Consider the following 144179-nt stretch of genomic DNA (forward strand, 5'->3'; position numbering starts at 1 on the left):
TAAATTTGGGGAAGAAGGTCAAGCAACTTAGCAGATGTTGGAATAAGGCTAACACAGAGATATGTGTGTATGGTGCTCAGAAACCTTCTGGCTGTGCAATGATACTCTGTTTACATGGAACACATTTCAGTCTCAGTTTAGAGGTAGAAAGAGGTCATCGTATAAATTGCTGTGTAACAAGTACAGCAATACCAAACCTTTAAAGGGATACATGTTCCCTGGAACACAGAAGATGTTTTGAAGAATGTTTCAACAGCTTTTGTATATACAATGAAAGCCAGTGACTTTCACTGTATATGGACAAGACATTTTTCAAAATATATTATTTTGAGAAGAAACAAATGCATACAGATTTAAGACGACATGAGGTTGAGGAAATATGACAGAATTTAATTTTTTGAGCAGCCAGCCCTTCAGTTCTTCCTCCACTAGGCCACAAGAAAGTATAAGTGTTTAAATTCCAGTTTTATAAATTTGTCTTGTCATAGTTGGAGAAAGAGAGATAGCTGTCAAAAATAGCCTCACATACAATAGTTGGGAATATGTATGCGTTTGAGTAAAAACGAGAGAAAGAGAGAGAGAGAGGGTCATGGTGATTTTGTCACATCAGCTGACCTGAAGTATCCCTGACAACAGAGCATTGTCCATGCACTAAACCTCCACTAAACCCTCTACACACACACACGCACACACACACACACACACACACACACACACACACACACACACACACACACACACACACACACACACACACACACACACACACACACACACACACACACACACACACACACACACACACACACACACACAAACTGTTCGGGTTCGACTTGAAAATGGACTCCTCACCACAAATGCTGACGTCACTTGTTTGCCATTTTCCAGCTGAGTGCACTCTCTTGCTCTGTTACCTCTAGCACACTAATGTAGTTATCTGCACAATCACACATGTGGAGTGTTATGCAATAAAACTGTTTCTTACCGCCTGATGTGCCTCATTGTTATGCGTGTAATTGTGTTTGATATGTAGCTAGTATTTAGCCATTGGTAGCACCGATGTTGTCGTTTCTGAATGATGGAATAAAAGAGATTGGTAGGATGGAGGGTTGGCGGGGGAGGCACTGTCCCTTCAATGGATTTTCTACTGCTGCACGACTGATGTAAACAAGCCAGGGTGGCTATGACACAGTTCCAGCAGAGCAGTTTCATCTCTGTGTTCATTAGGGAAAGTACTTCCCTCTAGTGGCGAATAAATAAATTGCAAATGTAAAATTCTACACTGCTGACCTGTTGATGATATATTTGCATTCTGCCTACCTCAGCCCTTATTCCAGTTTTTGAGGTCATCGGTTTATTTTCGCACATGCTATCATGCCTGGATTATTTTAAGGGCTGAAAATAAGTTTGTTTTCTCTATAGTAAAACACTATTTATTATCTATGTCTAAAACGCCTATAAACGTTCAAACTTCAAGGTTTTTACTGCCATCATTTTTAAGTTTGTCTTGACTTGCCATTGCATTTAAAAAATTTAAATTATAAACTGAAAAATAAATGTAGGCTTCTATATACATTTTATTGCTACATCCCTGGATTAAATGTGCAATTCTGCATTCTGTTTGTCTACCTCAGTTGAATTCAATATAGGAATTGAATTGGAATTTTTAAGACACTCTTAATTCAACTTTAAATGGCGCACAACTCTGCTGGCACGTGGGCATGGTACACTTAATTCAGGACACTGAAAATGCTCTGTAAACATATTGATCAACGCAATCATTTGCAGTATAAGCATTTATGTTTATGCAAAGCTATAATAATAGAGCAAACATTGTTTGAAAAAACATGTGTGAGGCTTGATGCAAGTTCATGCTAACTGAATACAGACGAGGGAGCAGTTTATATACACTATGTGGTCTAGGTTCTATATAGATGCAAATGGATGTATATGTGGTCCTTTCCCTAATGTATATTAAATTTACAATGGCCCATTCAAAATCATTTTATAATTTATGGCTGTTAAAATAATTATTTAAAGTAGTAACCAAATCACTTCATTTTCTATAACTACAGCTCTGTTGTATCGCTTAGAGTCCCTCAAATCGTTGGGGGCCATAGCTCTGGACCCCCTGTATCCACCCATGGAACTGGCCAAGCAAACCATGGGAGTGTATAAATGTTCATTTTGCTGGGCCATGTGAGGGCCATATGTACCTGGTTTTTGGTTAACGCACATTCAAAGTGCCCAGAGGTGCAGTTAGTGACATCAACAACATGTGAAACACATCAGCTCAGCTCCACATCACCCAGCGACCAATGGGCAGGCTTAAAGGTTTGTTCAGACAAACACAGAAGACCTCCAGGGGTTCATTTACTCTTCAGAGACAGCTTGAAACATTATTGTTGACATTTTGCGACACGCCACACCCAACAACAAAGGACTCCCCCTTCCCTTTTGGATTTGAGGTGCAGCTGTGCACTCCTGCACGTGTCTAGATGCCTTTAAACCCAGTGTGACAGCTGCTGTGAGACTCACACAAACACCACAGGTTCTCCACTGAGCTGGTCGTTTAAAGCCTAGATAGTTTGTCATCAGTGCCACGGTACTTTCTCGTGATAACAGGGCAAGAGAGAGATGGCCAGAAGGCAAGCTGGCGAAGTAAGGTAGTCCGGTCTCGTACACTGGATGTTTAAGCTTCTGAGGAATGGAGATGCCATGCCAACTAACTATTATCCATTCTGAATCAAACAGCTGAAACTCAGGTGACACAACCATCTTACACAATCAATGTTCCCACTGCTGTCGGCTACTTCTTAATAATCTATATTATGCACTGACACTATTGGACGAGAATTGAACTTAGAACATCTCCAGATAAAGTTTTCTTTATAAATTAATTGAACTCGTTCCATAATTTATAAACTTTAACACAGTTATTGAATCTAACTGAATCAACACTGAATTGATTTCAGATCTAATGACTGCTTACTATTGTGTCACGGCTGTCAGGAGTATGAAATTTTGTAGTCAATAGTGATAGCATGCACTTTTAACAATTGCTGAAAGAGAATTAATTAAACCAAAGTAAGGGCCAAGTGCCTAACTAAAAGTCACACAATTAAACACTAATTAAAATAATGACTCTAACAACTTTTAACACATTCACAAGTTTTGTTGTGGTCCGGATCAAACGAGCACTCTCAAGACAATGCTGGTCCACCAGCAACCAGTATCCCATGCTGGGAACCAGCATGCAAAACATACCTTATGCTGGTGACCAACAATGCTGGATTAAAAAAAAAACAATCTGCATTGCATGAAGTGCTATAAATAAAGGTGACTTGATTTGAATTGACTTCTGTAAGTGTCACTTCTCCCACACCATCACAAAAAGAGCAATATGGTCATAGTAGGCTAACACACAAGTAGAATCTCAAACAAGGAAGTGAAGCTAACTATTGGATTCAGACGTGCCTGGATGCATTCCCACCTTATGCATCCTCATAGCCTATTTTGAAGGGGCTGTTTTGATTCAAGAGGCAACCTCTAGAGTATAGTTAATAATAATAATAATAATGTTTTTGTTGCTGAGAATGCATTATGTTATTGCTTCTTGATTATGAGAGGTGGAAATGTTTGTAGGCTAATTACTTTTTTAGAGTAATTTACCCATGGTTGCAGGGAGGCTGGAGCTGGAGTCAGGACTACTGCTAGGAGGTTACGGATACAGTCATCTAATCATGTACAGGTGATACAGTATGCTAGAGAAGTCTGATCTCAGAATGGAATATAAATACATGAATAAAATTTTTTTTTTTTTTTATAAAATGAATGAAAAATGTCATATACTCATTTAGGGTGGGGTTCTTCATTTAGGTGTAGCTACTTCTGCTTAAGTCTGTCTTCATTATGTTTCATCAAAAAATGTTACAGACCCGATCCAGGGGTCAAATTAAGATATTTGAAACAAGACAAAAATAAAATGAAAAATAAATAGGAAAGATAAAACAACTGTCAACAAAAAAGAAGCAAAATGGCTTCATGGTTGGACAAAGGCCAAAATAACTAACTAAACGAAACCTAATTTTACCCAAATAGTTTACTTAGCCTACTCTTTTTTTTTTTATTGAAAAAGAGAAAAAATACATTGTCTAATTTATAAACAAGAGAAAGGGGTACAGTACTGTAAATGTCCCCACAAAGATAGTAATACCAGTTATTTTTTAAACCCATAAATCACAGGACCTAGTTTTATGCCTCGACTTTTTATATGTTCAATAGGTGGCGGTAAAGTCCGAAAGGAGTTCCGTCAAACTAGGAGAAGAAGTAACTGCCTTGTGTTACATAAAAAAAATCCTGATAGTCGCTGTTGCTGGAATTGATACGATTCATAAATTCATGCTGCATACATAATATAATACTACATAAACTAATCGCTTATTAAATCAACTTATACAATTAAACCGGGGTTGTTTATCATATAAACTGATGTCTCGGACACGGTTTAAACGTCCTGTAACACGGAAGTTGACTTGAACTGACTCCCGATTCAGAAGTACGAAGTCTTCGTTTACAGGGTAACTACATTTTTTGTATATTATGTTGTCTACTATGTAAATATTATGTTTATTTGCCAAAACAATGCGTTTTACAAACTGTAGAAGACATCGTTTAATAATCTAACATTTTATCATTTTATTGGGAACATTGATTCTGACATGCTCCCATTTAAAGGGGTGGTTCGGGATTTTGGACATCGGACCTCATTTTCAAGTTAGCCTAGTTGTTATTCATCAGTGGAGACAGTTTTCAAAAAATTTCATCCAGTCCTTCCAGTTACATAGTTTGCCGATGCTAGGCTAGCGCGAATCAACGGTATAAGCTAGCCTGCCATTAAAAACAGTTTTACCCACTCCACAGTACACCAAAAGCAAATAAATTATAACGCCAGACTGTCGATGTAAATGTCTATTGAGAGAATAATGTTAGAAATCAAAGTAACTTACCGGTACTCTTACATCTCAATGATCGCATTACATTTACAGGAACTAGTTTCTCAGCAGCGGCGGAATTTTACTTTGCTCCGGTTAGTAGTACTGCGCCGAAAAGTAAACACAGAACAGAAGCGCGCACTACAGACGGGACGTCTAGCTAGCTAGTAGTAGCCATGAACAACGATATTGAAAAACATTTGATTGTAAACTAAGGAATTGGCAACATGGTGATTCGTTGTGCATTTCGAAATTGTAAAAATAAACCAAATAGATGGTCATGCAAAAAGTTTCCACAAATTTCCATTGAGAGACCCAGAAAGGAACCAACTGTGACTTCTTTCTGCTGGCTTGGACAACGAGACACCGGCAGAGACTATTAAAGGTGCGAATTTGTAGTGATTATTTTAGACCAGACGACTTTGAAAACCCCCATAATCGAAATGTTCATAAGTCACTGACAAGGAATACAGTTCCAGCCGTCTTTCCAGGTGCACCAACAGCAGATAACAAGGTAATAACTTTTGTTAGGCTACTATAGCTATCTATGAAGCTAGTCCCTTTCATAACAGATAGAATGACAATGACAACATTAGTGGAGGTAACGTAACATTACAGTTCAATTTCTGCCCTTTTAGCATCCATCTCGATTAGTTCTTCGTCTGTGTATTCCGGCTCATACATGTACGGTTCGTTGAATAAAACACATTTCTCGTCTCCAAAGTCTGAAACATTGGCATGGCTTTCAAACGTGGCCATAGTCCTGTGTTGATTTCTTAGTGAAATCTTACTCTTCTTACTCTGCTTCTGTAGTGATGAGTGTCAGCGGCAGGTAAATACACTTGCGTCATGTGGAGACTCTCTCGGTTGCCTAGGTAACTTAATATCACTCCGCCGCTGCTGTAGACTGTGCTAATAAATACAGGGAACAAAATGTAACTATTGCAATGCAATGAAAGGGTAGTTTGATTTCTAACATTATTCTCTCAACAGATATTTACATCGACAGTCTGGCGTTATCATTTATTTGATTTTGGTGTACTGTGGAGTGGGTAAAACAGTTTTTAATGGCAGGCTAGCTTATACCGTTGACTCGCGCTAGCCTAGCATCGGCGAACTATGCAACTGGAAGGACTGGATGAACATTTTTGAAAACTGTCTCCACTGATGAATAACAACTAGGCTAACTTGAAAATGAGGTCCGATGTCCAAAATCCTGAACCACCCCTTTAAGTTACACACATTTTAACGATTTTTCCCCTTTCTTAAACAAAAAATCTTAAACAAAAATATGCTTTGACAGAAAAAATATTGCAATGCAACGCATAATATAATAAATAATTATATTATTAATATAACATATTTGATAAACAATTCAAATAAATGATATCAGTAAAAGTGGTGTGTACTAACTGTACTTTATGACTACAGTAATAGGCAAATTCTAACACAAGAACATGAACAGAACATTACACTCATTTAATACTAAAAATAAATCAAATTAATTTATAAATAATCATAATTTATAAATAAAGAGAAAAAATTGATTTTGAGATTATTTATAAATTAATTTGATTTATTTGTAGTATTAAATTAATGTAATGTTCTGTGCATGTTCTTGTGTTAGAATGTTAGAAGATTGCATTTCTGCTCCTCAAGGAAAATGTATATATATTTATAGGCTCTTAATATGCTTTAAATAATTTTTCACTAGCTCTAGTAAAAAACACATGAATCAAAACCCCTTGGAAAAACTCTGATTTGAAACTTTTTTTGAAACTGATGTGAACTCTATTGCTTTTTCCCCCCTCAAAGGTGTCCTCTGCAATAATGGAAGGAGCCTCAAGTGATGCCACACTACAGACCTCTGTTGCTGCACAAGTTCCGTTCATACACCTCTGCACAGTTCTGGAGAAGATTCAAAAGACCAAACTCCGACCAGACAAAAGCAAAATCCTAAAGGAGTTTATAGATTCATGGAGGAATTTTCACGCAGCGCTTCACAAGGACAATTCCAACACCACAGATTCATTTTACGCAGCAATGCGTCTCTTTGTGCCTCAATTTGAACGAGAGCGAATGGCTTACGGTATAAAAGAGAACATGCTTGCCAAACTGTATATTGAGGTTTTAGGCTTACCTAAAAATGGACCGGAGGCAAACAAACTTCTAAATTACAGAGCTCCAACCACATCTCAAGGAGAATCAGGTGACTTTGCCCTTACAGCCTACTTTGTCCTGAAAAAAAGGTGTACAAGTCAGGGGAATTTAAGCATTAAGGAAGTCAACGACTTCTTGGATTCTGTAGCAGTCAACAATGCCAGCAAACAGAAGGATCAAGTGAAGAAAAGCCTTTTGCATCTGATAACTCAGAGCTCAGCTTTGGAACAGAAGTGGCTCATTCGAATGATCCTCAAGGACATGAAACTTGGCATTAGCAAGGAGACAATTCTTCAGGTTTTCCATCCAGATGCATCAGAACTCTACAATGTCACCACAGATCTGAATAAAGTGTGCCTACAACTTCATGATCCATCTGTGTCCCTCAGTGAGGTCTCCATTGAGCTGTTTTCTGCATTTAAACCAATGCTGGCTGCTGTCGCCAACATCAGACAGATAGAGAAGCAAATGGGCAACCGGCCATTCTATATTGAGACAAAGCTCGATGGTGAACGCATTCAGCTGCACAAAGCTGGAGATGTTTACAAATACTATACAAGGAACTCTTTTGAGTACACACAACAGTTTGGGGCCTCTCCACTAGAGGGCTCCCTCACACCATACATACACAATGTCTTCAAACCTCATGTGGTGAACTGCATACTGGATGGAGAGATGATGGCTTATAACCCTACAACTGAGACCTTCATGCAAAAGGGCAGTAAGTTTGATATTAAAAAGCTGATGGATGACTCTGATTTGCAAACCTGCTTTTGTGTATTTGATGTTTTGTTAGTGAACAATCAGAAGTTTGGAAATGAACCTCTCAAGAAGCGCTACGAAACTCTTGAGACTGTCTTCACCCCCATCAAAGGCCGTATCCAGCTGGTCAGTAAATCTGATGGCAAAACCATGCAAGAAGTAGTGAATTTCCTCAATGAAGCCATTGACAATCTGGAAGAGGGTATTATGATTAAGGATCCCATGTCCATCTACAAACCGGATAAACGTGGTGAAGGATGGCTGAAAATTAAGCCCGAATATGTGGACGGTCTGATGGATGAACTCGATCTGCTGATAGTGGGAGGCTACTGGGGTAAAGGCCGGAGAAGCGGGATGCTCTCTCATTTTCTCTGTGCGGTAGCAGAGGTGCCAAGTGCTGGGGAGAAGCCCACAGTATTCCACACCCTCTGCCGCATTGGATCAGGCTACACTTTGAAAGAACTGTACAATCTTGGTCTGAAGTTAGCCAAACATTGGAAAGTTTACAACAAAAATAATCCTCCAGCGGCCATCTTGTGTGGCACAGAAAAACCAGAGGTTTACATAGAACCACGCAACTCAGTCATCCTACAAGTCAAAGCGGCAGAGATCGTTTCTAGTGAGATGTATAAAACCAACTGCACATTGCGTTTCCCCAGAATAGAAAGAATCAGAGAAGACAAAGAGTGGCATCAGTGCATGACCTTGACCGAACTGAGTCAGTTTCGCTCCAGGGCTTCTGGAAAGCTGGCATCTAAACATCTGCACATCCAAGAGGACCAGCCTGAAAAAAAGAAGCGCAAATTCGTAGCCAAGCCCAAGAAGACCATCGGAGTCATTAGCCACTTTAAGTCCCAGGACTTATCAGCAGTTGCCAAAGAGACGGATATGTTTGAAGATGTTGAGTTTTGTGTGATAAATGGCGATGATGTACATTCCAAGGCAGAGCTTGAGAAAGGTGTTGCTCGTTGCGGAGGCATTGTTGTGCAGAACCCTGGAAAAGACACATACTGTGTGATAGCAGCTGTGCAGAACATGAGAGTGAAGAACCTCGTCTCTTCAGACCAGCATGATGTGGTGTGGGCTGCTTGGCTTCTGGAGTGTCTGGAAAATAAGCAGGTTATACCATGGCAACCACGTCACATGATCCATATGTCACCCTCCACAAGGGACCACTTCTCTAAAGAGTATGATCAGTATGGAGACAGTTATTACGTTGACACGGATGAACAGCAGCTGATGGAAGTCTTTGAAAGGATTGTCCCCACAGAAGCTAAATGTCCTTCTGTGGCTAAGATAGAAGCAGAGAATGCCTGGGATGACTTGCCCACTAGCATTTTTAGGCCTTACAGTGCATACTTTGACCGGTGTGCTGACTTAGAAGATCCAAAATCCATTATCCTGGGTACATGTTTGGACACACGGGCCTTAGAATTCCGATTCCATGCTGGTAAAGTTGTGGAAAAACTGAAAGAAGGAATCTCGCATGTCATCGTAGAAGGGGAGAGAAGGGCTCTGGACTTAAAGACACTGAGGCGACTTTATACTAAGAAGTTCAAAATTGTTCGGGAATCTTGGGTGACTGATTCCATCAAAGCAGGCCATGTAGAGGATGAGATCGACTACCTAATATAACGACGAAGACTGCTACACAAAATGTAAAAATATTGAAAGATTACAGCATTTTAGTACTAGGTGTCATAACATTACTGTTGCATTAAAGGTAACCATTACAATATTTTAAAAATAAACTAATGATGGGACTAAGCATCTTAATTTGAATTATGAGAAGTTTGTTAAAGCAAGAGTGTAATTTTGCTGCTGAAAAATGTGTATTTCGATGCCTTTTAAAGTTGTCTCTGATTTAAAACGCTATGTGAGACTAAGAAAAAGCACTGAGAAAAAGTTTTCAAGTGAAAACAAGAATAAACCTTTTTGGAGATAAATGACTTTATTTTTCTCATGTTGTGTTTTATTTTATTATTTTATTTAAATATAAACACCTAATGCTTAGGAATGTTGGCCTTTAAATGTTGCCCTTTAAATTACATAATAGTTACTGTTACATGTAAAAAAACATGTAATTAAATTTGATTATTAAAGAAGCATTCAGAATTTTAATTGAACCTGTCAAAAGTGTTTTTCTTGTACATTAACTTGACTCGTTACAGTCAGACAAATTGAGCTTCTGACAAGCTTGAAGTTCCATTTGAACAGCTTGTCAAGCACACCAAATGTATTGTGTGAGAGCTGTTACTTTCTAATTGTTTGGAATGTGAGTTACTGTAATGCTTCCAGAGATCTAATTTCCAGAGTGCTAATAGAATGATTGAGGCTTCACACACAAACACAGTCAACTGTGTGACTAGGTATTGGATTTAGGGAGGGGAATTGTTTACTGTTCCACAGACGTGTAACATTTTTGTGACATTGTGTTTTATGTATAGTCTAAAGGCCCGTTCACACCAGGGGCGTAACAATAACCGTACAAATTGTTCTAAATATAAAAGCATAACAGGTAACACTTTATAATAACTGTACGCTATTTATTGTTAGTTAAGCATTAGTAAACAGTTAATTAATAATTTAAAAATAACTAATAGACATTAATAAGTAGTTTATAAATACAGCTATTAATGCTTTATTCTTGATTTAAAGGCATATCTATAATGTGTTTAATAATTGTATTTTCATACTTTATTAATGATCAATTTATTATTTCTAAATGAAGTATTGCATTATTTACAAACCATTTATTTAGGACTCGTCAGTGGTTCATAAAATCACTTGGAAAGTGTAAGTAAATGATTAATAAACTATTTAATGTACATTCATACATCTTATTATTCAGACAGTAATAGTGTGTTAATAAATGGTTTATTAACATGTATTTGTACTGCAATTCAGGGTTAATTCAGGAGGTTATAAAGCATCTAGTTGTGGTCACTTAACTATTTTTGTGAGCTCATCTAAAGTGAGGAATAGTTATGCATGTATTTACAAAGGAGATTTAAAGGCTGTTAATATTTCTATGTTCTCTATCACTGTGTTGTGTTTGTTTCTTTTTTCTGTTTAGAAGATAAATGAGCCTTTAAATCTCATTTGTAAATGCTTTACAAGGCATAAATAGTCCTTACTTTAGATGCGCTCACAAAAATAGTTAACTGACCACTACTAAATGCTTTATAACTACCTGAATTTACTACATTTACTTATCTTATGAATCACTGACCATTCCTAAATCACTAGTTTGTAAATAATGCTATACTTCATTTATAAATTATAAATTGATCATTAATAAAGTATGACAACACAATTATTAAACACATTATATATATGCTTATAAATCAAGAATAATGTATAGCCGTATTTTATAAACTCCTTATTATTGGACATATAAACAATATGGTTGGAATCACTTTCAGAATTTTTTTGTTTTGTTTTGTTTTTTACAGCTCATGAACAATAAAAACATTGACAGCCAATCAGAATCCATCCTGCTTTAAGAGCTCAGGCATTTAAAGCAGCAGACAGCATAACTGAAGGGTGAGCTTAGAATAAACAGTACAATATTGTCTGCTGGTGTGGACGCTAATATAGTTATCATTCTTAGTGTGAACAGGCCTTTATAGTCTCTCTTAGCGATGCTCTTGTCTTATAGTTTAGAATTACTTGTCATATTGATATTATTAATTTAGCATTATCTGTAATATTATTCTTAACAAATGGACAAAATGTACACACGATGTCATCATAACACACCTGTACGTTTTTAAATAAACAAAGCAAAGTATAACGTTTTCAAAGTACTTGGGAATTGGTTGGGAACTCCTGGATTATGTTAGCCATAAACATCAATAACATCTTTAAAGGGATGGTTCACTCAAAAAAGGAAAATTGTCATCTAGTAAAATGTTAAAATAAAATGAGTATTTTGTGAGTATTGACTGGTTTTCTCAAGGTACAAAATAATGACTGAGAAAAAATGACTTTGATATCATTCTGAATCTATACAGATACTTTTTTTGAGCTTGATCATGCTATAATCACCTTCCTTTTTTATTGTGTGGAAAAGAGCAGCCCATATATTTTGCAGAATTTATCCTTTTGTGTTCCATGAAAAAAAAAAGTTTCAAGGGTGAGTGGACTCATTTTAAGGTGACCTGTCTTGTTAAGTCCTGTGCTACACTTGAAAATATGTTTCTTTTCATTTTTAGATTCTAGATTAATTTTGAAAATGAAAAACTCCCAGGCCTGGTTTCACAGACACTACTTAGATTAAGCCAGGAGTAGGCCTTAGTTAAATTAGGACATTTAAGTAGCTTGTATAATACGTGCCTTACAAAAAAGAAAGAGAAAGAAAAATACCTTACTGGGGTGCATCTTGAGACAAAACAGTTATAAGATCAGTGCAAGTTCTTTCAGTTAAGACAGCTCAAACATGCATTTTAGTCTAGGACTAAGCCTTGTCTGTGAAACTGGGCAGTAGTGCTTTAATGGCTTTTAAATGGAGGGACATTGTCTCATTAATTAAAAAGTCACAGAATGGTGTAGAGATCAACAATTAGTAAATAAACCTCACTGACAGATTTCTGTAAAGACAAATAAAGACAAACTATAATAAAGAACTGGGAAACATACATTTTTGTGGTTGCCAAAGTTAAAATGAAAAAGAAATTCTCTTTGTGTGTGTGTGTGTGTGTGTGTGTGTGTGTGTGTGTGTGTGTGTGTGTGTGTGTGTGTGTGTGTGTGTGTGTGTGTGTGTGTGTGTGTGTGTGTGTGTGTGTGTGTGTGTGTGTGTGTGTGTGTGTGTGTGTGTGTGTGTGTTACAAAATCTTGTAACAACAAGATTTTTTGTTTGTGTGTGTTTTTGTATATGTGTGTGTGAAAGACACTCTTGGACACACACACACACATACTGTATATCCTGGGCTTTGAGTGTGAAATCACCCTGCCGTGCTGATCTAGGGAGAGTGATGCACACTAACGCATCTTGTTGTTACAGGGTTTGGACAAGAAAAGCAAGGACATTGGAATGCAATATGAATCTGACCGAAGATGTGTCAGAGTGCCTGCTAGGTGGTGTGCCCACTGTTGAAAGCTTCCTGTATGGAAAATGTCAGGTAATTATCATGGGTTTATAACAATAGCTTGACTGCAACGATAGAAGTTGGTCACTGATATTGTTTAGAATACAGGACTAGCAATATTTCAGTCAGGACCACTATCGTCAAATACAATTGACAATTATTTAGCATACAGTTTGGATTGGCGGTATGGTTTCATTCTGGCCGAGAACTCCCTGCGCATCCATGCAGCCTAGCGTGGATAAGAGCAGGGAGAGAAGCAATAAACAGAACAGAACAGAACAGAAACCATGTGAATGTATGCAGATATAATTAATTCAAGATGTTAAAGTACAACATAATTTGAGAATTTATTCTGATTCAAGTGGAATCAGAATGCCAAATCCTGCCTGGACGAGAGGGTAATTCATTCCTGAGAAACGCGATAGCTGCTGATAATACTGAAGGAGCTTATATATGTGTACAGTGATAGGTGTCGTATTCCTATAGATAGACGTGCAAGCTTGACTAACGTGACCTGCTGACTGATGCTACACTTTTATTGAAATCAGGGTTTTGGTAAGATTAGGTCACCGATTTGTGTTTTTTGTTTATGATGTCCATTTTCTGTTCTTCAAGAGGAAAGCAGCTCATGTTTTCTTGCTAATCTCTCTTTGAGCAGTGAAGTCTAGTAATTTAGCAGCAGTAATTGTTTATACTAGAAAAAAGAGGATACATTACCCTGGGGCTTGCTAGAAATTTAGAGGTTGGAAATGGCAGCATGCATTTGACAAAAAATACATTCCTCCCCATTGAGAGCCAGAAGACTTTACTCAAAAATGGTAGATTTGCCTTGCAAATGAGTGTGCCTTCCCTCTGGACTCAAGTTAGTTTAGAGCCACTGGTCCAGGCTCTACTATTCTATAACCACTCAAAAATTCTGGATGTCCAATGCTTCAAAATATTTTTACAGGCCTGAAAGTCTAACACTGCAGATACTTTTTTTATCGGGATGGGATTTTCATCAGTCAGTATTTTCAAGGAAGATACTATGATGTCAAAAGCAATTAGTCTTTAATTGGACAGAGTTATTGGACTGTTGTTAATCATGTATGGAGTGACAATTTTTTTTAGGCAACCCTCATTACCCACCATTCTAATTTCTCCTGAATTAATTGGTGTCCTTGGACACTGCATGTCATGTATGTCCAACTGGCTTAATGCAGCAATGTGTCCTGCCAGTTGTTTTTATACATATAATGTTATCCTGTTGTCTGGAGCCATTGGTCTTTTTCAGAGGAAACAGTAATGCTTGGTTGTTATTAAGATGAGAATAGTTACTGATGAAAGAAACATAGTGATGATGATGGTGATGATGATACATTATTGTTGTGGCTGGTAATAATCTCTTCAAAATGAAAAGGAAACGGAACAGGAAACAAGAATATTGTAGTGAGAAAGGACGGGTGGAAATGCATCCATCATAACATTACATTCTTAAACATGAGTCATGCTGTATAATTTGAGAGTCTGGTGAATTATAGCCTTGCTTAGTGTGTTTGCTCAGCTTGAATACTATTGTCGTTTTAATGCCACGATCTCAGCACACATACGCACACCCGCTGTGGAAGTGACTTTTTCTAATGTATGAATGAAGTTTGCATGTCTCAGATTCCCAGCCTAAAATCCTCTAAATGAGTGTGATACTGCTCATATTCAGATAAGGAATTCAGTCTGAGTATTTTTCACCGTCTGTTTCCTGTCTCAGGAGAAGGGAGGATAAATCCAAATACTGGGGATTATATGTTGTCTTTGACCTGCTTCTGAATCTTTGCTTTGAAGTGATGAAACATTTTGAAAAGGGTTGTGGAGAAAAGAGAGGATTTACCTTGCACTTCTGTAAGGGCATGTTTTGATCTAAATGTCTTTGCATGAAATCCTTGTTAAGAATGTTCTGTATTGCTTTAAGGCCTGTGCCTGGTGTCATTTTCTCCTTTTTATCATAATGGCATAATTGTGTACAAGCATATGTATGTACATAGGCCTATGTATAAAACTGATATAAAAATAGACACCATCTAAAAGCTTATTTTGGAGAGACATTTCTTCAGTCTTTCATTTCTGGGTTGTGTAATGTATCTGATTACAGTTTGATTACAGCAAATAAAGCCTCAGAGTGCTTCATGGTGGGCGAAAAATAATCCTCACAATCCTATTGATTTTGCTCATTTTGAATGAGCTCTCAGGGGGTTTCAAGTAATGATGTCTGATCAAATGTAATGATGACTGTGAATAAATAATGCCAATGCATCCCCCAAAGTTGTTTTGCTTCAAGTCAGTCAGTTTGGTTTCTTTACAGGAAACCTATTAATTATAAGTTTTAGTTTCCCTGCAGTTGATGTAGACGGAATGCCTCTGACCTTGTATGTGAATTGTGTGCCCTTCAGATAACAGCCTCAGGTGTGCTGAAAGATGGCACCTCTGCTTCCCACACTCCTGACCTCATCACTATGGCCTTACACCAGTTGTGTATGAATTTACCAAGTACAAAACACGTTGCAGTGTATCAATTTAATTGCAATGCATGGCTTTCAGAATTTATAATATTGAAAAGTGTTGTGATATCACTCATTGTCATAAACTCTGTGACCTTGCGAATGGTTATTTAAATTTTCAATCCTGGTCCTGGGGACCCTCTGTTCTCCACATTTGGTGTGTGTCTCAATTCAGCAATTCAGTTCAGTTCAGAGCTTTCGCCTAACAAGCTGATGATCTGAATCAGGTGTGGGAAATAGGGGAGACATACACAATGTGCTGAGCTGTGGGTCCCCAGGACCAGGATTGAAAACCACTAGATGACATAAAAAGAGCAAAACAAAGCAAAGTTGAAAACAGTTGTTAGTGTGTGACCTCATGTAGCTGACAAATAGTGGTGGAATGAGGAAGAGGAAAATCCCTAATTGCTACTTTAAAGTGAAATACAGGTCTTAATTGTAGCTTGACTTATAATCGTTAATGACCAGAAATAACAAATAGAGTAAAAAAAAAAACCCACTGTGTTCAAGAAGCCTCTTGAGAATGTGGAGTGTTTTCGTGCAAGCCTGTTTTCTTTCCTACCTCGTTTACATTTTTTTTTTTAGACTTAATATAGACTTATTTCTGTAAAACACTGTAAAACACTCCAACCATGCATTGTAAATATGTGTATAGAAAATAAAACGCACAGAGATTACTTTTCATTTTTATTGCATGTAATTTTAATAATTTGTGTCAGGTCAATACACATTAGGCACATGCTTTTTTCGTTTTCTTTTGTTTTCCTCGTATTTAGCATTCCGCTTTCTCTTCACAACATCAAACCTCGTGCTGCTGATTAGAGAATAAAGGAGATGAAAGGGCAAATGCATTTTGCAAGCATGAACACATATGCCGTGATTAGACAACTCAAAGTGTCAAGCTTTGGGTCATTACATGCTGTGTGAGTCTGTGTTTGTCAATTTATGCAAATGTGACAGGTTCACACACTACCATATGGCTGTCTACAAAAAATGCTAACCACCACCAAGTAAAAATGAAAAAGGGGTGTAGCAAAAAAGATTGTTTGGTCTATACATTTCACACGTAAATAGTTAATTAGGGGGCTGTTTACAAACAAGTAATTTGGTTTCACTAATAATTTAATGTTTATTATATTATTTTCACTTATTTATTTTATTTATTTATTTTCATCTTGCAAATTGAACTGAATTTAAAGATATAGGTCACCTACACCCAGAACATTGTTAGACATGACATGGACAAAACAAACACTGACACTTTTTTCAAGAAACATGTGTGTGCGTGTGTGTGTGTGTGTGTGTGTGTGTGTGTGTGTGTGTGTGTGTCTGTGTGTGTGCGTGTGTGTGTGTGTGTGTGTGTGTGCGTGTGTGTGTGTGTGTGTGTGTGTGTGTGTGTGTGTGTTTGTGTGTGTGTGTGTGGTTGTGAAGTCACAGAGCGAAAGATAGTCTTATAGGTTTGGGATGACATGAGGGTAAATAACTGTATTTTCATTTTTGGGTGAACTATCCCTTTAAGAAAATATGTTTGCTCATATACTGCTCATAAAATATTTTATTTTTACTATTTTCATAAACACGATAAGTTTATGAACTATGGCCTGGTTTCACAGACAGGGTTTAGATTAACCCAGGATTAGGCCTTATTTCAACTAAGACATTTTAGTAGCTTTTATAAATGTTCCTGAGGAAAAAAAAAAAAAAAAACATTATATACTGGCGCATCTTGAGAAAAAACAATGTTTTATCCTAAATATCCTAAAATATGTCAGTGCAAGTTGCTTTCAGTTAAGTCAAACATGCATTTTATTCTGGGATTAGGTTTAAACTCTGTGAAACCGGGCATTCATCCATTATTATGTAGTTATGCAATTCAAGAGTTGGTCTACCTTTTTGTAAATAATTGCTCACATTGTTTTTTGTCATATCTGAGAATGTGCTTCATGTGGTAGGCCTATCATCTAGTTTTACAGTGGAAAAGCTTATGTGCAGCTGTTCAACCTGTTGATGTAAACATTATAGAGTAGATTAACGTGATGATTTTTAGGTCTTATTTTCTTGTACACCAACCATGTCATCTCTTGCAATTATTTATTAGTTCAGCCTATATGAACAGTTTGCAAATTGGCCCGGTAGCTTTGATGGATCAATCACATTGCATGAGCTGACGCAAATGACCCTGCTCTCTCAGAACTCTTTCAAAACGAACATGGCGGCAACTTAACATTTGGCCAAAATGACTGTGGATCATTTCGCGAGAAAAGATCCCACCTTGTCGGACCGAAGAGGCGAAATTCGGCGAGTTAAAACGAGGAGTCCTTGCGCTTTTCACCAGAAAGCCCTGAATCAGAGCGAACGGCCAGACAGTGGCTTTTCCGTGTTATAGCGGCTCTGCGCAAAAGGGGAGAGCGGAACCCATGACAGACGAGCAGGGAGAGACATGTTGCTACAGATAACTGGGTTTTTCTCCGGAGAAGCACGGGGAGAGGGGATTCGACAATGAAAGCAGTAATCCCCCTGAACACAGCAACTGATCGGGAATTGCAGTTAATCGCGGAGGTGAGCCATGACCGCTCGCTAGCCATCGTTTAGTGGTCAAAACTCAAGACAGACCTCCCGTCAATGACTATTGTGGCAGAAAAGCCCCCACGGTGGAGTCAGCCAGCGCTGCGCTTTCCCAAAATATGACCAGCGGTGCTTGGAAGTGTCGGCAGCGAGATGACGGCTTAAAAATTTGGTGTGCTCCCCGCGAGAACGAGAAGCCATTCACCGACTCCGAGAGGGCCCAGCGATGGCGATTGTCCTTAGCGTCCCTCTTATTTCTAACCGTTCTACTTTCTGATCATCTGTGGTTCTGCGCCGCGGCCAAACTGACAAGGACCCGAGACAAGTTAGCATCAATGGACATGAGCGCAAACCACAGACCCGACCTCCCTTCAACACACAGCAGCCTCAGAAGAAACGAAGATGCTATTTTTGTAGTCAATTCTACCAAACCTTTGTGGCAACTAGAAACTTGCCTCCCGGATAGTTTGTCTGAATACTGCTTCACTTTTGTCGACGCTGACCACTTGTGCAGGGGCCTTTCGGAAACGGAGGGGACTCGGTGGTTGAACATAAGCGATTTGTACCTTTCCTTTTGTAATTCGTACTCTCTTATGGATTTGCTTTACGGATCATTAAGTCCGGACAATTTGAACTGCAGCCTTGACGCGATCATGGACGGCGACCAAAACAGATGCAGTCAGTGCGTTCAGGCATACCAGCGTTATGACCTGCACGCGCAGGAGAAATATGAGGAATTTGAGATGATGGCAGACAAATACGAGACGGATGTGTACTCAGTAAGGACGTGCATGGAAGAATGCAAGGTAAGGTTGTATTATCTGGATCTCTCGCATTTCCTTGAATAGAGTTGGGGTTTCGTTCTCAGTCGTCATGGTAACTGGTGACAGTAACATGCTGATGTTTTAGTGGGGGAAAAGTGCTTTTCATATTGTAGGCTTCTATATTTTTTCCGCATTTCGCATCATTTGGAAAAGCCAACTTTGCATTTTGAGGGGGATGAAAATCAGACAGGCATTTAAACTTTCCCTTCCTCGTGCCTCCATTTATTCATTGCTGTTCAGCGTGATCAACGCAAAATCTATGGTTTTGGTTTAAGCTTACGGAGGAAATTAAATGTCGCTGCAGATCCAAGGTTACTGTGTCAATGCACACAACGCTGCAAAGCCAATCTTTCGACGTGTGTGCGTCATTCTACAGCGCGCAGGTGCCCGCGCGGCGTCTCTCTGAACTGAATATAGAGCTGCTCCGCCAGGTGTTCATTCACGTCCACCACTGAGTACATTTCAATAACGCTAATAGAGCACCGGCGCTTTCTCAGATAATCTATCACAAGAGTCTTTTCCCTCGCTCATTGGTCTTGTTTGCACAGCACTCTGCGCGCGCTGCAACAGGGTGCCCTCTTAACCGTCACAAACTTGACATTAAGGTTAATTTTCGAGCTCCCGCTGTCATCTTAAATTGATTAGGTTACTCCTGGGCGACGAAAAAATGGCCCAGTGTTTAGCTCCCGTGTGCTGATAAGCGATCTTACCATATTCTTTACGTTTGTATTGCTGCGTGTAATTAATGTTCAAACATTTACCCAGAGCTTAAATGAAGGAGGCACAGATAAGCTGGCGAAAAAGTGGGTGGCGTGTTTTGCTTATTCACTGGTTCATTTGGCAAAGGACTCGATTCTCGCTCACAGCACCGACGCGCTTGAAGTCTGTGTTGCTGGGCTGTTCGCTGTCCGTGGTGCTGAAACACGCTTAGTCGTGTTACTGACCAACTATAATAATGGCGACGTGCCTTTTGATGCAGGGGACATATTTAATTGTTACATAAGCAGTTTGAATTTTACTACATGCCAATGAAGATTATGTCAATAGACGTTTGCATCTGTAATAGCTGCTGCTGTCCTACAAAAGTAATTCACTTCTGTATTTCTAAAGTTGCTCATGAAATTATGCTAAAGAATGTGTGGGCTATTTTCAACCAATACAACAACAATAATAATATTAATATTAAGAATGTAACCTGTATCAACACAACTCGATAAAGGACAGAGAGGCTGTGTGCTTATTTTAACCTTTTGATGAGTTACATTTGAACACCCGTGTGTGCTGTTTTATTTTCCTTCTTTTTTGTTTAAATTTCTCACTAAAGTGACAGCCAAAGAATTGATATTCAGAAACGTCCCAAATGAATAATCTCTCTGCAACAGCCTCCATACAGAACAATTATTTCTATAAAATGATTGCAAAGTATTGGTTGAGGATATAAATTCTAGCCAGTAACCACAAATCAGTCTTTTGTTTCGCATTGTTTTTTTCTTCTGTGCATGTAAGTGTTCATTATTTCTGGCCTGGCTGAAGATATTGAGTCATTATAAGGCATTTATTTTGTGTCTTTGTATTGCATTAATGTTGAATGCATTTTAAACAAATCAATGGCTTTTGAAATGAAAATGATGTATGAATTGAGGTAGAATATTTTGACTGTTGCATTTTCTCACACATTTCTCAAGCCTGATAAACTACTTGCGAGTGTGAATGAAGGCCGTAATGCAGAGGGAGTTGGCAGGAGTCAGTCAGAGCCTCTGGCAAGCAGCTGCAAGGGATAGCCAGTCCCAGCTGTGATTAAGCGGCGAGATATAGAGACAGAAAGCAAGACAGAGCGAGACTGAGAGGATGGGTAATCACTGTGACACACGGCGTCTCTGACAGCCGGATCAGCCTTCAGGTTGATTTAATTCGGCATCTTCCTTGCACGGTATTGGAGTGTGGGAGACACTGTTGCATTTGCCTGTGTGTATATGCTTGTATTGTGTGTAAATGTGCTAAATATTCAGTACAATTGACATTATAAATAGGTAAGAAACAAATGAACGGATAGAGGGGGGTAATGATTAGAGAAACAAACTAAGAAGGTTTTACCCAATAGTGTGCTATTCTTAGCTACTGTATTGAGCTCTGCACAGTTGCACTAAATGTTACAGCTAGGCTGTTCTGTGACAAAGCATTTACATCACGGATGACATGGACAACAGTTAGTGTCCCGAAGAACAAAAGTTGACACTACAGTGCGTTCACTTAGGTGAAGTATTCAATTAATCATTAAAAATGTTAAGTATGAGAAGTTCGCTTTGTTAGTTCCCTTGACTTTTCCATGCACTGTGATTCAAAATAATTGGATTCTAAGGGTTCACATCTGCTGTTTCTTTCCATAGCGAGTTAAAAATGTTCTGGCCTCATTACATTTCAATTGGAAATGTAGAAGAAAACCACCTAATATAGTATGTGAATATTTGATGTAGATCTTTGCTTTTGTCTGATTGGCTCTTATGTGCAATGAGGTGCTTGTGGTATGGAATTGATCGCTATTTGGATGAAACCCTATTTTCTGAGAATAGATAAGACAAGTCTTACATTCCTCTAAGAGCATAGATAGTGTTGGTACATCAGGCAGGGTTTGATCCCGCAAGGGTTTGGCACAATTGCTTGTTCATCTCCTCCAAGTTATCTCAGTTTTGGGACATGTCTTTATCACCCTTCTGTCTGTTTCACACACTCTTCTTTTCTCTCAACATTGCAATACAATATGAACAGTTATTCATAAACTGGTCTCTCCACACAGATTTCGACATTTCCCTTTGTGTATATCCTCTATCCAGTATTGCTGAATTAAATGAAAAGCTCACCCAAAAAGTAATAATTATGTCATAATTTTCTCACTGTAAAGTCGTTTACAAACACATCTGGCTTTCCTATTATTTTGAAGATATTTTAAAGTATGTTGGACGGAATCAAATGCAGACAACATTTTCATTCTTTAGGGTGGACTTATTCATTCACCAGGGTGCTTTTTATTAACTCATTTGTTTTAACCAACTGTAAGTGGATTCAGAATGTGCATGTTACTGAGGAGTGGGATCAGAGAATCTGAAATGCAAATGGCACAAAAGAGAAGCCCCTATGTTGTTATCATGTTTATGAAGGGATGTTTTTTTTCTCCCCGCTTAAGCGCACAGTGCCCCTCTGTCTCATTAATGCTATCACTGCTCACTGTGTATGGAAGAGCAACTGCACTCCTTTTTGTGTTATTTAAACATGGCTTTTATTAGTGTTGGCCAACAGAAGATGACTATCAAAAAAGGCTGTTTCTAGGAGGGGTTTTCTTTATCCAAATCCTGGCATGAAACACTAAAACTGGTATAAAACCAGCGTTACAGAGGACAGGCAAAACATTGCTTTGTCGATGATTAAATTTGCCCATAAAGGTGAAAAATTAAAAATGTCTTCTGCCACTTAGAGGATAATAATTTGTGCCCAATAATTTGTATTAGTGAAATAACCCTCATTGAAAAAAATAAGTAACAATTGTGTAATGTTACAGATAAGACAACTTTAGGTCAGAATCTGGTGTTTTTCAATGCTAGTCTTAGGTTCTGGTAAACTGAACAATTAGACCCTACCAACAGCAGTCTGATCACATAACCTAATAATCAGGTGTCTATACTGCTCAAATCAGAATATAATACACCAGTCCACTGTATTTTAAATAATAATACAATTTATGTATTAATGTTAAAGACAGACAGAATTAATTACAGATCTGTTACTATTATACTACACATTTATCATAATGTGTAGGTATATATTACCCTCAAAAACAAAGGCATTTTAGACTTTACATGTCTTTGATCTTTTGCAGGGAGGTCATAAAAAAAAAAAGAAGTTCTATTAAAATGTCCAGGATATTCAATCCCTCATTCCCACATGAATAAATCTGTACATTCTACCCCAAAAAATAAAAAATAAAAAATAATCTGAGAGTAGAAATGAGGTGTAATTAGAAGTAAAATTAACAAGAAATGGAACACTATAGGCCTTTTTGCACATGCAATAAAGAAATAAAGGGAGAAAGAGTGATTGTGACTGTGTGTTTTTAGTCTTTAACTATGCACACAAATTGCCAGACACAAAGGATTCAGCAACTTCCCATTCATTTCAAGCTTTGCATAATCGGGCTCTTTTTTTAATCATCCTAGTGGGCGGCGTCCAGCTTATCAGGTTGAATAGTTATCCCCCTTTCTATAGATACACCTCCATGGTGTTTGCAACCTTTTGTCCACGGTCAAGAATAGTGTAGTATATTATTTACTATTATTGTATAATTTATATTTACCCCATCAATGCACATTATTTGAGCTCTTTAAATGTCATAGTGTACTGCATTAATAAATATGCCGTTCAGATGAACTCCTGGATCAGAGGATCAGACCTCCTGAAACTCCTATTCACTTAAATAAAGCAGCGGATTGGATGGGATTAGAGGGATGGGTGGAGCCAAGAGGTTGAAGCTGTGGCTTGGGTCAGGTCTCCATGGTAGCATTAGAATGCTGAGCATGTTTGCTTATTCATAAAAGCCGGCCGTGGGCTGCTGCAGCCTTAGTGAGGGACACAACCGTGACCAAGGTCAGTGTCCCAGAGCTCTATCACTTCACTGCCACTGCAAAGGGGTCTGTAATAATGTGCCAGACCAACACGCACATGCTTACACCAATGGAGACATATTTTGTAAAAGATTATTTGCATAATTTTTGATAGATTTAGAAATTGATATTTACTCTAGTAACCCATGTTCTGTGTTTTCTTGAAATAAAGACTGATTGTAGCACATGCTTGCATCTTGAGTCTCGTGATGAAGGTCAGAACACCTCTCTATGGGTCATCATTACCTTTGAAGATAGGTTGCCAAGGAGACTGTACAGCGGCTTAATGAGTCAACGTGTGTTTTACGTAATTCAACAATAAGAGTTTTGGAGACTTAATACAGATTCACCTTCTGTAATCCTCAAGGAAGGACACTAAATAACCTCAGAGAAGCCACACTTCCACCTGTCCATCCAAGGCTGTGGTTCCTCATTGGGTATCCATAATTCGTAATCAGTACATTGTTTCAGAGGAAACATATAAACAGATATAGACTGACAGTATAGTTCACCTAAAGTGAAAATCCCATCATAATTTTACTCACCGTGTTCTCGTTCCAAACCTGTATGACTTTATTTCTTCTGCAGAACACAAAGCAATATATTTGAAAGAATGTTTTTGTCCATACATTAAAAGTCAATGGGGTCCAAAATTTGGCCACTTTAACTCTATAAAGCCTCTAAACTATAACCATGATGGAAACTGTGCTCAAAAACCTGTTGTACACAATCTTCTACATGGCTTCTGCACTATGATTAATAGTTTATACTTGTTTTAGTAAGTTAAAGGTCTTTTAGTATAATTCAAAAAATATCCCCCTTCAGGTCGTGGTCTTTTTCCTGTGAAATTTGTATTGATTTTTATAAAGTAAATATATTAATAACTTTTATAATAACTTTTATGTATTTCAAAATTAACATTCACGTCAGGGGAAATTCGGGGGAATGTGACGTACTTTTGTACAAGCCTCTCCCACGATTGTTGACTGACTCTGCAGTTTTAGCGTGAGCTAATACAGTCCGCCATTGTTTCGACGCCGGACCAGCTGTATACAAGAATGTCTTCTAAGGTGTTGAGGTGTTTTGTTGTTGGATGTAAGAATGAACATAGCACTCTTCATTTACTCTTGTTGTTACTCGAGGATGGATCTGTACCAACTGTTCGTGATCCAGCTTACAGTCTCCGGAGCGATAGGCCTAACGTTACTGATCAGTGATCACGGCAAAAATGAAAGTGAGAGTGCGCACTTTATTACAGTTCATCTGAGTCCCCTGAAAAGGTGTGTATATAATTGTTTACTGTTAGTTGTAACGAGTGTTTTGTGTAATTCACTGTGTATGATGATAATGAGAGAGAGAGTTTATGGTTAAGACTTTAATGCACATATTTTAATGCACATACTTCTTATACTGTGTTTACTCAGATCTTACAGTGATTTTCTGGAGTAAAATTGACGCTTCATCTTTTGTGTGATGTTCAATAAACTTAATGGAACTCATCAGTATATTTTTGGACGGTGCATTTTTCTCAGCCCCAAAAAGTGACAGTTTAAACATGCTGTAAAAACGATCTGTTGGGTATTTTGAACTAAATATTCAAATACACACTCTGGGGACATCAGAGATTTATTTTATATCTTGTGAAAAGGGGCAAAATAGGTGCCCTTTAAATATCAATTTACTAAGACTAATACAACTAAGGTGTTTTTTCCACCTCAACTGTAAGCTGCATGTTCTTACTATATCTCACTACTGTAAATGGGACACAAAATCCTGATAAAACACATATGCAAACTTTGTTTAGTTTTTGAATTAAAAAACAAACAAACAAACATTTAGTCTAAAAAAGGATCAATAAACGTTTCCATTTAAAATTAAACAATATTTTACTGACTATTATGTTCTATAATAGTCAGTAAAGGGCTTAAAATAGGTATAATAGGCTTTAAAGGGTTAACTGGTCAAAAAACAGATTCCTCTTATATACAATAGAGCAATATTGCCCTGTAAATCCTCATGCTTTTTAAAGTCTGAATTTTTTTTCCCCACATCCTGAACTATTCAAGGTCCCCAGTGTGAAGTACAGGTACATAGTAAATAAAAATAACATAACATAACAACATAAATATAATTGTTCGTAATGTGAAAGCTATAAGCAACAAGCATTTCGTGAATAGATGACATTGACATCATGTTTTATAGAATATTGTAGTATTGGTGACTACTACAAGCTGTAACAGCAGCCTCTATGCATTGCAGATCTTTGGAGGCTTGACAACCTCCAACAGAGCTCTCATTTATTGGATAATGATCGATTTCACACTTTCCATCCACTACACAGTGTTTAAAGAGGTGACTCATAGAACCTCACCGCATGATCATCCAGCTGGGGCTAAAACAGGGTGAGATATATTTAAGTCTACTTAACTATTACAGTGGCTTGCACTTTAATGGAGAGCTCAATATAGGTTTCCAGAACACGTGTTTTGTCTAGAGACTAAGGAAAATGTGTGGAAGACAAAGCCAGTACGGTACAGTGTGATTATTCCTGGATTAATGCAGCATCTTTAAGATTATTTAAGAGCAAATGTGTACCTGTGTGCATTGCAAATGTCCTCAGAGGGCATTAATGGACAGCTTATTTATTGAATGGAAAGATTAAAGAGTGCAAAGGAGATGTGTTACAAACAGCTAGATGGGGAACAACAGAACTAAAGACATGATCAGAAAGAGGCATGAGGGGGACCGGGATCTGTGCTTGCAATAACTAACCAGATTTGAATGTAGATACTCCCTTAACACAGTAGCCTATCCACAGTTACTTTTTAGTTGAATGGAGCAGTGGTCACAGTTAAATTTGTGGAAGCCAATGGTATTTCACATTCTTGGCTCCCTAGAAGGCATTTTATTTGGTGCAGACACTCTTTCAATGAAACAGCATATATGGCGCCTCCCGGGTGAAGGGAACATGATTCACGCTCCTTCCTCCATTGATCTTCTCACTGACAGGAGACACCCGTAATAACGATGATATCAACCAGTCTGGGAATCTGTTGGCCTTGCACTAATCAAGTAGTTAATCAATATCAACCTTAATCTTAATAGGTTTCCAGTGTATCTGGGTGTGAGTTTTTTTTAGGGTTACACTGTCCTAACGCGATGCGATTCCAGCGAAAAGCAATTTATGTACTGAATGCTTAGTACTTACAACTCAAGTAAAAATAAATAAATAAATATATATATACATATATAGACAATTTTATTTGTACTTTTACTCTTTTACTTTTAAATTTGTGGTTAGAGTAATATCCCTTATAGCAACCATACTTTAAACAATCTATAATTTCTCTGTACTTTTGACTGTACACCAAAAATTATATTTCTCTGTCAATAGACATTCAAAATAAAGTGTGATGATCCCACTAATCAATGTTTCTCATCACGATCACCAATATAGAACACAGGGGTCGACTGGGGCTAAAAAGTGGCCCTGGACTTTCTGGCACAGATAGGCGCACCACACCCTGTCCACAACACTCCACACCATCAACCCAAAAGCTCATTATGCACAGAGCTATTTTTAATACCACTTACTAACACACAATATATCACAATACAGCTTATCCTTACCATTAATTAATGACTGGCATACTTCTTTACATCATAATTGGTCTTTCCTGGTGTCCATGGCAAACTTTTACACAGGTCTTTAGAGGGGAAGTTTAATATCACTAAAGTTCAATACTTACCATAAAATCATTAATTCATTTGCTTACATCTTACCTTACATTCTTCAAGCATTAAAAAACGGCATGCTGCTCGGCTTCTGTGATAAGTAAATCCTGCCTTCTTCGATTTGATTGGTTACTGTATCTCAAACATTTTGACTTTGACAAGCGCTTTTAAACCGCTGCGTCTGAGCACACTAAAAAGATTAGAATTTTTTACTCAAGTGGGCCGCGCGGACCATTCGTCTCGGCTGACGGAAGGATAGGCTACGTAAACTCACTATAATTCCTTATTTATATATTTACGTGGTAATGGGCCAGCCCACATTGTACAGTAGCCCACCGGAATGGCCAGGCTCCAGATGGCCAGTCTGCCCCTGACAGAATACCACAGTCATATAAAAGAGAAGCTGCCTGGATCTCATATCAAAGCGCTAATCATAAGAAATCATGGCTTCTGCTGTGTTCTTTCATGTCATTATTTTACAGAGGGTTTAGAGAGCCACTAATGGGTGGTATTGTGGAGATCAATGAGAAAATGTGTGACAGACATGGAACAGGTCCATACAGTGTTTACTGATTTATGAGAGGTAATCATGATCTGATCTTGCACCTTCAGTACAGACTCTTAAACAGGTTTACATGATATTGCTGGTAATGTTGAGAACAGTTGTTATGGGTTCCCATTCAGTCAGTCACGTTCAGCGTTCTGACATATTGAGGTCTCACTTGGGATCCTAAAACACATCTGAGTAGTAAGAAAATGGCCCAATGTATATTGGCGAGTGAGATTTGCGTACCTAGCCACTCCTACAGGGACATACAGGTATATAAGTCTGCTGGCAACTCATTATTTCAGATTCTGAGATTTGCTCAGATTTGCTTCGGAGCCGAGTGGTTGCGGACAGTGTTCACCCTCTTTGTAACGCCTCACAAAAGATGTAGCTGACACTGGTAGGTCAGCTGTGATTTATGTTTGGTGATTTCAGGGGTTAATGTTTTTTTTTTTTGCGACTTTATAATTTAAATTCATATTTCTGTGTGTGTGCCCATTTCATAATTTTGTTGGCATTGTATTTTATTATTAATCACAGTTTATCTAAGTGTTAGCGTCAACTGAATCGTGAGACGTGAAGATAAACATGTTAGTGCTCCAGAACATTTTACTTCTGGTTACCAGACAAACACAATATAAAAGTGTTAATATTTGTATATTATGTTTTGGTTTTGTGTTTTTAGTGGTGTTGTGTGTAAAACTATGGTTTGTTTCAATAAATCAAAATGGACATCAGTACTTCGGAAGCGTGGGCTGTTTAATAACCAGCGAGTAGTTACAAAAGGCCTTGTTCCTGATCGGGAGAGCATTATTTCTGATCTAAAAGAGCTTGCCAGTGAAAGGGCCAGTGTTGGGTAAGTTACTTTAAAAAAGTATTTAGTTATAGTTACTTTCCACAAAAAGTAACTGAGTTAGTAACTGAGTTACATCATTACAAAAGCATCTAATTACCAGGGAAAGTAACTATTGCCAACAATTAACTTTTTTATATATATATGTGTGAAATAACCCCAATATTAAATATGTTAAATGAATGAAATGGACACTAAATAGAATACATTATTATTATAAAACATTGCAACTAATCTACACTATTTTAATGTTACTGTGGGACAATGTGAGAGACACCTATTAACTTAAATATCAAACAACAAAGAAAATAAATGGAACAACAAATAAATGGAACAACAAAACAGATGGTTTAGAACTTTTAATATTTATTGTACATACCACAACTGGCCAATAAATAAGTCTTATAAATAAATAAATTATGCTTCCTAAGAAATGTACCAAAAAAAAAAATAGTAATAAAAAATATACATACCGGTACACATGAAGACTTCAAATGCAAAAGCCTCTAAGTGCCATCTGAAATTTTCTTCTAAAATTAGCATTTTTATCTAGCTCGTATATTTAAGTTCAGTAATTTGACTTTAATGACAATTAATAGGTATTTTTTATTGCCATTAAATTGAAATAACTAAGGATTAACATATAAGCTTGATAAAAAGGATAATTCTAGAAGAAAATGTCAGATTGCACTTAGAGGCTTTTGCATCTGAAGTCTTCACATACACTCTTTGTGGTGCAAATTAAAGTGATAAAACTCACACACCTTTACAACTGGTTGATATACTGTATAGCCTAATTGAAGTATTTTCTTCCTCACAAAAGTAAACAGTTTAACAAAAAGTGTTTGCAATATAATACTGAACAATGTACCAATATAAATATAAATAATAATAAAATATAATATTTTTGGCCTCATTAATACACATACACACCAGAGAAAAAACTTTGCAGGTCCTTTGGCAGAGAGAGAACCTACTCGGAAACGATAATGGTAACGGCGTTGTAACGGAGGAAACAGTAATTAGTTTGAAAGACGCTTCTCCAACCGTGCGTTCCTGGATGTGGTTGTTTCCTGTCTCCTGTCCTCATCTGAGGCTGTCTGGGCCATATGCTGAAACGGCATTTGTGGATGGTTCATGTTCTCATTATTAGAACATGACGACACAGCGGTCACAACTTGCCATTCTCGTAAAGGCTACAGTTCCTTCTGCTGTTACCCAGCCAGCCGCTGCCTGTGTGCAAAGCACAGCAGCGACAGCAAGTGTGGTTAATACTTTGGGAGACCAGAGGGTTACAGTGGAAGCACTTCCGCCGGATGAACCCCCACAAACCTCCCGCTCCTCTAGAATTCCGTGTGCCGTCGAGCTGCCGAATGCGTCATGTCCTCTGGAGAGGAAGGGGTCATATCCTTAATTTACAAGGAAAAATGTTTTTGAAAACCATCACTAGACCCCCAATGCGACCAGTCGGGCGTGGGGTATTAAACAATTTACAGCCTTGTGGAATCAGTTCAGCAAGCTAGCATAATTCACCAGGCTTAATCCACGAGGATTCATCCCAATGCATGGAAGAGGAAACGGGGATAATCGCGAAATGCCACTGGACTTGAGAGACTTAAGACTTGAGACGTCAGTCCATGGACCAGCTGATCTCCCCATGAGGACAATAGATTCTGTGTACCATTCTCCCATCCAGTTTTTAGTCGTACAGCAAAAGCCTCCCCGTTTACCATGCCTCCTCCGGAGATTTCTTCTAGGTCGATCCATAGGACACCTACTGTACATAGGTGCGCAGGGAGGTGGATTGAAAATGGCGGGACAAGGTCCACTAACATCACTCTTAGTAAAATCAGCAACTGCCCTGCAGATGTTAAGCAGTGATAATAAACCGGCAGTCATAAACCAAGGTGGAATTACAATTTGTGATTAAAAGGGAGATAAATAAAAGAATAACAAATGCCAAAGGCAGAGACATAGAGGACAGCAGATGGCAAGTCAACACAGGCACCATCTTGTTCCGATCCTGTAATATTGTAAAATGTTTGTCTTATGCTTTCAGAGATACTGCTGCACAGTCCACCTCAGCTAAGCTTAATAAGAAACAGCAGCTTTTTTTACTTTTTTGCTTACAAGCCACTGTGGCTTGTGGTTTTCCAAAGTTACTAGCCACTCAGCATTTTCACTGGCCACAATTTTGACATCTATACCATGGGGAAAATTCTTTATTATTATATATAATTTGGGAGCAGGTAGGCTATATTAGGCTGCTGTCACTTTAAGACCTGATGCATTGATCTATACTGTTGCACATGCGTGTTTATGCTCATTTAAAACATAACTGACTGTATAAATGTATTTGACCATATAAGTGCAAAAAGCAGCGGAAAAACTAAATTTAATAGTGAGAAGCAGCTTTATGTGCACGCACTTTGGGTGTGAGCAAAAATCTGCGGGAATGAGTAAAATGATGTGCAATATGTGCAATCCCATGCCGAAATTCAAGCCGTGTAACACCATACACCAAAGAAAAAGATTAAAAAGATGAATAAAAAAAATACATACAATTAGTGAGTGAGGGGACGTGGGTTTGTGTGTCAACTCGCTGGTGGAGAGATGAGGGAGCGAGAAAGTGCAGCTGGTATCATGTATTCTTGGAAACATGAGTATTGGAAGCATTATTTTTCAGTATCTTAAGCTTTATTTTTGTGTTTATGTATTGAAAAATTTATATTTTTGACAACACTACATTGCACACAGTTTTGGTAACACTTTACAATACGGGTGCAATAATATGCATTAATTCATTCTTAACTAATGCACAGATAATCATGTCAATGTATTACTCATGAAGAACTAAACCATTAATTAATGATTACTGCATCAGCAACTAATAAAGATTCTATATGGTTAATATATGAAGTAATATATGAATTATTTTTAGCCTAATTAAATGTGTCATAATGTATTAATTTCTTAATAACATATTTTATTAACTAATAATGTAAATGAATGCATTAATTACACAATTGGTCCAAGCAATGTACTTCAACTTCCAGTTATCTGCTTTAATTAATCATTAACTAATGATTTGCAAATGTATCATTATGTTATGACTTTACTTGTTGAGGCACATAACTATTAACTAATTGTTAAGAAATATGCCATTTATGGGTTTTGACAGTTTGCACATGCAGTGAATGTAATGTCAAAGAACGTGTTTTAAGGATGGTAAGTTGGGCTGCACACAAATATCAGCACACCAGAATCTGAACTCCTGACCGCTGTTACACTGTGTTTAAACTGGATGAGACCAGCTGTCTACACCGGACATGACAGACCATTGCAAGTCCATTTGTCCTTCGTAACAGAACTAGCGCAAGAGCTCGAAGTACGTCAGAAATAGAGTGTGGCATCAGTTTACTGTCGGGGTTTTGTCGTGTAGCGTTGCGCCGCATCCTGTGTAGTATCACTGACTAATGGACGTTCTATTGTCTTTGTCCAGTCTAGACAAAGTGTTATGAAATAGCAGAGCTCGGCCACATGTTCTCAGTGAACCACGACCTCAAGCTTAAAGGGATAGTTCACTTTAAAATGAAAATTCTGTCGTCATATACTCACCCTCAAGTTGTTTCAAACCTGTATGAATTTCTTTGACATTTTTCAAAATATCTTCCTTTGTGTTCAGCAGAAGAAAGAAATTCATACAGGTTTGAAACAACTTGAGGGTGAGTATATGATGACAGAATTTTCATTTTAAAGTGAACTATCCCTTTAACCTGTTTAACTCCTGTGCATGAACAACAAGGTACTGGATGCGGCAGTTCATCGGACTCTGTGAAATCTTGGTTGTAGATGGCTGGAAATTGCCAACTCCATGGCTTAGTGTGGATGTCAAAACCAAAATGACATATTACTTAACAGTTAGTTAATAGTCATGTGCCTCAACAAGTAAAGTCATATCATAATGATACATTTGCAAATCATTAGTTAATAAATAATTAAAGCAGACAATTCGAAGTTGAACTACATGACTTCAACTCATTGTGGTAATTAACACATTAATTTACACTATTGGTTAATAAAATATGTTATTAAGGACTTAATACATTATGACACATTTAATTAATAACAATTCATACATTACTTAATCTATTAACCATATATAATCTTTATTAGTTGCTGATGCAGTAATCATTAATTAATGGTTTAGTTCTTTATGAGTAATTTGGAGACTTATATAATTATATAATTATATTATATAATATAATTATAATATATTTGAAGATATATTAACACATGATTATCTGTGCATTAGTAAAGCATGAATTAATGCATAAAAGACCACAATTGAAAAATGTATAACCTATATTATGTATATATTTTTCAACCTGCCAAGGTGGAGTTATACACACCACTGCTAAAATTAAGTTGGTGTGTGTTAATGTCAAGCCCTGAACAGCAGTATATGACAAAAAGACATTTTCCCACCCACATAAGACTGGTGACCTTGTGTTTTTGGACGACCCAGCTCAGAAGCAGATAAGCTGGCTCCTACATGGAAGGACCATATACAATTCTGAGGAGGATCACATTCAGCTAAAACTTTTCATGGGCTCTTTATAAAATGTACCTGTCAGTTCCTCTCCGGTATCTGTGCCTCCTGTTGTGGATAGTGCTGAGGCCCCTCACTCAGTTTCCCTCACTGCATTGTCAGGAGCATTACCTTTTCAGACCCCCTACCCCACCTTTATGTGCCTTACCAACCTGCAAAGCAGATTGCAGTTTGAGAATGTTCAGCTATTGTAGTTATTCAGTATTATATTGAGATAGAAATTGTTTTATAATTATTTTATTTTATTTCACTATTTGCTAATTCATTATTTTATTTAGTGAAGAGATTGGAGTTTTCGCCGATATGAAATAAAGAAATAAAGGTTACACATAAGCAATATCACACACACCTATTCAGACCATATATAACTTGTGGAGTTTCATTCTTAAAGGGCACCTATTATGGAATTTTGAAATGTACCTTTCATGTAGTGTGTAACATAGATCTAAGTGAACAAAAACATCCTGCAAAGTTTGAAATATGAAAGTGCACCGTATATAAAGTTATTGTCTTTCAAAAGTAAGAGTCGACTCGGAGTCATTTTTATAAATCGTTAGAAGACCGAAGCTTTTTCTCTGACTAGATGACGTCAACTTGTCAAGTTATTTGAATACGATACGCCCCCTTATTGCGCTCCAAGGCCAGGGAAAATATCATGGCGACGAGACGCTGTGTTCTGAAGTGCGACCCAAAAGCCAACTTTTTTCATCTGCCCAAGGAGGAGCATTTGAAGACTAAGTGGCTACAATTCATATATACAACTATACCACTGAAGTATAGTCCGAGCCTTGTGCTTTGTTCGTGCCATTTTGAAGACGTTTGCTTTTTAAATGCAATCAAACTTGGATTCGCGAGCCGGCTGATATTGAAGGAAGGTTCAGTTCCAAGTGTATTTGCATCAGCTTCCTCCTCCGTATCACAACCTGTAAGTGTTATTAATAATTGTTGCTTTTATGTTTTATGTAGCATGCTTAATAATTATTTTGTTTGTTGTGTAAGCACCGTTTAGCTTCTAGGTCTTCAATGACAATTGTATTGAGATATGTGAAGTGTTTGTCGTTGTTTTCGGAGTTGTCTTAAAGAATAGAATAATACCTCGTAGTAACGTAACTGCATTTTTTTTTTTTTTTTGTAAAAACGTTATGTTTATGCATCGGGCTAACGCAAACAAAGACTGATTGTGCTTTTACAATATGAACTCTGGGCTATGCTCGCTAACGTAACATTAAATTCATTATCTTATTTTTAGTTTTTTACTACAAACTACAAAGCAGTGGACTATAATCATTATTATAACACAATTTAATTGATAAAAGCATCATTGTACTCCGTGTTAAACGATAAGTATTATCTCTGTAAACACTGCTGGGTCATCTGACCAATCGCAGATTAGCGTCGCGCAAAGGAGGGGTTTGGAAAAACGTGTCGTTGAACGAATCATTTGGGAGTCGGTGAGCAAATCAGGTAAAAATAAATGCATATTATACGACAACAAAAGTGTTGTTGGGGACTCCCTAAACAACATTAGGAACATTTTAAATGTCATAATAGGTGCCCTTTAAATAAATAGAGTACAGTTGAGTGAATAATCTAAATTACTCACTTTTACAAAACAACAAAAGTTGGAAACATGGAAATGTATTTAAATGCTAAATTTCACCCTAGGCATTGCTATATTGACAAACCATAGAAACTCAATTGCTTTCAATTGCTTACCTTACGCTTGTCTCCACAGTTGTGTTTATTTGGAAACTTAAATCGATTACACATTTAATTCTTTGCAAGTACTGTAGAAATTATTTTTTACATATTTATGCTTTATTAGATGTTTTTGAGGACCTAACCCCAGCTCCTTACCCTAGACCTCAACCCTGACCCTAACCACTTCTCAACAGTATAGAACACATAACAAGCGATATATATATATAATATATATATATATTAACATTATCTGCTGTACTTCAACTTTACCAAAATCTGCTTTGTCCCTTAACTAAAATGTTCTGATATCCACCATAATAATACAGGGGGATCTGATTCAATGAATCAGAGTTCATCACAAATGGCCTGTACTGCTTTTTGCTGCCCCAGAGACATTTAAAGCTGCATGCACTTTATGATTAATAACTGTCACAGTGTCTGGTTTGTTTCCCTGGGTTAAACACTAGAGGTCCTCAGTTTTCACGGTGTCTAAGCATTCTCACTACGTTTCCCATGATCCTGTCTGTCACTGAGTGTTCATTGTGTTTAGCTGTTTCTCGTCACCTCGTTTAGCACTTGTGTATATATACCCTGTCAGTTTCAGTGTTTGTCACGGAGTCCTCGTTATGTATCATGCCACTTCCGAGTCCTGTTTTCTGGTTTGTTCCTGTTTTGTTTCTTGTTTTATGTTTGGATTGCTTCTTTGGTTTTGACCCCTGCCTGGACTTGTTTGTGAGTACGGATTACCCTCTCAATAAATACTTACTGCTATTGGATCTCCCTTGTTTCCTTGAGTGTGGATCGTGACAATAACTCGCTTAGGATATGGCTTCACATTGTTAAGACATTTAAATGGCCAAATACCTCCTTTTTTTCCTCCTGTCTGTCATAACCATGCCTTTAAACCTTCACTTTTAGATCAAGTGTTAACAGGTTGGGCTAGAAAATGAATCCATACCTTGATTTATATATATGGACAATAATTTTGCCACATTCACTCAACCAAAAGAGACCTTCCGGCATCACACTTTTTAAAATACCTACAAATGAAAAATGATGTTTGTTCCACTATGCTACATTTTAAACATTCAGCCGACAACTAATTACATAAATTGCTTACTTGCGTTCCCAGCACCCCAAAATAAGTTGACTTTTTCACAAGTCAATCTATCTGAAATGTGCCTCTCTCTCTCCCTCCCTCCCTCTCTACATGCACACAGCTGTGCGCACCGAAAACACGCGAGTCACGATTTTCGCCTCTTCTTCCGCGTTTAAAAAAGTTTGAATGTGTAAATTGGAAAGACAAAACATGTCCAAATTATAAACTTTCACTCTATGATGGTAAAAATGTATCCGCAAATCACATGCGTGCTGAACCGTGGGGTCAGGTGGTAACAGATCATCACTGCAATCCGTTGCACCCCTACTCCGGAGCAATTCAGTGTATTGTCTCTATTGTTTTGTGGTGCAAACATCCCCATTCAGTTTCAGACTTCCCAGACATTCACACCCCTCCGGCCTGGTCATGGCTCTAATTATTCATTTCTTTTGTCTTCATTATTATTAATGACAACTTTCTATTTACACTGTTTTAATCCCTAATTTCTCACTTCACCTTCTTTGAAACTGTAACAAATTATCTTTTTGAAAAAATAAACATTTCAGTGAGTTTACTTTTTAAAATTATAAAACAATAACATATTTGCTCAGCTACAGTGTAGGTGGAAGGTGCATCTTAGGGCTAGCTAGCATGTTAGCTTAGCACACAACAATTTATGAAATTAAAACCATTTTTTTGCTCCAAACTTACTTTTCAATGTAAGTCGCAAGTTTTAAATAACCTTCAGTGTTCTGATGTTGCTTCAGATAAAAAAGAAAATAGGCAGAAAATATATTTTATAATAATATGCACATTGAGAAAGGATAAAAGTCGATTAGCATTGCATTATAAATATACACTATTGTTATGAAAATACCCGATATTGGATGAAGAACACATATAAACCATACATTGTCGCAATCGTGTGTTTACTGTCTCTAAAAAGTCTCTATCTGCATGTTATAGCAATCTCTGGAAGCCTTCGGTGCGTCCCAATTCGCATACTATGTATCCTAAAAAGTGTTCGAAAATAGAATTAGTACGTCCCAATCATGTTGAAATGCGTAATCCAAAGATACCCGGATGGTCTACTATTTCCGGTTAGAATTGTGAAGTGCAGATCCGTGCACACTCTAACGGATAATATTACTCACAACCCATTGCACGTTGAACGAGGATTCGATTAGAACTACATACACGGATAAAAAGTTTTAGAGGGGTCATATGATGGTTCTAAAAATAACATTATTTTGTGTATTTGGTTTAATGCAATGTGTTTATGCGATTTTAGGTTACATTTTTTATTATTTTACATATACTGTACATTTTTGTTGCTCCTGTATGTCCCACCTTTCTGAGACGCGTACATTTGTACAAAGCTCATTGTTCTGAAAAGCGCGGTGCGCTCTGATCGGCCAGTGATCCAGTGCATTGTGATTGGCCCAAAAACCTTAAGCGGTATGCCCATTACCATATTTGGAATATCAGCTCCAAAAGCAATAATGACAGGTGATAATGTCGGTACTACGGCTATCAATTCGAACCCAAATCATTCTGAACCAGAAAATGCAGATGACCAAGCTGAACGATCAACTTTGCCAGCGCAACTGGACCAGATTTTGAGGACCTAACCCCAGCTCCTAACCCTAGACCTTAACCCTGACCCTAACCACTTCTCAACAGTATAGAAGTATAGTGCTGATCGGGCCAAAATTTTCTGTCCGAGCCCGGCCCGTGTCCAACAGAGCAGTAACCGAACCCGACCCGGGCCACACAGGCATAAAGATATTTATGTCCGAGCCCGACCCGAGACCGACAGTTAAAATCCCATTTTTTTCTCATAATAATGACACATGTATGTTTGTTTGTGTGGAAAGCCCGCTTTTATTAAGCAACTGTAGGAAGGCATTCAGAAATGTTAACAGGATGAGCGCATCAGCGCGCACGGAGAAACAAGCGCATTTAAGTGCATTGTAGTTTTTGTCCAACTCCATTGACTTGTACCTCACAGCACATCCAATACAAGTAAATGGAGTTGGACAAAAACTACGATAAAACCTATTAGAAAGCATAATTTGCAAACTTTTGTAAACGAAAGTTTAATTTGTTTTAGGAAGGATTATTCCAGTGCACCTATGCAGCCATTGTGGAGGTGGGGGGGAAAGAGAAAGAAACCGAAAATTCTCGGGACAGCAGCATGTGTCCAAATTTTAATCTTAACCATTCTATTTAATCAGAAACGATCTGAAAACAGGGCTTTAAGTGTAAAATACCGAACTTGTCTTTAACTTTGAAATACGTATGATAAAATTTATACTTTTTACAAAGAAAGATTACACTTGAAATATTGTTAAAATTGTAATTGTTGTTGATTTACATGTGAAAACTGTTCAATAAAATAGCAAAAACATATTTTTACAAGGTAGATATAAGAAACATCTTAATAGGTCAATATAAGCCTTCTCATTAAATAATTTATTATTGTTTTTTATTAGTGACACATTTGGGGATATATTCCCAAACTTTCTGAAAATACAGTATTAGAATTAACTGCATAGTAGAAATGTTTACCTTGGATATTAAACAGTTTGCATGCATACAAAATAAATTATTTCTTGTGGCTCAGTGACACCTGAATGAAAGGCTCATTATGCGGGTCATTGTCTTCTCAGGTGTGAATCAGAGCATTATTCATGACCATCCACGCCCCCACGCATATTGCCTTTCCAAACAAAAAGTGTTTTACAAAATTTAAATCAATGTATTGTTTTATCTGAATGATGAGGCAGGATGATTTTTAGATCATTTTGAAGCAAAAAGTCTAGATGACAGAATCCATTAGTCAAAAGTATTGTGGACACATATTTAGTATTTGTTTTGTGGCCTTATTTCAGACACTTTCATTTTTTGTTTTTTCAATCCATCCATCCATCCATCCATCCATCCATCTTCTTCCGCTTATCCGGGGCCGGGTCGCGGGGGCAGCAGTCTAAGCAGAGATGCCCAGACTTCCCTCTCCCTAGACACTTCCTCCAGCTCTTCCGGGGGGACACCGAGGCGTTCCCAGGCCAGCCGGAAGACATAGTCCCTCCAGCGTGTCCTAGGTCTTCCCCGGGGTCTCCTCCCGGTGGGATGTGCCCGGAACACCTTCCCAGGAAGGCGTTCAGGAGGCATCCGGAACAGATGCCCGAGCCACCTCAGCTGACCCCTCTCGATGTGGAGGAGCAGCGGCTCTACTCTGAGCTCCTCCCGAGTGACCGAGCTCCTCACCCTATCTCGCCCAGCCACCCTGCGGAGAAAGCTAATTTCGGCCGCCTGTATCCGGGATCTTGTCCTTTCGGTCATGACCCAAAGCTCATGACCATAGGTGAGAGTAGGAACGTAGATTGACCGGTAAATAGAGAGCTTCGCCTTGCGACTCAGCTCTTTCTTTACCACGACAGACCGGTACATCGACCGCATTACTGCAGCAGCTGCACCAATCCGTCTGTCAATCTCCCGTTCCATCCTTCCCTCACTCATGAACAAGACCCCAAGATACTTGAACTCCTCCACTTGAGGCAGGAACTCTCCACCAACCTGAAGTGGGCAAGCCACCCTTTTCCGACTGAGGACCATGGCCTCGGATTTGGAGGTGCTGATTCTCATCCCAGCCGCTTCACACTCGGCTGCAAACCGTCCCAGTGCATGCTGAAGGTCCTGGTCTGAAGGGGCCAGCATGACAACATCATCCGCAAAGAGCAGAGACGAAATCGTATGGTCCCCGAACCCGACACCCTCCGGCCCGTGGCTGCGCCTAGAAATTCTGTCCATAAAAATTATGAACAGAACCGGCGACAAAGGGCAGCCCTGCGAAGTCCAACATGCACCGGGAACAAGTCTGACTTACTGCTGGCAATACGAACCAAGCTCCTGCTCCTGCCGTATAGGGACTGGACAGCCCTTAGCAAAGGACCCCAGTCTCCATAATCCCGGAGCACCCTCCACAGGACGCCTCGAGGGACACAGTCGAATGCCTTCTCCAAATCCACAAAGCACATGTGGATTGGTTGGGCAAACTCCCATGAACCCTCCAGCACCCTATAGAGGGTATAGAGCTGGTCCAGTGTTCCACGGCCGGGACAAAAACCGCACTGTTCTTCCTGAATCCGAGGTTCTACTATCGGCCGTATTCTCCTCTCCAGTACCCTGGCATAGACTTTCCCGGGGAGGCTGAGAAGTGTGATCCCCCTGTAGTTGGAACACACCCTCCGGTCCCCCTTCTTAAAAAGAGGGACCACCCCTCTTTTATTTTTTCAATAACCATGCATAAACATTATTCTCTCAAAAATACAAACATGTACATACATGTTGCTCACATATTATGGTAGCCCTGTTTGTGCTGAATAGAGTGTAATTACACATTTGCCATTAATATGTTTGTAAGCAACTGAAAAAAGCACAAATGTCAGAACATATCAAGGACCCCCAAAACACCTTAGACCCTTTCTTGTTAACCCTTGGGTTAACCAGAAATGCACAAATAGATAACGTAAATTAGCACGAAATTGCCTTCCCAAACTTGCAGACAGCATTTTACCGCAAGAAGAGTCAGTGTTGTTCTACTCAATGTCCGGATTGTTCAATGTCTCCCAGTTCATTTGAGTTTAATGTGAGACCAAATATTCACTATAGATTCAAATCTGGACTCTCACCAGGCCAAAACATGAGCCTGATGGAAAATAATATCTGATCATTCCTTTTTAGATAACAACTTTTAATTTAAGGGAAGCCATTCTGCAATACTCTCCTAAACTCCAAAGGATTAAATGACTTTTCACAGTAAAGTAGCTCACCAATACAAGCAGCTAAAAAGGCTGCGCTACCCTCATGAAAATGGTCTAGTCAATGGCGCAATATATATATTTTTATTTAAAGAGTTACTTATGTGCGCCTATACAGGCGGGTCCACAACGCGTATCCACTCTGATTTTTAAACACACAGGGATGCGCAGCAGCACACTAACATGCCACATATTAAAAATAAAATTATTAAAATGTAAAAGATTAATATTGTGTACATAAAGATATGGTGGAATCCAGCTTGTCCTGTAGATGGTGCGCTTTAACCTCGCGCACGAGCAGATCCTTTTGCGCTCTGGAGACGCGTTCAGTTTTTCCGCTTGCAAATTTCGCCATAGCAATATTTAAGTCATTTGAGACAACACTTCACCATTGACAGAATTTTCCAGCTCTCCGTGTTTTCACTGTTAAACGTTAGGTGATGCTATTACGCAACTTCTGAAAGAGTACAGAATCTCCAGGAGGAGATGATGAAGAAGAGCCTCTGTTCTTTCTTTAAAAAAAAAAGCGCTTTGTAATAAAGTCATATTAAAAGATGAACTTGATACTACATTTTAAATCATTATGTTTTAATAATATTTTGTCATGCTTTTAAAAAGTATACTTATTTTGATGTGTTGACTAACATATTGAAGTGCATGTAAAGTACCTGATCATAATTTTGACTGTAGTGTGTTATTTGATTTTACATTTTAAGTTCATAATTTTAAATCTAATAAACTGCAACTTCATCATGACGAATTGCAAATACATTTAAATACATGACATAAAAGTTTAAATAGAAACGAAATTAAAGTTAAACTTTAACCAGATTTCAAAGACAAAATAGGAGTAGTTATGAAATTACATATGTGATTCAAAAAAGGGTAGGACGGGTGTTGGGTAAGATAATAAAGGAAATGCATAACAATGTGCTGCTTTTGTGTGGTTGAAACATGTAGTTGCGTCTATAGCTTTAGGCAGGAGTTTGCAGGTCCATTTATGTGTGGTTGTGTGTGCTTAGTGAACCCCAGAGAATTCTTACTCATGAAAAACCTACAGTAATAAATCAACAGTAGAAGCCATTGACAGTTGGCATATAATTTGCCCCTCTAAAACAGTCCAGCTCTGCAGGTCCATATGAGTAGAGCTTATAATATGCTGGCAAACCACCATCAGTGCCTGGCACCCCCTCAGTGGAGCGTATGCCACTGTAGAACAGTGCTGTGTACCCCCCTCTGGGTCAATGGGAAATACTGGCATATGGGTATATTCTGGTGCTCAGCCCTTTTCTCCCTACTGTGTATTATTGGTTGCTGAAACCTGGCATGGTCGATCAGCTAATCTGTGACTGGCTGCTTCCCAGAGCATTCAATAAGTATAGCCACCAGCTAGCCTGGGGGCACCAACGCTACTCACTGTTGTGGTCAAGTTAAATGTGAGCTCTGCCTTATGTTCTTCCTTATGTTCTTACAAGTCAAATCATCAACCATTCTTGAGACACAGCAAGTTCTAAATTACCTCTTGTTTTTTCCACCATGAAATATAAACCATATAGGGAGAAATAGGAGAGCAGAGCACAGCACAGCACTATGTACAAGTTATTAATCCTTCAGTTATTGTCCCTCATAATAATGAGCCCAAACCATACCAAAACAAAACTTTAACAAAAATGCAGATACAATACAAAAGTCTTTTGTCTTACTTCCCTACAAACTTCCCTACAAACTGTTCTTACAAACTTTTTCCTACTTCCCTAAATCTTCTCCTACATCTTTTCTGGTGTGCCAATATATTTTGTGAAAATAGGTTATCAGTTGCACCACAGTGTGATTTGGAGAACTAAAAAAAGAAAGGCTCTTTTTATGTTTCATATTCACAAGATCTCTTCGTATACTTTATGTCTTTTCCGGTAACACTTTACAATAAGGTTCATTAGTTAACTACATTAGTTAGCAAGAACTAATAATGATCTGCACTGACAGTATACAGCATTTATTAAACTTTGTTAATGTTAATTTCAACATTTACTAACACATTATTAAAATCTTGTTAACATTAGTTAATGCAATGTGAACTAACACGAACGAACAATGAATTAATGTATTTTATTAACTAACTTTAACAAAGATTAACAAATACAGTAACGCATTTATTGCTCATGGTTAGTTCATGTTAGTTAACTAGTGTTATAATAAAGCTTATTGTAAAGGGTTACACTTTATTTCGATAGTCCACTTTAGACATTCTACTAACTACAAGTAACTTTTCAACTAAATGTCAACTAACTCTCATTAGAGTATTAGTAGACTGTCAGTAGACTGTTAGGTTAGGGTTAGGTGTTAGGGTTCGGGTTAGGAGAATAAGTTGACTTGTAGTTGCAAAGTTACGTATAGTCAGTAGAATGTCTGTTGGCGGACCAACAAAATAAAGTTTTGGCAAATATTAAGCAGACAGTCTACTAATAATCTAATGACAGTTAGTTGACATAGTTGCACAGTTACTTATAGTAAGTAGAATGTCTAAGGTGGACTATCGAAATAAAGTGTTAACTTGTAAAGTGTTACCTCTTTTTCCTTCACACTGGCAGTGAACATAAAACAACTTAATATTTCAAAAGTTCTGTAAAACCATTCTACAGAAATAACTGCTTGCAATTAGAAGACAACAAAAGCACAAATGGATCAATGTTGTGAATGTTTTGGCCCCTTCTTTCTGATAACACTGAATGGAGATTGAGTCTGTCTGGCTCCTGAAGAAATAAAAACACACACTAATTTTAAAATGAGTTAATATGATTTCATGGTTTCTAAGGAACAAACCCATATCAGACGGTCTTCGGTCATTTATGACCGGTAAATTTTCTGTTTTGAATTTCTAAAAATCACAGCTTCATCGGAATGTTACGAAACTTGGTGACGTTTATGGCATTATGTATGTGAACACACAAAAAAATTGAGGTCATGATCCTAGCATGTTAAGTGGTCATAAAAAAAATAGTTACACTTGTGGTCTTTGGTCAAAAATGACCCCCATAGGAAATGAATGGGAAATTGACAAAAACACAAAAAATCACCCAAATTTTTTTTTAAATATTTTTTTTAAGTACACAGCAGTAAAGGAGTGACACTCTAAAACATCTAGAGAGAAATTTTTTTTTTTTAAAAATTAAAAAAAATTTTTTATAAAAAAAATATATATATATTTTTTTTTAAATATATATATTAAAAAAATATATATTTATATTTATATTAAACTTCATTATATCACTAAGCCATGATGACATTAGGTGGATTGTGTGATTTCCACTCTAGGATAATTCTTCTAGGCTTTCTAACACAATGTTTAGGTTTGACTAATCATAATGCAAAAACTAACACTTTAAATCACTATTTCTAAAAAATATATATATCTAAAACTTGATAAGAAATAGTTTTTGAGATTGTTTAAATATATATTCAAATCCACAAAAAAAAAAAAAAAAGTAAATGTGTCCATTAAACAGCTGGGGAAGTCACATGCATCTCCATAGAGTGCTGTTTATGCCATCTAGTGGTTACAACATGGTTCTACGCTTTCTCTCCATACTCTCACCAGATGGCGCTAATCTGCTTCAACCATTTTTTTTGAAGGCCTAGACTCTATATTAAACTAAAATACTGCATTAAAAAAAAAAAAAAAAAATTTTTTTTTTTAAATATTTTGTATTATTTTCAATGGCAAAAATAGACCATAAATATTGCATAAATATTAATAAATTCAATCAAATTCTCTCAAAATACAAAATTAAAAAGAAAAAATATTATAGAACAAAAATAAATTGCATTGGTTTTACTGGGATGGAGGAAATTGAATTTTTAGGTGTCCGGTCACTTCTGACCGGGAAGGCCCAGGAGGTGACTCCGAAACGAAGACCGTCTGAGGGTTAAGTTGTTATTCTTAATCTTCACCTCCACATATCCTTCATGTCTTATTCACACTTCTGCACTTTCAAACTTGCAGTGTTGCAATCAGTAATGTGACGTACAATCGTCCATAACAGCTGGTCCTGTCGCATTGATGTCAAACCTGATGTGTTGTACTTAAGACACCATCTTTGAATGGATGTGAATGCAGACCAAGGGGTCAAGGACAGATTTGTTTGGTTAGCATGCATATAAATCGCTAATATTTCGCTAGTGTATATGTTTTGCTAGTTATTTTTTGTTTGTTTGTTTTTTTAGGGGTCTTTCATGGTGTTAGTTCAACTAACTTACTGAGGAACTGAGTGCTGGTGAAGCAAAGATTGCATATTTCATTGAGATTACTAGGAATGGAGACTGGTATTTTAGACCTTCTTGATTCAGACAGAACTTTATTTATCACGCAAAAATAATGCATGGCTTCAGAATACTTGAAATATACAGTGTATATGTTTTTGTACCTGTATTCTGATCATTTTATGGTGTATATATATTTATTATTATCATTTTTTTTTAACTTTTTTGGGTGAAACATTCCTAATAGTAATAATGAATAGTTCCTAATTAATTTCTTCATGTCAACATAAATTCCTAAAGTTGTAAAAGAGGCTAAAAATGTGAGGTAAAAAAACAAACAGCTACACCCCTTTCTTTTTGAAGATGTGTCTCCTCCCATAGAGAAGCTGCAAGAAGCTGCTTTTTAATTGATTTGAGGTAATGTTTGTGGTTTGGGTGAAATTGAATCCGGTGAATGAGGATGTGATGCAGATTAAATGGGGGTATGAGATTTAACGTGCACATTGCACACAGGCTCTCTCAGTCTATTGTATCTTGGGTCCCCCAACAAACAAGAGAGTTTTGTAATTTGCATTATCTTACCAGTATCTCACAAAATGAGGGATATTTGACATGATGGTGCCAGATTTGTTATTAACTGTGGAAGCAAAAGGCTGAGAAAATAATTGCACATTTCAGCTCTCATTGTCAAGTTACTTGTTGGCACTGGACTACAATTACTGTAGCCACACATCCGTACACACGCACACACTTATTGCCCTATTGCTTAATTTCCTGGACATTTGCGTCAATGCCTTAATGAAGCCTCCTGGACAAACTAAATGGGCCTCTACACCATGTAAAATCAGATATGTATTGTCACCACTCCAGAGAGCAAATCACTAACAGCCTCTCTGGAACAACAGATGTCTGTGTTCAGTCAGGGAACCATGAGAATGGTAAACAAAGACAAGAAAGAGAACTGGTATTTTTAGGATAAGGCATAATATTTTAGCTATTCACGGGGCTGCACTGAACATAGATCTCTGTTGTTGGTGCAATGTTTGCTTACTATCACTACTTTCTACCATGTCAAAAAGACTCTGGCATTTTACACAGTTTGGATGCCCATACTTAGTGCAGGTGCCTTTTATGCTTTTCTCCTCTGTTTATTGCTCTTTTATTGGGTGCTGTATTGTCTCAGACTGCTTGTACATCTGTACTTTAGCAGTTATCTGATGCTGTAGAGCACTTTTCCCATTTAGCTGGTGTGAATGCTTGTTTCTCTGTTGCCAGATTAGTGTGCTTTCCCTCAGTTCTGCAATTTCCAGCCATTGGATAGTATAGGATTTCCCAATGTCATCCGCCTCACAAGTGCAAAACAAAACAGTAACAAACTCATTAACTCACCACACATAATGACACAATAGATGGTTAAAAAACGTTATTTAATTAAATTTCATCTTAAACATACATTGCTACACAGGTACTGAACATAGCTAAAACTTTGTCTCTGTTACGCAAAAAAACATTTATCTACCTTGTATATTTTGTCATTTTAATTTTTTTTTTTTTTACATCTGTCTGTGGGTTTTCCAAATGCTTAGAACTATAGAACTGGTTCTTTGAATAAGTACAGCATTTTCTTTACTCTTTTACTCTTTTGTTTAATATTTCCACACAAAGATGCGTGGTAGCCTAACCGCTCTGTGCTTTGAGAGGGATGTGGTACACGAGCAGGAAAGAGACCATCAATCTCTTTTCTGATATCTTCATGTTTTCTACTTGTTGTAAAAGTTATGAAGAGCGTATTTTATCTTCCACAAGGACAAGGCATTTATAGGCTACTATGACATTGCGCTGCCAGAGAAAGCGAAACTAAAATCACCCACGTGTGTGAAACACACTTTAAAAATAAACTTTACGTGCCTTACAATGTCTAATAACAAGCACAACTGTGTTAAAATAATTTGACGGACAAGTAAAAATGTAGCCTATCTGTCCTACAGCGTTTTTCTACTTTACCACAGTAAAGAATATGAAAAATAATAATTAAATGAATAACCTAATAAAAAAAAAAAAAAAAAACCTAACAAAAAACAAACCAAGGAAGAAACGTTTATAATCCCCTTCGAAAATGGGAGGTTTTAATATTTAAACTAATATAATTACGTATCTTATTTAGCTGAGATAGGCTAAATTAAACGCAATACTCACATATCCTTGCTCGATGAATAATGAGACAACACAATGAGCCCAATGGGTGGTTGATATTTAAAAGGCAAACAAAATGTTTGCGCTTCAGGGCAGTAACGAGTACATATGTAGTCCAGTGGTTGTCCAGACACCCTAAGCACAACCTTAAGCAATGGCCCTGAACGGTGGTTTAATGTCAACATTGTGACAACGCTGTAACAACCTTTACCACACAGCGTAGTTATAGCAACCTTTTGGCCATGTTGTTAAAACGTTGTTAGGAGGTTGGGTACATTGATCTACCATTCTGTGTTTGCTGGGAAGAGATTCCATTCAGGGATGAGTCACGATTTTTGAATATTCGATTAGTTGATTTCATTATAGAATATTGAATAGGTGAATTATTGAAAATGCGATTATTCTCTAAAATAAAATCTCCATGTTTCCGGTGCTGATGAGGTGGTGATGCATTCATGTAACCAGAGGATGACGCTGCCAATAAGGCACATAACAGCTGTCACAAAGAACCAGCAAAAGTAATGATTATGTATGTGTCATATATAGCAAAGAGACATTTTAATTTTTTATTAATAAACTAGTGTTTTCTGTGTCAGTGCCGGCATCAGGTGATGTTGACGATGCTGACTCGTCATCTTCACAGTGAACGTGCCTATAGAGAGAAATGCATACATAAGCAGAGACTGTCAGGATTGTTGGTTTCTGTTTCCTGTTTTATTTTGGTAGTCTGGTGTTCTGTCTTGTTTTACTTCCTGTCTTTGAGTTTTCCCGCCCTTGTGATTGTCTAATGTGTTTCACCTGTTCCCCAGCCCCAGTGTCACCTGCTCCTTGTTTTCTCATTTCCCTGTGTATTTAGTGTCTGTGTTTCTCTTGTCTGTTGTCAGGTCATTATATTTTCTGTTGGAGTGCTGTGTATTAGTCTGCCTGTTTTTGTTGCCGTGTTGCTTATTCCCGTGGTTCCTTTGTTTTTTGGATAACCTTGCCTGCTGTTTTTGGACACCTTTTGTTGTATGGATTTTTCATCACATCACATCGCCTTCCATCTCTGCATTTGGGTCCACATTCTCTGAATTCGTGACAGAGAGTAGACTAGTTGGGTTCTTTTTCATTTTGAATTGTTTTGTTTAAAAGTATACAATTCAAGCTTTCTATATGGAATAACTAATGGAATATTTTAGGGCTAACTTCTAATAGTCGAGGATTCGACGATTCGATTCGGAGAGGTCTGATTCGACTATGAACCTCATAGTCGAAGAGTAGGGAAGTGTTATTTAACCAATGAGCAGCAGCACAATACAGACCTCTAACGTCCGACAGTTTTATCCGACAGTTACACCCGCATTGTCATGGCGACAGCTCAGGCAGCACGTCTGCATCAGCGAGATTAACGCAAAATAAATTTGATTTGAGACCACCACTTTCAGAGAAGAGAAAAAAGGAAATTACTGAAAAGATTGCGGAGTTTGTGGCACTTGATATGAGGCCTGTGCGCTTTGTTGAGGGTGCGGGATTTAAAGAACTCGTGCGCACACTTGATCCAGGCTACACCGTCCCTACAAGAGCTACAGTGATGGATGTCGTGCACACAAAATATCTATCGATACGGTCAGACATTTATATGGCTATACAGGACTGTGAAGCTGTCAGTTTCACAACTGATATCTGGACTTCACTTCAGATGGAGGCTTATCTCACAGTCACGTCACATTTCATCCGATCGTGACCTGGAGCTATCCACATCACAGTGGCGCACAGCAGAGGACATTGTCACTGTTCTTAAACCGATGATCACTCTGACAGAGCTTTTGTCCCAAGAAAATAATGCATCCCAGTCTGCCACTGTCCCCATGCTTATGAATATTTAAAAAAGACATTTGGTGGTGCATGAGGACGATAGTCGAACCACAAAGATCATCAAGACTACACTGTCCGAGGAGATGGACAGGCGATGGGAGCTTAGAGGGCCAGGACTGGAAATAAGTGTTTACATCAGTGTGGCGGTGCTTGACCCGCGCTTCAAGAAGCTCTCCTTTCTCTCCGATGACCAAAGAGATGAGGCATATTCAGTGGTGGCAGAATTAGCTGAAAGTCTAACTGACAGGTCTTGCCAGGAGGAAAGTGACACGGTGGATCCTGGGCCTACTGCCCCAAAACAGGACGCTGTAATGGCTATGCTGCTGGCCAGTGATGAAGATGAGGAGGAACAGGATGAGACAAGCGAGATGAAGGTCTATTTGAAGGACTTCACTAAATGCAACGGAGGCCCCCTGGAATGGTGGAAGAAAAACAAGGATAGATATCCAAAGTTGTCAAGAGTTGCTAAGAGATTTCACAGCATCCCCTCCACTTCCACGCCATCAGAGAGGATTTTTTCAAAGGCGGGTTTCATTGCCAATAAATCAAGGAGCGCCCTTTTCCTGACCAACGTGAACAAGCTGGTTTTCCTTGCACACAACTTCAGAAGAATCAGACAACCACAGGTGCAGTAGAACACTTTTAATATGTGAAGAAGTGATTTTTTTTCTTTTTCTTTTCGGACAATGTGAACTTAAGCTGAAGGCTGCGCGTGAAGCGTCTTTCCTTTTTTTTTCTGCATTTGCACTTTCTGAAGCCCATTCGATTATGACTAATATTAGGCGGCCTATGTTTATTTTCGTTGTTGTGTAATTGTTTTTATTTATTCAGGCAGGCTTATTATATTTTGAAAAATGTTTATTACATTTTGGGCTAGTGCCAGGCTGTTGCGCTAAGTTTAATTTTATTTATTTATTTCATTTCTTTATTTAGATAAAGGCATGTTTTGGCACGTTGTTGTTTTTGAAGCCAATTTGTTACTATTTTATGTTAACTTTTCTGATGTTTGATATAGCCTATGTGTGATATGTTTTGTTCATCTGGCTTTAAATGAACAAAAGGTATTTGTTACACACCACGTTTTTCTTTTAGGTTTTTTTTTAGCTCTTTTGTTTGAAATGGAAAAAATCTAGCTGCTATCTAAAAAAAACCAACAACTATCAGTCGATCCTTAGTCGAAAACAGCCCTAGAATATTTATTAAATTCGCTGATAATCGGGTGATCAGATTGCAAACCAGAATTCAAAGCCAACAAAGCATACATTTATGGGCTCACTCACAATTCTCTTATTCGTCATGAATCCAAACGTTCCCTATCAGTTGGTCACTCTTGATGTACATTGTGACCGATTAATAGGAATCTCGCTAGAGAGGCCAATCTACTTTGAGTGAAACTCGTCAGGTCGCATACGGTCCCTTTGGTCCTGCTTGCACGGCCTCTGTGAGCCTGGTTAGCGCTCCCCAGTCCATCTCGCTGGCTCATTCGGTACTACAGTCCCTTCTTCATTGTACCCAAGAAATGTGGTGGGTTACAACTGATCTTGGACCTGCCAGTTTTGATTCGGAGTCTCCACAAACTACCCTTCAAAATGCTCACGCAGAAACGCATTTTCGAATGCGTCCGTCCCCGAGATTGGTTTGCAGCGATCGACCTGAAGGACACGTAGGGTCTAGGTCTGAAGAGGTCCCTCATGTCTCGATTCTTCCTCGACACAGGCCGTTTCTGTGCTTTGCGTTTGAGGGTCGAGCATATCAGTACAAGGTCCTACCCTTTGGGCTGTCCCTGTCTCCCCATGTCTTCACGAAAATCATGGAGGGAGCCCTTGTTCCCATGAGAGAACAGGGCGTTCGCATCCTCAACTATCTCGCTGACATGGCTCAGTGTTAGCACACTCTCGAGATCAGTTATGCGAACACAGGGACCTCGTGCTCAGCCACCTCAGCCAGTTGGGTCTTCAGGTCAACTGGGAAAAGAGCAAACCCGCCCCTGTGCAGAGGATCTCTTTTTTCAGTATGGAGCTGGATTTGGTCGCACAGACAGCGCACCTCACAGAGGAACACGTTCAAAGACAGGATGGCGGTCCCACTGAAATTCTTTCAGAGGCTCCTGGGGCATATGGCAGCGGCATCAGTGGTAACCCCGCTCGGGCTGCTTCATATGAGACCGCTTCAGCACTGGCTTCACGGCCGAGTACCGAGATGGGCGTGGCATTACGGCACTCACCGGATGGCAATCACACCGGCGTGCCGACAGACCTTCAGCCCGTAGTTAGACCCCTCGTTCCTGTGGGCAGGAGTGCACTTGGAACAGGTGTCCAGGCATGCTGTGGTATTCACAGATGCCTCTGCCACAGGCTGGGGTGCCACATACAATGGGCATGCAGTGTCAGGGGTGTGGACGGGCCCCCAACTGCATTTGCACATCAACTGCCTCGAGTTGCTGGCAGTACATCTTGCTCTGAGCTGCTTGAAAAGTCAGCTACAGGGCAGGGACGTGCTGGTCCGTTTGGACAACATTGTGACCGTTGCATACATCAACCAACAAGGTGGTCTACGCTCCCGTTGCATGTCGCAACTCGCCTACCATCTCCTCCTCTGGAGTCAGAAGCATCTGAGGTCGCTTCGAGCCAAGTATGTCCCAGGTGTGCTCAACTGTGTGGCCGACGAGCTATCACGAGCTGTGCTCCCGGGAGAATGGCGACTCCACCCCCAGGCAGTTCAGCTGATCTGGAGAGAGTTCGGGGAGGCTCAGGTATACCTGTTTGCCTCCTCAGAGACCTCCCACTGCCAGCAGTTTTAATCCCTGACCGAGGGAAAACTCAACACGGACGCACTGGCACACAGCTGGCCCTGGGGCCTCGGCAAATATGCGTTTCCCCCAGTGAGTCTACTTGCACAGACTAACCAGTGGAACCTGTTCGTCGAGTGGTGTTCTTCTCGCAGAGAAGAAGACCCCCGAAGATGTTCAATAGGGTCTGTGCTTTCCTTCTTGCAACAAAGGTTGGAGCGAAGGCTGTCTCCCTCCACCCTCAAAGTACATGCTGCCGCTATTTCAGCATATAAAGACCACATAGATGGCAAAAATAGTAGGAAAGCACAACCAGCTCTTTGTCTGTTACGGACAGTGTTGTGTGTAACGCGTTACAGTAACGTAACTACTTTACAGTGACGTAAGCGCTACTACTGAAAATTTGGTAACGAAACGTATTTACTTTTACAATTCGCCACAACGTTACTTTTCCCAGGAACAGATTTGACAGTGACACTGTCTTCTCAGCTGCGCGATTGCAATAGTCACAAGCTCCACACGGTCTATGTGACAGGCTGGAAGCAGAGCAGTCAATTCACTGCGCAAACCAAAAGCAATACTACCCACCGGATGAAAACAGGTTGGCATTTAAAACACCAAATATTAAGGATTGGCATATCAAGCAAAAATAATATTCGATGATTGTTTGAAAATCGTACCTCTCCCCCACATGCTCACCGGTAAGACGGCATTCACTCAAATCCCACTCCGACATTACATATCTCTGTACTCTAATAGGTCTATGTATTGTAGCCTAGTTATTAAAGAAAACGATTTAGTTTCATATTTATGTTTAAATAAAATATATATATTTTATTTAATCTATGTTGATTATATGAAAAGTGAAAAGCATGAGTAAGATTATAAAATGTGCAATCGGGAGACAAATGGAGTGGGCAGACATGATTTTGACCACTTCATTAAGTCTGTTTTTGTAGAAAGCCTTTCTTTAAAGTGAATTTCGGTTTGTATTGTATCTTAATTTTAATCAATGTTTCATCAACCAATTGCCTGGATTTAATAAATAAGAAGTAAATATAGCATGCAATATAATCAGGACTTCTCATGAGCTCCGTTTGGGCGCGTGAACTGTAGCTCGCCTCATAAATGAACCCAAACTCAGCGTATAAGCTTTGCCTCAAATACCTAAGAAGTATATAGAAAGCTTGAAATCTGTCCTTTTAAACAAAACTATTAAAAACGAAAGAAAACAGACTATCTGCCTTATCTGTATGAAATGTGCATTTATCTCTGGCACTACTGCGAAGATCGCGAGTCAGCATCGCCAACTCCATCTTTGCAGCCGACACCGACAGAAAACACTTGTTTATTAATAAACAATTGAAATGTCTCCTTTCTATATTTGATATATTCATAATCATTACTTTTGCCGGTTCTTTGTGACATTTTTCATGAACGTATCACCACCGCTCAATAGTTAAGATTTTTCATTGGTGTTCACTTTATACAGGTTTTTCAAATGTTTTTTAAATAAAAATATTTATTTTTCTATTTTAAATTTTTCTTCTAGTTTATAGTTTTACAATATAAATCTAATAAGTAGATTTTCATAGTAGAACTTTATGTAGGCCCACACATTTAGGAACAGATATTGGGTTCTGCCCAAACTCAAGCAACATAAATGTAATGTAAAAGTAACGAGTAACGTAAAAAGTTACTTTGCAAAGGGGGTAACTAAGTAAAGTAATGGATTACTTTTTTAAGAAGTAACGAGTAACGAGCAAACACTACTTTTTAAAAGTAACTTCCCCAACACTGGTTACGGAGCCCAGCAGAAGGGAATGGCTGTCTCCTAGCAGAGGATGGTCCACTGGATAGTGGATGCCATCGCCTTGGCTTACCAAGCACAAGGCGTGCCCTGCCCGCTCAGGTTGCATGCACACTCCACGAGAGGCGTTGGCCCCTCACTAACAGATATCTGTATTGCTGCGGGCTGGGCGACACTTAACACGTTCGCTAGATATTATAGCCTACATGTAGAGCCGGTGTCCTCCCGTGTTCTCACCCTAAACGGGTAGAAGCACTGAGAGGCCCCGCTCTGTCGGCTTGCTGCACCCTACTGTATAACCTTATTGCTCCAGAGTGAAATACGGTTGAGTCTTCCAAGCACCCTTGGCCCGGACATGGCGGACATGCTGACATCTACTGAATCTTTGAGAACTGGGTCTAGGCTGGGTCCCATATGTGTGACCCTACGGGGATCCCATATGTGTATATTTTCTCCACGGCTGCTCCTAACGGAAGCCCATGTCTATCCCTTGGGCTAAGTCACCCACTATTTCATATGTAGTATAACCTTCGGGCTAGTCCATATTTATTCCCCACATAACTCCTTGAAGAAAGTGGCTTCCGCAGCGTTCTCCTTCCTAACAGAAGGGCACGCTTTCCCAGTGTTATCCAATAATCTCACTGTATGGGTTATCACGGAACAACAGTGACAGATACACTTTGTGTAAGCCTCCTCCTATCGTCCTTCCAGGCAAGAATGGGTAGAGGCTTGCACAGGGCGCTGGATGGGGTGCAGCAGCTGTGGCGCTTTGGTAGGGATTCCTATTCGTCGGTCACAATGTACGTGACTGATAGGGAATGTCTCGGTTACATATGGTAACCCTCATTCCCTGAAGGAGGGAACAGAGACGTACGTCCCGTCCAGAGGTGTAGTGGTAAAAAAAGAGGTGGGTAAACTATAAATTCTGGTGGACCACGACGTGGTCACTCGGTAAGGTGGGCCGGCTCCAGGAGACCTGTGTCTCCTGATGACATCGCTATAGGCTATCATTTGGTACTACCAAGGGTATCACTGGTTGTTCCCTCATCATTGGTCACACAATCACTATTTAATTCATACATTAATCTAAGTTCTTGTTAAAGAGACTCAAGAAGGAATAATATGGTTGAAATCTATAAAGTTTACTAAATGACAAAACAGAGAGAACAAAAATATTTTTAACCGTAATTGCAAAACGAAACCGGTTGTTGTATTTTTAAAATGCAAAGTTGAACACCAACATTTTTATTTGAACTGTAGGCTACACCAAATGCAGCGCAAAAAAAAAGAAATTAATAATTTTTGTTTATGACTTTTTGCCCCTTTATTTAAACATTTAAAATATTCACAAATTAATATGGATTATCAATTTGTTGATTTTACTATTTTTCTAAGACAAAATTAGAACCTGGAAATTATATTTTTCCCGCAGTGCTGAGAAGAGCCATATATGTCTCTGGAACCACAGCCTACATAAAGGTGATTTATAGGTGAATTATAGGCTTATGACAAAAAATGTCTGAAAAAATAACAAGGCCTTTTAATTGTTTATTAATAAACTATTGTTTTCTAAATCAGTGTCGGCTAAAAACATACCTCCATCTCCGAAATATTCCTTCTTCGAATTGCCTGAAAAACCACCTCATGCGAGCGTAAAAACTTGTTTGCGATAAACGAGAGTTTTCGCGAAATTTACGTGTTTCCATTGTGCGTATTTTCAATTCGCAATTTCAATTTGCGCAATTTGAATGCAAACGCGGCTACTGACAGTAGCCTAATGCAGCGCAATATGAAAGACTTCGTCTTCTGAAACTAATAATGAACAATATGAAACTAAAACGACATAAGCTTAATTTTAAATGGCTTAGGAACTATAGGCTATTTAGAGGTGGATAAACGCAATTTAGAGGTGGATAAACGCAATTTAGAGGTGGGTAAACGCCATTTCAGAATTTTGGGAGGTGCTTTACAACCGCGGTTGTCATGTCAGGCTGCACAGCCCTATATGAAATCCAATGTAACAAAAGTGCAACACAACTAAGATTATGCCGTCTTATTAAAACAGAGACCAATTCAGAGAGAGAGAGAGAGAGAGAGAGAGAGAGAGAGAAGCCAGTAGCCAGTTGCTGAGATACAAAACTGAAATAGCAGAAGCTGTCCAAAAATCAACAATCTCTTCAGCACTTCACAGACCAGAATAAAGAGCCAGAATGAAGACACTTGACTTGGCTAGAAGCCATTTGGAGAAAAAACGTCAGGATCAGACCACATTTTTGTTGGCAATGCCTGTGATGCTGGCAGGCTCTTAAACTTCCAAAATATGGCCTTTTGTTTTTCCTCACTTCCTCTAATGCTGAGCAGAGTGTATGAGACCGGGGATGCAAGAACCATTTACAATATGTCCTAGACTGCAATCGGTGCTGCACCATGTGCATGTGATGCTGCTAAGCTTTAATCTATGTTAAGAAGATATTCTTTGTTGTGCCTCCTGTCCCATGCACTTGTCGTGAATGAGTTTCAAGAATTATGTTTTAACATGCTGGTTTATGAACGCATCCTTATCCCAGTGGTATTTAAACAAGATTTAAGATGTTGATTATAATTTCCAAGCTTTATTTTAGCTTTATAAAACTATCTTGATATGCAGTTAGATAGTTTGTTATATTATTAGTGTGACACTTTGTAGCAGTGTTGTTTTAAAATAATATTCTCACATCTTATGGTTTATAAACATGACTTAAAGGACATTTGAAGAGTTATAATTATATTTCATATTTTTTAACTTTGCAAGGATGCTGTTTTAAATAATATTGTGGCATTTACAGTGTATCCTTCTCTTTCACCCTGAGGTTAGGTTGGTTGGAAACAGCGATACAAGATATATAATTTGAATTGATGTAAAAATGCTTGCATGCAGTTTATTAATGTTGCATAATAGCGATAAAGCATTTTTGTACGCTTTTAACTTTTAAGAACCTCAATAAAGTGGGAACCACCTGAACATTAACTGGTGTGCTACTAATGTTTTTGGGCTCTTTACTAACATTATTTATCTTTTATTTATCTTTCTGAACCTTATTGTATAGTGTGAAAAGTTTATGTGCATACATAATAACTTATTTTCCAAAAATCCTTTGGCAATAGAAATATTGACAGGCCACCTCCAACATCATGACAGCAAATTTTGCACAGACGAAATAAATATAAATATAAAAAAGTGGTTGTAGACCACTGATCTCATTAGTAAGCCACTGATTTTAATTTTGTGAAAATATTAGCAACTGCTGATTACCCGATGAAGAATACCCACAATTCCATCAGTCATTACTAATCAATACTTCCATAAAGCATTGCGGTAACAGCAACTTCTCTGATTGGTGGATCTTGCTTTGACATTCATGTTAAGCATGATTGTAGTGCATATGAGTTGTTCTATAAGTCTCAGAGCCAACAATTCTACATAAGTTATTTCCACATTAACAAGCAGATACTCATGAACCTCCCATTTATTTCATATTTCATACTAAGTATAATACAAATCCATTAACATATTTACTGACACATCGCTTGAGACTTAGCCTACTGATATTAAGATTATAATTTATTTGGAGTACTTCTTTATTGCACAATACACTTTTCTTAATATTACGCCTACATGTGTTTTAAGATAACTATTAGTATGATCTCTATATATCATTCTTTAAATGCAAGTTATTTAATTGTACCTAAAGTAAACTTGCAATAGTTCCACTTTAGCACAATCAAGAACTTCAGAATAGATTTAGTTGGACCTCAGCACTATTTTATCTAATATTTTAGTATATTTATTTTTCACTAGGGAGGTGACTGTCTTTATGAATCATTCACTAATCCAAAAATACTGATTTAGGAAAGAAATAAGTTACTATCTCCTAAATTGCAGTGCTGTCCTAGTGACTATTAAATAACTTACTATCCATAAAGTATGCTATATATTTTGTATAATTTGTATGTACTTATCATTTCACACTTTTTGCATTTTACAGTACAATAGGGAATAGCATACTAACATACTATTCTTACTATTGTACGTAGGGGAGAAATAGTAAGAAGTAGTATGCCAGTATGTGTAAACCTCTGCTGTGTGTTGCTCTGATGTGTATGGGTTGATCTTGCTTTGAATATAGTTCAGAACACACATTCAAAATCTTGCTGATAGTCTGAATATCAGGACAGATTATATTTGATTAGAGATTAGAACAGCTTGCTTGTGTGATACTGCTTAAGTAATGTGTATTATAGGAAGATCCTAGAATACAATAGTCTAAGCTTACATTGGGAATGTGATGTGAAGTGTATGAGGCATGCTCCTATCTGTCTTTACACTGTGCGCATGTGTGTGAAAAGATCCATAATTGAATACAGCTGATATCTCACTATCATGACTCACCATCTTTTAATAGTGGCAGTTCTTTCTTTTTTTTTAACCCTCACAACCAAAAACACAAGGGCATTAAATGAAGAGGGAGATGCATTTCAGGCCCAATCTTTTACAAGAGAACTGATTTGTTGGCACAATAGAGCCTTGATCTCCCAGTTAGCCTTGATCTGTCAGAATTGCCATCTCTTATAAAGTAAAACTATTTCTTATGCTACAGCTTTAAATTATACATTTATTACACTAACCTCTGCTTAAGAAACAAGTTATGCAGAGAAAACCAGATTGTGGATACTCCTTTATTTTAATTAAGCATATATTATGCATTGGTTCTCCTCTGTCTGCCACTGCATCTAAAATGATGATCTTCTTTTGCTTTTTTCCCCTTTATACTGTTGGAGCGAACGGAGAAAACGGTAGACACACTTAACGATTTTAAGACTTCCTTATTAACGTGAGCACCTGTATGGCCGATGCTCCTTTAATTATTATTATTTTTTTTAAATGCTTTATTTGAACATTCAGTTTACAGTGTGAAGCAACAGAATTAGAACACAACTATTATTATTAAGAATAACAAAAATATAAAGAATAGTGAAATAAAACACTTCAACAACATCATAGTTGTCACAGTTCTGTTTGTCACTACCTACACTACATGTCCCATCATCCTCTCCGGCTCACATTTGCAATCACTACACCATTACCCACACCTGCCAGTGATCATCATTATCACACAGCTGTCACAACCTCCCTCTCCCACCTCTTCTTCTAAATGTACTTGTCAGTTCATCATCTCAGCCTTCTTCCCAGACCGCAGCCACGTCTGCTGCCCTGTCCGAGTTGTCTCCCACCAGTCCCGATGTGTCTCCGTTGCCTCCTCTCAGTGACTTGGTTACATCATGGGCCTGCTGTAAGCCACCTCCCCCAGGGCATGGGGATCCCATGGCTCCGCCTCCTACTTCAGATTGCGTCATTCCACCTCGACCGATTGCCCTGACTCCTTCACCTGCGCTCCTCCCTTCCTCGATGTCTGCTTTGACCGCCGAGCATTCGGTTTCGCTGAGCTCCCTCAGACTTCAGACTTCCCTCAGAAAGGCTGAAGGGAATGTCAGGGCCGTCAGATGCCCTCCGGCCCTCCGCCCCTCCGGCTCCGGCTAGCTCCGCCCCCCCTCAGGCTCCGCCTCCGCCCTCAGTCGCTCCAACTCAGCCCTTCGGATCCCTGCGTCCACCTCGGGGGGTCGTCACTATGGCTCAGTCGCGGCCACCTGTCTTCTGCGTCACTCCTCTTCATCAGCGCTCGGTCTGCGCCATGGGCACCACTACCCTCGCCTCGTCGCCTTCGCTCGTCCCCAAGGTGGCGTTGAGGCCTCCACCACCATGGCTCCTCCCTCCAGCGCCACCGTCGTGGTCCACCATCCTGGCTGTGACCTGGGTCACAATCTGCTGCTACCCCATCACCACCCTGGGTTCTTCTGTCCTGCCTCCTCCTAGTCAGCCGTCCACCTCCAGAACCGCCTCCAGTATCCTCTGCCTATTTCATCATCTCCTCATCCTCTATGGCTCAGTCTCTCTACGGCGCGAGGACGGGCCTTCCGGGAGGGGGCATTCTGTCACAGTTCTGTTTGTCACTACCAGAGGCGGACAGAGTACACAGCTTCATTACTTGAGTAAAAGTACAGATACCCCTTGCTAAATTTTACTCAAGTACAAGTAAAAGTACTACAGTCAGATGTCTACTCAAGTAAAAGTACTGAAGTACTTGTTTTTAAAAGTACTTGAGTATCAAGAGTACATTTTCTAAATATTGCACTACTACTGCCACAGTGCTTACATTTATGCACAGAAACGTCCTACATGGAGTTATGAAAATGTTAATGGTAATACCTTGGATAATGTAAAAGGAATTGAAAGTAAAATCAAGTAATTTTCATCTTTTTACCACATTGCTTTATTTAACATTTCGCACTTGCCCACAAGGCAATAGCACAATGGCAACGCTCTGACATACCTCTGCTAGAGTTTTAATGGATTTTTTGCACCCACATTTGAACTAACAATTGTGTGTACATGTGAGTTTCTCTGTTTTTTCATCAATCAAATCAATAAACCTAAACTAGCAAAGAAGGCAATATAGCAATGTTCTGACACACCTCTGAAAGGTGATTGCTGATAGGCTGTCCCAATCAGTGACGCCTGCACAATCCAGTCACGTTTGAGAGGGAAACAACAAATTGAGGGTTTCCGAGAATATTTTTTTTTTCCTTTTTTTTTAGAAGAAGTAACGGGTACTCAGTACTCACGGTTATGGATAGAAATGTAGTGGAGTAAAGATTACAATATTTGCCTCTCAAATGTACTTGAGTAAAGTCATGAGTACTCCCCCAAAATGATACTCGAGACTCTCCTGAGGGCAGTCTATATACCCGGAGTAGTGAACCGGGCAGCCGATCTCCTTTCCCGAACTGGACCTCTCCCGGGGAATGGCGATTACACCCGGAGGTGGTGAATCTGATATGGGCCCGGTTTGGAATAGCCCACACCGACTTGCATCAGCCGAGACGACCCATTGCAAGATGTGGTTCTCTCTGAACGGCCAAGGTGGGCCTTTGGGACTGGATGCACTATCTCACGAGTGGCCGGGAGGTTTATTATACACTTTTCCTCCCCTACCATTGATTCCTCATCTGCTCAAACGGGGGGATCTGGGAAATTGCAGGATCTTACTGATCGCCCCGAAATGGCCAAAGAGACATTGGTTCTGGTACAGGGCCATCCGTGGTAACTACCAAACAGAGCAGACCTTCTCTCTCAAGTGGAGGGTCAGATCTGGCACCCGGACCCCGACACCTTATAACTCTGGGTTTGGCCCCTGCTCAGCCCCTCTCTCGTCAGCTGGAGGAGGCAGTAAGGAAAACCATAAGCAATGCTAAAGCGCCTTCCACTTGGGATAACTACTCGAGCAAGTGGCGTGTGTTCTCTAACTGGTGTCAGGACAAAAACTTGGACCCCACAAGTTGTGGTCTTGATTCTATTTTATGCTTTCTTCAGTCACTTTTATACTCAGGAAGAAAAGTCAGCACAGTAAGAGTTTATGTTGTTGCTATTTCTCATTTTCACAGTTTTGTGGAAGGTTTATCTGTTGGCAAACACATGCTGGTTACTCAATTTCTCAAAGGGGCACGTCACCTCTATCCAGAAAAAAGACTGAGAGTAACATCCTCGGATCTTCCCATGGTTCTACAATCATTGACTAGAGCCCCGTTTGAACCATTGACCCAAGCGGATCTTAAATCACTGATATGGAAAACTTGCTGTCTGTTCAGCAAAAAGAGTGGGTGAGTTACATTCTTTAACAGTAAGTGAAGACTGTCTGAGATGGATAGCAGGCTATTTAGGGGTCTCTCTTTGACCAAACCCGGCTTTTCTGCCTAAAGTTCTTAACCCGCTGGGGTCGGCAAATGCGCCGGCGTGTTTTGCTCGTTTTTTTTTTTACATAGCAGCAAAATGGACTCAAAATACTCTGGCAGTTGTGGTCATACAGACTTAAGAAATATGAAAAAATAAGCTGTTAAATGTCTACTTTTGTTAAGTGTCCACTTACAATCAAATAAAACATTGTGCTTTTGTAAAATAAAGAAAATAAACAGGGTGTGCTTTCTGCCTCTCCGTCTCCGTGATCTTTTTTTCTGGTGCACGTCTCTAAACTTCAACAAAACTCAGCGAATACTATTCACCCAGGCATGAGCAATTTATCTTTAGAATCATTTAAGTGTGTACTTTTAAATTATCTAATTCAAAACTAAAACAAATATTCTCTGTTTATGTAATCTATATAAAAAGAGTGAGTTCTCATTTCAGCTCATTTCAGCTCATTATAGCTCGTTATCTTTTAATGTGACCACGCCCACGGAGAGCGTGCTCTATTCAAATGCAAATGATCTGAGGCAATACATGCAAACATACAAAATGGCCACATCAGCTCGATAAAACACATCAAGTGTAATCAGTTGAATGTTCTATGTCCTTTTGCATGGCTGTGAGGAATAATCCTGAGAAACTTACCTCAAGTTCTGGTTTCACTTGAGGATTAGTAGTACGTTTTTTATTCTTATATGCTTTGTTCTAATCGTGATATGGAATAGTATATGTAAACCGCAAAAATATTTTAAATATGAATCGCGTTTCTGTGTGTGATGAATGAACGGCACATATGGACGCTGTTGCTACTAGTTGTAACTAGTTTTGGATAGACTAGAAGTTTTTACTGTAAAATAGACATCAAATAAGCTTTTGTTAGCCAGTTTCTGCTCATATGTTAAATATATAGTATGTTTTGTCAAAAATAAACTCAACAACTAAGATGTTATAGTGTTTGTTCCAATGTAACGTTAGGCTATATCAAACTAATGAATCCTTAACTTTGAAATACGTATGATAAAATGTATACTTTAAAAAAGAAATAGTACACTTGAAATATTGTTAAAATTGTAATTGTTGTTGATTTACATGTGAACACTTTTTATTAAAATAGCAAAAAACATATTTACAAGGTAGATGTAAAATAATCTTTATAGGTCAATATAACCCTTCTCATTAAATTATTTAATATTGTTTTTTATTAGTGACACATTTGGGCAGAGGATCTATTCCAAAACTTTCTGAAAATACAGTATGAGAATTAACTGCACAATTACTAGAAATGTTTACCTTGTATAAAAAAAAATTGTGAAAAAAAGAGAAAAGAATGGCAGAATGGCACATATAGCCAATTTGAACAGGATTTGTTTCCAGGTATGACTATGTACTAAAAATGTGCTTTTGACTTTCATTTATATTTGTATTATATATAAATATATATTGTACTCACATTCTTTCTTGTGTGACACACCTGAATGAAATGCATACTATGCAGCTCATTATGCGGGTCATTATGCCTAGTCATTGTCTTCTCAGGTGTGAACCACTCACCATTCATTATGGTGTTGAATAATACATGCACCTGTGCATATTGCCTTTCCAAACAAAGTGTTTTACAAAATTTAAATCAATGTATTTTTTTATGTGAATGATTAGGCAGGATGATTTTCAGATCATTTTGAAGGAAAAACTCTAGGTGATAACATCCATTACTCAAAAGTATTGTGGACACATACTTACTATGTGTTTTGTGGCGTTATTTCAGACACTTTAATTTTATTTTATTTTTTAATAACCATGCATAAACATTATTCTCTCAAAAATATAAACATGTACATGCATGTTGTTCACATATTATGGTAGCCCTGTTTGTAATAAATATAATTTAATTACACCTTTGCCATTAATATGTTTATAAGCAACTGAAAAAAGCACAAATTTCAGGGCATGTCAGAACATCTCAAGGACCCCAAAAACATCTTAGACCCCAGATGGTTAATACTTGCACGATCAATCAAGTAATCGAACTTGCAGCATTTCAACCTGATCATGATCACTTTGTACAGAGCTTGATCATGCTACCTTATGTCCAGTTCGAGCACTTCTCACATACATTGAGTGCACACAGTCGTTACGACATTCACACTCTCAGTTGTTTTTGTTTTTTGATAAGAAAAGTGTCCTCGAAAACAAGCCTCGAAACAGCGTCTATCACATTGGATAGTAGACACTATTGCACAAGCATACTCCAGTCAGAGTTTACCAGTCCCAGGGAACCTGGTAGCTCATTCCACCAGGAGTCTGGCCACATCATGAGCAGCACTGAAGGGGGTGACACTAACGGACATATGCGCAATGGCATCATGGAGTTCACCTTGTACCTTTGCCAGGTATTACAGGGTTAATGTGGCGGACCCAGGTATGCTTGGGTCCACAATTCTGCTCTCGGCTGCTAAGCAGGGATGTAAGGAAGGAGAGGCTTCCATCCCTCGTGACCTTGATGGCACTAGTCATCCAAGGTAAGACCGTGGTGACGGTCTGAGTGAGGTTGAAATAGATCGTAAGATATGACTATAACTATGGATCTATGAGACTGAATGATGACCGTCACCATTTCTTGTCACTCGGGATGAACTGAGGCGTTCCGGGCAAGAGGAAGTGTTCGGTTCATCCGGATGTTTTATAGGGAACCAACCACTTGGGGTCAGTCATCTGACATTGTTTACAATAGGTCTTGAGGAGAGCTAGCAGAATGTGTCATTCAAGGTAAGACCGTAGTGACGGTCATCATTTGGTCTCATAGATCCATAGTTATAGTCATAACTTATGTTTCAGTGTCATTCTGACTAAAAAGAGCAATTCACGAGTTCACATGTTAATGAAATCTGATGTAATAATATAATGCGTATTTGGCTTGCTGTCCGGGGGAGGGCTCCGAGCTCGGATTTCGGCCCGACCCCAGAGTACTCCCCCTATGAATGTACAGATCATAGGTATCTATGAGCAGACCCGCCGAATGTGAGGTGATGGGGTGGTGGCGGGATGCTGAGAAATTTGTCATGAGACAGGAGGTAAAGGAAGACTTTATTTATACTGGCTTTTTGCGCTGATTGGATGATTACCTGAACATGCTCCTCCCGAACTTTGTTACATAAAAATATTATTGTTCCATATGTAACACCGATGAGGAGAAAAGTTATGTTTGTAAATGAGAGTCCATGTCAAAAGAACTTGTTGGTGAAAGTTAGATAGCTTTACAGGGAGTTTATAAATATCATAATTACACATGAGAGCAAACTTTGCGCCACCAAGTTGCGAGAAGGCAAGCTGAAGGAAAATATTCCAATTAGAGGTGGGATTTTTAAGGAATCGATTAAGCCGATTAAAATCGATTACAATTTATTTTAATTGTGTTATTTAGTGAACTTAAATCAATGAAGTTTAAGCCACCCTATTGTTGAGAATTTAGTAGCATATCACTGACTTTTTCAAATAATATGATTTGTTTTTCCATAAAAATGTAACTAAGATTCCATCGATAATTGCATGTGCTTATCAATGTACAGTGAGTGAGCAGCATAAGGCGAGACAGACCCTCTGCTTTAACAAGCAAACCTCTGATTTCACAGAAAGGTCTCTCTGCAGCCAGCAGTTGAGGCGTTTCATTGTTTTTATAATAATTGGGTCCAAATTAGCAGAGCAGTTATCTTTGGTTATTTGTATACTCAAATAACACAGTTTTTAACTGCAATACCACCAATTGAAGTGATCATACTGTTTTTTATCGGAAGTAATTCACATTTATTAAGATTAAGATGTAGGCCAGAGGCTTTAGAGAAGAGACGAAGAGTACATAAGGCTGCAGGTATTTGCAGATGCAGATAGTCTTCTAAGAACATTAATACTTATCTCTGTTTTGCCAATACTGATGCCTTTTAGATGGCTTGCTTTGATGTGCGAACTAAGAAATTGTGTTGCATTAAAAAAAGATAGGGAGATACTGGACATCCCTGTCTAACTCCACGGTTTAAGAAGAATCTTGGAGAGGTACTCTTACTAAACTTAATGGAGCTACTACTATTCATATACAGCATTTTGACCATATTACAGAAGGAGTCACCAAAGCCAATTCTATTTAGTGCTTCAAACAAAAACTCATGTTCTAATGTGTCAAATGCTTTATAAATAAAATATAAAACTCCCCTTTCTTTTGGGAGTACATATGAATAGTCCAATAGATCTAATATTAAGCGTATGTTTTTTGATATATGTCTGTTTGGCAGAAATCCTGACTGTGTTTCATCAATAATGGAATTTAGGACACATTTTTGTATTTTGGCCAGAACTAAAGCTATTATTTTGTAGTCATTATTTAATAAAGTGGTCGATGCTCCTGCCTCACAGTCAGCGAACAAACTTCTGCAACTTTCCCCCCAATTCCCTCCCACACAAGACTGCGCAGGCTTGTTCATCAGAAGAACACCCCACCCCCACACAAACATAACACACAACACAAAAAGAACATACATGCATTTAGATCACACATGAATAGAACATAAAATACTCTTTAGACTTGCTACACTATCTTTCCTCAGGGAGGGTGTTCTGATTTTGTCTCTACTTTTGTGACAGGTTGAACAAAAAGAAGGGAGGAGAGAAAAAGTATGTCAAATAAAGGTGTAAAACAGAATTGAGAAGGAGTTGCTTTTGAAGAAGTGGATCTGTGGAAATAGGCTTAGATCTCAGGGTTGTCAGTCTACGGCAATGAGCCCCCTTTGATGTGGCAATGGGAAAGAGTCGCTGATCTGTTTGTTCAGATGGAGATACCCCTCTGTCTGTCCAACGCATTCTCATCCTTGGGCTCTGTCTGTCTCTCTGTCTGTCTGTCTGTCTGTCTGTCTGACTGAATGTATGTATTTGTGCACGAGTGTCACACCTGCTCATTGGAACAGCATGATTCTGGAACTCGATTGTTCTGGAGCAGCATGTGCTATGCAGTACCATAGCACATTCATATAAAGAGACATAAACATTTGCAGGAAAACTCACATACACTCCAGGTTTATGTAATTCAGAATTGAATTTCCATTTCAATTCCAAAATTTGAATTAAATTTGAGGTAGCAAACAGAATGCAATCTGAATTGGAATGGAAGTAAAATTGGTCCTCGAGGGCCAGAGTTGAGAGGCTTGGAATTAAATTAAATTTAAATGGAATTTGAAAAATATTTTTAACTAGTAAAGCACAGTTTGGCAGAACAAATGTTAATTTGGGAGCTGTTGATATTGTTAAATGGACATTTTCTTTTTCTGTTATATGAGTTGGGTTGATGATGTAAATATTTAATGAGAGACTTAAATTTTGCATTGTGACAATGGTGGACCTAATAAGCAATTGTTTCAGCCTATACTATTTATTTATTTATTTATTTGGTTTTATGTTATGCTTATTATGCTGAGTTTATAGACCTAGATAGTTTGGTAATCATAATACTAGGACAGTCTGGACATTCTGGCATTTGCTATCATGATGAGAACATAACCCAGCTAGTTATCCCACTTAAAATATACACATAACATTCAGCCTTTTAATTATTTTAGGGTTCCCTTTAACACATTCTGACTATAAGTAACATTGTGCCTACATGTCTACTAACTCTCATTAGAGTGTTTGTAGAGTATTAGTAGACTGGTAGGGTTAGGGTTAGAATAAGTTGACAGAATAAAGAGTTAGCAGATATTAAGCAGACAGTCTACTAATATTCTAATGAGAGTTAGTTCTTCTTTAGAGTTAGTACTTTAGAGTTAGAGTTAGTACTTCTTTACCGCTTCATGAACTACATTTCCCATAACCCATTACCTAATCATGTTCTGATTACTGCCATCTGTTTGTCATTATCTCATTTATGTTTTCATTTTCTCTTTGTAATGTCTTGTATGTTGTTACACTGCATTTCTGAGCGTTATTCTGGTTTCCCGTATCTTGTTTTTTTATTTTATTCTCTGGATTACACTTTTTGCCTGTGTTTTCTGCTGCTCTTTTGGAATGTTTTGCCTGTGTGTTTGTCCTTTTTCCTGGTATATGATTACAATTCTGGATTGTCCCAATAAAGCTGCATTTGGATCTTCAACCTAAGTCAGAGCAGTACATAACATCAGGTCCTTGAATAAAATATTCTCACTGATTTTGTCCTCATAGAATCAATTAATAATTAAATTCCATTTAAATGTATTACTATAATTTTATTTTAGTGCACAATACAAATACTTACAAAAAATCACAATAAAACATTAGATTAAATTAGGCCTAGCTAGTGTTTTGAAGTGCATGTTATGTAAGGTTCAAACAAGAAGGTGACCTTATATGCAACCACACTGTGCCATTGTTGTGACATGTGACTTGTGTTGTACTGTGTGTGTCTGCTGTGCATGATAATGATATTGCTGTGGCAGATTCATTAAATTGATTCAGTTTTTTCTGCAATAAATGATTTTATCATAACACATTATGATATCTTGCCATGTTAAGGAATCTCACAAAAGTGAGTACACCCCTCACATTTCAGCAAACATTTTCATATATCTTCTCAATGGACAATACTATAGAAATGAAACTTGGATATATTTTAAAGTAGTCATTGTACTGCTTGTATAGTAGTATATATTTACTGTCCTCTGAAAATAATTCAAAATAGCAACAAAACGTGAGTACACCCTAAGTGAACATGTCAAAACTGTGTCCAAAGTGTCAATATTTTGTGTGAGCACCATTGTTATCTAGCATTGGCTTAATTCTACTGGCCATGGGATTCACCATTGCTGCACAGTTTGCACACTTGTGCAAAATTCTGAATTTCAGAATTAGCCTCCATTCAATTCATGCATTGGAATTTTAATTGAATTGACTCCACCCCACAGGAAGTTGAATTTGAATGACAGGAAGTGGAATTAAATTCATGGCAATTCAAAGAAATTCCACACAGTTACACAACAGAAAATATCTGTTGAATCTCACATACATTAAGTATTATGAAGCTTACTTTGGAAATGTAATTGCTTACTGTTATAAGTTACCCATTATAAATGTGGTTTGGATTACTTTATTTGGATTACTTTATCAATGCAAAGCAATGTCCTTTTAATTTGATTAGTAGCCAAATGAATTACACATTTTACCTCAGTAATACAACTAAAATACAATTACATTAATTTTGTAATTTAATAACATCATTTCATTACACGTTACTAGTCACTCCTCAACCCTGCATACATTGTGTTCTAAAATATAGATAATGATCAAATTCTTGAAATAAATTACCCCCTCAATGTTGTTTAATTAGTTGTGTTCCAATGTTATTTTCATTTCAAAGTGATCAAATAACACAAAGTGCATAATGCAATCATATCTATCATACTGTAAAAGCTTCATTGTTAAACACTTCACTTAAAATATGTATATGAATTTCTTAGAATTTTTATTGAATTGCAATTCTGCTTCCTTTAATTCAAATTCGAATTGTAATTCTAGATCCTGTTTTTGACATCAATTCAAATTCAATTCAAATTCAAGAATTGAATTGGAATTCAGGAGTAACTCTGAATTGTGCACCAGCCTGCTGCACAGGTTGTTGCTGGGATCCTCTTCCACTCCTCCATAATGACATCACGGAGCTGCTGGATGTTAGACACATGGCGCTTCTCCACCTTCCGCTTGAGGATGACCCACAGGTGCTCAATAGGGTTCAGGTCTGGATAAATACTCGTTATGTTGCCATTCAGCACAGTTTCTGAAGGGAGGGCATTATGTTCTGCTTCAGAATGTCACAGTACATGTTGGAATCCATGTTTCCCTCAATGAAGCTCAGTTCCCGAGTACCAGCAGCACTTATGCAGCTCCAGACCATGATGCTACCCCCACCATGCTCGACTGGCAAGACACAATTTTTTTGGTACTCCTCACCAGCAGTGTTGTGCCTGAACGATAGTTCATGAATTCGTTAATATTTTGGGCGAACAAAATATTATAGTATTACTGCCTGAGGAACGTTACTGTGAACTCGTTCATTCTGGTGTCTGTAAACGGCACACTCTCTCAGTTTAACTCCGTTCAATAGGGTGCCAGATTTCTATAGAGCCTTCCAGGCGAAAACCCGACTAAAACACACCGTAAACAGGCCTTAATATGTAGCGGAAAAAACACCCAATCTGGCAAAACTAGACACCAGTGTCGCACCGGCGCATGCGTCATCAAAACAAAAAGGTGCGTCGTGCAGGTGCCGCTCATTCATTATCAATCACGCCGGCGGCCACCCACGCTCTCTCACGGCCCTCGGCCTTGTCCTGCTCGCCACACTCGCATTCCCGCGAGAAAAAAAAAGAGGATGGCTCCGGTGCAAAGTCGACCTGAAGTGGGTTTTCTTTTAAAAACAGTTTACAAATCTCGCAAAATGAGGAGGATGAAGTATTAATAATGTGCAACAAATTAATAATTAGCAAGTACTAAAAATGTGGATAGATGCCGTAATGGAAATGGTAAATGTATGGGTCCGAGAATGTTGCCAGCTGTGCTGGTAAAAATGCGCGTTCTTTAGGTTACAGAAAATGAATGGTTATGCAACTTTCGAGTGCGAAGGCAAACATTTCAGTATATTTGCCTGGAGAGAGGAGGGGGGATAATGACAGTGGGGGGTTTTGTGTGATGTCCACCTGTGAATGCAGACACAATGGCTGGAATGCGTTTACATTACACTGTGATCCGATCACAATGCGTCCTCGACTACCTCCGAACCTGGACACGCTGATCAGAAGCGCATTTACACTTGTCTTTTCAATGTGTATGTGGACAACATCCGGATACAGGGCGCATGTTAATGCCAAGTGTAAACGCAGCCGTAGTCTCATCAGACCACAGGACATGGTTCCAGTAATTCATGCTCTTGGACAGGTTGCTTTCAGCAAACTGTTTGCAGGCTTTCTTGTGAGCCAGCTTCAGTTGAACTTGAACCAGCGAACCAGTTGATCAGTTGAACCAGCGACTTGTTGCAGTGTGTGGTGTATGGTCTGAGCACTAACAAGCTGACCTTCCCCTTCTGCAACCTCAAAAGCAATGCTGGCAGACTCATGGATTGACCCTTACGATGCCTGTTCCGAGTGGAACCCGTCTTGGAACACCTCTGTATGACCCTGGCCACTGTACTGCAACTCAATTTCAGGGTGTTACATATCTTCTTATAGCCTAGCAACAATTCTAATTCTCAAATCCTTAGAGAGTTATTTTCCATGAGGTGCCACGTTAAATACCCAGTGGTCAGTATGAGAGAATTGTTCTCAAAGCACAAATTTTAACTGCTCTAATACAAGATACAACAATTTGTATTGACTGCTGACATTGACTACTCTAAAATTTATCCAAGTTTCATTTCTATATTATTGTCCCTTGAGAGTAGATATACTAAAATGTTTGCTAAAATGTGAGGGGTATACTCACTTTTGTGAGATATTGTATATGCTGCTTTATCGTTTCAGTCAACGATTCATTCAGAATATTTCCATTTAGGGTTGGAATACCTGCTAATTTGAGGTTATTCTCTGGTCCTGGTCTCTAGAAGGTCCTTGTTTATAGCACTAATAATTCCCACCCTATAATAGCCAGAGACAGAGCAAGCTCTGTATGTGTAAAGAGAGACTTATCTAATCTAACACGGCAGACTGTTTCCTGCCACCCCATCCCATAACTCAATTCGACCCTAACACATCATCTCCTCCCACGCTGGTGCACGCACACACGCACACACGCACACACGCACAGGTTTGTTTCCACAAGATGTACAATACATTTCTGATGTCCCCAGAGAGTGTGTGTGTAAAGTTTTAGCACAAAATATCCCGCAGATATTTTTATAAAGCATGTTAAGTTGTCACTTTTTGAGGGTTTGCAAAAACGCACCGTTTTGTGCCTGGCCCTTTAAATGCAAATGAGCTGCTGCAGAGCAGCTGCGATTACCTCATGCAGACACAATACAATTACAGAAACTGTTCTGCCTTTAATGTTAAAACGGAGTCAGACAAAGATGGAGAGACTCAAGAAGAAGTAGAAAAAAGTCTTACTAGAAACGTAGGCGTTTCATTCAGGCAGCAGTTGGAGGGTATACTGTATACTCGGGTTCGAATAAATAAGAATGACCATCAAACTCAAAAGCCTTCCATGTGTTCAAAATCTTCTATATTCTCCATAGTTACGTTACGAACCATTTCTTCTTCATTTGTGAGCAACTCCGATCATCACTCTTCACACACACAACGCTCCTCCCACCTGCACGCTTCTATTTACCTTTTGCCGGCTTCAACGGGAGTTCCCACGAGACTTCACCGCGAGACTACAGCTAGCCGTCTAAAACACTATTTAGGTGAATTTAAACAATGGCTAAGTTGCTAAACGCATCTTGTTGTCATGTAAGGACCCTGTTCATGTTGGACAGACATTTTAATTGCATTTTGTGTCTGTTAAGAGGCACAAAAACACTCTTTATGAATATGCCCCCATAACTGCCGTTTTAGCTGAGTGGGAGCTCTGGGCATTAGCGGTAGCAGCTCCGTGTTGCAAGCACCAATCCGGTTCGTTTTTTTTCTCTATAGACAGTACTTACAAAGGTATAACGATCAAGATTAACTTAAAAATTGCCCGGAATTCTCCTTTAAGTATACTTGGAATAGTTCCACTTTAGCACAAATTTACGGTGGCCGAGAGAGATCAACGCGCTGCAACTGAAGAAAACACATGCAAATAGAAAAAAACACCCGCAAATTAAGAAAACATCTTCATCAGTTTGTGTGCTCACATGTGTGCATGTGTGCTCCACAACATATGTGTGCTCCAAATACTCACAACAAAACCAAATACAGAAACGTACGTGCTGCAAAAGTTCACAACACAACCAAATACAGAAATGCGCTGCAAATAACACAGACCACAACGGAATTTTTTCCAGGGGAACCAAATAAGTGACGAACCCGGCTGGGACGTTCTTACCTGCTTACAGCTCAAAAGTCTACTTTATTTTATTTTATTTTATTTTATTTCTCTCAATTTTTGTTGTTGTTGCAAAACATACAGAGATTAAAGTTTTCTGACATAGGGGAGCGCGGGGCACAACCTAACGCGGGGCTAAATGTAACACGGACCTTTTACGTAGTTACTCAGGGTCACGCGGGTTGTGTTTACGCTCTTTTTCTCTCGCTGCCAGAAGATGGTCTCCCGTGGATTTGTGAAAAGTTTTGGTAATATTTTGTGAAGATACGGGACAAAGAGTGTTTTGACACCATCTAAGTATTTTTTTTCATCATACGTATTTTTTGTTGTGTTGTGTGTGCACGTCACCAAATCTAACTTTATATTGCCTTAATCACTGTCTTGTTGGCTAAAACATGGCACCATTTTGAAACATGTTAGCAACTCCTAGCAACTGTTAGCTAGGTTTAAAATATTTTTTACACAGCGGGGTTAGTTGTAGCACAGTGTTACAACTAAGCCGCCAAGTGTTCACAATATTGTAGCCTATGGGATTTGTTTACTATATTGATCACTTGTTTATTTATTAAAAATATTGCCTGTTTTCATGTAATAAACACTTTAAAATGTGATTTTAAGCTTGTTTTTATTATTATTACTGTTACTATTAATAATAATAATAATAATTTTGCATGCAAAACTGTTCAGCCCTTTCCTATATCTCTATCCGTGATATTGATCCATAATAGAAGGATGATTGGATGAGGGATGGATGTATGGATATCTATCTATACAGATGTACAAACAATATCAAACTATACAGATAAAATATTACTGAATTATGTGTGTTACACACAAGTATTACAACTAACCCCTCTGTCTGTTACAACTAACCCCGCATATGGGGTAAGTTGTAACATTTGCACTTCTGTTACTTTTAGTGCAACTGTACGAAAATGGAAGGTCCTAGAAAAAAACTTTAATTGTTCATTTGTAGCAGAGATGTGTATGTTTCTTGTGTAAAAAAAAAGATTAATCTAACCTAATTATTTTTTAAATAATTGAGCCAAAACCAAAATGCGTTAGGTTGTGCCCCGCTCTCCCCTACAACTATACAATATATAAAATGTATTAACAATATGTTTAATGTCATCAAATACATGAGAAACGAACCATGAGCTGAAAATTTAAATAAATAAATACAAATATATTAATTACACTGTATAATTTTTTCATGTTATGTTTAAATTTTAAAAAGAAAATGTTCATAAGAAATGTAAGGTAATGTAGGGTCTAAAGTTATAAAGTTGAGACATTCACACACAGATATACAACGCATAATTTTTTTTTGTTGTAAAACCGTTATGTTAACAGCATTACGTTTCTGTCGTAAGAACAGCTATTCACCTGATAGACACACAATTGTCATGGGAACATCCCAGGTGAAAATAATGAGGAAATTGCGTTGTCTATCGTTGCTCCCTTCATCAAGTGCGTTCCAAACAGCTACATAATGGCACACTTGTGCCGTGCTCATTCCAAAGTCCCACTTCTAGGGCTCTGTCGTCTGCCCTTCGAAGGGAGTAGGGCATAGGGATCCCCAGCCGGGTTCGTCACTTATTTGGTTCCCCTGGAAACATTTCCGTTGTGGTCTGTGTTATTTGCAGCGCGTTTCTGTATTTGGTTGTGTTGTGAACTTTTGCAGCGCGTTTCTGTATTTGGTTGTGTTGAGTATTTGGAGCACACGTGTGTTGTGAAACTGATGAAGATGTTTTCTTAATTTGCGGGTGTTTTTTTCTATTTGCATGTGTTTTCTTCAGTTGCAACACGTTGAGCTCTCTCGGCCACCGTACAAATGAGTATATTAAATACAACTTTAGTTGAACTTCAGCACTGCTATTGAACAACTAAAATGCATTTAGTACAAAATTAGTTGGTCCAATTTAACAGACTTTAAGTGTACCAATTTATAGTATGCCACAAATACATTTAGTTATACTAAAGTACATACAAATGAATTGTGCTTAAGTATAGAATTTTATTCACTAGGGTATATTAATGCGTTTAGTGCTTGCTCCCTAAAATCACAACAATAAATCTTTCCATCTGTATAGTCCGCCTCTAAGTGTCCTTTAATTTCTTTAGAGTATTTGTGTGTGTGGTCTAATATTTTTGTCCTTTCTTCATGTGCATGTGTGTGTTTACATTCAGACAGGTATGTGTGCTTAGATTGACTCAAGGAGACAGGATTGTTCTTTTTAAATTACCGTTATAGATCCAGCAGCAGGAGGCTGTCTTCTTTGGCCGACTCCCAGTTTCTCCATCCTCTTCAGCGCTAGCTTTTCTCTGTCTGTCTCACATTAGGGTATAAACCTGCCATCACTGAGCATACACTCCCACAGGACTGAGATTTAATTAGCGGGTCCTTGAAATCAGCCAAGACCGGAGATGCCCAGGATGAAGCTAGCAGGTGCTGTGGAAGTGAATTCACACTGACGCTAGCTAACACCAGCGAAGACACATTGTACACGCACAGTGCTGTGTTCTAACCTCAGGAAACAAATAAATTAACATAAATACCAGTTAAAAAGGATTTATTCTAAAATGGTTAGATAGCAGTGTTTACACTAATAAACAGTACACAGAGAACGTATTCAGTGATTCTGGCATAAATATGGTATGCCTTACCCTCCCTGGCATGCTAAAGAGAGTGATAACGAATATCAGACAGTGTATTTACAGTAGATAATATACAGTTTAATTGAAGTTATTTAATGTAATATCTGGAGTACGCCCATCTAATCTTCTAATTTATTCCAGGATATAAAAGCAGCCTCTTACTTCTTACCGGCGTCAGTTCTTTCGGCATTTGGCCTGCCCCAATCCGGCATCATGTCTGACTTTCAGGAAATTTAGCTTTTTCCCTCCGACGAATTCTCCAACCTTCCAGTTAGACCAACTCGTTTTCCCCCAAACAGCCCCACCGAAGCGCTGAAGCAAATGATCATACGGACTAGGCGGCTCGGCTCCAACCCTCCAGACTCCAGAGCCTCAGCCTTCAACAGCGACCACCGCTTCATTCGCCGCTCAAGTCAGCTGGCGGTCTACCACATAATCGCAGGCAATAGTTCAGGGGCGCCTCAACTGTGATTCTCGCCCTCATCAATAGTCCTCTGAAAATAGCCCACCCGTCCTCGTCGCAGAGGTCGGCCTCCTGCACCGTCCTCCGCTCCCGCGAAGCCTCAGCAGCAGCCATCATCCAGGCCTCAGCATGGAGCAAGCCGCAGGAAGTCGACCACGCCCGTCCAGGCCGCTGCCAAACCAGGAGGCAAGCGGAGCTGCAAACGACCCTGAGACGAGCGACCCAGAGGTGGACCAAGTTGCTCTTCAGGAGATGGTGAAGCCCCCTCTATGAGGCGCCTCTATGCGTTGAAGTGGAACATGTTCGTTGAGTGGTGTTCTTCTCACGAGGCGAACCCCAAACTTGCTCGTTCAGAGCCGTGCTTTCTATAAAATAGTTTTAGATTAAAAAAGCCACCGCTACTGGTCACATATGGTTAGATTGATTTGTTTATTGAATTGCTACCTTTTGAGTCTGCCCTTCTCAACGCCACCTTTCCCTTTTCTTTTTTGCCTTTCCATCATTTAGACCAGGGGTCTCCAAAACGTCGCTTGCGAGCTACCAGTACACTACGCTACCAAGGGGCCGTTCACATATTGCGTCTTTTGCGCGCTCGAGTTCGTTATTTCAAATGTAGGCGCGCGGCAAGTGCGCTCATAATTGAAGCGACGCGCTCATTTTTTCCAGGTGCAGCGAGATGAAAAAAGAGAGAGGCTGCACAGTTTGACCAGCGGGCAGCGGCCACACATCAGGCCGCCGGATGGTGTTGCTAACTTGCAATGTATAATTATTATCAGACCGGCCCTCGCGGCCTCAAAACAATACCGGCCCACCGGGAAAAGTCCCGACTCTCCCGATTGCCACTCCGCCCCTGTACCACAGAGTTGGACTATGTTCTTTAATCTTCTTTAAGCGCAGTGGAGCAACTGTGTCTAAAGTGCTGGAAAAGAGAGAGTTAAAAGTTCTTCTAAGCTATCCGGGATGCTGAGATGATGAAACTGATTAGGAAGATTATTGATAAAGCAATCTTTAGTAGCAGAAGTGATTGGTCTAACATATTTATAACACGGTCATGATGTCACTTGCCCGTGACGTTCATTCTCGGCATTGGACTAGTTGACACATGTGCTTCAGACGCAATCATGCAGGGCATTCCCAAAGCGTCACTTATACAGCGCGAGTTCCCTCAAAAGGGAACAAGGTTATGAGATACATCATGTGAATGCTTGGCTAAAGAGACGTGTCTTTAATCTAGAGTTAAACTGGGAAGAGAGTCTGAGCCCTGATCATTATCATGAAGGCTATTCCAGAGTATTCCAGAGTCAAATGCGAAAAGGCTTTACCTCATTTAGTGGAGTTTGCTATCCTATTAACTACCAAAAGTACAGATTTTTGCGGCCTTAAAGAGGGTAATAATTTTAGCGTGATCCAGTGGGAACCGGCGAATGTTCTACACACTTTAATATAAACACAAATAAAAACACACCGAAAGTGAAAGCGGTAGCCCCTCATGGATGACTGCCACACACACATAAACAAAACATAACATAATGTCCCATGCCTGATCCTCTCTCGTCCTTCACTGTCATCGCTCCTCCTTTTATGCTTCCATAGCTTCTTCGTGAGATACGAGGGCGGTGCGGTGAGCAAGTGACGCTCATTAGCTATCATGCCACAGCTCTCTACCTCGTCCTGCTTGCCACAATTATATTATTAAAAACATTTAGTTAAACATCTAAATATTTTGTTGTTTAATTGCAGGGAGGTATGCAGTAACTTTCATACAGGGCTACTATTCTTTCATTGTTATTCAGTACTGCTGGTCAATTAACACAACTCTAAAATACATGCCACTGCTTGTCAGTAAAATCAGAAAAGTCTATGCGCAGCAATCTTCTTTCTTCCCTCATGGCAAACAGCATGCACACTTCTGGTCCCACTGGATGGGCTGGAAAAGAATAAGACAGAGGTGGGAGGGTGGTAGCAAGTTTCAAAATGCACACCAAACTGGTTATTCCTAGAAGACAGCTCTCAAGAAAACAACGCGTGTGAGCATGCCTGGGACCCGAGGAGTGTAACACTCGCACACTTACATACTCACGAGAGAGTGGGGGGGAGTCATCGGCTCTGCTTTTCAATCTAAATGCAAATGTGAAGAACAAGAACTCATGAGCAACAGGACAGAAAATAAAACAAAAGAGAATCGCCTAAGATTAAGAGACACTTTTATATCATCATATATCTTTTAGTAGTGAGTGTGCATAGTATGTGAGTGTGCATAGTTTATATAAGTTTATGATCAATAACAGGCTTTGTTGTTCCATGGATGTGTGTCTGTCTGCTTGTGGAATGTGGCTAATTCTTCTTTAATGAGCTGCTGATGTCATTAGTGTGAGGTGTATGCATCACTGCATCCTCAATTGGCTGAAACCATAGTGATGAGGCAATCCACACAGACACAGCCATCACGTCAGGCTGTGAAATGAAGATGCAGTTCTTTCAGAGCAATTATAGTCATCCATTGTGGAATGGCCAGAAATGGTTTAGAATGTTGCAATTTCAGGGGCTTTTTTTTTAATCAATTTGTAAGCAAGTCAAATGTGGGCGTTTTGTAAAGGTTTAAAGGTTATTGTTGTTCTCTTTGTGTGTGCTAATAAATGACTGACCAAATTGATCGCAAACGCTTTCATTAAACTGATGTGACAAGCCAGCAGAAAATAACCAATTATAAGTAGCCTACATAAAAATTGTACCCCTGATAATCCCCATATCTGAAAGTAAACCCCAAGTGAGTTACAAACGTACAGAAATATTTGTTTACAGTATGAATGAGGTTGTATATGATGTAACGCTCTCAGAAACAGGCAGCTCATTGTCAGTAAAAGAGCTGATTCTGATAGAAAACTTTCCTTGTAAAAAACATTGAGCTCTTCTAATAAAATTAATATTTGAGGATTACTCAAGTACTTATTAACTGAATGTAGTGAGAGTAATAATAAAAAAATTACATAAAATAGTAAACATAAAATATCCTGCACACAGTATAATGCAAGAGGTGGCTATATTCGTGTAAAAGGAAACTTTAAAAGGAAGTAAATAATCTTTTGGTTTTCTATTCATATCCTGTTTATATCCTTTCACACTCACTTATTGAATGTCTGTGTGAGTATATGTGTGTGCTGGAAAGAGAGGTAGAGAGAGATGCTCTTTGGCAGATGGCTCATATTCTCCACTCCAGTTGTGAATCTCGGCCCACAGCCGAAATACATAAGCAGCTTCCAGATTAATAAATAAGCAGGCAAATAATTGGCACCAATTAAATATTGAAATGCAGCGGTTGTTGACAGGAAAAAATGACTGGAGCTACAAATTGGGACATTAAGCTCCACTATAAGACAGCATGTTATCTCATTTTACAGATTAATTTGGCAAGCATCAATATTCTACTATGTCTTTTTATGTGATTATCTTGTTAAGGCCACTTCAGATTCTCTGCATATTATGGCAGTGCCGCACTGTACACATATAATGCATCATTTTTATGAAGAAGCACATATGTCTTTATATGACCAATATTACTCATATTTCAGTCCATGTATTATTTGAACAAATCAAACAAAAATCCATAATCATAATCCAGTTAGATTCCATAACTATCATCTGGTTCCAAAAAGTATTTTTTTATAAGCAACATATTAATCAGTAATACTTTTTTGATTAATTTTTAAAAGCTTCTTAAAAGAATACTTCTTAAAATTAAAATTCTTAAAAGTGTGAAGGTCTCCAAAAGGTCCTCTGCTAGCAAAGCAACTGCTATTGAGATTAATGGAAATGTTATTGAATAGCAGTCTGAAGGTATTATACTATACAGTCCTTCTTGGTTTTACTTTGCTTTCTTCTGTTTTAGTTGTTCAGCTTTCGGTTATTGTTCGATTTCCTTAAGGGCTTTGTGGGTGTGAGTCAAACAGTGAAAATTAGAGATTTTGAGCAGCATTGGTATCCATTCCAATTCGAGCCGGCAGGGTTGTTCATGCGGTAGACTGAGAGACATAAGAGAGTATTAAGGCAGTATTTGGGTAATGTCTGCTGTCCTGTATGCCACTGTCTAATTGAAATTCATGAGGAAAACACCCTGGGAATGCCACCTCTTGAGCGTTTTGTTTTCCTCGAGAACCAGCTCAGCTAAGATCTGTGGATACACATTTACAGTGCTTGAGACTAAATTCTAACAAATACAGAAAGACTATACTTAGCTTATTTGAGGTGTGTTGACTAGATGGGCAATAGTCTGAACAGCCTGAATCGAAAGAGAGCCATGAAAAGTCAGAGAAGCAGTTGCAATAATAAAAGTGAGTCCTCTTGACATTCACGAATTCATTGTAATGTTTGGCTGAACAGCGTCTTTTCTGCTGTTGAGCCCTTGAACAATATTTGTCAGCTTTATGTGAAGTGTCAAAATGTAATTACAAATCACATAATTGAGAAACAATAAGAGGAAGATAAAATCTTATAGTCAACGCTTTAAAGTTGAAACAAGATGCTTTAATCTTTGGTATTTATGGCATAATTTAAGGAATTCTTTCTTAAACACGGCTGAAGCTATTTGAAGCTTACCATTTAACAGTTCTTAGAATCTAGTCTTTAACCTTTATCTTCACGTTTTTTGGCTTAAAAGTATGTACTGTACACATATCCAAGGCTGACAGGTTGAAGGGAAATTTCACAACTTGCATGTTTGTTTGATTTGCAAACAGTTACCGTTGAAACTGTGGGAGGGTGCCAGTGTTTATCAGGCTTTCAGAGAAAAGTAATGGTGCTGACATTTTGGCAATGCTTGAGCCTACAGTATGCAAGTGCAGGTTGCAGAAGGACACATATTCACTCAAAGTCACTATTTTGAGAACATAGCAAGAATCTTAGCCTTCGAGCTCTAAATATTCAGTTAGAGGAAGGTGTGTGTTATTGCCAGCCAATTTTTTGACAGCACCCGGGGCTGCAGCGTGAGTCAGCAGCGCAGATGTCTGCTGCTAGCGCTGCTCACATCTGGAGATCCAAGGACACACAACAAATGTCACCAACATGTTACTTCATCTGGTTTCAAGGAGCAGAAAAACATAATCCTGATTAATTGATCTAAACCAGCAGGGCCATGTCAGAGGTTGTTAGTCATGACATGCAAGCAACCAAAAAATATATACAATTAGGTATATGAAGTGTTTTCATGTTTTTTGAGCAAAGCATAAAAAAACAGGCATGAACAAGCTCCACAACAGTGCAATTATGTTATTTTGCCTTATCGTCTATGGTATTTTGCCTATATAGTGATAAGTGAAAATTATGTTCACTTTTTCATTAAAGCATGAAACTTGGTACTCCTGTACAGTTTGCGGCTCTGAACATTTTCAGAAATTAAGCCATCGCAAAAACGCTTTCAGTGATCAATTCTTAACAGTTCTACCAGAAAGACTCTGGTAGAGATAAAATGATGTAACAAAAGCATATATTGTATTTAGTAACAGCCCTGCAAGCATATATTTATAAAGTTCTTTGGCGTAGGCCCCGTCCGTAGCGCGCAATCCGAGGGTAGCGGAATCTGCATTTTCTGCCTGAAGACGAAGGGAGGTATGGGTCGGGACCATCCTGGTGGTGGCGGGAAGGATGAAGGTAATTATTTGTGACAGCATCTGCGAACTCAGACATGTGTAAGTACCAATCTTTTATACTGCAAGTATTAGAACATGATTGGTTAGATACGAAGGAAATAAGTAATATAACGATAGTCTTCTTGGCAGAACTTACGCTAACACTTTCATATCCTTTAAAATAATCTAAAGAAACGTTATCCACTATAAATAACTTTGTGTGCAATGGAAATGATAAAGGTTCTTCATGGAACTTCAATGCCAATAAAGAACCTTTATTTTTAAGGCTGTAACATGATTACAATAATAACGACTGTTTTCAATCAGATTACACTCGTTTGCCATTCTCTTGTGGTAACGTACACTTTAGCTGTTACGAACTGCTCCGAGACACGAAGGTTGAGATCCAAATGCAGCTTTAATTAAGGGGCAATCTAGACACGTATTCCCATATACAGGCAATAGGTCAAAACACAGATAAGCAGTCCAAACAAACAAACAAACTAAACAGGCAGGGGTCAGAGGCAAAAGAGTAATCCACGGAACAGGCAAGAAATCCAAAAACCAAGAGACATGAAACCAGGGAGACCGCACGGAAATGCAGTGCAACAACATACAAAACTTTGCAGTGAGTGAATGAGTGACCATGGTATAAATAGGCTGAGACTAACAGGGTAATGAGACACAGGTGAATGCAATCAGTGATGTCCGGGCAGTGAGTTTTGGGAAATGTAGTTTATTAGGGAGTGATAATAGTCTGATGTGAAGTGCCCTCTGGTTGCTCTCAAGGGCACTCCAGCTGGTGACGGTTACATTAGCATACTTTTTAAAAAGAGAACGGATTAGTGAAATAATATACTTTAAAATAATATATCCAACTGCAAAATGAATGTAATGTTTCCAGACACTCAATTGCATTTTATTAACAATTTAATGGAAATGTATTATAGTTTAAATTTATATTAAAAGCAATTACATTACATTTATTTAAATCATTTTAGAGTTTTTTACCCACTTTAGTGGACTACATCTTTATATGTAATTCCATAACTACTTCTATTGTCTTTGAAATCCCTAAATAAAACAAGTCTTGTTCACATAGAAGCAAAGGTAAAATGTGAATGAAATAATAAATATTTTATACTGTACTACTAAGATTTAGATTTCTGATACTCTTCAGTCAAATAAGATTTCATGAATGGTCTGCACGTCCATGGGAAGAAATGTCACAAAGTCATGTCCCAAATCTTCAATCTTTATTAAGCAGTTTACACAATTTATACTTTGCATAGAAAGAAACATCCCCATATTGTGTTTTGCACTCTACTATTTTCTTACTTAAAAGTTTAATAGTAAATATGAAATTGTGCCAAGCAGGGTGGGGTAGAAAGGCATGGGAACGGCGTTATGACGGTGTGTTAATGAGTGTCACCTGTGCGCCACATCACTCTCGAGTCCCACGAAAGAGCTCCAGAAGGATACATGGAGGAATGTGGACAGTGAAGGATGAGAGAGGAACAGGCCTGGGAATTTAAGGTGTTTTGTTTTAGTTTATCTGGCATTCGTCCATGAGGGTCTGCCGCTTTACTTTCTTTCTTTTGTTTTTTTTAAAGTTACGTTTACTGTTCACTGGTTCCCACCTCCTTTTTCCCGAAGCCCTTAACATTGCTACAGTGGTACCAAAAACGGGGAGGAGGTCAAAGAGCCCTCACCGCTGTGGAAAATCCGTAGTGGCATCGAGCATAGATTGAGCCGAGTCTGCCGTTATGGACATTCAAGGCTGTGGGCTGGAGTGACTTGTCCACAGCCTCGAAATGGACAAACTCGCTGCCATTTGCCTGTGTCTTGTCTGTTGGTGTTTTATGTAGCCAGTTCCTGCCTCCTTCCCTTATCAACAAACCTTGCTACAGTAATGTAACCTTGAACAAAGAAAACCAGATAATGTTAAATGAGCATCCCCCTTCCCTCCAAAATTATGCACAAGAAAAAACTGATTAATGGTTTCTCTGTAACCCCCCATTTAAATGTAGTAAACACATTTTGTTAATATTTGCCCTTATCTGCTTTTGCCATCTGTCCTGATTAAACCCATTTCAAACAGGTTGACATCGCTAGTTTGTTTGGAACTATTGAGAGCTCCATGAACCATGTGACCGCTTTTTGGCGAGATCAAAGCATATCAACTCTGTTTTCCAAACCTCTGGTTCACTCAAAAATTAAAATTCTGTCATCATTCTTCTTTGGAACAAAAAAAGATGATATTTTGAAGCTTAAACAGTTTTGTACATTTTTGTACTTTGATGAACTGATTAAGACGTCTGAGGCCCCGTTTACACGTACATGGTTATTTTGAAAAACGGAGACATTTCCCTTCGGTTGTGCCCCTCGTTTACACGCAAACGGAGAATTCTCCTCTGAAAACGATTCTTTCTAAAAACTCCGGCCAGAGAGGAGATTTTGGAAAACTCCGTTTGCACGTTTGCATGTAAACATCCTAAACGGAGTTTTAGGCAGTCGACGTCACAGTATGCGACAGAACTTGCACTGCGTCAAAAGTGCGACCTATATTTTCGGGATTCTGATTGGCTAACGTGGGCTTTGAGCTTCTCGTTACACTGCCACCAATAGGTTTGGCATGCTCTTGACGGCATTTACACGGGTTCGTGTAAACGAACACTTTTCTGAAAACGGAGAGGGTGAAATGTCCGTTTATGAAAATAACCGGCCACGTGTAAACGTAGCCTGAGAAGCGCCCACTGCCTGGAATCCAAGGACCTTCTTAGGTCCACAAGGGAGTGGTAGGGGACTGAAGAAATTTTTCAGAGAAAAATACGATTTTAGATTTTTGGACTTTACTGTACAGCTAATGTAAGGCTCAAATAAAGTTACAAGGTTATTATTACCATATCAACACATCTTTCAAACACTAACATAATTTGTGTCTACTATTTTAAGCAAAACAATAGTATTATGTTCAAATAAATATTTATCTATTATTATTATTATATAAAATTTAAGGGGTTCTTGTAAAAAAAGATCAGTGACTGGGACAAAAATAGGAGAGCACTGGAAAAGATGTGGAATATGTATCTGGTTAACCGAAGTAATAATTAACAGATTTTTCTTTTCATAGCCCTGATTTATTTTTATTTTTTTTACTTATAGTTGCATGCGTGTAATAAACCTGGATAGGATAAGTAAGGAATAATTGACGACAGGCCGTTGAATTATTATAAAAATAATGCACACCCGAGGTGGTAATGCGGTCACGACGCGAAGCGGAGTGGCCGTTACACCTCGGGTGTGCATTATTTTTATAATAATTCAACGGTCTGGAGTCAATTATTCCGCTTATACTACAGTTACCACACCTCGAAATATTGTTCAGATGATGTATTTCAAGACGTTTGTAAAGTTTTTGTCATTAAAACGCTCTTGTATGTAGGACTAATTCCTTGCGCATCTAAACCCATGCTCCGTTGCTAATTCCAAAACGTCATTTTAGAGTTAGTAACGGAGGTTTGAGCCGCTGATAGCAGAGTAATGCTGGACACACACTTAACGACTAGAAACATTCTCTGACTGTGAATGCAGCAGATTTTAAACACCGCTGTGAACCGACTGAACGCGCTGAAAACGCGTGCATGATTAGTCATGACTCATAAGTATCAAATTACATTCATAACCGGCCTTAGAGAGAAGCATGTGCGTCAATATTATTATTTATTTATTAATTAAATTCGTTTTAATTAATTCGTTCATTATTTTTTGCTAGTGACAGTAGACTAGAAGACTAATAAATGAAACACAAAGCCCTTTTAACAAGTATAGGTCTATCAATTTTATTTATTTGTTATATTATCTTCAATAATTACGAAAACCCGTGCAACAGGACTATCAATTTATTTAAATATTCAGTTTAATTTTTTATTGATTATATAGGACATTGAAAATTGCAGATCAAGCGCATGGGCTGCAGTTTCTCTTGTTATGAATTGTATCCTATTGTCCGTTATTACAGTTGACTACGCGAAGTGATATGGAACTGTAATGAGGTCAAGACCTGCCTGGAACTACTTTAGCCGTGCGGTTCCCTGAATATAATTGCACACCTCAGAACGTTCGTCAACCAATCAGATTCAAGCATTCAACGGCCCTGTAGTATAAACTATTTTAACATCCCCCTTATGTTCAACTACTGCTGATTTAACATAGTATATGATCTTTGGATGCTAACATGTGCTGCTAACAGTATTGCACAAACTCCAGATTTCTTAATCTAATCGTGTTCTGTAATAATGTGGCAATTCTTTTTTCATGTAATTAGTTACCATTGATGCATTATAATGATCCTCGGAAGCACTTTAATTAGATTTGAATCATTAATGAGAAACTCATGGTTAATGAAGTTTGATTGGACATGTGAGTGTGCAGAGACAGACCCACAAGCACGCTTACACAATACACACACATCATGTTAAATGAAGGGCTTTAGATTAGTAAAACATTTTTAAAAGGGTTATTTTCCAATAGAGAGAGAGAGAGAGAGAGAGAGAGAGAGAGAGAGAGAGAGAGAGAGAGAGAGAGAGAGAGAGAGAGAGAGAGAGAGAGAGAGAGAGAGAGAGAGAGAGAGAGAGAGAGGTGTGGTTCAGGTAAACCCTACGTTATGGAGGTCAAATGTCCCTAAAACTGCACATTTTAGAGTGGCCTTTTATTGTTGCCAGCCTAAGGCACACCTGTGCAATAATCATGCTGTCTAATCAGCATCCTGATATGCCACACCTGTGGATGGAGGTGGATGGATTATCTCGGCAAAGGAGAAGTGCTCACTAACACAGATTTAGACAGATTTGTGAACAATATTTGAGAGAAAAATGCCTCTTGTGTACATAGAGACAGTCTTAGATCTTTGAGGTCAGCTCATGAAAAATGGGGGCAAAAACAAAAGTGTTGCGTTTATAATTTTGTTCAGTGTAGTAAGATTTTTTCTTACAGTGTAGTAAGACTAAACAAGAGGATAAAAATGACAAATTATTTACAGTTTTTTTTGCCACAAAATAGTGTTTTAGTATGTATAGACAGCACATGCTCTCTTTCTCCCACCCTCTCTCCCATACAAACTCACACGCATTCAGTAAGGACACGCACTCATACACACACAGTTACGCACAGAAACGTGCTGCTAGAGCTGCTCTGATGATTTCATCAGTAAAATAGTTTACAAACTTAAAAGCTACATGCCATATTCATGGGTTTCAGTCACGTGACTTTTTTGTTGTGGCCGCCATCTTTAGGACCTTTGAGTTAAATCGAGTAGTATCTCCCTGGTGATTGGAAAGATGTCGCACACTAAAATAGCACACCTCACTGCAGACGAAAAGCAACGGTAAATAAAATAGATAGGCTACTTTAGGTATAGATCCTTATTTACTGCCAAACGAACTGCTGACTCCATTAAAGTCTTGTAAAAACTTGCCAGATTTGACGTTTGCTGATATTTATGGTGCGATCTGTGAAAAAAACAGAGGGGGGGGATGTTTTGAAACATTTTTATTCATAAAAATAAATCATGAGAACATGAACTTCATCACTGCATGTGCAGGAATTGTAAAATCTTTTTTATTAACTCATGAAGTAGCCTAACGCAATATTTTTACTCTAATAGCTTATCTTTCCCCACACATAACTGTGATCATGCAATAACGTTAACTTTACATCGCGATGATGAGCTACAGTGAAATGATAGAAAAGACATCATCTGTGTTAGCAATTCGCGTCTACGTATCCCCCCCGGCAAATCGCACCCGGTTTATATCTACCTCGTCCACAATCCCTCTCCATGGACCGGCGAAGCTCTCAAGGCATTTAAAAGCAATGAAACCTACCTCTACTTCACTTCGGGATGGGTTAATGATCCCAAAATCTATCATCTGGAGATGAAGAAAATGTTCTTGATAACAGGACGGGTGTTTTTAACGTCACTCGAGTAATCGCTGCATTGCTGAACTGAATTGCTAATAATGTCGGTAAAGCACATCTCCTGTATTAGTGAGGTTTGGACACCTTTATTTTCAATTCTCATTTATTTGTAAAGCGCTTTTCACAATATCGTTTCAAAGCAGCTTTACAGAAAATGCATGGGTCATCATTACAATTTAGAGGGTCCAAGTTATGCATTTCAGAAATGTTTAAAAATCACGCAGTTATCTATAATCTATTAATCTAAACAATGTATTAATTTAAGGCAGAAACAGTGAGCAGTAGTTTAGCATACTGAAGCAGGTAACAACATCATTCAGCCATACATATAAATTTAGTAATTTTAGTAATACATAAGTTTAGTAATGTAAAAATAGATAGCTGTCTAGAATGACGTTATACGTGTTCCAACTGTAAACTACATGTTTTAATTTAGCTAGCTAACCTGTAATATGCAATAATAATGTAAAATTAAAAGTAATTTTACTTTTATTAAATTTCCAGGTGAAGCATTCACAAAGCCTGAGTGTAACACCGGATAACGGGAATCTTGTACCACCCCGTCACGGACAATATGAATGCCAGTAGAGTAGTAAAAAAAGATATTTATGCACGCAGTGATCCCTCTTTATAGCAGCAATCCATCTCTGACGACGCTCAGGGTTTTTGGGGATATTGTAAAACGTTAATTTCTCATTTCTTTGAGATTTGCTGTTATCGCAGTTTACAGCAGATAGACGGCATGTTTGGATTCGGTCCTACAAATGGCGGCCACACTGCTGTGTGACGTCACGTGAAACCCGTGAATTTCACTAGTGATGTAATAACAACACTGTTCTTGGAGAAGATAAACTTACAGTTTCGCTATTTGTAGAGACGTTGGTGCCGAACACTGTTGAGAGACACATAGACTCAGGTCACTTACATATGCTTAATATCTCTCTCTAATAACTGCAATAATAAACTGCATTAGTCTGCTATTAATGGCCTCCATCAAGCCTCTGTTACTAGCTGTAAAATTATGTTCTGGAATTAGCAACGGAGGATTGGGATTAGATGTGTAAGAAATTAGTGGTAACGCTTTAGATTACAGCCCGGAAAGTACTGCGTAATTAAAGCGATTTTACAGCGTAACCTTCGGTAATTATAGTGTACCTATAACGTACTTACAATATAAGTATAAGGGAACAATATTTTAAGTTTGGGGAATAAAGGGGTAACAACCAGGAGAATTAAACAAATATTTATACTGTAAGTATTATAGAACTAAGGGGTACTTATTCTACTATTATGATATAACAATCTTACATTTGGGAGCAATTTAGCAAGAACATACACTGCATACATTTTTTAAATAATGGTGAACCAGTACATACTGTATAGCCTTTTTAAAAATTACAGGGTACATATCTATGCATTTATAAAGTAATATTTTTAACAAAAGTGCACTGAAAACGAAAACTATTGCAACTTTTGCTTAAATATTGGGGAAAGATGCTCTTGTTTCATGTAGCGGTGCTTGTTACCCTCTTGTTCTATGTAGTTACAGGGTAAATGTGACATTGCGGGCCGTAAATTAAAGTGGTGCTTGTTACCCTCTTGTTCCATGTAGTTACAGGGTAAGTACAATAAAAATGCATACACACAATCTTATATCACTGACTCAGAAACCTTTATTTATTATACAAGCACCACTTGCCCTGTAACCACATCAAACAAGATATATTTCCCAGTATTTAAAAAAATTGCAATAGTCTTAGCTTTTCTTGCCTTGAAACATGTTAGCCCAAACTTAAACATCTGCACTTTTGCTATATTTTTTTTATTTATTTTTTATTGTATTTGCATAGATATGTACCCTGTAATTTTTAAAAAGGCTATACAGTATGTACTGGTTCACCATTATTTCAAAAAGGTATGCAGTGTCTGTTCTTGGTAAATTGCTCCAAAATGTAAGAATCATAATAGTAGAATAAATATTTGTTTAATTCTCCTGGTTGTTATCCCCTTATTCCCAAAACTTTACATATTGTTCCCTTATACTTACATGCAAGTACTTTATAGGTACACTATAATTACAGAAAGTTACACTGTAAATTCCTCTTAATTACACAGTACTTTCCGGGCTGTAATCTAAAGCGTTACCAAATTAGTTCTAAACACAAGAGCGTTTCAAGGACAAAAACCTGACAAATGTCTTGATACATCATCTGAACAATGTTTTGAGGTGTGGTATACTTGACTCAGGGCCGTCGAATTACTGAAAAATAATGCACGCCCTAAGTGTTATGGCCATTCCGCTTCACGTTACCACCTCGGGTGTGCATTATTTTTCGAATAATCCAACGGCCCGCCGTCAACTATTCCTTACTTAACAAATATCGATGTAACCAAAGTTAAAAGTAAAAAAAAATAGAGATAAATTTAAGATACTTTTATTTTGATGGGTTGCGTATGGGAAGAAAAAGGGAGATAGGTGTTATGAGGCAGACATAGCCATGATTGCTGTACGAGTAGTCAAGAGACATTGATTTCTTCCTGTAAACCCTTGTTAGTGTGTGAGAACGCATTTATGAACTGAACGTTAATTTTTCTTTTGAGATTTTTTTTTCTTCTGTGTGTCAGACCTATATTTAGGTGTGTTGGATGTGTGCTGTTGCTGAGCTGCGCCATTTTGTTTCAGAAAGCTTCCGTTTTGTTTTGTTTATTACCCTACCATCCTGATGACATCTCCTCACTGTACTGACTTAGCTGTTTGACTCATTGTTGCAAGTCATCACAAGTCATCGTTTTAAATTCAACGTTGCTACAGACTGGATGCCAGACCGCATTTCACAAATTGAAACAATGCCTGACGTCACCACCTGTCCTCACTTACCCTGACTTTGGCCTTCCATTTATCCTCACAATGGAGGGGAGTCACCAATGAGCTGTATTGAGCCAAAAGCAAGGGGGAGCAGAGTAGAGTAATCTCATGTGCTAGCAGAGGCATGAGAGGGTCAGAGAGGCACTTAAGTGGGCTGCAACAGAAAAATTCAAAGAGTACCTAATTTTCTCCAAGTTCACTGTAATCTCCAACCATAATCCACTGCGTTATCTGGACTGCTAATCTATGAGTAGTCGAGCAACATTGGGTGGCTCAGTTAATGGAGCTTAATTTCGAGGTTGTGTATAAGCCTGGACGACTGAACACAAATGCTGTCTCTGGAGAAGACCCTGAGCAACAAGGTACAGAGAAGGATTTCATCTGACTGGACTCTGAGTATGTGCGTGACAGTCTGTGGCCTGTGTAAGGGTCCAATCAAGGAGAAACTAAAACCACCACTAGGTGGCGGCAAGTCACTGTCTTAATAAGCAAGTTGTTGGAATCACGATTTGTTCAAACAGCTGATTCATTCAGAAAAACAAGTGATTGTTCATTGAATCAAATGATTCGTTCAAAAGTATTTTTCAGTAAAAAAATAAATAATTGCTGTCTGTTGGACTACGGTTTCATTATGAAATTCTCATCGGCAATATAAAGTGAAAATTGACAATATTGTGTCCAAAAAGTAACTCACAATGTTAACTGTATTGTTAATTTAACTGTTGTATAAAATAAAAAGCACATTTGCAATTGTGCACAGGAAAACGGCACTCTTGCTCATGTGATATTCTAACAACAATAATATAACAATATAATAATATGATATAAATAAAAGACAAAAACTCATTTGGGGACATATCTATAACTGCACTGACACATCACGCAGTGAAAGCAACATGAGAGACAAACACGATGTCAGCTCGCACTCACAGTTCCTCGTACAGTTAAAACAATGATTACAATATCATCATAGTAGACAATATCGCACACTCCTAAGCACATAAAGAATGAACTTACAATTGAACTGACATTTACTCGATCTCTTATCCTCTCCTCTCTCGTGTGCAGGAGACAGACGTAGGCTAATACGCTGCCGTAAATGACGCGAATTGTCACGTGAGCAAGCAAATCCACAAAGATAGAATAATAAAAATAATACGTACGCTAATTAGATAGTTTTAATTTGGAAAGAATTTAGATACATCAAAGTCAAAGTGTCATCTAAAATTTAAGACCTTTCATAAGTAAAAATAAGACTTTTTAAGACTTTTTATGGCCTTAAATAAAAAAAAATCGAATTTAAGACCTTTTTAAGACTTTTTAAGGATCCGCGGGAACCCTGCCATGGTGGCGTATTTGGAAAGTGATATCAACTGGGTTATTGTAACAATCTGTTAATTGAGCACGGGTATAATTAGTGCTCCGCCCCGCCCTATAACCCTCGCTTTACCACAAGGTGGCGTAGACGGCAGGGTCGCCAGATAGGGTCAGAGATATAGGTAATCATACAAAACACTTTATTGACAGTTAAAAAGGACATTAACATGCAGCCACACTCATCTCATTGAAAAGTTCAGTTACTGGCATGACATGTCAACACTCCACTCCAACGCAAACAGCGGCGCATCAATGACGTAACGACCCTTGAAAGTGACGCACACCTACAAATGGCACCCTGCCAAGAGTCACAGCGTGACTCACATGGTCACAGTGACCATGGTGACCACATGGTCACATGGACCATGTGACTCACATTATCACAGCAGTCACATGGTCACAGCCCATTGGCCAAACCTCAAATTCCGATAGTAGGAGGGGTAATAGCCCATCCTGCCACAAGTGGTTTGGCATTTTTGGAGAGACTGGCAATCACCTACAATCAAGTTTTGGTTTTGAGAAGCATTTTTTTGTGTGTCAGACATATATTCAGGCAGCACATGTGTGCTGTGGCTGGGATGCGCTGAGGCTTATCTTGTGTGTGTGTGTGTGTGTGTGTGTGTGTGTGTGTGTGTGTGTGTGTGTGTGTGTGTGTGTGTGTGTGTCATACATGCCAACCCTCCCGATTTTTCCGGGAGACTCCCGAATTTCAAAGCCCCTCCCGAAAATCTCCCGGACCGACCTTTCTCCCGAATTTCTCCCGATTTCCACCTGGACAACAATATTGCTACACCATCCGTCACTGGGCGCCGTTTCAGACCGAACAATAATAAAGGTTACACACCTAGAAGTCAAACGCGGCCATCAGAACGGAAAAAGAAGCAGTCTAGCGCTGTCAGAGCCGTCTATGGGTTTGCGAGCCTCCGCTGCGCGCGCCTCTGCTGACTGCGCGCGCGACTCCCCACGAGGCATTTATACTTCGCGCTCGCCGGTGTACTATTCTTTGAAAAGACAGGGTGCGACTCGGTGTAATTGTCCTCTAAACCATCAGGAATCAGCGGTGAGAAGAAGTCAGGTACACTCGTGAATTTTTATTTTAGTAGCCTACACTTTAGTAGGCTACACCAAAACCACACAACAAAAGAATCGTGCAAAGCAGTAAAACAGATTATTCCTTGTGACACTAGAAAAAAAAAAAATGGATATGAGAATGTAATCTACAACTAAATTAACGTTATCTTACATAATTTCTATGTTTTTATTTAGTTTTGTCAACCTTTTTATAAAACATGGCCTACACCCCCCCCCCCAACTAACATTGCTCACCCCCCCCCCCCCCCCACTAACATTGCTCAAGGTTGGCAAGTATGGTGTGTGTGTGTGTGTGTGTGTGTGTGTGTGTGTGTGGGGTGAGAACAGTGAGAACAGTCTTCTCACTGTTCTGTCTCAGCTGTTTGTCTCATTGTTGCAAGTCTTCAGAAGTCATTGCATAAAATTTATCGTTGCTACGGACTGGTACAAATGTTCTTTACACACACATACACACATGAACACTTTACAGATATAGACTAAGCCGAACTGAGAGTTTGAATGTTTCAACTGACAATTTGAACTGTGTTTGATGTGAGAACTGAGTCAAAAGGAAACCTACTCCTAAATTGATTCATAATCGTTGATTCGTCGATTGTCATTTGAATGGAGATACAGAGGTTATCAGAGTTCATCAGAGTTATGTGAAGTGAGTCATTTGAATTGAACTATAATAGTCCTCAACATAATCCAGAGTTTCATTTGAAACATCCAGGGCCTCATTTATACCACTTGCATATGCACAGCTTTGATCTAGGAATAGGAATAAAATAAACAGGCTTACACTAAATATGTTTCACTTAAATAATCAACACTAACAAGACGAAAGAAAAAAAAACTGCGACAAGTGTTGATAACGCTGAGTTTAGGTTCGTTTTTGTGGCACGCTCAAGTTAAAGGAAACCGACATGGCTGAAACAACATCCCGTTTGTTTATTTTGCTATATGCAATTTGCAGTTTTTGTTTTTTGTTTAGTTTTTTTTACAATTGCTAGGACACATCTCTCAATACTTAGGTTCCTTTTTCAAAACTCTTCACAAAGTAATCACAACATCAGTCTATGTGAGCTAAACTGAGGATCATATGGGCCTATCTTTGCTTTGGCACAAAATGCATTCAATGATGACATCTTTCAATTTACATTAATTGTTTTATCACATAGACACGCACCAAATCTTTATTTTTAATTTGCACATTTACATTCTCTTTTCAAAACTGTTAAACTTGAGTTCAAACCTGACACAAAAAGAAAAGAAAAAGAAAAAAGAAAAATAGCTACTTAATTTGCACAATTTGTACAGTAATACCATAATGAAACATATTGTGGATCTAAAAAAAAAAAAACTACTATCAAAGTAATTCGATGTACAATTTAAATGTTCTTACCATTCATACAAAAGGGGAAAAATGTTGTACTGTAATGCAAACATTACCCAAGGAACATATAAGCAGTTTTTTTTTTTGCTTGTTTTGTAAAGAAAAATAAAATATTGTATAATGCTAGCTGATGTTTGTGTTTTTTGTTTTATGAGTGACATAAAGTGTGTTTGTTGGGTGAAAACTTTGCTAGTGTTCAGGAAGAATGACTTGATTTGAGACATGAATGAAGTGTTTTGGTAGTTTTAGAGAACTTTGAATGTGAAATTAGTTGCTGTGTCAAGCTGAAAGTTGGTTAGGAGAACTGTGTGAAGAGTTCCCTTTCAAGGGAACTCGAGCTGCGTTGAGCTGTGGTGGGAACGCCCTGCGTGATTGCGTCGTGAAGCATGTGTAAAATCAGTCCAATGGAAAAATGAGACGTCATAGGCGGGTGACGTCATCGACCAGGAAGCTATAAAGCACCCTTGAGATCATACCACATTAGCTTTGTTGCCTTCAGCAAGCGCTATCTGTATTACTGTCCTTTGTCTATTAACTGTTGTTTGTCCCAGTATCATATATATATATATATATATATATATATATATATATATATATATATCATGGCGAAACAAGAGTACAAGCGTTGTGTTGTTCCCTGCCCACGTTTTATCATGGGTGGGGACTCGCATCAGCTTTGTGTTGCTTGTTTGGGAGTGGAGCATGCCCAGGCAGTCCTTGAGGGGGCTGACTGTGAGCATTGCGAGAAGCTGTCCGTGAGGACGCTCCGCTGTCGCCCGAGCTTTCTTCGAGGAGGACGGCTCGGTGCGCGATCCCCGAGGCGCGGGTCCTGCTGTTGCTGAGGCACAGCGGCGGCGCTCGTCTTGGGGATCGCAAATGGATCTAACAGCGGGGTTTGAGACGGACCCCGCCCTATCTCTGCCTTCACCTGTTAGATCCAGTGCCTTACCGCAGGGAGAAGCACATGCTGTGGTTTCTTCTCCCCGTGATGAGGCACCAATGCTGCGGCTATCCAGTTCCCAGGAATCGGACGCTGCTAATGTTGTTACGAGTGAATATGAGAGTACGCCATATCATACACTTGTAGATGAGGAGCTTATGGAGGTTTTATCTCGTGCTGTTGCTAAATTAAATATTGACTGGCCAGCAGAAGATAATGATGAGTGCAATAAAAGAAGTTTATTAGATGAGAGATTTTTGCCATCTAGAGCACTGCCTCCTCGCCGGGGTTTACCTTTTTTCCCGATCTCCACACTAAGGTTAACCAATAAACCGGTTTCATTTAGTGTTTTTAATCCCCAAAAGTCAAACTATAGTAATGTTTTAGGGATTAAAGACGTGGGTTAAATGGCAATGCCTCAGGCTGAAGAGACGCTTGCGAGCTATCTCTCTCCCGAGTCAGCGTCATCATTAAAAGCCCCGGCGTTACCCACTAAGCCCTTAAAATCAACATCAGCGCTGGTTGATAAAGCGTATTCGGCAGCAGGTCAGGCTGCGGCATGTTTGCACACTATGTCGATTCTGCAAGCATACCAGGCTGATCTGCTTAGGGACATGGATGATTGTGAGGAAGTCAGCGCTGATGCAACTGCGTCGCGCAACAGATCTATCTCTCCGGACCACCAAAGAGATGGCGAAATCTGTTGGCCGGTCTATGGCAGTTATGGTGTTCGCGGAATGTCATTTATGGCTTAATCTAGCAGATTTAAAAGATAGAGATAGGTATGTTCTTCTTGACGCTCCGCTCACGCCCTCGGGTCTATTCGGCGACGCTGTAAATTCGGTCGTCGATAGATTCCAAGAGGCGAAAAAACAATTAGCAGCGTTCCAGAGGTTTCTCCGATCTAATGTCCTTGAGACTGCTGGGCAAAGGGAGCAGTCTCGGCCGTCTACAAGCTCCTCACAGCACATAGTGCACCAAAAACAGAGCGTCGCCTCTAAGGCTCCTCCACACACTGGGGGACCTGGGTGGCGGTCGCAGTCGAAAATGTTTAGAGGCAGGCACGATCTGAGAACTGTCATCGTCTCTAAGCGTGCTTCGACTAAGAAGAAGTCCTGACGCCAAGGCTATCAGGCTTCTGAGGGTGGTCCCTTCCGGGGAGGAACGGTTTCGAGGAATCGTTTCTCCTCGGCGCCCTCTGGGGGGCGACTTTTTGAGGGTAGTCGCAGCGCTGCCAGTTCGGTTGTTCCCTGCCGGTCATCCGTTTCAGGGCGCCGAGGTGTCAGCGTCCCCAGATGATCCTCCGAGAAGGGTCGTAGAACAGTCAAATCGGTTGTTCCCTGCCGGTTCGCCGTTTCAGGGCACCAAAGTGACTGTTCGACTAAATCCAGAGGCCAGTCTCGAAGGACTGGTACCCTTCGTAGAATATCTGGCAGTACGGAAACTACTGCCAAATATATCTCATTGGGTCCTGCACACAATAGAAGAGGGTTACAGAATTCAGCTTGGTTCTCGTCCGCCCAGTTTTCTAGGGGTCCTTCCCACTCTGGTGGACCCCAAGCAGGCTCTGGTTATGGAGCAAGAGGTTCAGACTCTTTTGAAAAAGCGGGCTATAGAGAGGGTTCCTCCTCCCAGCAGAGAGTCTTTTACAACCGATACTTCATTGTTCCAAAAAGGATGGGGGGTAGCGTCCGATTCTAGACCTATGCCTATTGAACCGCAGGGTTCAGAAACTCAAGTTCAAGATGCTTACACTCAAACAGATAGTATCACAGATTCAGTCCAAGGACTGGTTTGTCACAATAGACTTGAAGGACGCTTATTTCCACATATCTATCCATCCTCACCACAGGAAGTTCCTGAGGTTCGCTTTCGGGGGCGCAGTTTACCAATATCGGGTTCTTCCGTTCGGCCTAAGTCTTTCACCCCGCACGTTCACGAAATGCATGGATGCAGCTCTGGCTCCCCTGAGACTGTTAAATTACATCGACGATTGGTTGATTTTAGCTCAGTCAGAGCAGATGGCAGTTCGGCATCGAGATGTCGTTCTGTCCCATATAAAGCGGCTTGGGCTGAGGCTCAACACCAAGAAGAGTGTACTCCTTCCATCTCAGAGGACCACTTTTCTGGGCGTGATCTGGGATTCGACAACGATGCGGGCACAATTGTCACCAGCACGTATTTCATCGATTCTCTCAGCCGTGAAAGGGGTGAAACTAGGCCGGTCACTCACTGTGAAACAGTTTCAGGGACCGTTGGGTCTCATGGCAGCTGTGTCCAACATTATCACTTTTGGCTTTCTGTACATGAGACCCCAGCAGTGATGGCTCAGGACCAAGGGGTTTTCTCCGAGGGGAAATCCGTTTCGCATGATCAAGGTCACGTGGCGATGCCTACGTGCCTTGGTCATGTCGAACAAGCCTTGGTTCCTCACCCAAAGCCCAGTGCTGGGGGCTTCTTGTCGACGCGTAACGCTATCGACGGATGCTTCCCTCACAGGTTGGGGGGCGATCATGAGTGGTCGCTCGGCGAAAGGTCTGTGGCAGGACCATCTACTTTCTTGGCACATAAATCGTCTAGAAATGATGGTGGTGTTTCGGGCTCTCAAACACTTCCTGCCAGACCTGAGGGGTCACCATGTGCTTGTCCGCACGGACAACATATCGGTGGTCTCTTACATCAACCATCAGGGGGGTCTGAGGTCACGTCACCTCTGCAAACCGGCTCATCAGATCCTCCTATGGGCCCAGGGGAAACTCCTGTCTCTCAGGGCAGTATATATTCCGGGGAATCTGAATTTGGGAGCAGATATCCTGTCCAGGCAGGGGCTGAGGCCCGGGTAATGGAGACTTCACCCCGAGGTGGTGAAGCTCCTATGGGAGAATTTCGGTCAAGCTCAAGTCGACCTTTTCGCATCATCAGATTCAACTCACTGTCGCATGTGGTTCTCTCTCACGCACCCAGCCCCACTCGGCTGGATGCCATGGTATAAGTGTGGCCGAGGCTACACCTGTATGCCTTTCCTCCCATATCTCTGCTTCCGGGAGTTCTAGAGAGGGTTCGCCGGGAAGGGACTCATCTATTATTAGTAGCCCCGTACTGACCGGCCCGAGTTTGGTTCTCGGACCTAGTGTCCCTTCTAGACGGCTCTCCAATGGAGATTCCGATCAGGAGGGACCTTCTGTCCCAAGCATCATTTAGCACCCTCGTCCGGAGTTGTGGAAACTTTGGGCTTGGCCCCTGAGGGGGCCCATCTCTTAGAATCGGGTCTTTTGACTGAGGTCGTGGAGACCATACTCCAGTCTAGAGCTCCCTCCACGAGAAGACTGTATGCATTGAAATGGAAACTATTCTCTACCTGGTGTGGAGAACGCAATTGTAATCCTGTTATCTTCCCTGTTGGTTCAGTACTTGATTTTCTGCAAGAACGTTTCTCTGATGGATTGTCCCCCTCCACCTTGAAGGTGTACGTGGCAGCTATTTCTGCCTACCACTCTCCTCCGGTTGTATATCTTTGGGGAGAGATGCTCTCATTGTTCGTTTTCTCCGTGGCACACTGAGGCTTAGGCCTGCACTGCGCACTAGAGCACCGCCTTGGGATTTGGCTGTGGTATTGGAAGGCCTGGCTTTAGCACCCTTCGAGCCTATTGAAGAGGTTTCAGAAAAGTTCCTCACTCTAAAAACTTTATTTCTCATCGCCATTTCATCTATCAAGAGAATTGGAGATCTACAAGCTCTGTCGGTTGCTCTTCCGTGCCTGGATTTTGCTCCGGGCATGATGAAAGCATTTCTTCACCCTAGGCCAGGGTTCATCCCTAAGGTGCTGGCCTTTTGTCCTCCACCTTTTATTACACCAGATCAGGAAATGCTAAATCTGCTGTGCCCTGTTTGGGCTTTGGATACCTACGTTCACAGAGTTGCCCTGTGGTGTAAGTCAGGTCAGTTATTTGTCTGTTTCAGGTCACCCAGAAAGGGGTGCCCTGCTTCCAAGCAGATAATGAGCAAGTGGGTAGACGAGGCTATTTTACTTGCTTATGAGGCGGCTGGTCAGCCTTCCCCTTTGGCTGTCCGGGCCCATTCTACCAAGAGTATGGCTGCCTCCAAGGCTTTCATTTCAGGAGTTTCACTTCATGATATCTGTAATGTGGCAGGCTGGTCCTTACCGCATGCATTTGTTTGTTTTTATGATTTAGACTTAGACTCCACCACAGGGTCTAGGGTGCTTGTTTCTTAGTATGCGCATAGTCTTCATACAGAACAGGCATTTTGTCATATGGCGTCGTGGGTATAGGGTTCCCACCACGTCTCGACCCAGCTCGAGTTCCCTTGAAAGGGAACGTCTCAGGTTACGTATGTAACTCTGGTTCCCTGAGAGGGAACGAGACGCTGCGTCGCCTTGCCATACTCCCAGCATGCCTGTGATCGACTTGCTTCAGGCTTTTTCAAAGCTAATGTGGTATGATCTCAAGGGTGCTTTATAGCTTCCTGGTAGATGACGTCACCCGCCTATGACGTCTCATTTTTCCAATGGACTGATGTTACACGTGCTTCATGACGCATTCACGCAGGGCGTTCCCACCGCGTCTCGACGCAGCATCTCGTTTCCTCTCAGGGAACCAGGGTTACATACGTAACCTGAGACGTTTTAAAAAAGTGACCTTACAGTACATTTGAGAAATATATCCTAGAAATTGTAAAAAACTGTAAAGCACAATATTTAATTTTTATTGTGAGTATACACAAATAAAGTAAACCATTTTTGTATTTATTTCTCTCAATGCAATTTTGACTGATATGATAGCGTACTTTAACATATTTTGAAAAAATTACTTGTTTTCTGTTTTATTTGATTATTTCATACAAGTGAAACCAATCTTCTCAGAAGAAATCACAGTTTCATAAAGAAAATAAAAAAAATAATTAATAATTGTTAAAAAGTAATACAGTTGACAGTAATTTGTAAAACTTACCTTGGAGTAGTGGCATCTCACTTACACTAGGTTTAGGAGGGTGGGAATGTGAATTTGAGTTACCACTTTACATCACATGCTTATACTTCATAAAGCCACCATATTGCCACCTACTTATCTGAATCCTACACTACCTATTCCTGTAGTATATTATACAATAGTGTAAGCTAAAACATATACACATATTGTGTATATTGAGACTCAAATCACCAGAGTGGGGACCAAGATCCTTTTGCTTTTGGGTCTTCCAGGGTAACGTTGAAATATTCCCCTACTTGTATCTCGTTATACATGTCAACAAGGTCAAAGTCAACCTATTTAGAGCAAACAGACACACACATGTTTACTGTACAGGTAGTGTGCTGCTAATCCATACACAATAGAGTCTTTTTTCTAATGTTCTAATTGTATATGGAACAGTCAAATTTGCAATTCTGCCATGCTTGTTAAGCTTCACTGAGCCATAATACCTTGATGAAAAAACAAATTCCTCTTTCATGGCATTCATTTTTATCTTCTAAACCTTGTTCACTTCATGCATGACCATGCCTTTCCTGATAACTGCATAACCCTTAACCTTGGCTCATGGCCATATGGTCATAAGAATTCCCTTGAGGGCTCGCAGTGGATACTCACAGTGCTCTTTGCCATCTCAGTGCCTGGGGGTGTTGTAAGCTTTAACCTTTTGACCTCCTGGTTCCACTGTGTGGGAGTATTCATATTTGTTTATAGCCCTCAAACATTGGCAGTTGCAGCAATCATACTGTATGGTGATGTTTTTGAGGGTTTGTAAGGATTCAAAGAACCACATAAGTAACATAAACTTAATTGTACATGTCTTTTGAAGCCACATGATAGCTTTGTGTAAGTAGACCAAAATTTAAGTTGTTATTCACTAGTTCTCCCTGCTGAGTTCATGACAGATGTAAAGATGTCTGATTCAATCGTGAACAAATTGAGCTTCCATTTACATCCAAGCTTCCATTTATCATATTTGATGTGCTCTATGTATGTAAATTGATAAATGTTAATATATGAATAAAAGCCTTTATTAAATCTTATCATCATATAAAGTGATCATGTCAAGTCACATTTATGTATAGTGCTTTATCCACCTTTTTCCTACGCCACAAGACGCTTTGTGCAAATTATGGGAGTAACTTATATTGTTTTATCTGAATGAGTATGCAGGATGTTTTTCACATAGTTTTGAAGAAAATATTCTAGGCTACGTGATACAATTTTCAAAAGTCTTGTGAAGAAATAATAAGTATGGGTTTCATGACCTTATTTCAGTGACAATTTTTTTTTTCACAAACCACACATAAACGTCATTATCTCAAAACTACAAACTTTTACATACTGTACATGCTGCTGACATATTATTGTAGCATAGTTTGTTCTGAATACAGTGTAATACGACTTTATCAATGAAAATGTCACAAGTAACAGAAATAAGCACAAATGTCAGAGCATATCAGAACACCTCCAGGACCCATGAAAACACCTCAGACCCCAGATGATTAAGTTGCATTAATCAAAAATGTTCATTAACTTTAGCATTGAGTGATAATGTTTCAAAGTGCATTTTCCTTCTTTAGAAATGTTTCAGTAAACACTGCTAATAGGTATTATAAGTTAAAACGGGAGACATTTTAAAGCATCCATGTGAAAACAAACCAGGAACAGGACTTTCCAAATGAGGATTTGGAAAGAAATACGAGAGATTCTTAGTGCATTCCAGTGAATTATGCATGGGACATATTATAAATTAAATCGTGAAAGCAAACCTCAAATGCACGTTACAGGAAAAGAATGCAGCAACCGAAAATAACTCTTGCCACAGATATGCTTGTGATACCATATCACATTAAAATACAAAGCGTTACTTATGCCGTCTGAAAATTAAACATGAAGGGAAATTGACAGCTAAATTCAGTCAAACTGGCTAATAAGGATTATTTGTAATGCAACCTTATTATTTGAAGTTATTAGTTCCAGTATTTCTGAGTGGAAGTTCCCCAAATCAGAAGTGCCGCCCATAATTCAAAGGCTTGTCAGGAAAAAGGTGAATACAGTACAGACTGTTTCAAAGCAGCTTCTGGGTCCTATTTTAACGATCTAAGCGCATGGTCTAAAGCAGGGGTGCCCAATCCTGCTCCTGGCGATCGACTGTCCTGCACAGTTCATCTCCAACCCTAATCAAACACACCTGCCTTTAATTTTCAAGTGATCCTGACGTGCTCTGAAGACCTTAATTGGTTGCTTCAGGTGTGTTTGATTAGGTTTGGAGATGAACTGTGCAGGACAGTCGATCGCCAGGAGCAGGATTGGACACCCCTGGTCTAGCATACGGCGCAAGTACGAATTCACTTTTGCTAGTTTAACAACTGGAAAAATTGTCGGTGTGCCCGGTGCATGGTCTAAAAGGGTTGTCTCTATTCTCTTAATGAGTAATGGGTGTGTTTTGGACGTAACATGTACGAGAGGAACCGCAGATTCAGACATTTGGTGCGTGTGCTTGGCTGAGGAGCCACTGGTGCGAAGCTACCATCTGCGGGATTATGCCTGAACGCCTCTAAGTCAGAATCCCGCCTAAAATGAACGATACCGCAGTGCCGCGGGAATTTGATTGGCCCGGATAGCCGGCCCCCGGGCCGGCGAGGACGGCCGTCCGTGACCGGAACCGGGGGTGGCCGAAAGAGCGTTGCCCCTCTCCCCCTTATCGCACCTCAAGTTTGTGGAGAATCCGGTGCTAAATGACTCGTAGACGACCTGATTTCGTCCATAGCTTGGGTCCAACCAATCAGAGTCTCATCTTGTTCTCTCAGCCAGTTGCGCTCGCGCCATAGCGGATTCGCTATTTACATGGTGGAATTTAAAAGCTGAAACACTCAACGCTTCTCTAGCGAGGAAACGGATCTGCTTGTGCGCGAGGTTAAAACGCCTGAACAAACAATCTACGGGACAAAGTGTACGCGTAGATATATATATATTATTTCAAGTCTTTTTCTTGATATACTGTATGTATGACATTTTAATGATGAAAGAAATTTTGACTTTATCTTTCATGCATTTCATACATTGAGTTACGTCCCACGTCACAAAAAGCTTCATTCCTAAACTCTTAAGTGTTTTATGATTTATGATGTGACGTACAGTAATCCAAACATTTGTTTTTCACCTCCATCTGGCATGCGATGGGTGAGATGGGTCAGCAGCCCCCAATGGCATGTAGTTTCCTGTTATTCTATTACAGATGTCTTGTTTTTAAAAACGTTTTGAGAAGTGAGAGAGAGGGGAAGGGAGAATCCTCTTAGAAACCAGCCTTCACAAATCAGACTGCAGTACTAGATTCTCTGACAGCCAGACAGTGCTAATGACGACCTGCTTTTCTATTCCTACTGTTCTCACACACGCACGCACGCACGCATGCACGCGCACACACACACACACACACACACACACAAACACACACACACACACACACACACACACACACACACACACACACACACACACACACACACACACACACACACCATTCATGAATGCTCTGGCATCTTCCGTTACCTTTCCTCAACAGCAGGCTGAGCTGTGAGCTATGTAGGGCAAAGTAAATTAGCAAAGTCTATTCTTATAGTGCTGTAGAGTTGTCTGCCCACCCACCCCTTGCACTGCCCACTGTGCTCCTTTGCTCTTAACTCACTTCATGTATAGCTTGTTACTATCATTTTGTCACAGTAATGATGCAGTAGGTGTATTGGGTTAGATTATCATAGATCATAAAGCAACAATGTTTTTATGAGGTCTACATGACCTGGTTGTGCCTGTGTATGTCACTGAGGCAGTACAAGTAACTGAGCTGTTGTGAGACTGATTAATGATGAATCTAGCAAACAGGTCTGATGTGCAACCCTTCCATCTGCTGGTCACTGTGCGTACAGCACAACTGATTGATAGGGATATTGGTGTAAGACCTTTGCTATAATTTGTCACTGCATCGTATATCAAATAAAAAAAATGACACTTGTTGTGGCACTGTGGTGAAAATAATGTCAGTAACTCTAACAAGAGTGTGGTAAAAACTCTGGGATTGTAAATGTACTGTAGGGCTTTTACTGTATAAATAATATGTGAAATCCAACCTACAGCATCATTGTTTGAAAAGTTGAATGGTTTACATTCATTCACTCACTTTGTTAATTTGTTTCTTTCTTGCTTGCTTTCTCTGCAGACTGTCTACAAGCCCTGGCTCTGTGTTCAGTATTTCCAGAGTCCTCAGTCAGGCTGCAGTCATAAGATTCCCTGTGAGCAGTACTGTCTTGAAGTCCAGCAGAGGTGTCCGTTCATATTGCCTGACAATGATGACCTTATACATGGTGGCACTCCCAGTTTTATATGTAGAGGTTGGTATGCAAGTATTTGAGAACTCAGTAGGCTACAGTACAGCGGCAGCCAATCCTATCAATATTTTTGTATGATTTTTATCAGTGCACCATATGATATGTTATTATATTTAAGTGTTGTTGTTGTTGTTGTTGATAATTCCATTTTTTTGTACCAAGCAGAATTCTAATGTTGCTAATAAAGCAATGAAAAGTAAAAAATATAAACATTAAAATATCAAATATCCGTAAAATAAAAAATTGATCAGTAAAATAAGATCGGTTAAGTGAAAATAAGTAGTAAATAAAGTTGCTGTTAGCTTTGTTGTAAGATTTTTCATTTTTAAGATTTTCAAGATTTTCTAAACTTATGGAACCACAAAGTAATTTGCAGAGTACCATCAATTTCCTGCAGCTTTCTTAGTTTGGGGTGTTTGGAATGTACAGTTGTACACTACCAACCATAATTAACAGCATCAACAGAGCAAAACAATTTAACACATTAAGGAGCAAAAAAGCAGCAAGATCAGCTTGCAACCCATTTGTTTAATAAAACTAAAAAAATTAAAAGCATGTTATTGTTCCACAGATCAAAGCTAATTTTAAAGTTAAACAGCATTTTCCAGCAAAATTTCAGAACATATTTAAAGGAAATATATGTAAATACCGGAATGAAACACATGCTGGATTATTATACAGCTGTTTAGTGACATCTATTGGACAATTTATGAAACTGTCAGGCCTTTGGTCACAAAACAAAACACTCAATAAGCAATATTAGTAGTAATTTAACCCAACTTTTAAGATGTAAGAGAGCGAGCAACATTTTTCAATGTACAATTGTTTGCACCGATAACTCAATTTGGAATGTTTGGACAACAAGTACTTGAGAATCTATAAGTAACAACTTTTGTTAGCAACATGTTTAGAGTATTCTTGTTTAGTCCACTAGACTTGAGTTTAGTAAATTGACTCATCCTACTAAATAATCTTTTCTTTGTTCAAGCTATTTTTTATTTGTTAGAAGAACATTTTGCCGATTAACTCCATTAAAAATGATCATTGCTTTGCATTTTCTTGCTTGGTTTATGCTGCTGCTGTTGATGTCACTGTTATTTAGCTGTCATATAGTTTAGTGTTTTATTTTTTTCATATTTAATATTCTATTGTTGATCATCACAATGTCTGAGATTTGTGTATTGAGGAATATGTGCATCTGGTTGCAAATGTTGTATGCAATATATTGAGAAGAGTCTGTCTGAAGTCAGCTGCACTTCCTCTGCACTGCATGTGACTCACTTACACTTGATACAAATCGGAAAATTATTGCCAACAGGGCCAAGAAGCTGGCTGGGATGGTTGAATTATTCAAAGTACTTAAGCACTATAACGAGACCGAAACTCTTTTGTTTTTAGAGATATTACCAGAGTAAAATAAGTCAAATATTTTCCTATAGTTTTAAAAGGCCAATCATGTTCATATCATGTAGTTAGCTTTGAAATTTACACATGGAGATGAAAAAAACAAGGGCTATTTCTGTGTTCTTATGTGATCTTGCGTTCTTGTGTGTTCTCGTTCTTCATCATCAACCGTCGAAGTTAAATTCCGATCCTGCATCCCAATGTCCCAATACTATCCATCCTAAATAATTATAAAATAAATGTGTCCCAAAGCATAGTATATGTTAAAAAGAGTATAGAGTATTTATAGTAGATTTTCAAAGTGTGTGCACACTCTAATGGCTAATATTGCCCACAATCCACTGTGCTTTGGAGGGGTCATCGTGATTTTGCCAGGTAAGACATGTTCCTGGATCAACATATAGTGTTGATCTTGGAACAACATTCCTGTCTTAAGATTTAGTCCTAACCCAACCCTTACATAAATAAGTACACATCAAGTGAGTGTATCAGGCTTGTGCAAACTTCTGAATTTCAGAATTGATCTCCATTCAATTCATGAATTGGAATTTGAATTGAATTGTCTCCGCCCCACAGGAAGTTGAATTTGAATTTGAATGACAGGAAGTGGAATTAAATTCATGGCAATTCAAAGAATTTCCACACAGTCACACAACAGAAAAATCTGTTAAATCTCACATACATTCAGTGTTAGGAAGGTTACTTTGGAAATGTAATTGCTTACTGTTATAAGTTACCCATTATAAATGTGGTTTGGATTACTTTATTTATGCAAAGCAATTTCCTTTTAATTTGATTAGTAACTAATTGAATTACACATTTTACCCCAGTAATACAACTAAATACAATTACATTAATTTTGTAATTTAATAACATAATTCCATTACACGTAACTAGTCACTCCTCAACACTGGATACATTTTGTTCTAAAATATAGATAATGATCAAATTCTTGAAATAAATTACCCCCTCAATGTTGTTTAATTAGTTGTGTTCCAATGTTATTTTCATTTCAAAGTAATCAAATAACACAAAGTGCATAATGCAATATATCCATCTAGGGATACTTGGATTCCGGGATTGTAACATCTAGTCCTTTACCTGAGAGAGTTTTGGTTTAACTTAAAAAAGCAAGTTACCTTGTTGTTGCCTTAAAAATTTGAGTTTGTTGTAATTAATTAATTAATTAATTAATACAATGAAGAAGAATGGTTAATAAACAGAAACTCAAAATAGTATGTTATCATCACACATTAATTATCAAAGTTGATTTGACAAAAGATAAAAAGTTGTGATAACAAATCATGAAAATATTTTTTTTACAGTGTGTTTTTGAATTCAGGAGTCATTCTCAATTAAATTCTGAATTGTGCACACGCCTGGTAAACGTATACTGGTAGTTCACTAATCAAATACTTGTAGCACATTTTTTAGTTCATGACTGTACACTTTGAAGTATACTCTCAGTAAACAACTAGTTTAGTAGTTTTATCCTGGAAGTATACGTTTTCTTTTAATGAACATAACATCAGACTTCACAATATTATTTTTGCACTTTTACATTTATTACTATGTTCCTATTTAGGGTATTATTTTGAAATATACCTTTGACTGTAGTTTAACTCTTTCCATTTAAAAAAAACACTTGAATTTGAGTAAGTTTCATAAAAAAAAATAAAAAAAAATTGCTCTTTTGTAAAAGACTACGTCCAGATAGGATTCAGAATTATGATCAAAACATAGATGGAGTATAGATTGAGTTCATCAACACCCCCGAAGCTTAACAGTCGTTTCCATTTTATGGGTTCAACATTTTACAGTTTTGATTTATATGCTGTTTAATGTTTGATTATAAAGTTATTTTACATTTACATAAGCAATCTTCTATCATTTGTTTGTGCTTCTTCTTCACCTGTGTTTTGATCTGGAGATCCTGTACTATTTCTAATATAACAGTGAAAACATAGATAGCCGAGAAATAAATTTGAAGTCAATTTCACTACCAGTGGGTAGCCTATACACAACAATTCAAATACTCAGAATTAGGAACATAACTGTTTTCTGTATTCTGTGTTTCTTTGTTTTTAGTTCTCCCCTGTGACCTAGGTTGAATCCAAAATCGCCCCCTAAACCCTCATTCACTAATTCCTACGTCAGTCCACTAATACTGTTCACTTGAAGGAGTGAATGAAAACGAGTGAATGAATTCGGACAGCCGTTGAGCGTACATCGGTTGTACACTTGTTATTGTGGTGCAATGTGGGATTGGATGAGTGCACTCAATTATGTCCACTATGGTTTCGGACACCACTACAAATGGCTGTCCGCTCAAATAATGCCCCATTTGAGGGTATAGGGGGCGATTTCGGACTCAGCCCTAGTTTTCCTACTGTGTCTAATTAGTCATTATGTTCACCTGTTCTGTCAAACATCTTGTTAGTTCTTCTGATTATTTAAACCCTGGCTGGGTCCCAATTCACCTACTTATACTAAGACCTAAAAGTATGTACTCTTTTTGTGAAGAAAAAGTATATACTTTTGAGTGTGTAGCAAAAAAGTAGGCAAGCTTTGAGACATACTACTTCGTCATATTTAATGGACAGATATGTCGCGTGCATCCTGTCACTGTAAACTGCCCTGTCAATCATCTTGTCACAGTTAAAATCCTCCATTCAATCTAATTTAATTTCCTACTGTTTCGGAGAGAAATGTAGTAGCACGTTCATCTGCCAGTCGCGGGTCTTTCATGCGGAGACTCTCCTCATGTGTTTGGAATTTGAATATAATGATGCATTTAAAAGTTAATGGACTTATTTCGATTTGGGACGTACTAATTCTACTTTCGAATAATATTTAGGACGGATAGTATGCGAATTGGGACGCAGCCCCCGTGTTCTCCTCCGTTCTTGTCAATGTATGCGTTAATGTCAATGCTTTCTCCACCTGCATGTTCTTATTAAAGATTATTCTGTGTATCCATCGTCTTTGTGAGCTTTGATACCACGTTATGTGACATTGTCCTTATACATCAATGTTTTCAAACTATGTATATGAGACAGTATTTGAAACAATCTGAAAAAAAAAATAGGGGAGAGCGTGGGGGGCACCACCTTTCTCAATTTGTGTAAATCTACTTAGTTCAGAGTATATATTTTTTTCCCACATTAATTTCCCACATGTCTAGTACAGTTATGTGGTTTTGTTTCATTAATACAGTGTACTTTTTCTTGATAAACCCCAAAAGAATGGAAGTGAAATGTGACAACATGCCCCAGAGCTGGGGTACGTTGTAACATGACCATATGACAGCATAAAATGCAATCTGATCTAACAAAAAAAATATACAAGACAAACGGTTACACTTTATTTCGATAGTCAACTTTAGACATACTAACCATAAGTAACTTTTCAACTACATGTCAACTAACTCTCATTAAAGTATTAGTAGACTGTAGTAGACTGTCAGTAGACTGTTAGGTTAGGGTTAGGTGTTAGGGTTCGGGGTAGGAGAATAAGTTGACATGTAGTTACAAAGTTACTTATAGTCAGTAGAATGTCTGTAGGATGATCGTCACAATAAAGAGTTAGCAGATATTAAGCAGACAGTCTACTAATACTATCGAACTATTGAAATAAAGTGTTACCAGACAAACTAAAATATTTTCTCAATAAAATAAAATTATTAACTTTTTCATTATAAAATAATGCCGTTTTTATATATATATTTTTTTTTATATAATTTTTTAATTGACAATGAACACACCGGAAAACAGTCAGCTATTCAACATAGTTCAAAACATAATTATAATGAATAATTTCTGAACATTGACTCTCAGTCTTTATTCACCTTTTTCTCATGTTTTCTCTACAGAATTCATAAAAGTATAGAATAGAATAGCATATAGTTCTAATAGAGGCACATTGTAATGCAGTGTTACAACATGCCCAACTGCACAACTGGGATTTAAACCCTATACTAGTGTCTTCTGCTGGTTAGCGAAGCATTAAAGAACTATCGCAACTGTTAAATAATATATTGGAGATTAAAATGATATCAGATTTGTCTATACATTTCTGTCTATTTGTATATATAAGAATTTGCAACCAAACAGTTGCTGGTCCGCAGTGACTATATGTTTTCCTAGCAACTATTTGGATAGCCACATTCTTCAAAATATATTCTTTATTTATTTTTTGTTCAGCCCAAGAAAGAATTGAATACATGTTTGGAACAACATTAGATTGAGTAAATAATGACAGAATTTTCATTTTCCCTTAAAGGACAAGCTGCAGCATGTTTACTATTGGACTACTGTCACTTTAAGAACGGCACATCTAATGGACACGCACCCGTTTTTCTCTCAAATGTGTGCTTTCACTTTAGATATAACCAACTGTGTTTATGTAAACCTTGTGTGTATTTGACAGTATTAGTGTATAAGACTTGAAAAATAACTTAGTCCAGTAATCAGGCGCTGTTTGACATTTTAGTGTGTGTGCTTCGGGTGTACGTGCTCAAAAAAGAGCATGTTAGTTAGAAAAGCACAACAGCACGCAAATTAAATGTTTAACCGGCAAAGCTTTAATGCACAGGAAAATAATGAACTTTTATGAAACTGCAGTGTCCCATGAGTCTAACTCTACCACTGCATTAAAGGTGCCATGTGTAATTGTCTGGCAAAAAAAATCAAGTCATACTCCACATTCCATACCAGATGGGGGCAGTATACCTCACATATCAAAATATGTGATGTAGGATATGGTATTTTATAAATCACACACTATAAATATGATAAAGAAGCAGAAACAGATAGTTGCAGTAAAGTAAGATATTTTAATAAGTTGAAGAAACAATAATGATTTGTGACACACACACACTCGATTTGCGCATCGCCATCATGTGTGTATTACAGGTAACGTTATTACATTGCTTCCTGATATCACGTGCGCAAACACAAATAACCTATATTTATATATATATATATATATATATATACTACAGGGCCGTTGAATGCTCGTATCTGATAACCGTGAAGCTCTTGTAATTATTACTTTACCCAACCTCTCCATGTCGAGTGATGCAGTAAACATCAGACAGCGCACGTGAACCGATCATCTCTACTATAGTAAAAAAAACACGAACACTGTTGAAAGATACAGTGGGCTACAAATGACCTGTTCGCGCCACAAATTGTTCTCCGTCCTTAGCGACCGAGTCATTGAATGTGAATCAGCGGCTGCTGTCGTCAGCGAGCAGCACTCTTCAGACAACGAGGGCGCGCGCGCCGTGTTGATAGCTCCGTTTCAGTTTCTCGAACCCGTGCAGTGCGGCGGTCAGAACACGGAGACCATTCTGCCCCTAGATATGCGTGCGAAAGCATGGGGAGCGATCCCGGGCGTGTCAGAATGGGTGCTGAACGTTGTAAAACAGGGCTATGCGCTGCAGTTCGCTCGCCGTCCCCCGCGCTTTCGAGCCCGGACCGTGACGAGCGGTCCTTTTCTTATCTGATCTGATTTGTGCTTCTCTTGCCAAGGGCTTCAGCCATCCTTCCGCTCTCTTCCCTGAATTGAAATGAAGTAGTGGGCTGTACTTTCCACACGATTGACATCCATAGACAGTATATAAGACATCAGGTTCAAGTACGCCCACAAGCCGTGCGAGTTATTCGTGTAGCCTATTGCAGGTTGGCTGGTGATTATGTGCCCCGCATACCGCCTCCCATGGCCGAAACTGGTATTACGACACCTGTCGGGCCGTGGCTAGTTATGCTAATGCTAATTAAGGTTGATATCTCTGCAGCACTATAACTTGACATTTTTTTAATGACATCATTGCCCTTATTTCTTCTCATTCTTTTGATGCGTGTAGCTCATTTTTTGGATATTTTTACCTCAATTTTTACACATGGCACCTTTAACATGTGATGTGTGAATGTACGTTGCGTTGCCGTTGTACAGTAGGCTATGTTCAGACGGAGGCGCCAAAACTGAACTGATAGAATACACTGCAACACGATACTACAATATTTCTTCAAAAGCAGATTGTGGAGGCATTTTAATCGTCCACGATCAAAAACCGTGATATCGCACACCCCTACCTGTGAATCTTCGCTCATGACTCCTCAGGAATCTTCCTCACTCATTGCACTCCTCAAAGTGCAATTATAGATTTGAGATGTACTTAAAGATGGCTGAATTAGATCGGTTTCTTGGTCACAGACTGGAGGATGGAGGAGCGAGGAAACAAGGAAGCAATACATTTGAGTACTGAGAAGCACCCTTGAGCGAATCAAACCATTAGAAATTCTAGAAGTCATTGCCTCATTCTTGAACAACGTATGAAAGCCTGCACGTTTTTAACTTGTTCTTACTTAAGAGATTACATCTGCAAGCTCGCAAATGTGTGATGGCTCGTGAGAGTAAACATTTGTTTATGTAAGTTATAAAGACATGAAGAAAGCCTGTAGTACTTTTTATTAACATATTTAACATAATCTTTACTTTGACAAGGCAAAGTAACTGTAACTGTACTGTAGGTAACATCAACATCTCGCTTACGACTGTAACCATGGTTCCTGAAAAGGGAATGAGATGCTGCATTAGGAAGTTTACGGCACTATGGGAACGTCTCTGCATGATTGCGTCTTTAAGCTCGTATGAAATCAGTCCAATGGTGTGACGAAACTTCATAGGCAGGTGTCGTCATGACCAGGTAGCTATAAAGCAAATCCAGACCAAACAATGTTTGTTAGGCTGAAGCAAGTTGGTCACAGGCACGAAAGTATGGCAGGGTAACGTAGCGTCTAATTCCCTTTTCAGAGAACCATGGTTACAGTCGTTACCGAGACGTTCCCTTTCAAGGGAACAAGCGCTGTGTCGGAAGTTTATGATGCTATGGGAACATTCATGCCCACTCCGCCGTAATGACAAGTGCATGTCTTGTGTGAAAGCAAGTGAGCACAACTAAGACAACAGCACCTGGGACCCTAGGGTGGAGGCCAGATCAAGGTCATAGAACCTGACTAATGTGTGCGGAGAGGACCAGCCCGTCGCATCACATTCATCCTGAAGAAACCCCCCTTATAGTAAGACTTTAGGAGCCGCCATACTCCTACTTGAGTGGGCCCGGACAGTCAAAGGTGAAGGCTGGCCAGCCGACCCATATGCAAGAGAGAGAGCCTCGACTAGCCACTTGCTCATTCTGCTTAGAAGCTGGGTACTCTTTTCTGTGTGACTCAAAACAGCTGATCAGTTTTACGCCACAGGGCAGCTCTTTGGATATAAGCATCTAGTGCCCTGACTGGGAAAAGCAGATTCAGTTTGCAAAGTAAGTGTGACCGCAGACCCCCCTGGTGATTTATGTAGGCGACCACCGATGTATTGTCTGTCTGGACTGTGCCAGAAAAACAGCCATAATTTCGAGAGCAGTTTATGTGCCATGAGAGCTGATGACCCTACCACAGACTTTGAGTCGAACGACCATCTAGGATCAGTCCCCGCCCTGTGAGCTAAGCATCCGTCGTAAGCATTTTGTGATGACAAGGTGCTCCCAGCACAGGACCCTGGGACAAGAAGCAGGGCTTCTTCCACATAACCAAGGTACCAAGGGATCTGATCGTAAACTTGATCATGCAAAACGGGTTGCCCGTCTGGGAAACCACTGGTCTTGAGCCACCACTGCAAGGGTCTCGAGTACAGCAGGCCAAAAGGTATCACGTTTGACGGTGCTGTCATCAAACCCAACAGACTCTGAAACTGCTTGACAGTGTGTGACTGGCACACCTTCAGTTCTTTCACGACTACGAGGATCGAATCGATGCGTGCAGGGGACAGACATGCCTGCATCATTGTCGAATCCCATAATACGCCCAGGGCGCTAATGGATCCAAGGTTGTATCTCGTAAATTACCCCACTAATAATGCCCGGAATGGTACCAAACTTCTACAGTAGTACAAATAAGTTCTGTACTCATAAAACGAGGCATTGGAAAGTTACATTAGGAGTTTATTTAAATAACACTTGCCTGATGGCTTATGCTACCGCTAACCCGGACATCGAGGTCACTTCCATGATTTGGGAAAAGCCTGTCTTTAAACGGCTTTAAAAACCTGCTTTATTTTTATTTTTATGTATTTATTTTGTGTTTGTGTGTGTGTGTGTGTGTGTGTGTGTGTGTGTGTGTGTGTGTGTGTATGATGAACCAGTTTGCTCATTTAAAAACTTTTCACAAACCTTTTAAAACATGATGGAACAATGCAATCTTTTACCATATGACTAACCACTTTACTTTTAATGCTGGAGCTGTAGTTATAAAATTTGCTATACGTTCAGTTCTTTAAAAAACATATTGGTTGCACTTTATTTTACAGTCCTGTTTCACATGTACATACTATGCACTTATTGTAGTAATTACAAAAACTCAGTAATAACTGGTACTAGCCCCGAGCCTAACCTTAAACCTAATCTTAACCCATGTAGTTTCCTTATATTACTAAGTACTTAGTGCTGGGTAAATACACTATAAGTACATTGAATGTGCACATACCGTAAAATAAAGTGTTTGAAGTAATCATTTTAGTAGAACTTTTACCGTCAAATAGGCATATTGTATTATATTGCATATCATATAATGTGAGAGTTTTCCAAATCAAAACATGGATGTCTGTTTTTGCATACACCCCAGGGCTTTCAGAGAAACCAGAGGAGCCAGAGTGCTGTGATGTGCGGTGGGACCAGAAGTCCAACAACCGTTCCCGCGGCTCTTTAAAAAGAACTCACCCTTCCTGCCAGCACACATCCGTGACATCCTCGGGGACTCCACGGCTCGGGCAGGGCCGGCTGAAACTTTGCTTGTTGGTTCTAGTTCTTCTCCACACTGTGGCTACCATGACGGCTAATCAGAACTCGACCTGCCTGACCGTCATCTTTCCACTGGATGACAACGCCCCCAGAGAAGAGTAATTGGACAAGGCTGGGCTGGACAACTCTTGCGTATCCGCATGCTCCAACACATCTCACTTTGGGCTTGTCAGTAAAGAAGCCCCTCACTCAGAGAGAAGCTCAGTGTACCAGGTCTAAGTGAGGCTAACAGTCTCAATCAGAGAACACTTAACCACACTTTGTTATCAGCACCTTCTGGGGTTTGGGGAAAATAGTGAACGGAACACAGGAATAGCAGGAGTAGCAGACAAAAGATGTGTAATAGGAAGAGTCAGAAAATGCCCCCACAGAGACTTCGCATTCTCTTTTAGAAGACACACACACACACACACACACACACACACACACACACACACACACACACACACACACACTGTGTCATTTCACTTTGCACTAGGAGATTATCTGACTTTTCCTTTTTAGTTTAAGCTGTCTTTTTCACTTCAAGATGGTTTTGAATTCTGTTCAGTGGTTTCAGAGCAACCTGGAAAGTGACTTGAGTGTCCATGTCCCTGTCGAATTTTCCTTTTATTTGTTGTGTGCAATTATTTTGTGTATTTTGAAAGTGAGTGTCATATCACAACGCCATCATCACCATTAACTATCATTCAGACAGGCTACAGGTAGAAGTTTCAAGTCTCTAAAATGCATACATTAATATAAAATAATAATAAAGATATTTTGAAACTAGATGTACACAAAGCCAAATATTAGAGCCTCAAAATCAAATCAGCACCTTTGTTCAAACAGACCCATTGGCATCTCATCTAATCTGTACATTCATATTTTTTCCTCCACCTTCCAAAAACACTGATATAACCACCTCACATTATTTTAGAAACTGAAAATGTTTCATGTATTTTTATTCAAATGCTTACCAAATCCTTGTGCTTGGTGAAAAAAAAAAAAAGTTTGCTGTTGCTCAAGTCTCAGCTACCAAGTTATGATATAGATCGATAATTACAAGGTCTTCATCACCCTATCATGCACATAACTCTCTACTGACATATTGAGACTCTAATTTAAATACACATATATGCTATAGCATGTACGAATAAACCAATTATCAGGGCTTTGGTACACAACTGTAAAGGAAGAGGATGTCATACATATTTAAACTTTTATTATGCACTTTATTCTTAATAATGTGCTAAAAGCCTTTCTGCATTAATTTGATATTAGATGTTCTATGAAAGCTTATTTTTTCAGTATGTGTTCCTTTCATAATTCTTAGCAGCAACAAAGTTTATATCTTAATTCATTGTATGACATTATCGGAAAGCATTTACATTACACCATGCATTTAACATGATTGTATGTGAAGCTGGTTTAACTAAGGTTAACTACTACAGTTCATGAGCGAATGGAATTGAAATAGCTGAACAGAATGTGCAGTTCCATCATAATCACACACACAATTACACTGTAATTTTACCATCATTTCCCAGTCAAAAATATCTATCTATTGTGTAAAGGGCTTAGCAAATAGTAGTGTGTGGAGAAGGAGGTAAGGGCTTACTCTACATTTCTCCTTCTGTGTGGTTGTTGTCTTCAGTGTTTGAGTGTAATGGCTACAGATTATGTGCTGTTTTGCCTTTGTCAGGACCTTATTTTATAACTATCCTCATATACACCTGTGCATCAAACATGTTCCTTTTGACATCATTTTTTGTGTGTGTGTGTTTACAGAGTAAATTCACTAGCATTAAAATAATTATTGTAAAGTTAAATTAGACTTACAAAGAGCAGAGACATGCAGAGTGGCTGGTGACTGGCCCAAATGCTTTATTTTAGACAATTCTATTAGTGTTTTAGGAAACTACCATTGCCTCTTCTGGGATACTATTAATAGATTAACTATATATATGGCTTAGAGCACCTTTAAGTTGAATTCAGTTTATGGAAGAAAAAAAAAAACCTATATATATATATATAGGTTTTTTTTTCTTCCATAAACTGAATTCAACTTAAAGGTGCTCTAAGCAATGTCACGCATTTTTAGGCCAAACATTTTTTTGTCACATACAGCAAATATCTCCTCACTATCCGCTAGCTGTCTGTCTCCTGAACACACTCTAAAAATACGCGGTCTCTGTAGACACCCCAGGCTCCACAAACAGCAACAAAAACAAACTGGGCTAACCCGCACCACGAAACATAACAAACAGTGTTCCAGCCAATAACCGACAAGAAGGATTTGGGGGTGGGGTTTGGGGGGTTAGTGTGAGGATGAGGAGGCGGGAGGGTCTAGCTAGCCTCCGTTTTGTTTGACAATAGTTCGAACGTCAACAAGAAGTGACGTCACGTCACCCAGGAGCGCTTAGAGAACCTTTAACAACCTAATGAAAGAAAGTGTGTACAGCATATGGGTCTAATTCAATAAATATCAATGCATAATAATAGATAATACTTTGCAGAAAAAATAGCAGAACCTCTGAAGTCACACAGAGATGTATTGTTAAAACTTCTAAAGCAACACAAGCTAGCACTGTTTTGTGTGCAGTATGTGAATCCTGCCATGAAGAGTGCATATTCTCTGTTTTTGAGCCATTGTCCACCAAAATGGTTCTGTATGGCTCTGCTTCAAAGCCAATTTAATTCTGCAGCTAATTAAATGCACTTGGTTTTACTCTATAACTTCTCGGTCAGTGTTATTAAGTTGTTTGAGCATCTGTATTCCTCTTTATTCCACATGATTTTGTTCTGTTGTGTCCTTGAATATTGCCTTTATCCACTGTTTTCACAATCAAATGATGTGCAATGCTAACGTAAAGATATAAATTGATTTCCCCGACGATTTTGTTAAATTATAATGATCATTCTATAGAAATATTATGCCTTCACCCAATGTAATAGATATATGTCAAACACACAAAGTACAGCAATGGCAAACTGTTAGATAACTTGGATTTTTCTTTTCTTAAATTTTACCAAATTACTCACTTGAGTGATGAAAACATGAGTACCATTGACTTAAACCCTTATTTAGGTTTCCCAGTATGACACAATATCTGTCACACTAAGTGAAGGCAACACCAACTCCTAAAATATCATTATTTTTACACTGCTAAACAAAGGCAACACACAGCAACAGAGTTCTGACTAAAATTGGGTCTAGACTGACAGAACAGTTGGCTTAACTGTACTAAAATTTTTGTTTTGAGAAAAATTATTTTTAGAATTTATATAAAATAAAATGAAATAACAACATTTTTTTTTCTATTTTTTTTTCTGAAGTTACTGTATTGTGCCTTTGAATGGGATTATGAGATCATATATTTAATTGAAGATATCAGGCCGAGAATGCTCACAGGTCATCAAGAGACTGTTTTTAGTTATCCCAAATGTATTCTCTATCACTGTGCTGTATTTCCATAGTAACGTCAAAGACTGCTCATATAATCTAAACCTGAATCTGGCCTTCCTGTATCCAGTTTACCACCTTACATCAGTCAGTATTTCCCATATATAGCCTACCTCTTTTTTTAATGACTGGTTCCCCACGAGCAAGTCAATTTAATTCCCTCATGTTATAAGTCACATGCCTGATCCTCATCTCAGTCTAAATCCTCTGTTGTTCTTATACAGATTGCACGATTTATTTGAATGTAGCCTGTCCTCTTTGAGGTTTCACTGTGCTTTAATTATTGTTTCTGTTGTTCAGACACTTTTGTTTATCATGTTTAAAATATTTTAATCACTGTTTAACACAGATGAATGCTCTCCTCCTCTGGAATGGTTGCAACTGGAACCTGCAGTTTACAGAGTTTCAACATAGCAAAGAAACGGACAGACATACAGTATAAATATCAGTGATTATTACAGTGTCATATTGTCATACAATAGATGCTTTAGTTCAGCGATTCTCTTTGATTTTTTTTTTACTCAAAGACTTAAATTAATATTTATAAATCAGTTTCACTGGTCATAACCTTTTTTGAAGGTAAGATGAAAATACTGCTACATTTATTAAAGATCTGTTCTAAGGGAAAATAAATAGAGATATAAACTATTATGAAACTGCTGTCTGTTTTTTTTTAAAGGCTATATCTGCCTAATGCAAAGCAAACTGCTTACAATAAAGGAAAACATGCGAATGCGTAATGTAATGTCACACATATTTGGTTTGTAGAATCAACTCATTATGGATTAAAAGTGCAGTATGTGATGTTCCTTATTCACAGTTGCTGAACATAACAAGCCCAACATTTCAGACTGTTCCATGAGAGCTAAAATAAATTACTTAGCAGCCGCAGATATGAAAATTACAACAACAAGAAAAAGCAGATAAAAATAATTCAAACAAACCCTAAACTTGATTAAAAATCTGGCTCATGACATCAGAATAGTTCAAGGGTTAGATGTGATACAGAGGTATCACATAAGTGCCCTGTACGCTCTAGTGCAGGGATAGGCAACTCCAGTTCTGGAGGGCCACTGTCCTGCAGAGTTTAGCTTCAGCCCTACTAACAGCTCACCTGCCTGTATCTATCTAGTAATCCTGAAAACATTGATTGCCTTGGTCGGGTCTGTTTAATTAGGGTTGCAGGACCGGAGTTGCTCATCCCTGCTCTAGTGGATGTGAAAGCACAGATTACGCACAGCATTATACAGTATGATAGTTATATAATGTTTAATTACAAAGCACTATGATGACATAAAACTACTCAGTTACTCTCGTAACCTTAGATCCCTGAGATGAGGGAACGAGTATTGCGTAGCATATGCTATGGGAAAATCCTTTTCTCGAGAATATTGAATATTGATAGATTACATGCGCTTCATGAGGCACATGTGCTCTCTCTCCCTCTCTGCCATGCACGCGCTACACGGTTTGGAGCACAGTCTCTGTCTCGCTCTAGATTCCGGAGATTTTAACTAATTCGCGGGCATCAGTGAGCCGCTATCAATATGCGGGAGACTCCCGGAACTTCCAGAAGACTTGGGATGTCTGTATTTCTATACTGAAAAAAATCAGTATAGAATAGAGCCCAGAGGATGATGTTCGCTGCCAACTAGTGCAGGTTCTAGGACCTGATACCTCCTTGGCAGTTTATGTATGACACCACTGCTCTGTTGTCCGTCTGGACTAGAACATGGTGGTTTTTTAAATATGGGAGAAAAGCTTCTAGCGCTAGAGTGACCGCTTTCCTCTCCAGACATGTGGAGGCGTTTCTCTGGGGCTGACCAGAGGCCAGAAGCAGGCCTGCCCTCGAAAAGAGCCCCCCAACCCAAGTTGGAGGCGTCTGTCGAGATTTTTATGGCATTTGTACGAGAGACCTGCCCCGGGGCTGATGTTATGTGTAGTGGTGCATGCGAAGCCACGAGCACACAGTCTACGTTTGTTGTTTCTATCAAACCCGACGGGGGAAGATGTGATAACGCAATGACAATGCTTAATATTAGAGGTGCGGGCGCTGCTGCAGGCACATGGCACATGATATATGTTTACTGTGCTCGCAGCGTGAGCTGGCAAGCTGAGCCAAGCGCTCATGTGTAGCTGTGCAGACTTTTCCCATAGCGTACGTATGCTACGCAATACGAGAGACATCTCAATAGGGAACTATGTTTATTTTACCTCCAAAACATAGGGGCTGTGTACACAACACCGTTTTCAACTAAAACCGTAAAACCTTTAATGCGCTTTGGCCGTTCATTTACATGACAACAGCGTTTTGGATGCCTGAAAACGCAAACTTTTCCGTGTAAACAACAAAAACACAAATCTCTGGAGACGAGGACCTCATGCACACGTGTATTACATATTCAGTCTATAGTGTTTCATCACAATCTAATGGCCTGGCAGCAGAATACAGAGTTTTTAGTCGTTTTTTGCAGATCCGAGTGAATGGGGATCGTTTTGACAATGTCAATGTCTGAACGCGGAAAACTGAAATAAAAAACTTCTCAGTTTTAAGCATATCGTTGTCGTGTAAACATACCCTAAGACCACATAAGCTTAATAAAGCGGTGAATTCCAATAGCAGAACAGATGGTTGACTTAAAGTGCAACATTTTCACAATATAAACACTTTTCGGTTTCACTTTATTTTGATGGTTCCTTTAAAGGAGTCATCGGATGCCCATTTTCCAGAAGTTGGTATGATTCTTTAGGTTCTTCATATAAAGTATGTAACACACTTTGGTTAAAATTCCTCAATGGTTGTGCAAAAACAACACACTTTTTACCTCCTCAAAAACAGCTTTGTTCACAGCGACCCGTTTCAGTGCATGTCTCTTTAAATGATAATGAGCAACTGCTCACCCCACCCCTCTTTTCCATGGGGCGTGTCAACCCAAGACAAGTAAAGTGCTGCCTTGGCAACCTGCCTTGGTGGACAGTATACAAATGGCTGTCAATGACAATATGTTGAATGGCTTTAACATATTAGATTGACTATAAGTAATGTTGCACCTGTATGAGTATTAATAGACTAGATTGGAAGAGTATTAGTAGACTGGTAGGGTTGGAATAGACAAGGAGGTGACTTGGCGAACATGTAAGGGAATTGGTAGTGATAGGCAAAACACCGCTTCACCGCTTTCAAAACACCGCTTCATGATTCGAAAAACGTTTTGAATTGGAAGCACTTTTACCAAGCATGACACAATCACCTTGATACCAAAACCCAATAAAGATAAAGAATGTTTAAAAAATTGGATACCCACTTTCCCTCTTAAATAATGATTATTAAATGTTAGCCTTAATTTTTTCAAAAATAATTAAAGATGTTCTTAACTCTATATCAATGAAAAAGTCACATTACGAATAATATAAAATTAGTCAGATCTATTAGATTATGAGGATCCCACCCCTAATGACAATTACATGCTTTTCATAGGCTTTTACAAAGCCTTTGATTAATTTTTTTCCATAATTTTTCACAATTTCATATTTCGACAAATTTTGGTTTGGATATTCGTTTGTATAGAGCCATCAGGACGTTATACAGACACTTGATATTTATTCTTATTAGATGATTAGATCATTTTCAATAAAGCATTTCCAATGCGTGTTTTTATGCATGTTTGGTTTTGATTTATTGTTGCATTTACACTGATCTGACCAGCAGGGGTCACCAGCGTGTGGCATTTCAAAACAGTGAATACTTTTGCAAAACAATTGGTTCAATTGATCACCAGCTGTTGGAAAGCACAATTGGTTTCTAAGGTAAGAATTTCAAGGTAAGTATGCAGGTAATGGAATCTGTATCACTTGACAAAGCAAAACAAAGACTGAATGTGTGTCTGCTATATAAGTGGGGGTTTTACATGCTGATTTACATGCTGATGATCGAGGGACAGGTGGAGGTGACTGATTAGTATTCTGGAGACTGAGGGCTGTGTGATTGTGGAGGGAGAGCCTGGCTTGTGACAATCCTTTCGGTGTTTGGTGATTCTGGTAATCTTCATAACTTCCTTATACCTTAAGAATATAACACTGTGCTCAGAGCTTTTCCCACAGGCCTAATTTAGCTTGCTAAGAGTCACTTTATAGACAGAGTGATACAAGATGGCATTAGTATTTTTAATTTAAAAATGTTTTATTATAAACTCATCCAATAAAATCAGACCCAAAGCATGCACATCCACAGCAAAGCAATATGTTGCTCAAAGTGGGTGTTCAACATGGAAATTAATAAAGAAGGGGAAAAAAGTCGGCACACAATTGCTCCAAAAATGTGACAAATTTAATGGTAGACTCACACACAGGTCTAAAAACAGACTCGAACAGTCGATCAACGAAACGCCGATCCAAATGCGCTGAACTGTGTAGAATCTCATATGGTCCAGCGCATTTAGATAGGCGTTTCGTTGATTGACTGATCGAGTCTGTTTTTCAAAGATGGCTTCTGCTTGTATACGTGAAGTTGACTGTATGTATAAAATATCTTCTTATTAAACTGTCTGGACACTGTCAAAGTTCTCAATGCTTCGGTTTGAAGGTAGGGACCCTCATTATGCTACCGTGTTAGTGTGGGGCTATTTTGAGCCTTGTTAGTGGTATTAAAAAGCGATTTTTATTTGTCATTACTCTATGCCCCATATACTAGCGTTATACTAGCGTTATAGGCTGAACTGTTTTTAGAGATAAAACTATTTACATTCGATAATCATGAAAACAAATCTCAGATAACAACCAGTCTCTCCTCCTCTCCACTCTGACTTCAAACAACCGGAACTGGACAAATACTCTGATTCATTCTGAACTTCATACACTGTTTACTCATTGGCCAGAGGAGAACTGGCCCCCGACTGAGCCTGGGTTCTCCCAAGGTTTTTTTCTCCCTTCTGTCACCTGATGGAGTTTTGGTTCCTTGCCGCTGTTGCCTTACCTTCTGGCTTGCTTAGTTGGGGACATTCAATATTCAACAATATTATAGATCTGCCTTAAAGGTGGATGATGATGAAATTATTTTTTGTATTATTTTCATGTTATCACTGTGAAGCTGCTTTGATACAATCTGTATTGTAAAAAGCGCTATATAAATAAAGATGACTTGACTTGACATAACGGTTGACTAGGTAACAATGTGTAATTAGACCAAAGGTTCATTTTGCGCTGGAGTTCTCCTTTAATACTTTTCTTCAGACATTTTGGTTATAGTTACATAAACTATATCCTCAACCCTCTGGGGTATGAGGTGTTTTATGGGTGTTGGAGGTGTTTTGAGCGCACAACTGATGGATAACATATCTACACGTGAGGAAACAGAAACTCGCAAGCTCACTTCAAATCCTTTGAGCCCACATGACCTCTCCTCTGCAACCAAATACAAGCCCTCGTGCACTATGACATTTCTCACAACAACTCGCATGATCATTCCCCATGCTCTCGCCTGCCACTTTTGGCCGCTTGGCAGTCTTTTAACTTTTAATATTGGCAGTCGAGAAGCGGGATTTACTAACAGAGGTTTTAATAACCTCAAATGTCATTGATTACTTCCCCTTTTCCGGAAGCCAGTTGTGATTGGACGCCTGTCCAATTACCCGTAATTCACTTGACTTAAAGGAGAACTCCGGTCAATTTTAACATTGTGCTAATTTTTTTGTAAATTTGGGGTGCTGTCAATACAGAGAACAACGACAAAAATCAGTGTTGCCTACACCGTGTTATCCTCTTTTTAAAATTTGCACCCTGTTGACTTCAATGGGGCAAGTTTTAAACCTGCTGATGTTAAGAGGCTAAAAGCAGGTTTAAAACTTGCCCCATTGAAGTCAACAGGGTGCAAATTTTAAAAAGAGGAAAACACGGTGTAGGCAACATCGATTTTTGTCGTTGTTCTCTGTATTGAATAAACATCATCTGACCGTTATCAGTTTGTAGCAGTAAATGAAGAGATGTCTTATCAATCACAAGTTCAGTATGGCGTACCACAAGGCTCAGTACTAGGACCACTGCTGTTCACTCTGTACATGCTACCATTAGGAGATATCATTAGGAAACATGGCATTAGCTTTCACTGTTATGCCGACGATACTCAGCTGTATATTTCTTCAAAACCTAACGAAACCTACCAATTCACAAAATTAACGGAATGCATAGCTGATATAAAAAATTGGATGACTAGTAATTTCCTACTACTAAATTCAGAAAAAAACAGAGATTCTAATTATTGGACAAAAAACTTCCACACGTAATAATCTAGAATACTGTCTAACACTTAATGGCTGCTCTGTTAAGTCTTCGTCGTCGGTTAGGAACCTGGGTGTGCTCTTTGATACCAATCTTTCATTTGAAAGTCATGTGTCTAGTATCTGTAAAACCGCTTTCTTCCATCTTAAAAATATATCTAAATTACGTCATATGCTCTCAATGAATAATGCAGAACAATTAGTTCATGCGTTTATAACTGTCACAGAGCAGAAGGAGACGAACAGGTAACGTAAACAGTGTTTATTGAACAGTAATGTTATGGTAAAAGGTAGCAGGTGAGTAACCGGATGTAAACAGTTTCTGATGAGTTTTGATGATGAAAGTGAACCAGTCTCTTATCTGTGGCAGGTTTGGAGTTTGATGAAGGATCCAGATGACAGAAGGCGGACAGAGGGAACCGGGTGACTGACTGAAGAAGACGGAAGATGGTCCTGGTGGAAGTATGATGAAGGTAAGTAGTTCGTTGGTAATCAGGTAGGTGGATAGCGATCTCAGAGAAGGAGTCAGGTAGTCGGTAGTGCAACGACGAGACCAGACAACTGGCAGAGTGAAGGAGTGTGGTATAAGAAGGGAGCGGGTGATGCGGGATGATGATGTGCAGGTGGTGAGGACAGGTGATGGTGATTAGTACTCAGGGGAATGGGAACGAGTGGGCGGAGTGATGATGTCTGGTGTTGATGACGGTGTCTCTGTTACAGTACCCCCCCCTCCACGGCCAGCTCCTGATGGCGGAAAAGACCGACGACGGGGACGACCACGACCTCGAGGTGCTGGACGGTTGGGATGAGCAGCATGGAAGTCCTCCCAATCCACGAGGTACTCCAGGTGGCCGCCCCGACGTCGGGAGTCGAGTATGCCTTGAACTTGATAGATGTTGTCGTCTGCAGGGTCCACAGGAGGAGGAGGAGGTACGTCATCAACACCAGATTCTGCAGAGATAGGGATCAGAGGGTTAGTGTAAGGCTTTAACAGAGACACGTGGAATGAAGGTGAGATTCGGTAGTGTGAGGGTAGTGACAAACGGTAGGTGACATCATTGATCTGCCTCTGTATGGCGAACGGACCTATGTAGCGGGGACTCAGCTTACGGCAGGGCAGTCGTAGACGGATGTCCCGGGTGGAGAGCCAGACCTTCTGTCCAGGTTGGTACACCGGAGTAGTGCGTCTTCTGGTATCGGCCTGGCTCTTGTGTCTACGAACTGCCCTTTGGAGATGAATATGAGCTGAGTCCCAGACCCTCTCGCTCTCCTGGAACCAATGATGGACTGCTGGAACGTCCGATGGTTCGCCTGACCAGGGAAACAGAGGAGGTTGGTAGCCGAGTATGCACTGGAATGGGGTCAAACCCGTGGTGGACTGTTGGAGGGAGTTCTGTGCATACTCGGCCCAGGGCAGGTAACGACTCCAGCAGTCCTGATGATCGTGGCAATATGACCGCAGGTATCTCCCGATCTCCTGTATCTTCCTCTCAGATTGACCGTTCGATTGAGGATGATATCCAGATGTTAGGCTTACAGAAACTCCCAGCAGGTTGAAGAAGGCCTTCCAAACACGGGAGATGAACTGAGGTCCTCGGTCAGACACGATGTCTTCGGGGAGGCCGAAGTGTCTGAACACCTGGCTGAAGAGGGTTTCGGCTGTTTCAAGTGCGGTGGGCAGACCAGGTAGAGGGATTAACTTGCAGCCTTTGGAGAAGCGGTCTACTACCACCAAAACGCAGGTGTGAGAGTCAGACGATGGAAGATCGGTTATGAAGTCCACTCCGAGATGAGACCAGGGCCTGGTGGGTAATGGTAGAGGAACGAGTTTTCCCTCAGGGAGGCGACGAGGAACCTTAGCCATAGCGCAGACTGCACATCCCTTGACGTATCGGGAGACATCCTGGGTCATATTGGGCCACCAGTAGCGTTGTTGAAGGAGCGAGAGGGTCAGCTGGCTGCCTGGGTGTCCAGAGCCCGGAGAGGTGTGCACTGAGTCCATGAGGGACGGACGTAAACGGGACGGAACATAAGTCCGCCCCTCAGGACCTCCCGGCGGAGCAGGTTCGGTGAGAGTGGCTTCGGCGATGAGGTCATCCAGTTTCCACTGAATGGGACTGACTAGCATGGCTGGAGGGAGAATAGGTTCAGGATTGGAGTTTACCGAATCCGGTTGGAACTGACGAGAGAGTGAGTCAGCTTTCACGTTCTTGTCCCCTGGTCGATAGGTTACCTTGAAGTTAAACCGGGTGAAGAATAAGGACCAGCGGGCTTGACGGGAGTTGAGTCTTTTAGCGTCTCGAAGATACTCTAAGTTACGGTGATCCGTGATGACCTCAAATGGATGTTTCGCTCCCTCCAGCCAGTGTCTCCATTCTTCCAACGCCAGCTTGATGGCCAGCAGTTCTCTGTTTCCGACGTCATAGTTCTGCTCCGCCGGGGACAGTTTCTTAGAATAGAAGGCACATGGATGGAGTTTTAGAGGCTTCCCCTGCCGCTGGGATAGAACCGCTCCTACCCCGGTGGTTGAGGCGTCTACCTCGACGAGGAACGGAAGATCTGGGTTCGGATGAAGGAGGGTAGGAGCGGAACTGAAGGACGCTTTAAGCTTCTTGAAGGCATTGGTGGCTTCCGCGGTCCAGGACAGAGACTTGGCCCCTTTCTTGAGCATGGATGTGATGGGAGCACTGATCTTACTGAAGTTCTGGATGAATCTGCGGTAAAAGTTGGCGAATCCGAGAAAGCGTTGAAGTTCCTTGATGTTGGTAGGTAACGGCCAGTTGGATACGGCCTCCACCTTCCTCTGGTCCATAGTAATTCCCTGTTGACTGATGACATATCCCAGGAAATGGACTGTGTCCAGATGGAACTCACACTTCTCAAGTTTGAGGAAAAGCTGGTTATCACGGAGGCGTTGTAAGACTTGTTTCACATGAAGAACGTGTTCGGACAGGTTGGCAGAATATATGAGTATGTCATCAATGTACACGATAACAAACCGCTGCAGGAAGTCTCTGAGGATCTCGTTCATGAAGCCCTGGAATACTGCGGGAGCGTTGGACAATCCGAAAGGCATGACCCGGTACTCATAGTGGCCAGCAGGGGTAATGAAGGCTGTCTTCCACTCGTCACCTTTTCGAATACGGATCAGATTGTAAGCACTTCGGAGGTCCAGTTTCGAGAAGACGTGGGCTCCACGCAGTTGTTCCAGGGCGGCGGGGACCAGAGGAAGAGGATATCTGAACTTGACTGTAGAGTTATTGAGGGTACGATAATCAATACAGGGGCGCAAGCCTCCGTCCTTTTTTCCCACAAAGAAGAAGCTGGAAGCGGCAGGGGAGGTAGATGTCTGAATGTATCCCTGTTGCAGAGCCTCTTTGATGTACTCCTCCATGGCCTTCTGCTCCGGGATGGTCAACGGATAGATCTTTCCTCGGGGTGCCGTGGCCCCAGGCAGCAGGTCGATCGCACAGTCCCATGGCCGATGAGGAGGAAGTTTGGTGGCCAGCTGCTTGCTGAAGACATCCTGGAACGCCCGGTAGACGCTGGGAATCTCGAGATGTTCATCAGTGGGAGGACTTTCTACTGAAGTGGAGTTAATGGGGATCTTGGAAGACTCTACAGAAGAAGGAGTAATCTTATTGATGGAGGGTAGGCAGTGAGAGAAGCAGTTCTCCCCCCACTGACAGATCTCACCGGAGGACCAGCAGATGGTGGGTTCGTGATATTCGAGCCACGGGCGTCCCAGGATGATGTCAGCGGTCGAGCCCTCCAGTACCAGAAAGGAAAGTTTCTCTTCGTGCAGGCATCCAATGCGAACAGTGATTTCCGGACTGCAGTGACGAATCTGTACGCGGCCTAGCGGTTTTTCCAGGATGGTTTGAACTTGAAGAATCTGAGGGTTATTCTGGCGTCGAGCATGCAATTTCTGTAGAGTGGTTAAGGAAATGAAGTTGCCAGCGGCACCGGAATCGATCAACGCGTTCGCTGAAACAGATTGTTTGGCATGAGTGAGTATTACAGGGGTGTACTTCATAGATGAAATGGGTGATGGAAGGCGAACTGAACTCACCGCCGGCCGTGGAGGGCGAACAGGACAGGAGAGGAGAAGATGACCAGCCGCTCCATAGTACAGACATAAGTTATTAAGGATGCGGCGCTGGCGTTCAGTTGAAGACAGATGAGTGGAATCCACTTCCATAGGTTCTGGTACTGGAGGACTGACTGAACTAACCACGGTTGCTGAGCGAGGAGGAGGAGGAGGCAGAACAGGGTTATTCAGGAAGCAGGCCGAGCGACGTTGAGCCACTCAAATGGAGCGCTGAATGAGACCTTCAACTCCGATATGATCATCGTAGATCGCCAGCTGTAAACAGATATCCGGGTTCAAACCCTGTCGATAGGCGGTGATCAAGGCTGTTTCATTCCATCCGCTGCTGGCGGCCAGTGTGTGGAATTGAAGGGCATAGTCAGCAATAGAAGATTTACCCTGCCGTAGACGGAATAGTTGATCGTGGATTGACAGTTCATTTGATGCTTGAGAGAAAACCTCCCGGAAGTGAGTGATGAAATGGGAGAATGACTGAATGACTGTTCCTTTCGCATCCCAAAGAGCCCGGGCCCAAAGAAGTGCACGTCCAGCGAGAAGTGAGATAACGAACGCGATTTCCGCTCTATCCGAGGTGAACAGTGGAGCTTGCAACTCCATAAACAACTCACATTGAAGCAAAAACCCGCTGCACTCCCCCTTCTCGCCAGAGTAGGTCGCTGGTCGGGCCATGGGACATACAGAGGCAGATGAAGAAGCCGAAGAAGAAGAACTGATGGCGGGGGAAATGACAGGTGGAATGATGTTCGCGGCTCCAGCCAACGCTGAAGCTTCCACTCCGCCGTCACCTGTTGGATCTTGCATTGTGGTCTGGTCTTCTGTCACAGAGCAGAAGGAGACGAACAGGTAACGTAAACAGTGTTTATTGAACAGTAACGTTATGGTAAAAGGTAGCAGGTGAGTAACCGGATGTAAACAGTTTCTGATGAGTTTTGATGATGAAAGTGAACCAGTCTCTTATCTGTGGCAGGTTTGGAGTTTGATGAAGGATCCAGATGACAGAAGGCGGACAGAGGGAACCGGGTGACTGACTGAAGAAGACGGAAGATGGTCCCGGTGGAAGTATGATGAAGGTAAGTAGTTCGTTGGTAATCAGGTAGGTGGATAGCGATCTCAGAGAAGGAGTCAGGTAGTCGGTAGTGCAACGACGAGACCAGACAACTGGCAGAGTGAAGGAGTGTGGTATAAGAAGGGAGCGGGTGATGCGGGATGATGATGTGCAGGTGGTGAGGACAGGTGATGGTGATTAGTACTCAGGGGAATGGGAACGAGTGGGCGGAGTGATGATGTCTGGTGTTGATGACGGTGTCTCTGTTACAATAACCTCAAGGCTAGATTATTGTAATGCTCTACTGGGTGGTTGCCCTGCATGCTTAATAAACAAACTACAGCTGGTCCAAAACGCAGCAGCTCGAGTTCTTACCAGAACCAGGAAGTATGACCATATTAGCCCCGTTCTGTCAACACTGCATTGGCTGCCTATTAAACATTGTATAAATTTTAAAATATTGCTGATCACTTACAAAGCACTAAATGGTTTAGCTCCGCAGTACTTGAGCGAGCTCTTAACGCATTATAGTCCTTCACGTCTACTGCGATCTCAAAATTCCGGCCAGTTAATAATACCTAGAATATCAAAATCGACTGCTGGCGGTAGATCCTTTTCCTATTTAGCACCAAAACTTTGGAACAGTCTTCCTAACATTGTCCGGGAAGCAGACACACTCTGTCAGTTCAAATCTAGACTAAAAACACATCTCTTCGGCCTAGCATACACATAACACATTATATACTTCTATAATTAGGCTGCATAGTTTAGAACAGCCGGGACCGGGAACACTTCCCGTAAATCCTGATGTACTTAGTACATCATAAGAAGGATGGCGTCTACGCTAATATTAGTCTCTCTGTCTATCCCGAGGTTTACCGCTGTCCACCGGAACCAGGCCGTATCCAGATTTGATGAAGGACCAGCGCCAGGACACGACGACGCCGCTGACCTGAAGTGTCAACCAGTCTCTCCTCCTCTCCACTCCGACTTCAACCAACCGGAACTGGACAAATACTCTGATTCATTCTGACTTCTGACCTGTAATGCTCCTGAATCATAATCATACACTGTTCACTCATTGGCCAGAGGAGAACTGGCCCCCGACTGAGCCTGGGTTCTCCCAAGGTTTTTTTCTCCATTCTGTCACCTGATGGAGTTTTGGTTCCTTGCCAAAAATTTTATAAGCATTATATGTTCTGAAAAAAAAGTTCATGTCGGAGGCATATCTGTGTCATATACGCCGATGCCGATATATCTGCTGCAGGCTCATATCGGCTGATTAAATCGGTCGGGCTCTAGTTGTGTCCCTTCTTCCACAGCTCTGGACAACCCACGGAATAACTGGAACACGCTCTGCTCCTCAGCACAAACCCGAATAAGTGGATGCACAGCATCTCCTTTTATATCCGTATGTCTGGGGGAGTGGCGCATGCAAATTCCACTCGCCAATTCTCATTGGCCTTTTCTCAAAGCATCAGAGGTGTTTGGGGTTCCCTAGTGCGACCCCTAGTGACAAAACATATTGTTCCCTCCATCAGGGAACAGAGGTTACAATAGTAACAAAGACATTTAATTGACACACACACACCTGTACCCAATTTCATCATTAGTTCTAGTGTATAATGCCCTCTGTTTGTCACTTATTGCTTACTGTTTGGTGTTGACTGTGTAGCCTATGATACACACTTTTACGTTGCCTTCCATTTATGTTGCCTTCCATTTCATTTTGGATTACTCTTGTTTTGGATTTTAATATTTTGTTTTGTTTATCAAAGTTCACGCTTCTTTTTATATCTGCTTCATCTCTCCTTTATCATCATCTTCAGTCCTCTGTGACAGTGCTACAAATGGCAACAAAGTTGGCTTTGATGAGATGTGAAGTTGATGCTCTTTAATGTCCTCCTGAAGGAGAGTATAATATAATAATAATAATAATAACATTAATAAAAAGCCACATGGCAAATTATGTTAATGAAGGAATTTTATTTTTTTGGGTTAATCAAGGGACAGATTTATGACAGTTAACAATGCTTTCATACCTGGCAATGGGAGTCATTTTTAATCTCAAACATCAAGATGTGGAATATGAGCAAAATATGTGTGAACAACTGGTTTAAGATTTATCAACAAAACCAAATTCAGATCATACTTTAAAATGCCTATTACATAAAGGTGGGTTAAACTAGCATTGATAGTAAAGTCTGTAGAATACTGGCCCTCCACTACTGGAGTTGAAGAGTCCTGCTGTATGCTAAATGTAAATGCTATTGAGAGGTATGTGCACCGTGTAATACAATATGGGCTAGCTTTTGGTCTCCAGAACCAGCGGTGTGGCCTGCTTGCTCTCCGTCTGCGCCCAGGGCTCCACGACCTTCAGCTCTGACTCCATCGACCATCCCCATGGTGTAATTGAGGGCAACTCCCTTATGGGTCCTCCATCCCTCGACGCCACTGTGGGCATCCTTCCTTCTTACTTCTGCTCCTGTTTCCATTTTGGCTTCCACCACCATCTTATCCCAATAATCTAATTTCTAATTTTATATTTTAGTCTATCCAGCCTAACATTGAATTATAGAAGTCTATAATGTGTTATATGTATGCTAGGTCAAAGATATGTGTTTTTAGTCTAGATTTGAACTGACAGGGTGAGTCTCCTTTCCAGACAATGATAGGAAGACTGTTCCAAAGTTTTGGTGCTAAATAGGAAAAGGATCTACCGCCAGCAGTCCATTTTGATATTCTAGGTATTATCAAATGGCTGGAATTTTGAGATTGCAATAGACGTGAAGGACTAAAATGCGTTAAGAGCTCGCTTAAGTACTGGGGAGCGTACCCATTTGTGCTTTGTAAGTAATCAACAATATTGCAGTGTTGACAGAACAGGGCTGATATGGTCATACTTCCTGGTTCTGGTAAGAACTCTACCTGCTGCATTTTGGACCAGCTCTAGTTGCTTATTAAGCATGCAGGGCAACCACCCATAATAACATTACAATAATCTATCTAGTCTTGATGCCATGAACGCATGAACTAATTGTTCCACATTTGTCATTGAGAGCATATGACGTAATTTAGATATATTTTTAAGATGGAAAAATGCGTTTTTTCCAACAGACAACATGCTACATTTTTATTTCCTTTAAAAAATATTTTTAGTGTAAATCACTGCCTTTGCTTTTGAAAGTTCACCCTTATTGCAGCATTTAACAGCACACTGAAAGGGAAGACTTAAGATTCACTTAATCTTAAGCCTATTTCAGTCACAAAGTTGTGGTATAGCTTGAAATAAGGACTTGAAATAAAGAAAGTCGCACAAATTTCTTTTATGATCTATTTCTTTCAAATACAGCACATGAAATGTGATATTTTAACTCCCTAAAGATTCAGGGTCTTGGCGCTAGTTTATGGTAAACATTTTGTAAGATTTATATTCTAATCGCTATACATCAGACACATTTTTGGCAGAATTCTAATGTCCTTGCATTATTCAGGCTGAGAGTGGTGCTCTAATGATGATTGACAGACTTTAATACACAGGTCAAACTTAGAATTGCCTTATTGTAGTAGGCTATTTATTTTAGAATGTTGCAAGTTGTGTAGTAATTGCAGTGAGGAAAACAAAGTCATGTCTATTCTCAGAAAAGACAAAAACAAAACACAGAACAACTAAATATAAATTCACATGAGCATGTTTAAACTAAATAATGTATACATTCATTAATTTGATACGCTACTCCACATAGGAAAAACAGACATACCAACTAGTCACTGACCAGATGCAGACACAACACTAAACTGACTGATAGCGTCTTGGTCTGGAGCGAGGTTTACGAAAGGTCACGTGAAAATAACCCATGCGCTAAATTTTTATGTATCCTGCTCACCTTACGACTTAAAATAGTTTAGAAAATGTAAAACAATATGTGTTGCAGAATGCTGAACACATTTACAATGTATTATTTATTATTAATTCAGTGTAGAAGTTATGTTTACATTAATATTTAGAGGAGCCGCAGCTGCCCTAAAATGTGCTCTTCCAAATGGAAAACAGAAAATGTGTTGTCATTCATTTTTTTCTCCACTAGATGCCAGCAAATTTCTTTAACGTAAGAGGAGCACCAGAAAAATAATTGCTGTTCACAGTCAATGGCTCAGATATTTTCTTTAGCTAAAGGTCAGTAAAATCCAGAGACATGGTCATTTTAAAGAAGCAACACAGATTGGTAATTTGATTATCTAATTTGTATGTTTTATTGTACGTGTTATTATTATTTATTATTTTTTTAGTTAAAACATAATTATAATTTACTGCAGTAACGGACAGTACCTTGACTGAGTCCAGAGTGAATGAGGGACATCAGCACTAAAAGCAGAAGAAACACAGATATGAAGCTTTTCATTCAACACAATGTAAATCACACACTGAAACATGTTTAGTACATGAACTGAAAGTGTTTTTCTGTTCTGATGGTCATTCAGGAGAACTGATGGATTATTCTCCAGCATTTAACATCATCACACACAATGATGTCACAGGACTCGTGAACTGATAGGAGAGTCGATTCACTGATAGATTCAATTATTATTATTATCTTTTAAGTATCATTAATTATGACTCTAACTATAAGTAGTTCTTAAAAGAAGTTAAACGTGTGTGGGGAGAAAAAGCTAATTGTAGCGGGGTGGGAAGAGGGACCCCCTATGCGAACAAAAAATATACTTGGAGGGTTCCGTTGTGTTGAATAAGTTGCTGCCCTGTCATGCTGTGATTTGTTTCTCATTCATTTAAATTAGTTATTCATTACTCATAAGCAATTAGCCTGAAATATCAGGGTAATGTAGTAGGCCACTCACAGTTTTGAAGCCTTTGCAGGATCGACTGACACTCTTCTTCATATTTATATGCAAAAATGATTTTATCAGAAAACATACTTAAAGGAGAACTCCGGTCAATTTTAACATTGAGCTAATTTTTTTGTAAATTTGGAGTGCTGTCAATACAGAGAACAACACAAAAATCGGTGTTTACATCCTGTTTTCAACTTTTCAGTCGAAGTCCAAAGTAGTCGATTGTCGAGTTCACGCGCGTGATCATAGGTAACTAAACCTATGCGCGTGAACTCGACAATCGAGTACTTTGGACTTCGACTGAAAACAGGATGTAAATACAGGTATTTGCGCTGGCTGAAATAACATCATTTTTATTCAGATCTTTCACATCTACTGCAGTCAGATTCCCTCGTGTTCACTCTGAAGGAATCATCTAACATGTCTGGGCACTTGTAATGACACATCAAAGATGTTAAGAGGCTAAAAGCAGGTTTAAAGCGTGCCCCATTGAAGTCAACAGGGTGTCAATTTTAAAAAGAGGATAACGGTGTAGGCAACACCGATTTTTTTCGTTGTTCTCTGTATTGACAGCACTCCAAATTTACAAAAAAAATTCGCTAAATGTTAAAATTGACCGGAGTTCTCCTTTAATCATCACCATGATGAGATGTAGACTGAATGTAGACAAATCGGATTTTGCGAAGATGCAACACATGGAACATGGTGGCACCTTTAGGGAGATGTACACAGTTAAAGATAAACATTACTTTTAAGCCAACTTTTTACATTTAGTTTTGAGACATGTGTGTAAATTATGGTAAATGATTCTCACTCTTGAGAACACCTATAGAACAAATGTTAGCATTGCATAGCATCATTTACCTTCTACAATTTGTTTGGAAGGAGATGTCCTTAACGACAGTCATACACCTGAAAAGCTAACAGTAGCCTTGGGGACTTTGATTAGCATTGACATTCTTTATACATCCTCTTCCAGATGCCAGGCAATACAAATGGTACATAGAGGAGCCCTCAAGGTAATCTCAAAAATGAATGACTTAGCAGCTAAAAGTAATGTGGGTCCCATTAAAGAATCAAACAGTTCAGGACCCAACTGGGTTCATATTATTTTTAATGAAAACTATAAATATTAAATATGTATGATTTTTTAAAGTGTCCATTTCCTAGAGTGGTAATATCTTAACTGAATTGCTGCAGTGAAAGAATAATCTGTACAACAGAATTAAACGTCAGTGACTGCTAATCTATTAGTGCCATTGTGATTATATATGTGTAAAAAATAATAGATATCTGCACACTAAAATTACAACACCAGAAAGTTTGTTAATAAAACAACGTATTTTGACCAGTCAGGTCTTCATTAAGCACCTGAAGACCTGACTGGTCAAAATGGTGCACTTTTTTATTAATAAACTTTATGGAGCTGCAACCAAAATTACTGAAAGAGCAGTTTACTATTAGCGATTAAAGGGACAGGGGCTCAAGCCAGAAATGTTCAAATGAGTGGGCCTTCATAAAAACAGGGCGGGCAAAGCGCATGAAAACAGACCTCCAAATTAGCAACAAAAAATACAATGCAGCAAATAACAACACAACCTATAAACAACTATGAAAAAAATATGTCTATGCCTACTTTATGTCAAGTATAATGTCAGTATAAACATTATATGAAGTACTATTTAGATTTTTTTTGTTACGTGTTGACTAAACATTGAGAAATTGTTTGAACTTACCTATAGGTGCAAAGTATAGATTACTTTGTATACTATTATTTCAGTCAGGACCACTTATATACAAAAGACAACAATTGTAGTAAAAAAAATGTTTTTGATTTAGCATGTTTAGCTATTTTTTTTTACATTTGGCGGTATGGCTCTGTTCTAAATTCCCAATCCTTTTCATGAGCTCCATGAAAGCTTAGACGGGGAACAGCAGCAGGTTCTGGGTTCAACCAGCGAACATCCCCATTGAGAACAGAGCATGCATCAATGGCAACAAAATAACATTGATTCGGTTAAACACAAGTTAAAGGAGGAGCTGGGAGGTGGGTTGCAAGCAGCAAGCAGTAAAAGCAGCCAAGCATGCAAACTGAGCTTCATTTAAGTAAGGCGCCTTGTTTTAACGTTGCCAATCGAGTGCCTAGAGTTTGAATCAGCTGATATGGGCGGTTTGGTATTTTAAAAAAAAACCTTTAGAGTTTTATTTCAATTATTCTTTGGAAATAAAATTAATCAGTGAGTCATCTTTGCCAGTAATCAGTCATCTGTTGCCTGCAATAAGATATGTGAGGTAGTGCTCTGTGTGAAATGGTGTATTAGCACTTACTCTGAAGTTCCTTCTGAAGCATCTTAATGCCAGTTTTTTCTTCAACGGGTCAAGATTTATTTCTCCCCTCAATTTTTGTTTTTTAAGGGTAAAATACTACATTTTACATAACCAGCCACTGTTCAAAACTTTCTGCTTGCCTTAGCTCGATTCAAATCGGTAAGCTTGTTATAATGTTTTAAATTCCAGTGGTACTGGTGGATTTCCAGGGGAAATTCGAGCATGTCTTTGCCTCATTACGTCACATCTGTACATATAAAGAAGATGTCTCGGCTAGCAGGGTATATGTGTCGAGGCACAACTTACGTAAAGTTGATAATTCCGCGAATGACTGCAATTGCAGATTTCAAACAGAGATGGCGACAAAGAGGAAAAGCTACAGACTGCAGGCTTTAATGAAGTATGGTGCAGATATTTTTGTAATGACTTAATATCCCAGATATACACAGGAAAACCAACACTATAAGTGTTGCATAGATTTCCAATTTCTCTCTCACAACTAACAACACAAACTACACAGACATAACCAATTCTTGCATTATAACATTTCTAATGGTTTACATCTACATGCATTTAACAGATGTTTTATACTTAATTATTATTTATTTTATAATTTATTATTATTATTTATTCATCATTAAGAGCCAAACATGTTTGTAGTTCGCAATGCTAAGTTTCAGGTATAAGCTAGTACACAAGCAAGATCAGAAATAAACTTTAAGCAATTGTGCTAATAGGCAAGTGCTAAGAGGTGTTCTTGAAATGATGAATTATGATGCAAACGTGTGTGTCTTTGATATGTTCCATTTTTTTAAACCTCCCATGCAACATTGTAATAGTTTTAATAGCAGAGCTATGGTAAAAATCTGAAGTCTGTAGAATGTCAGAGGAGGGAACTGAACAAAAAAGGGATTTATTAAACTGTCATGCTATGAATGAAGAACAATTCAGACAGAACACTGACTGTTTAAATATAGCCCTCTAAATTGGGCAGAGCAGTTTTCCTCAGTGTTTCAGCCAGAGCTTAATTCACCAGGAAGAAAAGAGATAACAGACCAGAGACAGAGGAGACTCTGGCATTCAAATAGAGGTGAATGCATAAGTAGAGTCTTTCTCTAAGAAGCGCCTGTTGAATAATTCAAAAGAGCTTTTGGCTACAGTCAATTTACAATGATGCTCAATCTTATGAAACTATAACTCAAAGGGCACCATGTAAACTAGAACATTTCAAAATGAACAAATTCTACCAAATGCAAGATTTCTGACTGTGGAAATTATCCTAAATTCTTGTTAGAACAAACTGCCGTGATGTAATAAACACATCACGGCAGTTCGTTCTAACAAGAATTTGACAGCTCCCATAACTTATTATTTGATTAGTATGGGACATTTGATTCTTTATGTGTTCATTGACAACAACTTTTCAGACCTTATTTAATATTTTGACCCATACATTTTTTTTAAAGGATTTTAAGCCTATTAAGATAATAAGCCTGCACTCTAAACAATGCTGGTTTGTTTCAACCCAATTTTGGGTAAAATATGGACAAACCCAGCTGTTGGGTTAAAAAATGTAATGTAAAAATTTAACCGAATGGCTGGGTTTGTCCATATTTGACCCAAAATTGGGTTGAAACAACCCAGCATTTTTAAGAGTGTGTGTGGGCCATTCTACAGAATTGGTCCAAACTAATATTTGCAACACTTTATTTTGTTGGTCCCCCAACAGACATTCTACTAACTATAAGTAACTTGGCTACAAGTCAACTACAAGTCAACTTATTCTCCTAACCCAAACCCTAACACCTAACCCTAACCTAATACTCCAATGACAGTTAGTTGACATGTAGTTGAAAAGTTACTTATTTAGAATGTCTAAAGTGGACTATCAAAATAAAGCATAACCTAAGATCCTTCTATTATCTATTGAATCCCACAATAATATTGAAAATATTAGTAAGCTTAATATATATAAAATCATAATTTATTGTAGCCTACATTATTTGGGAGTTGGCTGTCCCGAAGCCTAACCCCTAAATTTCAACTTGTGAAAATGATATTGAAATATTACAAAAAAAAAAAAATTGTTGTTTTTAAATGTATCTTTTTGATTTATTTAAAAAAAATATATATATATATATATATATATATATATTTTTTTTTTTTATATCATGAAACTTTATGCAAAAAAATGTGTCCCTTCCCATACGTCGGCTGCGCCCCTGCCTTCGTCTTCAGGCAGGATATGCAGAGTCCGGACCCTCGGATTGCAAGCTACGGACGGGGCCTACGCCAAAGAACTTGATTGCTTGCTGGGCTGTTAATAAATGTTTAATTGTCACAGTATTTATTCTTCCGAGTCTTTCTGGTAGAAATGCAAATCATTAGTATCTTAGTATGCAAGTTAAAATCCTTTAATGTGATGTGGTGGTCGCTACCAAAACATTACTGTCACTACAGAAACATGGATGTTTTGTCTAAAATAAAGTATACTGAATTATCAACTCAGATGTTATAGTGTTTGGTTCAAGGTATATTCAAACTAATGAATCCTTAAACTTTGAAATCAGTATGATTAACTTAATGTCTTTTGCAAAGAAAGATTGGATTCAAAATACAACAAATCTTATAAATTACACTTGAAATATTGTTAAAATTGTAATTGTTCTTGATTGACCTGTGAAAACTTTTTTTTTTAAATAGCAAAAAATATTAAAAATATGAATAGGTCAATAAGCCTTATTAAACAATTTTGTATTGTGTTTCGGTAGTGACAAATTTGGGGAAAGGAAAAATATTAAATAAATTCTGAAAATACAATTTGATAATTAACTGCACAATTAATAGAAATGTGTACTTTGAATATTATACAATTTGCATACATACAAAATTTGTGGAAAAAGTCACCTTTTTTTCGTTTCCAACTCTGACTTTGAACCAATTCTGTAGAATGGCCTATGTGTAAATATCACTTCCTCACCATGACTCCATAGTTACAGCACACTAATTCACAGATAATTTACTAACTATAGCATCAGTATGTACTTGTGACGTTTATGCATTATCACATGCAAACTGGAATTACCCCCAATAGACCTTATTTGACTTTTTAATTAAAGCAACACTAAGGAAGATTTTTTACCTTAAAATAATGTTTCCAAAATCGTTTCAGTGTTTCATCAGGTCGTAACAGGGTGAAAGGCACTTATGCCTCCGCTTTGCGGTCCTTTATCTGCTATAACCACACAATGTAAGATTGCCTAGATTGGGTCGCGTTTCTAGTTCTAATGAGACATAAGAAAACTACAAATTTGACTTGCTTTACGTCAAGCTTTACAATAGTCATTATTTAGTTTTTCTTACTTTCTGATGTCGCATTACATCATACTTTCATGAAATCATGCAACATACTCTACCTTGCCTCTGGACATTGTTCCAAAGCCGGTGCTAGATAAACAGCGAGCATGCGTACGACAGTAGGCAGCGGTAGGCTAAATTATTTACGACAGCGGTAATGGACAATTCCGCTTCCAACCTGTAGGGCGACCGCAGAGGAAAAGTTCCTTGGTGTTGCTTTAAGAGACATATGTATAGTGTTCAGAGCCTCTATATTGTGGAAGTCAGTGTTGCATAGAGCTGGTGCAGGGAAGGAATGCATTGAGGCCATTCATATCTTGGGATGGCAATGAGAAAATATTTCTATCATTCATCATGGGTGAAGACAGCCAATGAAGTTATAAAAACCCTTATCTCCATTATCATTATATTTTATGTTGGAAATATAAAATAGCTATTTATACATGTTTAAAAAAATGTAGTAGCATGGAGTAAGATAACCCTATGGGTAAGTTGCCCCACCCTCTGTATCCAGGCATATTTTCTGTCATGTGATCACATACAATAAGTAGCAAGTATCCATAATTTCGATGGGTGCAATGAGTAGCCTTGTGCGAATATGTGTTTGATTGGTTCTGTAGTCCATGCAGGTCGTTATTGTCTCATAATTAACAGATAGATAGATAGATAGATAGATAGATAGATAGATAGATAGATAGATAGATAGATAGATAGATAGATAGATAGATAGATAGATAGATAGATAGATAGATAGATAGATAGATAGATAGATAGATAGATAGATAGATAGATCTTTCTGGCATTGATTCATTCTTATTATATCAAGCGATAACAGAGACTTAGAAAATAAAGGTAGCTATATTCATTTCACGTATTCTGTCTAATTTTTCCTCATAAGAGACCGATATAATATCTTTGTAAAAGATGTAATAAAATGAATCACAGCTGAATTCATACACAGGTCCAACATTCCAGTTTTAAAAACCTTCACTGATATATAGAGTTGGGCGAAGACATAAAAAAGCATTCCTCATGAGCCATTGAACAAAAAATAATTAAATCATCCATTATCACAGGAATTCCCTCAATTCCAGTCATTAAATATTAAACCAGAGCACATTGTTGGTGGAAATAAACACACAACCATGAGTTAAAATCAATTGCAACTCTGTGCTGCAAACAACACTCATATTTAATTCATTTTAGTTGGAGATAAATTAATTATTATCTGATTTCATGCATCGTGGTTGTCCATGCCTGAGAGGCAGATTAAATCATGCTCATCATAAATCATACAGTAACCACACGTTTCATTCATGTGTGAAGTGATTGATGATCCAGATGTCTCGGGTGTCATTGTGACAGTATGTTATTGAATGTAGCTTATTAGGTTGAATCTCAGCTCCATACATTGGTTTCAGTTGACAAGTCTACAATGCATGGTCATTGTTTACTGTGTCCAACTGTCCATGCAAGTATAGTGTCCCCATCTGTTGGATGGCCTCAGTGAACTGGATGATGTACTGTCTAATATTTCCCTGTAGTTTGTCGTCCATCAGCCCACAGACAGCTTACTCACTCAGACCGTTATTCTAACTCTAGGATGTCTCCCTCAAGATTCACTGTTCAGCTGGCATTACTGCAGCACAAAGCTATTCGTAATGAACATCAGACTGGACATCCTGTTTGTGTGAGTCACAGTGACTCAGACAGCAACATCAGCACCCCTGCTATGGAAGAACAGAGTAACATGAAAGCCGTATTGAGTTCCAAATGTTCTTCAATAAGGGAATGCCCAGCCTATGCATGGGTGATTTTTTTATACAGAGTAACCACTGTGAAGATATGAAACTTGTACCAGCTACCTAATATTGCCAAAGCCATGCTAAAGGGGAATTGGTGCAAATAATGGAGCGAACAGGGATGTGGGCGATGAGATAAATGAGATGCTGATGAAAAGTTAAAAGAAGAGAAATCCAAATGCTGGAGGCAGGGGATTGCACTGTTATGTTGGCTGACTCAATGCTATCACAGCCGGGTATCTTAGTTCCAGTTTGATGATTGTTTCATCATTATTCATGAACACTATATTATATTTTTAGATTTACAGAATGGGGTTTACATCTAATAGGGACGGTGTTGAGAAATGATTTAGAAAAAAATAATAACATTGCACCAATAAAAATATTCATTTATTTTGGCTCACATTACCAGCAGCCATGTAGTCAAAACTGGTTTTAGCTTCTTGAGGAACCAAACAAGGTTCGTTGTTATAATTCAATTGTAAATAAACCTAATGGTTTGGTTAAATACAGTGATCTGCTAAGGGACAGATTCAAGTAGCAATCTAGGAAAAGTAGTCCTACAGAAAAAGCACATTTACCTCTGTATTTAACAAAATTTAGTATTTGTGTTAATTCAGATGATTTAATGAAATGTTTAATTATTTTTGCACTCATATTGAAAAAGTCTAAGACATTTTGGCACTAGTTAGATCTAGGTGCAGAGGTAAAAAAATAAATAAAAATAAAATAAAGACAGGGGAAGGTTGTTACGTGGTCTATGAGAAACTCGCACGACAAGGAATAATTCCAGGAAACTGACTTTAATCACAGACACTCAGGAACCGGAGAAAACCACACAAACATTAACGAGAACAGACAGAGACTAACCCCCAATTTCCACCAACTGCGGAACGGCTGCGGATCCGCTCCGGAACGGCGGCGGAGTCAAAAGGTTTACATTAAAGTCAATGTGTGTATTTTCACTGACTGCGGAATGGCTGCGTTCCGACTCCGTCCCAGCTCCGGCGGTCCGCAGCCCTCTGGAGCAAATATGCAGAGCTTCTATTTTTGCCGGATGCTGGAGAGCTCTGCAGCAATTCAGCACAGGGCAGATTGTGCGTGACAGGTTATATCGCACGATCATACGTGAATCTCGTGGGTCCTTGTGACTTCAGCTGTCAGTCATGGCCGCAGCCGCTCCGCAACAAATCCGTACCTGGTGAGTATTGAAGGATGGCAGAGCACGGAGCCGACACGTAGCGGAGCCAATCCGCAGCTGTTCCGCAGTTGGTGGAAATCCGGGGTAAGGGAGAACTGAGGGTTTAAATACACAGAGCAAACAAGGGAACTTAGTATTAGTACATTAACAGGGCACAGGTGAATGACATAACCAATTAAACAGACTGGGGAAAACTAGGTCACAGGACTAAACCAAAAACACAATAAAGGTGCTTTCACACTGGGCTCGATTGCTGCGATCTGAGCCCGGGTGTGATTGTCCCCGGTGCCCCCTGTAGTGTTGGTCTGGTTTCACACTGAACTTGATTCTATCGAACCCTGGTGCGTTAGCGTGCATCTTACGTCATCACAAACGTGCAAAGGGCATGATAGCAGGGGAATACATTTTGTGTTTTTTATTAATTTGGTGATATTAAATTATGTTTTATTAAATTATGCACAGCTGAGTAAACAACATAGGTTTACTGTGTGTGTCGCATAAGGTGGCTGTTTGCTGCTTGCAAACGGACTCTTTTGAGGAGACAGTGGATTTCTATTAATGTGCTGCCCTGATTGCAAGCGCGATGCACAAATACACTGCAGGCTCACTCTCGCCCATATCCAAGGTAAATCATCAACAGACAGATAGCACTAGTGTGCCCCTTACATGTGTTTTATTTAATACTAAATACATCATAATCAGCCACAGCACATTTGCAGGTTACTTTACTTCCTGAACAAATGCGCACTCGAGTCCGTGTTGCTTTCACATTCACGTGAACTATGGCACGGTTCGGGAACAACCGAAAATGACAGTGTTCACATTAGCAACCTTAATGCGAATCATGCCCTGTTCAGAACTAAACTGCCAGTGTGAAAGCACCCTTAAACATAGGAGAAAGACCATACATTTCACAGTACGCCCCCTCCCAAAAGGTTGTGTCCATGCACCATAAATAGTCCAACTGAGGAGGGAAGGGGCCTCTGGAGGAGGGCGTGGAGCTGAAAAAAAAAAAAAAAGGGCAAACAGTCCATGGAGCAG

The 144179-nt window shown here is 39.3% G+C and overlaps 2 protein-coding genes across 2 annotated transcripts; both read left to right on the top strand.

The window, feature by feature from the left end:
- Positions 1 to 4263: 4263 nt before the first annotated feature.
- lig4 (ligase IV, DNA, ATP-dependent) lies at positions 4264 to 10458 on the top strand. The gene is made up of 2 exons (XM_079615025.1): positions 4264 to 4580; positions 6810 to 10458. The coding sequence occupies exon 2, from the start codon at positions 6825 to 6827 to the stop codon at positions 9549 to 9551; it is 2727 nt and encodes a 908-aa protein (XP_079471151.1). The 5' UTR covers positions 4264 to 4580; positions 6810 to 6824; the 3' UTR covers positions 9552 to 10458.
- A 7763-nt stretch (positions 10459 to 18221) lies between these two features.
- nalf1a (NALCN channel auxiliary factor 1a) lies at positions 18222 to 114950 on the top strand (the record flags this gene model as incomplete). Its single annotated transcript, XM_079614692.1, has 3 exons — positions 18222 to 18908; positions 104294 to 104465; positions 114551 to 114950. 3 exons carry the CDS (start codon positions 18222 to 18224, stop codon positions 114826 to 114828), a joined length of 1137 nt encoding a protein of 378 aa, XP_079470818.1. The 3' UTR covers positions 114829 to 114950.
- Between the last annotated feature and the right edge of the window lie 29229 nt (positions 114951 to 144179).

This window comes from Phoxinus phoxinus (genome assembly GCF_949152265.1).
Source record: "Phoxinus phoxinus genome assembly, chromosome: 6".
In the NCBI taxonomy this organism is placed as follows: Eukaryota; Metazoa; Chordata; class Actinopteri; order Cypriniformes; family Leuciscidae; genus Phoxinus; species Phoxinus phoxinus.

Bases quoted from the DNA above. Each gene is read 5' to 3' on its own strand.
- lig4 (XM_079615025.1), top strand. From the start codon at position 6,825: ATGGAAGGAGCCTCAAGTGATGCCACACTACAGACCTCTGTTGCTGCA.